Genomic DNA, 144179 nt, shown 5'->3' with positions numbered 1-144179 from the left:
AGAGAGGTGGTGGCAGCCTCCCTTGGGCTGCCATGGGAGCTCTGGTCGTGCAAGGTGAGTGGGGAAGATGAAATATTTCACCCCCCTTTTAAAGAAATCTCAAAAAGTGCCCCGAACGGGCCCCGCCGGGTCCGGAAAAGTGAAATTTGAGCAAACGCGCTCAAATGGCAAAACTCCATGAATGAAAAAGATTTAAAATAAGAAAATATGAACAATGGAAGAAACGGGGCCAAAAAATGAGTTTCGAACAGAGAGATATGTCCCGAACAAGTTCGGCGGCAACTGGGGTCATAAAACCTAAAATTGAAAAAAAACGACCAGAAGGAAATTCCAAGAATTTACGAGTTGACGAAAAGTGAAAATGAATCCCGTACGAGGATCCAGGCTCCAGACGAAGTATTTTACAATAATTACAAAATGGCCCCTCCAAAAAGGGTTAATTGCACTAATGCCCCAGAATGAAAATATCTTCCAAAAATATTTTCTTAAAAACTCTTGAAATAAAATATCTTCAAAAGATATTTACGAAAAACACCCTAAGAAAAGAAAATAATTCCAAAGAACTTTGCATCCATGCCCTTATGGACACCGGGAGCAACCAGAGTACTTTATTGGAAAAGTAAAGATACGTATTTCGTGGAAACTACTTAGAATGAAGACACGTGAAGTCAAAAACCAACTCCGAACACAAGGAGTAAGGTTACGCCAACAAAGTGACAAACGGGGAAAAGACAGAATAGAGAAAATGACAAAATAGGGAAAAGGATGAAAAGTGCATAGTGTCGAAAAACAAAAAATATGGAGATGACTCGGTCCTCAAAAGAAGTTGTCAATCCAAAGAAAAGAGTCTCAAAAACCATTTCCGAGCACTCGAGACGACTCCAAGTGACGAGAAACTGAACTCAGACAAGAAATTTCAACGAAAAAAATTCATCCGTGAAATTCTGAGGAAAAAGAAAAGGAAGGAAATAACCGGGTCATTACAACCTACCCTCCTTAAAGAGATTTCGTCCCCGAAATCAGGAACATTCCCAGAAGAACCGAAGAAGGACCGTACACAAGGTCACACGAAAGAACAGATCATAAAGTACATAAGGACAACTCCAAAGGTCTCAAAATCAACGAAGAGACACGAAACTGCGAATAGTGAGACACCTCTCCAACGAATTGACATACTAACCCAATGTCAACCACCCAAAAGAGATCAAGGCAACTACATAACTAATCAAGGAACACAACCAGAAGCAACATGGCAGCACCAATACTGACTAGAACCCACCCACAACGTACCCAAGGTGTGGTAGCATCCACAGTGTCAAGTGCCCGCCCACACTCACATTATTAGCTAGGTAATGCAAGGTAGCATCGACGGCAACTAGCACTCGCCCACACACAACCTGTACGGTAGCATGACAGTATAAAACCCTAATTCATCACCTGCCCCTTACAAGCTCACCCGTGAAACCTATTGATACAAATGACATCAATGTCAAACAATCATTACCAAAAGCACCACGGAAACCAGGCATTCTGTGAGAGTTGCGATATGGTCCAAAATGTCCGGCCGGACCATTCTGGCCAATCCAAAACTCTGACAACAATGTCATAGGCACCGCTACGCTTAAGGCCTTAAATCCACAATACTGAAAAAAACTGACAACCCCAAGTCTCAAACACTGTTGTCAACCACACCAGTCACGAATCCAAAGCATGAAAAGTCTATGCCTTCAAGTCAATGGATCGGACTTTACAAATCAAATAACATCATCATCGCCTTAGTCACAATGACTCCCAACAAGACAATGCATCGAAAATCCTCCATGTCATGCTAAAGTTGACCTACTACAAGGCTATGCCTAAGAATCAAGACATCGGATCAAGTTCACACACACAATCCCGACAAACAAGGTTATACAACCCCGAGTACAGTACAGGAATAATAAAAGAAATGAACTAATTAGGCAATTAGTCATGAAACATATATATATCTATACAAATATACATTCACAAGTATACTAAGAAATATCAAAATGGAAATACAATATATGTATATGCACAAGTATACACTCTACAAGTATACTAAGCAGTACTAAATCCATGGTAGACACGTATACGGCTCAAGTATACTAAACCAAAGGAAATGAAATAAGCAACGTACAAGCATACTAGGTATAAGTATATTAAACGTAATGAAAATCCATACACCAAACAACTAAACACATAGTGTACAAGAGCAATTAATTATGCTACCTATCACATAGGGGTCAAGCATCAGAGACATATTACACATCACCTATGACGCTAGCATGACAAACAGATATAGTAAATAGAAAACACACCATCTATACCAGCACATAGCCATCAAATAGTCACATCCCCAAACATGTTTCTAAGGCATGCTCAAAACGACAAGGCATATAAACATGTAAGAATGACTATGCAAGTAACAATCCCACAAAATCAAAAGCAAGAAAGGATGAAATGCCTCTCAGAAGAACAAACTTGCTAAAGTGAATCCCAAAACCCGGATGAGTCCAATCCCTCACAGCAAGGAAGTCAATCATCTCCTAGAATGAACACAAAGGTTCCCGAAACAAAGTGTTTACAAGTCTTTCCCAAGATTGGCTCAAACACAAGGTGGGATCCTAAAGCCACACAAGATATAACCACCACTCTAAGAACAAAGGGCACGGGAACCTCGCCGTTAAGGCTTACGAAGACAAAACTTCCAATCCCCAAGAAAGAACTCGAGTCAATCCGACTTATCGTCCCATGACGTTAGAAACAAGACCCCATTGACGTCACCACATCAAGGTTACCACGAAACCCCAAGAGATGATGTCCTAGCATCAATCTCAACCAACCAAGCTGGAACAACCCACAATGCCTAAACAAGACATAAAAGTAAGCAGTGGACACGTAGCATAGCAATAGACTACATACTCACACAAGTAGTAAGGTCATATAAGGCATGTCAATGTATGCATCGTACTATCATACTAAGAATAACAAGTATATGCAATACGCTAAAGTAGAAAAGCATAACCAACATGCTAAGCAGACAAGCGTAAGTCAATATGTTAAAACAAACAAGCATATACAATGTACTGAAGCCGACAAACATATACCGTATGCTAAGGCAGACAAGCATATATAACATGCTGAGATCTACAAGTATATACAATGTACTAAGGTAAACAAGCATATGTATCATGCTGTGACAGTTAAGGTAAACTTCTAAACATACGTCCACATAAGCACGTAAACAAGTTATCAAGAAGCAACTAAACACATAGAGCATGGCAATGTAAGTATGATATGCACCCAAGACCCGTCGTCCTAAGGTTTTTGAACCTAGGAGCTCTGATACCACCTGTGACAACCCTGGTTTTTAGGCCAGCGTGTCCTATGATGAACCAAAGATTGACCCGATAACGGATCCGATATGCGGAAGCGAAAACAGAAAATAAGACTCTAAGAAGTCAAAATGACCTTTCATGAGGTCGTGGAACTCAATGAGAACTGACGCGGAAGCAAAAGACCAAAAATATGACAAATAAGCCCCTAGGGGCAAAATAGTCATTTCTAAAAACTATGGACTCCGGTGCCACCGAGCACACCGCTGGAAGGACAATGAAAAACTAATCAAGATGAACTCAAGAATCACTTGATTCGGAGTCTGGATGAAGAAAATATGAAACTCCAAAGTTTCATAAAATCAAATTTTTGGGTTTGAAATCAATGCGGCAAGGGTACTTTACATGGGTTGAAATGGTCCTTTCAAACCAAACTAGATGCAACTGAGCATACCGTTAGATAGACCAGGAAAAATTAATGAATCTAGACTCAAGAATCACTTGATTCGGAGTCCGGACGAAGAAGATATGAAACGTCAAAGTTTCATAAAAACCAACTTTTGGGTTTAAAATCAGTGCGGCAAGGGTACTTTACAAGGGGTAAAATGGTCTTTTCAGATATAATTTGATGCAACCGTGCATACCGTTATATAGACCAGTAAAAATTAATAAACTTAGACTCAAAAATCACTTGATTTGGAGTCCGGATGATGAAGATATGAAGCCTCAAAGTTTTAAAAAATTAGACTTTCTGGGTTTCAAGTATGAGGGCCTGCACACATTTTTCGAATTCAAATGGGATTTTGAGGGCTTAAATGACATTTTTTGGCAAAAAGTTGTGAAGAAACCCCCCCCCCCCCCCAAAAATCATGTTTTCTACATGACCATGTCAAGAGAAGTTTTAATTTTTTAAGTGAAATACCTGAAATGCCCCTTAATCAGCCCTTTTTCCTGAAAAACCTGGAACGACAAGATTTTCCATATCTGCGAGTTGTTTTCAACATCAAGATGATTTTTTTTTGTAAAAACACGAAGAAGAAACCCCCCCTAAAATCACGTTTTCTACCTAGCTCGTGAACGAAAACGAAAAAGAAATACTATGAAGTACCCAAAATGCCCCTAGATCAGGAAAGAGCAAGAAGTTGAAAAAAAGCTACTATAGCATAGCAGAAAAACCGAACTTTGCACGGGATTTCCGGTACCAAGATGACATTTTCTAGAAAAACACAAAGAAGAAACCCCCCCTCAAATCACGTTTTCTAAGTGACCATGTCAAGAACGGAATTTATTTCCTGAAGGAAAACCCCAAATTGCCCTAAAATAAGATTATGCAACAAAACTTCAAAATGAGTCCATAGGAAGCTCAAAACACAAACGATAAGGTTTTGCCTGGAAACGACCATGCACGCAAACGTAACTTACCTATTTGGATGTGCTACAATGGTCCACGACTTAAAAATACCACTGATACAAAATCCGACCCCCCAACGGGCAAAAAGGCAAAAATGGAACTTGGAATGAAAACTCGGAACCAAAAATACAAAACGGGGTCAAATGACCGTTTGGCCCTTGGCCACACTTCAAACATGATTTATAAGACCCTATGAAAGAATGAAAACAGAATTCCCACACCCGATACAACCATGGTGAGACAATGACTTGGCGTTTTTCAATATTTTCCTAATATTTCAAGTTAAAAGTTACAAAAAATTCAATATACATGTCAATGGCCTACGGCCTCATCTCATATATGTTGAATACATTGAAAGGAGTGCACTTAAGTACACATTACATACATGGAATCAAATTTACACATTTTGACATATAAAGCTATAAATGGCATTTCAAGCCAACATTTACATGAAATGAGAACTTCAAGTCTACAAATCATCCAAGCATGATGTGAATCCCAAATCTTGATCCCGGTACCTGAAAAATGTCCCCACTATGTGGGTGAGTAACATAAAGCTACTCGTAGTAGATGAGCATGCATCGACCTAGCATTTTACAATTCTATCACCTTAAGGTGAAACATGTTAAAAGGGCTTATGCCACTTACCGTCTATGTCAAAATGAGACTCAGGGAGCATCCTAAGCTACTCATGCAATTTAAAGTGAACAACGACATACAAGTATACATGCTCAAGTATACTAAACAATGTTAAACACGTTATACAACATACAAGCATACATTTCCAAGTATACTAAACCACATTAAGACAAGACATGCAATGTCTAAGCATATTTACATAAGTATGCATTTTATATGAAAATATCGTAAATCAAGTATACGAACACAAGTATACTAAGCTAAAAGAGATACGCCTAAAACAAGTATACACGGCACAAGCATACTAAATGAAATCTAAACTAACATAGCAAGCATACAAGTTCAGGTACACTATATGAGATCTAAATGCACAAAATAAGTATACAGTTTCAAGTATACTAAGTAAGATTCAAATATCTAAAGCAAGCATTAATTCTCAAGCTACAAGTAATCCATGATTAACAACTTGAAATTGAATGCGAAATCAAAGTAGAAAGACTAGGACATGTGGTCACTAGACCAAGCAAGTGTTTTCGGGTATTTATGACCCACAAGGCACTACCTAGTGCGCACATGCATAAGTTATTCCAGGTAATTACAACCCACAAGGTACTACCTAGTGTGCACTTATGACTTAGAAGACTCTTGTCTCCGTACTAGAGCCAAACCCTAACCATTAAGTGAAATATGTCCTTACAAGCTTTCCAAAATCAATAAGTCCAAAACTTATACAAAAATCAATAAATTAGACCAAACTTATACCTAATCCACTAATGCATAAAGTCATATTCCATGCACGAATAAGGTTGAATCCACACAAACCATGTCCTAGAATTCAAGTCTAGATAGCATATGACATGTCAAGCCTCCGATATGCAATTTATACACCAAAACAAGAATATTTTACAACAATTGAACCACATTACCACACTAAGCCACAAGTACTAAATAAGTCCCAATTTAGTAACTAGCTTCCAAGGTAAACTATTGTAATATTCTAACAAGCTATACACCCACACAAGATATATCTAAACAAGCTATGCAAGTCAATGATATTCTATATCATGCTAAATCCAATTACCATTTCAAGATGCCTCAAGTACTAATTCTACATCAAATTTGTAATATGCTCACAAGGTGATTAAACGGACTACGTTGCAAGGGATTAATAACCTATTACCCCCGATATCAATTTAAGTGACCAACACACTTAAAATAAAATTAATTAAGCTCTTTAATTAATTTTTCTTTAGATTTTCAAACATATCCAAATGTCCTCAATTTAATATATATTAAAGAACTCACAAAGGCCTACTTTAATATCACATTACAAGTTGGTTCCATGCTTGATACAACTAGGTGAATTAAATTTTCACAAAAGATAAATATTAAATAAAATTTTTAATTCTTATTCAAATAACCCTAATTTAATATATATAAACCACCATACCAAGGCCTAAATTTCTAGCATGCCACAATTTAATTCTAAGTTGCCTAGCATCATGAGAATTAAATCTTAAACAAAGAAAATAATTAAATTAAATTCTATAACTTGAACAAGGCATGCTCACAAGTTGTATATGCTCATATAACAATCAATACAACATTAATATAACCCTAAAACATCTCTTACCTTAATTTGAGATGAAAATCCCAAATCCCCACCGAATTGAAACGGCTCCGAATTCGACGAAACTCCTAGGTTTTGTCGGGGACAACACGATCTATATGAATCCCGAAGAAGCCCCATGAAAATCCAAACTTGACCTCAATCCTGAACTTGAAATTTGGTCAGAAATGGTTTTTAATAAGGGGTAATGGTGCGCGTAGTCAACACGAACACAAAACGTAAATGCATTTCAACTTTTTAACAAAAGAATGAAGTTCAAAAGAGGAGAGGGGTGGTGGCAGCCTCCCTTGGGCTGCCATGGGAGCTCTGGTCGTGTTAGGTGAGTGGGGAAGATGAAAAATGAAATATTTCACCCCCCTTTTAAAGAAATCTCAAAAAGTGCTCCGAACGGGCCCCGCCAGGTCCAGAAAAGTGGAATTTGAGCAAACGCGCTCAAATAGAAAAACTCCGTGAACAAAAAACATTAAAAATGAGAAAATATAAACAACGGAAGAAGCGGCGTCAAAAACCGAGTTTCGAACAGAGAGATATGTCCCGAACAAGTTCGGTGGCAACTGGGGCCAGAAACCCTCAAACTGAAGAAAAACGACCAGAAGGAAATTCCAAGAATTTACGAGTCAACGAAAAATGAAAATGAATTCCGTACGAGGATCCAGGCTCCAGACGAAGTATTTTACAATAACTTTCATGAATTGCAAAATGGCCCCTCCAAAAAGGGTTAATTGCACTAAGCCCCATAATGAAAATATCTTCTAAAAATATTTTCTTAAAAACCCCTGAAATAAAATATCTTCAAAAGATATTTACGAAAAATATCCCAAGAAAAGAAAATAATTCCAAAGAACTTTGCATCCATGCTCCTATGGACACCGAGAGCAACCAGAGTACTTTATTGGAAAAGTAAAGATACGTATTTCGTGGAAACCACTTAGAATGAAGACACGTGAAGTCAAAAACCAACTCCGAATACAAGGAGTGAGGTTACGCTAACAAAGTGACAAATGGGGAAAAGACATAATATGGAAAATGACAAAATAGGGAAAAGGACGAAAAGTGAATAGTATCGAAAAATAAAAAATATGGAAATAACTCGGTCTTCAAAGGAAGTTGTCAATCCAAAGGAAAGAGTCTCAAAAACCATTTCCGAGTACTCGAGACAATACTAAGGGAGAAAAACTGGACTCAGATAAGAAATTTCAATGAAAATAATTAATTCGTGAAATTCTGAGGAAAAAGAAAAGGAAAGAAATGACCGGGTCATTACAGTCAGGCCCACATGCAAATTCTATCCTACTACAATTCATACAGAAACCCGATACGCAGATACATCCTAGATAGCTCGATAATAACTAAAATAGTCCATATAAATATAAATACACACTATAGAACGCTCACTAGCCTATAGTGTAGTTCAGCCTGAATGGAAGGTAACATGTAAATCACACATTATGGTGTGCATGTGCACCTAGACCTACCAGGGAGCATCAGCTATATCTAGTTACTCATCCTTGGTAATATACGCACCCTAACCATGATCCTGAGACTCAAGCTCATATCACGGTACCATAAGTATATATAAATCCTTCCTAATACAGAAAAATAAAACAATCATCCGATATATCGTTCAACTGTTTTAGTTAACAAGACATGCATCCATGTAGGATTTAACTATTTTAGTTAATCCATTCCGTATGTATGAATAGGTAGGACTTACATTTTAATCTAATCCATCCCTAATATGCCACCGTCCCATACCGGTGCATATAATGCATATGATCCATAAATGATGCACACTCATCTAAACATCAAATACATCCAGAGTCAAACATAATAGAAATCAAATATAGACAAGATCCTATTATGCATCCAGTATATGCTTATGATCATATAACCTCCATTTAAATTGCTAGAGTAATGATAAACAATTTAAACTATCCATATCCATATAATTGACCGAACATAAAATATAACAGTTCATCAATTAACATCCATAGTACGACATAATGATAACCAGAAGTATACACTGAGCACATTATATGAAATTCCAAAAGTATTCACATACTAGTCCAGTTCGTTTGCTAAAATAAAACTAGCAATTAAAACCTGCACAATCCTTGATGGCATGCCAATTAATATTTAAATTTCATAACGTCCCTTTAATCCTTAACTATCAATCATGTGCCTGATATAATGACACTCAGAAGTCTAAACAGAGTACATTATATTAAACCCCAAAAATATACTCATACTAGTCCATTTAGTTTGCTAAAACAAAACTAGCAACTAAAACTTCTACAACTCCTGACAGCATGCAATTTAGTATCTAAAGTTCATAATGTCTATAACATAACTTAACCCAACATTTCTGGCCTTCATTAAATTATATATATCATTTATATAACATCCCAAAGGTAACTTTCATACCAGTCCGTTTAATTTGCTAAAACAGACTAGCAATTAAATCTTCCTCCTTCCTTGACAGCATGCATATTATTTTTCTATATTACATGATGTCCCTTAATATTAGCATACTAGCATATACTAATTGTTTTAAGGTTTTAATAGGTTAATTTTAAATATTTAAAACCTCTCATCACTTTTTAGAAATTACCTTTAAGCCCCTGGAACCAAAAACCCTCAGAAAAACACCCCATAGGAGTGCACCAATAAGGGAGCTGGCTCCCCCTTCATGGGGAGCCGGCTCTCACCCTCTTAGAGCCGGCTCTCCCTTATGGAGAGCCGGCTCTCTCACCTAAGGAGCCGGCTCTCTCCCTGAGAGCCGTGATCTGCCTCCTCTATTCTTCGTCTTCGCTTCCAGCGAAGTGCATGTCCTCTGTCCCAATTTTTTAAAAGTTTGTAGGATCCAATTTAAGTCCTAAAAGTCCTAGAGACTCCTCAAATTCCAATACGAATCACTTGACAAAAATTTAAACCATAATTGAAACAGTTTATGTAAGAAAACCGATCTTAGTTAATTTAAATATACAACAGTTACAGTCTGATATAACATGCATCAAATATCCATTTTAACGTTTGAATTAATTCCTATAGACTATATAGCATGCACAAAACACAGGTTTAAGGAAATGAGTTAGAATAAAACTTGCCTTCAGTTTCAGTTTTGAAACCTTAAACCACCGTGTCTGAATTCCGGCGAATCCCAAGACTAATCTCCACCTTTATTCACTGTTCTCCTCCTCTGTTGCCTCTTGGTTCCACCCACGAGCAACTCCCTTTCCTTATTCCTTGAGCCTCTTTTCTTCCTCTCAAGTTTCTCTCTCTTTTCCTCCCAAATCCTTCTCTGTTTCTCTCTGCCTCACAGTACGTGAATAGGGTTCTCCAATCCTAACAGACATAACCAAGAATATATATATACGGCTCAACCTTAAGTCGGATTATACGGTATATATATAAGCTTCCACTAAACCCTAATTCTAAACCCCAACTGAATTACAAGTCGGCGACCATAATATAAAAAAAATAAAACCCTTTTACATACGACACATATAACTTACCAACTAATTTAGTCCACCTAAGCATACACAGAATTAAACAAATAAAATATATAAGCTACTAAATATTACACGTCAATTAAATCACCACTAATCAAATAATTACATTAAATAACAAATAATTTAAAATAAATAAACAATTACAATTAAACAATTAATTTAAAACAAATACACAATTAAATAATTAAGCAAATAAGCACATAATTCAATAAAATGCAATAACATCATTAATTAAAATACCGAGACTATCCTTTTTAAAATTAGGGGTATTACACCTAGCGGTACCAAGCCCTTAATTCTCAAAGAGAGGTTAGGTATTCGAACCTCCGTGGAGGCATGTGTGTGTGAGTACCTAACTAGGAAATATATATATATATATATATATATATATATATATATATATATATATATCAAAAAAATGTTTTCCTGAATTATCTTTTCAAATTGATTTCATGTATATTTTTACTGAGACCAAATTTACAAGATTATAGAATAAAATAAAATAACAAAATAAAATAAAGTACCGATAAAAAACCTATATTATTTTGCTAAGAACATAACGGGTATCACATGATTCCAACAAAATAATGTAACAAGTATTAATATTTCATTCTCAAAACAATGGTCATCTTTATTATAAAGTCAAGGAAAGAACTGAATACACATATATTTCAGTTATTCTGGTATGGTCCGAGGAAGCGTGTTGGTTACGGCTATTAAGGGGACTTGTTGGACTTTGTAGGTCTAAAGTGACGTAGGCATTGACTCGAGTCATGCTAGTGCCGGATTACCGATTGCAGGATGTGGATCATTTCGTGGTCTTGTAAGAGTTATTATAAAGACTGGTTTGTCGAGGAATGATTCCCATTTCGGATAGCTACAAGAACGTGTTGTGGTTAATCGACTCTCGGAGAATTGATTGCATGGCTCGGTTGGTGAGTAGGGTTAGGTTGGCCCGGTTGTCGAGAGAGCCTCAAGCTGGTATAAGTGGTCAGTAAAGCAGGTAGTGTGGGGTCATTGAAGTGCTTGGTTGTTTGCGGATGAAGTGATAGATGACAGGTACTGTTTTTCCAAGTGAATTGTGTTTTATAAATTGAAAGATGTGGACTGGAGTTGTATTTCAAGTTGTGTCTGGATTATCAGGAGGTGGTACTTGTTGTTTGAGGATCCGAAGGGATAGACGGTTGATTAAAATGTTTGGGATGAGGCTTACCTCGTTGGTTTAGCTGGTAGGCCCATTTAAATTTTGTCAGGGCTAAGGGTGTTCTGAGGAACGGTGAAGAGGAAAGGTAATGATGTTGAACCTAGAGTGCAAAGTTATTTTGACTAGGTAAGTCGATTGTCTTGGGAAGAGTGGTCTGAGTAACCGGTTAAGTGTTGGTGACTGATTATGTTGTAGATGGTTTTAAGGAGACGGTTGAGTGTTGAATATTCTGGTCTTGTACCCATTTTTCCTTTTGGGATTTGTCGGCAAGGTATTGTCGTATAGAGATTATTCTCTAGTGGCAAGTAGTGGTTGTTGTGGGAAGTATCAAGAGTGAGGCATACTCTCTTATTATGATGGTATCATCTTAAGGATGCTTGAGGGGAGATCGTTTAGCGGTAGGTTGTTGAGTTGGTAGGACGAGAGTCCAAGTTATCATTCGAAGATGATGGTAGTGGAGGCATTGTGATGTGATGTTTTAGTATTGATGAGCAGAATAGTTTAAGGTATGATTTAAAGGTGGATTAGAGAGTATAGGTTGTTTGTCGCGTGTTATCAGGTAGATGATGGGGTTGCTCGTCAGTTGAGATAATTGTGGATGGTTTAGTCTATAGAGCCAGTGAGGGCGGTGTTGCCATATAGGCACCTTTCTCTTTTGACGAGTCAGTGGGTTGCTGTGAGTGAGGTCACGGGTCTTGTGTGCACATTGTTTGAGGCAGTGTCGCCTGGAAAGGTTGAGATGGAATTGGTGATTGTGATACCCCTCGGATCCGAGACACGGGTTGATCAGGCCCAGGCCCAAACCCGAGGGAATATCAAACAATTAAAGTATGTTAAAGCAAACACAGATGACAAAATGAAACAAAAGTGATGGAATAAAACCGAAAGTAACATTAATTATAAAATCCTCCATGTATAACTGAAAATTGAAAATCCAATCCTCCAAAACTTCAAGGTTACAACTTGGGAATCCACTGATGGACCCCTAACCAAAAGTTCAACTGAAACTGTAAACTGAAAATAGATAATGCTAGAAATATCGAGAGAAGTCTTACGCAATCAGATGAAGGTGAGACTGTCCTCGACAAGCACGATCAAGCTCTAAGGCTGGAACCGTCCTGTACCTGAAAAAGATAATGAAGGAGTGGGTCAGACCCACGAGCAAGTTCTAATCTAACTGCAATCCATACAGTGACCCAATACGCAGATACACCGTAGACACCTCACAATATCTATCTAGTCCATACATATAAATATATCCACACTAAGGGACATTCACCAGTCTATAATAGGGGTCTCAACCTGAATAGAAGGCAACATGCGAATACGCACCCAAAGGTGGGCATGAGTACCTAGACCTAACAGGGTACACCTCAACCTATTATAACCAGCTACGCATCCACCGCATATACGCACCAAACCAACGAGTCTGAGACTCAAGCTCAACTCGTGGTACCATAAACATATATATAAAGTCCGTCCAAATCCAGGGTAAGCAGTTCAATAAACTATTTATTAAACTGACATACAATAAACTAACTAGTTAGTCATTCAACTTATTCAGTTGATATGACTTAACTACCATCCGTTAATCCAATAAGTCATCCAACTTGGTTACAGCTGATCTGACTTAGTCACAATTAGGATTCGATATCTTTCAATCCATTCCATTAATCCATTAGGTTAGGTTTATGCGTTTTGAGCTAAACCGTCCCTAGTATGTCACCGTCCCATACCGGTACATACCATCCTCCATATCCATGTAAATTACAACATATATAACAGTTCAATAATTTACAGACCAAAAACTACCATCCAAACAATTGCAGAAAAATATTTAAAGCTTCAGCAATTTAAATCCAAGCATTTAACCATATAGTTGCAGGAGACGATTTAACAAATCAACAACTAACATCCAGAGCATGCATAGGCCAAATTTAATATGTCAGGGACTCCATCATGCATGTGAATAGATTAAATAATCCTATTATTAACCAATAAATTGCTAAAACAATTCAGAAGATTGTTTAAATATTTCAGCAGTTTAAATCCAAGCATTAACCATATAGTTGCAGTAAACAATTTAATAATTCAGCAACTAGCCTCCTAAGCACGCATAGATCAAAATTAATAATTAAATGACCTTATCATGTACTTGAATGCATTCTAAAACAAGTTTTATAAACACATTATGTTCCATCAAATTGCTGAATTTTAATTCAACAATTAATTCAACTTCCATTTGTTAAGTGCCTTAATTTTTACACTGTTTGTCCCGACAACTTAGAATTAAACTTTACTCAATTTAGGATCTTAATAACACTCAAAATTCATTCCTTGATCCCTCTGTAAAGTTTCAAATTCATTCAAACAGTCTTCATGCTCCAACAGTGAACATAGTATGTAGAAAATAAATAAAAAATCGTAAAATAAATCAAAAATAACAAGGGAGCCTGCTCCAGAATTTGGAGCAGGCTCTTTTCCAGCCTAGAGCCGGCTCTAGGACTCCCTAGAGCCGGCTCTACTTTGTTGTGGGAGCCGGCTCCCACTTCTATGGAGCCGGCTCTCACCTCCTTTGAGAGCTTTCGTCCCCGGTGCGTCGTTTCAGCTCTTGTGCTCCTCCTCCGGCTTATTCCTAACCCTCTGTTAGTTTTTAAAACCAAACTTAGGTGTCATATTAATACCTAGTAGCATCCCAATGGCTTGATAACAACAATTAAAAACAATTACAGAGACTAAATTTGCTACCGAACTAACCTGCGTTAGGAACAAAACTGAAATCATAATTCTATTCCAACCTCTCTTTTTCTCTTCACAAACTGATCCTAGGAGTCTTATAACATCCCATTAACATCCCTAGGGTTTTTTTACAGAAGATAGAGGCAAGAATCATAACCAAAACTCAACAGATTTTTAATATGCTTTAATGAACAGAACAGGAAGCAACAATACACGAACTATAAACAGATTTGGATTCAATGTAAACAAATCATCAACAAGCATACATTGAACACATAAGTTTCATTTACTAATTAGTTAATCCCTAGAGACTATCTAGGTGCACAGAACACGAGCCAAAGGGAAGGAGAAAGAAAAGAACTTGCCTGTACAGTTTTATAAACAGAACCTTGTCGCCGTTGTTCTAAGCTTTCCGACAACCACTGATTACCTTCTAGCCTCCTCTGGTTCTGATCTAATCCACCAAACACCTCCCTTGGTCCTCTCTGTTATTCTCCTTGACAGACCGTTACGATGCTCTGTTCTCTCAACTTCTCTCTTTACTGTATACGGGAATATGGTGAATAGGGTTTTAGAAACCCTCGGCAGACGTATACCCATATATTTATAGAGTTATACCAAAACCCTAAATTAATTAGAGCCCTAACTAAATCCTAACCGGCCCATAGAACTTAATTAAATCCTGTGTCGGCTAAAGAAACTAAACCCTCAATTATGAAAAAAAATAGTTAATTAAAATACTTCCTAAATTACTTCCTAAATTAAAACCTTTAATAATCAATAAAATAAAATAAAATGCAATTTAAACAAATAAATAGATACCAATTAAATACACGTCACACAGGTAAACAATTAAATAGATAAAATGCAATTTAAACAAATAAATAGATACCAATTAAATACACGACACACAGGTAAACAATTAAATAAAATAATGAAACCAAATAATCATGCAAAAATACAACAAAAATAATAAATAAATGCCGAGACTATCCTTTTAAATTAGGGGTATTACATTCTTCCCCCCTAACAAAAGGAATTCCGTCCTCAGAATTCGCCCTTACCTTCTTCCAATATTTCAGGAAACTGTGAGCGAATGACATCCTCCCGTTCCCAAGTGGACTCGGCCTCATTGTGATGGCTCCACTGCACACGAACCAAAGGGATAACCTTATTGCGAAGGATTTGATCCCGACGGTCAACAATACGACATGGTGGCTCCAAATAAGTTGCATCCGGCTGCAACTCAATCTCCCCAACATCGATATGTTGATACCGATCCTCATCACGCAGAAATTTCCGCAACATGGAAACATGGAACACATTATGGACGCGATCCAAATTATCCGGAAGTGCCAACCGATAAGCGACAGCTCCAACTCAATCCGTAATCATGAATGGACCGACACACCGCGGTGACAACTTCCCTTTCTTCCCAAAGCGCATAACACCCTTCATAGGAGATACTTTGAGAAGAACCTGATCCCCAACCCAAAACTCCAAAGCACGAGTGCGACGATCAGCATAGCTCTTCTGCCTACTTTGGGCAGTACGCATGCGATCTCGAATAAGAGCAATCTTTTCAGAGGTATCCTTGATGAACTCAGGACCTAAAAATCGATTCTCTCCAACCTCTATCCAACAAACAGGTGATCGACACGGTCGACTGTATAACGCCTCAAAAGGTGCCATCCCAATAGTCTTCTGGAAACTATTGTTATAAGCAAACTCCACAAGTGGCAAATATTCCTCCCAGTGGCCCTTGAAATCCAGGACACACGACCGAAGCATATCTTCCATAATTAGATTCACCCTCTCAGTCTGTCCGTCAGTCTAAGGATGATAAGCAGTACTAAGGTGTAACTCCGTACCTCAAGCCTGCTGAAAACTCTTCCAAAATCCAGATACAAAGCTCGAATCCCTGTCCGATATAATAGACAATGGAATGCCATGTAGCTTCACAATCTCTGAAATGTAAAGCCTCGCCAACTGCTACGAAGTGTAGTCAGTGCAAATAGGCAAGAAATGAGCTGACTTGGTCAACCTATCCACAATGACCCATATGGAATTATGCCCTTTGAAAGAATTTGGCAACCCTTCCACAAAATCCATAGATAAGCTCTCCCATTTCCACTCCAAAATTGGTAGTGACTGTAGAGCTCCTGGCGGCCTCTGTTGATCAATCTTAACCATCTGACAAGTACTGCACTGAGAAACAAAAAGAGCAATGTCCCTCTTCATACCTGCCCACCAAAACTGCCGTTTCATATCCTGATACATCTTATCGCCTCCTGGATGAACAGAGAACTCAGAGTGGTGAGTCTCAGTCATCACATCCTTCCTCAAATTATCAGCAGAAGGTACCACTAACCGTCCCTTGTACCTCAAACCTCCATTAGCCCCAACATAGTAGAATGGAACCTCTCCGGAAGCTATCTCTGCGACCTTGTCGACACACTGCTGATCGGTGAGTTGTGCTTGTAAAACATTGCGAATGATGGAAGGTGTAACCACCATGCAAGCCATAAAAACGTCTGACAACTCATCTACATTCTTCAAAGCATTCCACTCAATAGCGAATAGAGCAGAAAGACTACCAACAGGTCGGCGACTGAGTGCATCCGCCACCACATTCGCTTTCCCTGGATGGTACTGTATAGAAAAATGATAGTCTTTTACAAACTCCAACTATCTGCGCTGTCTCATATTCAGCTCCCGCTGAGTGAACAAGTACTGCAGACTCTTGTGATCACTGAATAATCTGAAGGACTCACCCAACAGATAATGCCTCCAAATACGAAAGGCAAAAACCACTGCTGCCAACTCCAAATCATGTGTTGGATAATTAAGCTCATGAGGCTTAAGTTTCCGAGATCCATAAGAAATCGGTCGCTCCTCCTGCATCAATACACATCCAAGACCCTGTAATGAAGCATCCGTATAAACAAGATACTCTATCCCGCTCTGCGGAGTAGCCAGAACCGGTGCAGAAGTCAGCTTCCTTTTCAGCTCATCAAAAGCTCACTGACAATGTTCATCCCACACGAACTGTACACCCTTCTTGGTCAGATGAGTGAGTGGTCCTGCTATCTTGGAGAACCCCTGGATGAATCTCCTGTAATATCCTGCCAGACTGAGAAAACTCCGAATCTCTGTAGGTGATGTAGGCTGTCCCCACTCAACCACCGCCGAAACCTTGGCCGGATCCATTGCTATCCCCTTTTCTGACACCATGTGACCCAGAAATTTCACCTCCCGCTGCCAAAATTCACACTTCTCGAACTTGGCATATAACTGGTGTTCACGAAGCGTCTGCAAGACTATGCGAAGATGTCTAGCATGATCGTCCTCCGACCGAGAATAGATCAAGATGTCATCAATAAAGACAATAACAAACTGATCCAAATAAGCCCGGAAGACTCTATTCATTAAGTCCATGAACACTGCAGGTGCATTAGTCGTCCCAAACGGCATAACACGAAACTCATAAGAACCATATCTCGTGAGAAACGCTGTCTTAGGAACATCCTGCTCCCTAACCCTCAGCTAATGATACCCAGAACGCAGATCAATCTTGGAGAAGTATGTGGCTCCCCTTAACTGATTAAACAAGTCATCAATCCTGGGCAAAGGATATTTGTTACGAATCGTAACCTTGTTCAACTCTCTGTAATCTATACACAGACGAAGCGAACTATCCTTCTTCTTCACAAACAGAACCGGTGCTCCCCAAGGTGATATACTCCTACGAATAAAACCCTGGCTGAGTAACTGCTGAATCTGATCCCTCAGCTCTCTCATCTCTACCGGAGCCATCCTATAGGGTGCCCTGGCAATAGGTGTAGTGCCTGGAGCTAAGTCTATCACAAAATCAATCTCGCGACTAGGTGGCAACCCTGGAATCTCCTGAAATACATCCGGGAAATCCTGTACAATTGGTATGTTATCCAATGACACAGTAATCCCCTCATCCTTTTCCTCCTCCACATGGAACAAATAGGTGCTACCGCCTCCTTTAGAACATGGCATAGCTACTACATACATATCCTGACTAGGTATGGTAAAAATAATAGATCTATCAAAACAATCAACTTGGGCATGGTAGTGAGACAACTAATCCATCCCAAGTATCACATCATAAGTATGCATGTCCAGGACCAGTAGATTGGCTAGAAATCTGAGTCTGCCAATATCTAGTGTCACAGGCCCATCACTCTCATGTATAATAGCTGTATCACCCAATGGTGTAGAAATACCCTGAGGTCTAGTGCATACCCTCGTCCTCATCCCAGAATAAGCAACAAAAGTCCTAGCTACAAATGAGTGTGTAGCACCCGTATCAAATAAAACACGTCCTTGTAAACCATGAATAGGAAACTTACCCTCAATAGTCTGAGGTGCCTGAACATCCTGTGGCTTGGGGTTATACACCCTGCCATAATGCAACTGCTGTGGTGCTTGTCCCTGAGTTTGCGGCGGTGCCGGTAAAGCCAGATGTGTCTGTCCCTGAATCCGTGGAACCTGTGAAGCTGGTAGAGGCACTGGTGCCCTCTGTCCCTGCTGTACATACTGTCTCTGTCCCTGTCCTGCTTTAGGACACTGCCTAGTGGTATGACCATAGTCTCCACAAGTGTAGCAACTACCCTGGAAAGTACCAAATGGCCTTCTCTGTCGGTTAGCCTGTGGCTGACCCTGTCCTGCCTGTGGTCCTCCATTCTGTTGCCTCTGAATAGGTGCCCCATTCCGGTGAGCATCTGAACCACCCTTGTGCTTCTTCCAAGGCTATTGCCCTTGGAACTTGCCTTTGTCATTCTGCCGGTGACCATTGCCATTCCCCTTTTCAGTTGACTGGTTAGTAGAGTCTTTATCACCCCGCTTCTCACCACGAGCCTGTCTGATGTCCACAGTCAACTGATACTGTTATAGCACGGCGTCTACCACCTGAGCATAGGTAGTATAGGCTGGACTACCTGTAATAGCTCTCTGGATAGACCACATCAGTCCCTTGACGAAACTGTTACGTTTCTTCTCTTCTGTATCCACCTCCTCCGGTGCAAAGAGAGACAAGCGTGTGAACTGCTGCTCATACTCTGCCACTGTCATGTTTCCCTGCTGCAGACCTAGAAACTCGGTCTTCATAGCTGCCCTGACTGCATAGGGAAAATATTTCTCGTCAAAGCGAACACTGAACTCATCATAAGACAATGTCATCCTCTCCTCTGGGGTGGTAACTGGCTCCCACCACTGTAGTGCATCCCCAACTAGCTTGAAAGTAGCAAGCATCTGCTTTTGAACCTCCGTGCACTGAACCAAACGAAGATGACGCTCAATGTCTTGTTTCCACTGGTGAGCTGCTCTCGCATCGGTGGAGCCTGAGAACATAGGTGGACTCCCCTTTGTGAAAGAACTCCTTGCCTTTCCCCAAGAATCCGTCTGAACCACTGGTGCTGGTACAAGTGCTTGCTGAACCTGTGGCTGGTTCCGGAGTGCAGCTGTTACCCCAGCCTCTATAGCCCGAGCAACAAAGTCATTGAGGTGTGGAGGAATCTCTGAATCTCTGTCCCGACCCTGAGTCTGTTGAACTTCCTCCTGCTCCTCCTGAAACCCTGGCATTTGTTGCTCTTCTTCCATTTGTCGACGTTGTAGACGTTCCTGCTGTCTACGTGCCGCTCTCCTCTGTCGACTGTTCATGTTCTGTCCTCTTCCAGTGTTAACCATGCTGTTAACATAGAAAGACATACATCAGTACGAGTTTAAACGAACCGTAAAAGAATTCAACGAACCCTAAACATAAGCTCTATATAAAAAAAATGCTACGCGGAAGTCTTAATACGAAACGTCCTAGAGACACTTGAACCTGGAGTGCTCTGATACCAACTGTGATACCCCTCGGATCCGAGACACGGGTTGATCAGGCCCAGGCCCAAACCCGAGGGAATATCAAACAATTAAAGTATTTTAAAGCGAACACAGATGACAAAATGAAACAAAAGTGATGGAATAAAACTGAAAGTAACATTAATTATAAAATCCTCCATGTATAACTGAAAATTGAAAATCCAATCCTCCAAAACTTCAAGGTTACAACTTGGGAATCCACTGATGGACCCCTAACCAAAAGTTCAACTGAAACTGAAAACTGAAAATAGATAATGCTAGAAATATTGAGAGAAGTCCTACATAATCAGATGAAGGTGAGACTGTCCTCGACAAGCACGATCAAGCTCTATGGCTGGAACCGTCTTGTACCTGAAAAGAATAATAAAGGAGTGGGTCAAACCCACAAGTAAGTTCTAATCTAACTGCAATCCATACAGTGACCCGATACGCAGATACACCGTAGACACCTCACAATATCTATCTAGTCCATACGTATAAATATATCCACACTAAGGGACATTCACCAGTCTATAATAGGGGTCTCAACCTGAATAGAAGGCAACATGCGAATACGCACCCAAAGGTGGGCATGAGTACCTAGACCTAACAGGGTACACCTCAACCTATTATAACCAGCTACGCATCCACTGCATATACGCACCCTAACCAACGAGTCTGAGACTCAAGCTCAACTCGTGGTACCATAACCATATATATAAAGTCCGTCCAAATCCAGGGTATGCAGTTCAACTATTTATTAAACTGTCATACAATAAACCAACTATTTAGTCATTCAACTTATTCAGTTGATATGACTTAACTACCATCCGTTAATCCAATAAGTCATCCAACTTGTTGACAGCTGATCTGACTTAGTCACAATTAGGATTCGATATCTTTCAATCCATTCCATTAATCCATTAGGTTAGGTTTATGCGTTTTGAGCTAAACCGTCCCTAGTATGTCACCGTCCCATACCGGTACATACAATCCTCCATATTCATGTAAATTACAACATATATAACAGTTCAATAATTTACAGACCAAAAACTACCATCCAAACAATTACAGAAAAATATTTAAAGCTTCAGCAATTTAAATCCAAGCATTTAACCATATAGTTGCAGGAGACGATTTAACAAATCAACAACTAACATCCAGAGCATGCATAGACCAAATTTAATATGTCAGGGACTCCATCATGCATGTGAATAGATTAAATAATCCTATTATTAACCAATAAATTGCTAAAACAATTCAGAAGATTGTTTAAATATTTCAGCAGTTTAAATCCAAGCATTAACCATATAGTTGCAGTAAACAATTTAATAATTCAGCAACTAGCCTCCTAAGCACGCATAGATCAAAATTAATAATTAAATGACCTTATCATGCACTTGAATGCATTCTAAAATAAGTTTTATAAACACCTTATGTTCCATCAAATTGCTGAATTTTAATTCAACAATTAATTCAACTTCCATTTGTTAAGTGCCTTAATTTTTACACTGTTTGTCCCGACAACTTAGAATTAAACTTTACTCAATTTAGGATCTTAATAACACTCAAAATTCATTCCTTGGTCCCTCTGTAAAGTTTCAAATTCATTCAAACAGTCTCCATGCTCCAACAGTGAACATAGTATGTAAAAAATAAATAAAAAATCGTAAAATAAATCAAAAATAACAAGGGAGCCTGCTCCAGAATTTGGAGCAGGCTCTTTTCCAGCCTAGAGCCGGCTCTAGGACTCCCTAGAGCCGGCTCTACTTTGTTGTGGGAGCCGGCTCCCACTTCTATGGAGCCGGCTCTCACCTTCTTTGAGAGCCTTTGTCCCCGGTGCGTCGTTTCAGCTCTTGTGCTCCTTCTCCGGCTTATTCCTAACCCTCTGTTAGTTTTTAAAACCAAACTTAGGTGTCATATTAATACCTAGTAGCATCCCAATGGCTTGATAACAACAATTAAAAACAATTACAGAGACTAAATTTGCTACCGAACTAACCTGCGTTAGGAACAAAACTGAAATCATAATTCTATTCCAACCTCTCTGTTTCTCTTCACAAACTGATCCTAGGAGTCTTATAACATCCCATTAACATCCCTAGGGTTTGTTTACAGAAGATAGAGGCAAGAATCATAACCAAAACTCAACAGATTTTTAATATGCTTTAATGAACAGAACAGGAAGCAACAACACACGAACTATAAACAGATTTGGATTCAATGCAAACAAATCATCAACAAGCATACATTGAACACATAAGTTTCATTTACTAATTAGTTAATCCCTAAAGACTATCTAGGTGCACAGAACACGAGCCAAAGGGAAGGAGAAAGAGAAGAACTTGCCTGTACAGTTTTATAAACAAAACCTTGTCGCCGTTGTTCTAAGCTTTCCGGCAACCACTGACTACCTTCTAGCCTCCTCTGGTTCTGATCTAATCCACCAAACACCTCCCTTGGTCCTCTCTGTTATTCTCCTTGACAGACCGTTACGATGCTCTGTTCTCTCAACTTCTCTCTTTATTGTATACGGGAATATGGTGAATAGGGTTTTAGAAACCCTCGGCAGACGTATACCCATATATTTATAGAGTTATACCAAAACCCTAAATTAATTAGAGCCCTAACTAAATCCTAACCGGCCCATAGAACTTAATTAAATCCTGTGTCGGCTAAAGAAACTAAACCCTCAGTTATGAAAAAAAAATAGTTAATTAAAATACTTCCTAAATTACTTCCTAAATTAAAACCTTTAATAATCAATTTAAATAAAATAAAAATGCAATTTAAACAAATAAATAGGTACCAATTAAATACACGTCACACAGGTAAACAATTAAATAAAATAATTAAACCAAATAATCATGCAAAAATACAACAAAAATAATAAATAAGTGCCGAGACTATCCTTTTAAATTAGGGGTATTACATTGATCAAATGTCGTTATATAACATTGAGGTTGTCATTTGGGAGTGAATTGGTTCCAAATAGAACGAGACGCGGTGTCCAACGGGTTGTGATATTTTCTTGTGATGGTATGCTGTAAGCATTGATGCTCTTATCTAATGTTCATGTTGTGAGCTGTACCCTAGTTCTCGATAAATGGGTGGTATGGATTTGATTGGTTTTGGCTAGTATGGGTATTGCATTGTAGCGTATGCGAGGTTCCAGCGTTGATAAGTGTATGGCGGTCTGTTAGTGGTAAGGTCGCCAAATTTGAGTTTGTAGTTCCATACGGATATTTAGTTGGTTCTTCTCTTTGTGTGTAAGGAGTTCAGTTCACCTCAAGTAAGATTTGGTGTGACGGCCCAAGGTTTTTCAACCCGGTGCGTCAGTGATGAATAGAAAGATGACCCGATAACGGATCCGAATTGCGGAAGCAAAAGATGAAATGACATCCCTAGGGACACAACATGTTTCTAGGACACCAAAGAGACCCTCAATGAAATCATGGAACCCAAAGAAAACAAATGCGGAAACAAGATCTCAAAAATGGACAAAAGGAACCCAAGGGTAAAATGGTCATTTCCATCCTAAAAGTGAGTACTACGAAGCACACCGTTGGAAAGACAACGAAAAATAAATGAATTTAGACTCAAGAATCACTTGATTCGGAGTCCGAACGGCAATAGATTCTTGGATGGGCATTAACTGATGAACATTCAATTAATCACATGAAGCCAGCAATTATAGATTTTTTTTTTTATTTTTTTTTTATTTTATTATTTTTTTTTATGGACAAGAACTGATGCATACATAATTAATAATATAAAGTCAGCAATTATAGATTTTTGGAAAATCAACTCAAAGCACTAGATGTTAATGACACCCTACCTTATATAAGATGAGCATGGATAAGCATGGTTGATGATGATGATGAGGTGAAGGTGAGGAACCCTAATTTCTTCTTTTCTCCCCTTTGTCTGGCCTTCTTTTTCTTCCTCTTCTTCTTTTCCATGGCCAGTCCTCTCTTGCTCCTCTTCTCTGTTTTGTTCAGCCAACAACACTTTTCTTTTTTACTTTTTTTCCTTATAAACTAAAGCTAGACATTTATGTGGTTGTCCCTTGAATCGTAAAGGTAAGATACATGTAGAAGTGGGGCATGTGTCTTCATTAGGTTTTGCCACCTATCATCAAATATATAAATTACTTTGGCCTCCACAACTTTAACCAAGCTTCACAAAAGTCCTTCCATAAATCACAATCACCACTACTCACTAAAAGGTTACACCGAGACCTCAATTCTACAAAGAAATAACTTATTACTCCCAAATAAAATCACACGGTCTCCAGTAATTTAAAATCAAATCGTTAATTAAGCTTAAAAGCCTAAATAGAAATTCGGGGTATTACACATCAGCGGAATGTATGGACATATACCCAACGTCCTCAACACTTATGCGACAATTATCGGTCTCATAATTCTTTACTAAATACTTGCATAAGTCACGAGACAAATATGCATATTTCAGCTTCAACAAATTTCCAAAATCAATCTCCTCAACAGGTTTTCTCTTTTCTTCGCTTCAAGAAACTTCGATACCGAGCATTTGTGCCACGCACCTTTGTGAGCAATTTTTTTTTTTCTTTTTTCTGTTGTTTCAAAGCCATACCATTACAAAACATCATGCATAGCTTATGTTATGGGTTAGATCATAAAAATAAATAATTACAACTAAATATAATTACCTTTTTTTTTTTTTTTTTTTTTTTTTTTTTTGAGGAAGGTTGTCCATACTCTTCCTTTAATATTTTCCTTTCCCTTAGCTATGGTTCTTTGTTAGTAACAAACATTGCATTCCATGTAATTCTGGCACGATTGTGCATTGAATTCAATAAAGGCTTAGCTAACCTTCGGGGTTTTTGGTTTGATTTCCGGAACTTCGCTATAAAGTCAAACCTTTTTATCATAATAAATAAATTATTATCAAATTTTAAAGGATTTAATAGTTATTAAATGTTTATTGCATCAACAAACTTTCCTACCATGTAACAATTATATAGTTGGACAGTTTAATTTTTCATTTCATAGTTCTATAAATAAGAATCACAAATTCTTTCAACATGCATATAGTATGAATTGTATATTGCATCAACAAAGCTTCCTAACATGTGTATGTGTATTATAATTCTTATTTCAATAAATAAGATACACAACTTGTTTCAATATGTATCTACGAAGAATTGCATTTTGCGTCATAAAATATCCCTAACACAATTTGAATTTTACACTTGTACAACTAAAATTAAAACACTTATTTAATAAATCAATTTTTATAAAATCAATCAATTTTTATAAAACCTAAATCCTAAAATAAGTGCAATTGTGGATATAAATTAATTTGAAAAGCATAATGAATATTTATGTGACGACCTTGGTTTTTCAAGCTAGTGCGTCCTGTGATGAACCGAAGATTCACCCGACAGCGGATCCATATGCGGAAGAAAGAAATAAGACAACGGTCTTCCAAGGCACAGTACACCTCTAAGACACTTTGATGACTTTCCATGAGGTCATGAAATTCAATGAAAACTGACGTAGAAGCAAATGATCGAAAAAATAACAATTAAGCCCCTAGGGGCAAAATAGTCATTTTACTTGAAAATGACGTCCCTAGAATGTATATCATTCCTGAAACACATTCGTGACTTCATGGGGAGTCATGAAACTCAAAAGAAAGTAGCGGAAACGGAAAGCAAGAAAAATAGGACAAAAATAGCCCCAAGGGCAAAATAGTCATTTCAAAAAATATGGATTCGGGTGCCACCGAACACACCACTGGAAAGATAATGAAAAACAATCAAGATAGACTCAAGAATCACATAATTTGGAGTTCGAATGAAGGATAAATGGCAAGACGAAGAAAAAAGAGCACTTAAGGCTAAAAGGGTAAACTAATAATTATCCAGGAAGATCTGAGTGCAACCGAGCACACCGTTGGAAAAACAGCGATTTAGAGTCCAGACGAAGGAGAACGAGCGAAAACAAAAATTGACGTTACGACGTCTAGACGAGACACCCCGAGCACCCCACGAGCTTCCTGACATGCACTATGACATGTTAGGGGAAAAAAAGATTCAGCCAGAACTGAGAGCCGAAATGAGGTCCGAAATGAATTTTTTTGAAAAAAAGTAAAGAAAAAACTCCCCCTAAAATCGAGTCTCCCACCCGACCACAGGAAAGGAAACGAAAAAAACACACTGCGAAATACCTAAGATGCCCCTAGATCAGAAGAGGTCAAGAGGGCCAAAAGCTGTTACAGTTATTCTATCAAACAAATTTTTCTGGAAAAACACGAAAAAGAAAACCCCTAAAATCGAGTTTTTTACCCGGCTGCGAGGAAGAAAACGAAAAAAACACATTATAAAATACCTAGAATGCCCCTCGATCAGAAAAGGCAAAAAAAAAAAAAAAAAAAAAAAAAAAAAACTGATGCCTAATGGAATTTCTAAATCTGTCAACAACTAAGAGCAAAAATGAACTAGCAGATGAATTTTTCTGGAAAAATACAAAAAAAGAAACCCCCCCCCCCCCCCCCCCCCCCCCCGGAAATCAAATTTTCTATATGGCCGTGCGAAAGAAAATGAAAAAAAAAAAAAAAAAAAAAAAAAAAAAACCCACTGTGAAATGGCCAAAATGCCCCTAGATCAGAAAAGAGTTAAAAACTTAAAAAATGCAACTTTGCACCAAGTATGCATTTGACCCTAAATGCATTTCTAGGTTGAAACGAATGTGCATGCAAGTGTAATAAATGTTTCTAAAAGCGCGGGAATGGTTCGCGGCTCCCGAGAAGGCCCGACTCAAAATTTAACCCCCCAACGGCAAAAAATGAAAAAATGAACTTGGAATCGGAATTTTGAAAACCAAAAATGTGAAATGGTATCAAATTACCATTTGACCCTTGGCTACATTTCATGCATGATTAATGAGACCCTATGAAAGAATAAAAATGGAATTCCCACACCCGATGCAAAAGTAATGAAGCAATGACTCATGGATTTTCAAGGTTTTTATAACATTTCATGAAATTAAGAATTACAAAAGATGCAATATAAATGTCATTATCCTCCGGCCTCATCTCATACAAGTCAAATACATAGTAAAAGGTGTACTTATGTACACATTACATATATGAAATCAAGGATACAAGCTTTAACATATAAGGTTACAAAATGACATTTACATGCTGACATTTGCATGAAATGTAAACTGAAAAACAAAAAGTCATCCAAGGAATGATGAGCATAACGAACCAAGTATTCGTGCCTGAAAAATGCCCTGGTAACTTTGGGGTGAGTAACATAAAGCTACTCGTAGGAGATGAGTATGCATAAACCTAACATTTTACAAAATTATCACCTTAAAGTGAAACAAGTCAAATGGGCTCATGCCACATAACGTCTATGTCAAAGTGAGACTCAAGGAGCATCCTAAGTTACCTTAAAGTATTTCTAGCATAAACCACATCATTTATGCAATTTAAACGACATAGGAGCACTTTGTGTAACACAACAAGATACAGGTATCTAAAGTTATTAACTATTAACCTAGAATGCGATAACTACTGAAACGGTTCATGCCACCTAGAATCTAAATCAAGATGCTTATATAGGATCATTCCCAAGTCATATAAACATGAAGCAACATGAATCACGATGTCTATGAAATTGAACAAGGTTGGGATAATCCAAAGAACACGACAAATTTATAATTTAGCATGAATCGTATTATCAATTAAATTGAACAAGGTTTGGAATAATCCATACAACACGATAAGAAGGGTACTTGAATACAAGGTTCACATTATCAATGCAATTAACATGATTGGAATATTCTAATTAACACGACAAGAATAATACATGAAATCAAGCATATGGCATAATATCTATGCAATTAACAAGATTGGTGTATTTCACATAACACGATAAGTTTTAAATCTTCAAGAAATAACAACTTGAAATTTAAAGAGTGAAATCAACCAATGTGGATACTCGGATATCGCCCGGATTAAAACCGTACTCTTGGGCTCACTTTAGGGCTACTAACCCATGGGTACTTTCCCCTAATGCGCACTATAGTATAGAGAGCTCTTTATCTCCCGTACTAGAACCAAGTCCTAGCCATGTCAATTCTTGATTGATATCCCAAGTTCTAAAATTAACAAGTTGTGCAAATCAAGATACAAGTAATGCATTAACCACATTTCATGCACAATCAAGATTTTGGAAACACACAAGTCATACCCTAAATTCTCAACTATGATGGCATGTGAAATGTCGAGAAATTATGGTATGCATCTACATAGACTACAAACTAGGATTTAAAACACAAGGAATCCATTGATATAAATATACCACAAGAATAAGATTAATGATTTAATTATTTACTAAGCAATACATAGATAATTAAATCATTGCAAGACAATTGTGCTAGTTCATTAAATACATTAATGGAGTAAAGTTATAAGAAGTCTAGATACATGATAAAAAGCTAAAAGCCCCATGAAATACAAGTTACAACCATGTGAATTAAGTTCCATACAAAGAAAATAATTAAATATAAGTTTCATAACTTATCCGATTATTCTCAATTTGATACACGTGAAGGAACTTGTCAAGGAAATCATGACTATCAAGTTAGAAACTTAATTAAATCATGAATAGGTTTTAATTAATTATTTTAATTAAAATCTCTAGATCTCAAAACTCATCCAAATGCTCTCAAATTAAAGTATGTTATAAAAAATGCCAAGACTTGATTTAATAGCCTAATGCAAGTGATTTCCATGCAAGCTACAACCATGATAATTAAACTTTCATACAAGAAAAATAATAAATAAAATATTTCAAAACCTAATCAAATATTCCCGATTTAATATATGTGAAAGTATATGAAATTGAAACGACCAGGTCATTTTCTTTCCTTTCCTTTTTTTCTGAAATTTTACGGATAAATTTTTTCTGTTTAATTTTCCTTTCTGAGTTCGGTTTCTCGTCGCTTAGTGTCATCTCGAGTGCTTGGAATTAGTTTCCGAGACTCTTTTGTATGGATTGAAAAATTCCTTTGAGGACCGAGTCATTTCCACATTTTCACTTTTCGGACACTATTCACTTTTTGTCATTTTCCCTATTTCGTTCTTTTCCCTATTCTGTCTTATCTCCATTTGTTAGTTTTTGGCACAACCTCACTTTTTGTGCTCGGAGTTAGTTTTTGACTTCACGTACCTTCATCTTGAGTGGTTTACTTGAAAGACGTATCTTTACTTTTGCAAGAAAGTACTCTGGTTGTTCCCGGTGTCCATAGGGGTATGGATGCACAATTCTTCAGAATCTTTTTCTTTTCTTGTGGTGTTTTACGTAAATATCTTTTGAACATATTTTATTTCAGGGGCATCTAAGAAAATATCTTTTGGAAGATATTTTCATTCTGGGGCAGTTTTGCAGTTAACCCTTTTTGGAGGGGCCATTGTACAATTAACAAAAGTTATTGCAAAATACCTTATCTGGAGCTTGAATCCTCGTATGGGATTCATTTTCATATTTCGTCGAGACGTGTACTCTTAGAATGCTGTTCTGGTCGTTTTCTCCAGTTTCAGAGTTTCTGGACTCGGTTGCCGCCGAACTTGTTCGGGGCATATCTCTTTGCTCGGGATTCAGTTTTCGACGTCGTTTCTTCCGTTATTCATATTTTCTCATTTTGAATCTTTTTTGTTCACAGAGTTTTGTCGTTTAAGTGCGTTTACTCAAATTTCACTTTTCTAGACCCGGTAGGGCCCTTTTGGGGCACTTTTTGAGATTTCTATAAATAGGTTACCCTAATTTTTAAAATAGATTTTTAGACCTTCTTCCTCTTCTTGGCCGGAAGCCATAAGAGCCCAAGGGGCTGCCTTCACTCTTTCTTCTCCTCCATTTGATTTCCTTAGTGAAAACCCTTCGACCTTAACGTTTATTATTCGCCTTGACACCGCGCACCTTTCCCCCTTATTAGAACCCGTTTTTGGCCAAATTTTGAGTTCGGATTTGAAGTCAAGTTATGATTTTCATGGGGCTTCTTGAATATTCTTGTTCATCGTGTTGTCCCCGACAAAACCCTTCGGTATCGTCGGATTAGGAGTACTTTTCTTTCGGTGGGGATTTGAGATTTCCATATCAAATTGAGGTAGGGGGTGTTATAGGTTATTATTCTTGTTATATTGCATGCTAGTGATGTTTATGCAACTTATTTACATGCTTTGGTAACAAATCTAGAGATTTTATTATTTATTTTTCTTGTGAAGGATTTGATTTTTCCGGTTGATTATAACTTTGTTTAAACATATGGTATGAAATTATATTACTCCTTGATATGGTCATTGACATATATTAAATTGAGAATTTTTGGACAAATAATGAAGATTTTATTTAATATTTTTCTTGAGTAAATATTTAATTCATGTGGCCTTATCTAGCTTGAAATCAATATGTGTTAGCATATTATATTAGACTTTAATACACTCTTCAACATATGTGAAATTGAAAGTAATCGGAGATGTTTTGAAATCTAGTAATTATTAATTAATTTGATTAATTAATTTGCTCCAAGTGCACTATTCATTTGTTTGAAATTCCGACTTGATATTCTTGATGTGCATGTCATATACTTTCACATATATTAAATCTAGAATATTTGATTAGGTTTTGAAACCTTTCATTTAATTAATTTCTTTTTTTGAAATTTAATCCTCATGATGATATACAACTTGGAATTAAAGTGTGGTATGCTAGTAATTTAGGCCTTGGTATACTTGTTAACATATATTAAATTGAAATCATTTGAATGAGAATTGCAACTTTTATTTAATATTTATCTTTGGTGAAAGTTAAATTTACATAGATGTAACTTGCATGAAATAAGCTTGTAATGTGATATTACAATAGGCCTTGGCATGTTCCCCAACATATGTTAATTTGAGAACATTTAGATGAGTTTGAAAATCTAGAGATTTTAATTAAAAGGATTAATTAAAATCTATTTAATGGTTCCCTTGGCTTAATTAAGTTTTTAACTTGATATTTGTAATGACCATGACTTATTTACTAGCATATAGTAATTTGGGACCATTTGAAGTTGCTTTAAAACCTTGGGATTTAAATTAGCATGATTTAATTAAAATTTCACTTTATTGCTCCAACAACCTAATTGAGTTTCAGAATGGATATAGGTGATGACCATGCTATGTCCTTTAATATGTATTAATTTGAGGTTATTTGGAATTGAATTGGAACCTAGAGAATTTAATTGTGTTTATTTAATTAAATTCTATCTAATTGCTCTATGGATTTAATTGCGTCTTGGAAGTTGTTTCTATGTTTGGACTTGGACTTGTTGTGTATTCACTTGGTAACATTTGAGCATTTGATAACATTGTTGTTATATTTAAATTCATGAGCTTATGTTTTCAATGTTGAAAGATATTGTTATAGCGTGTAACGAATCGCACACTGAAGATTCGACATTTGTTATGCCATAGTAGTTATGGACTTAGTACATGTATTGTATGTGTTTCCAAATTTGGTTGTGCTTGGTAGATAGTTGATATCTTGTATATACATGTTGATATATACGTTGTTGCACAACTTGTTGATTTTGAAAACTTGGGGATGTCGTTGTTTGGCTACGGCTAGGACTTGGTTCTAGTATGGGGAATTGTCCCTCTATATAGTCTAGTGCGCACATAAGGAGGTTACCCGTGGGCTAGTAACCCTAAAGTAAATATGGTGTCGGTTTGATCCGGCGTGACTTCCAAGTATCCACTTTGGTTGATTTTGCATTTCTTTTGAAGTTGATAACTAGATGATATCGTAACTTGTTGTTCTTTGTTTGATTTACCATTTTAAGTTGCAAGATGTTAACTTTGAGAAATCATGTTTTATGCGTTGTATTGGAAGTTCCAATGTTGGTTAAATTGTATCGATATCATGATTTGTGTTTTGATGTTCAAATGTGTTGTTTTCGTATTTTAGGTTTCAAGTTGATGACTTTGAGAATCTATATCTTGTTGCTTTGTATAACATGTTTCTATGTTGTTGAAATGTATGAAAGATGTGATTTATGCTAGAAACACTCTAAGGTAGCTTAAGATGCTTCCTGAGTCTCATTTTGATATAGACGGTAGGTGGCATGAATCCCTTTAACATGTTTCACCATAAGGTGATAAAATTGTAAAATGCTAGGTCAATGCATGCTCATCTCCTACGAGTAGCTTTATGTTACTTACCTACGTAGTGGGGACATTTTTCAGGTACATGAATCAATGTTGAGATTCTCATTATGCTTGGATGATTTGTGGACTTGAAGATTTCCATTCTTGTGAAGGTTGGCTTGAAATGCCATTTGTAGCCATTTTGTCAAATGTGTATATTTGATTACAAACTTGTATTATGTGCTTAAGCACACTTTTTGATATTCATTCTATGTATATGATATGTGGCCAAGGACCAATCTTCATTTGTAATCCATGTATATTGAAAAATGTAGAATTTTGCCTTTAATGGGAAAAAATGAAAACTTGAGTTTCAATATGTCATTTTCGCACCGGTGTGTGCATCGTGTATGTAATTCATCCTTTAACATTCATTTGTCATATGTGAGGTGTTGCCAAGGGCCAGACACCATTTAGTGTTCATTTTTGCATTTTAGTTCACATATTGCATTTTTGGGCTAAATAGTAGAAACCGAGCCTTTAAGGGTTCATTTTCAAATCGGGTGGTGTAAAGTGTGTTCCGGTACCTCCACTAGGTCTCATTTATCTTGTATGAAATGTGGCCAAGGGCCAAATGGTCATTTGAAACCATTTCCTAATTTTGGTTTCCATATTTTTCATTTCAAGTCCATTTTTGCCTTTTTGGCCATTGGGGGGTCGAATTTTACATCGGTGGTATTTTAAGCCATGGGCCATTGTAGCGCATCCGTTTGCGTGCATGATCGTTTTCCAGAAAAACCCTTTCCTTTGTGATTTGAGCCTCCTATGGAATCATTTTTCAATTTTCTTGCATAATATGATTTTAGGGCATTATGGGGTTTGCCTTCGGGAAATAATTTCCGGTCTTCATATGGTCACTTAGAAAACGTGATTTTAGGGGGGGTTTATTCTTTGTGTTTTTCCAGAAAATATCGTCTTGGTACCGGAAATCCCTCGTGAAGTTTCAGCTTCTAGTTTTCATTTTAGTAGCTTTTTAGCTCTCTTGACCAGATTTCTTGGGAGGGCATTTTGGTCATTTTGTAGCAAGTTTTTTTCATTTTCTCTCGCGCAGCTGGGTAGAAAATTTGATTTCGGGAGGGGTTTTTTCTTTATATTTTTCCAGAAAAATTCGTTTGGTAGCCCGTTTTCACTCAGAACCTGTAGTAACTTTTTGCCCTCATGTTTTTCTGATCTAGGGTCATTTTGGGGATTTTACAGTGAGTTTTTTTCATTTCCTTTCATATGGTCGGATAGAAAACTTGATTTTAATGAGAGTTTCTTCTTTGTGTTTTTCCAGAAAAATCCCTTTCGGACCTCGTTTCGGCTCTCAGTTCTGGCTGAATTTTTCTCTTTCCTAACATGTCATGGTGCATGCCATTGGAAGCCGAATGGGGCGCCGGCGCACATGGGGCATGCCATGGCCTTCGTCAGGCCTCCGTGACGTCACAACTTCAAACATTCGTTTCTCCCTCGTCCGGACTCGAAATCGAGTGAACTTGTTTTTGTTCTTGACTAATTTTTCGCTGTCTTTCCAACGGTGTGCTCGGTTGCACCCGGTTCTTCCTGGATAATTACCAGTTTACCCTTTTTGCCTTAAGTGCTCATTTTTCTTCGTCATGCCGTTTCTCCTTCGTCCGGACTCCGAATCATGCGATTCTTGAGTCCATCTTGATTAGTTTTTCTTTATCCTTCCAGCAGTGTGCTCGGTGGCACCCGAATTTACAATTTTCATAAATGACTATTTTGCCCCTGAGGGCTTATTTGTCATAATTTCAATCTTTTGCTTCCGCATCAGTTCTTGTTGAGTTCCACGACCTCATGGAAGGTCACTTTGACTTCTTAGAGTCTTATTTTCTGTTTTCGCTTCTGCATTTCGGATCCGTTATCGGGTCATTCTTTCGGTTCATCACAGAAAACACTGGGTTAAAAAAATCCAGGGTCGTTACAGGCATGCACATCAATAATATCAAGTCGGAAATCCAATGGAGTGAATAGTACACTTGGAATAAATTAATTAATCTAATTAATTAATTGTCTCTAGATTTTAAAACACCTCCAATTACTCTCAAATTCACATATGTTGAAGAGTATGCTAGGGCTTAATATAATATGATAACACACATTGATTTCAAGCTAGATAAGGCCACATGAATTAAATTTTCATTCAAGAAAAATATTAAATAAAAGCTTTAATACTTGTCCAAATGCTCTCAATTTAATATATGTCAATGATCATATCAAGGTGTAATATAACATCATGCCACATGTTTAAACCAAGCTATAACCAACTGAGAAAATCAAATCTCACACAAGAAAAATAAATAATAAAATCTCTAGATTTAATACAAAGACATGTAAATGAGTTGTATAAGCATCAATAACATGCAATACATCAAGAATATAAACTATAACATCCCCTACCTCAATTTGAGATTAAAATCTCAATTTCCCACTGAAAGAAAAGTGTTCTGAATCCGACGATACTGCGGGGTTATGTCGGGGACAACGAGAGGAACAACTTTAACCTTTGAGGTACCATGAAAATCTAAACCTGAACTTAAAAGTGATCGGAAATGGATTCTAATAAGGGGGAAAGGTAGAGCACGACGAGGCCTACGATAAACGTTAAGGCGGAAGACTTTTTACAAAGGAAATCAAGTGGAGGAGAAGAAGAAAGGGTGGCAGCCCCTTGGGCAGCCATGGCTGCCGGCTATGAAGTGGAGGAGAAGGTTGAAAAATCTGATTTTAAAAATTAGGGCAACTTATTTATAGAAATCTCAAAAACTGCCCCAAATGGGCCCCGACGGGTCCGAAAAATTTGAATTTGAGCATACGCGCTCAAACGGCAAAACTCCGTGAACGAAAAAGAACCGAAATGAAAAAAAATGAACAACGGAAGAAATAGTATCGAAAATCGAGTTCCGAGTAGAGAGATATGTCCCAAACAAGTTCGGCAGCAACTAGGGTCAGAAATCCCTAAAATTGGGAAAAACGTTAGGAATGAAATTCTAAGAGTACACGACTTGACGACATGTGAAAATGAATCTTGTACGAGGATCCAGACTCAAAACGAGGTATTTTGTACTAACTTTCATTAATTGCACAATGGCCCCTTCAAAAAGGGCTAACTACAAAACTGGCACAGAAAGAAAATATCTTCTAAAAATATTTTCTTAAAAACCCCCAAAATAAAATATCTTCAAAAGATATTTATGAAAAATACCCTAAGAAAAGAAAAAGATTTTGAAAAACTGTGCATCCATGCCCCTATGGACACCGGGAGTAACCAGGGTATTTTTTTACAAAAGTAAAGATACGTATTTCGTGGAAACCACTTAGAATGAAGATACGTGAAGTCAAAAACCAACTCTAAGCACAAAAAGTGAGGTTGTACCAAAAAGTGACAAACGGGGAAAAGACAAAATAGGGAAAATGACGAAAAATGAATAGTGTCCAAAAAGTGAAAATGTGAAAATGACTCGATTCTTAAAGGAAGTTGTCAATCCAAACGAAAGAGTCTCGGAAACCATTTCCAAGCACTCAAGACGACACCTAGTGATGAGAAATAGAGCTCAGAAAAGAAAGTTAAACGAAAAAAATTTATCCGTAAAATTTGAGAAAAAAAAAAAAAAAAGAGAGAGGGAAAATGACTGGATCATTACAATTTACCTATACATAACGAACACTGTGGGAGGTGGTTTAACCAATTCTTGCTCACTACTTGAAAAATCTGTTTTCTTCATTGTTTTAGGTACCTAATTCCTTCCCAATTTCTTCTTTCTTGTACTTTTTTCCTTAATCATTCTATTTTCCCAAATGTATAAAACCATCGTAAAATCAGAGGAATAATATAACACTTTTGACGGAATAAGATGCAACAACAACAAGAGTTGCTATTTAACAAACCAAGGGTAGATGCCGAAAGGATAATACGATACTGATTCAGAGGGGAAACCAGAGGAATAAGAGGAGTGAGGATGAAGGGAGAAGAAGAGAATAGAAGTTGAAGGAAGATGAAGGCTCAGTTTGGTAGAGTGGGTTTGAAGGGAAAGGGAAGGGAAGGTGATGGAGGGTTATAAAAAAATTGTGTTTGGGTAAAGTGAGTGGAGGGAAAGGGAAGGAGATGGAAGGGTTTGGAGGGTTATTTATAACAATGTACAGTAATTTGTTTAACCTTCCAAAAATGGGAGGATAAGGAAGTAAAGGGAAGGCAATGGTATGCAATGGCTCATATAATATTTATCATGCCAATTTTACCCTCAAAATTGCACTTAATATTAGGGCATGTATTCAGCGCGGGAACAAAGGAAGGCATGTATTCAGCGCGGGAACAAAGGCGCCAAAATTCACTGTTATAAGAAGAAATATGAGAGAGAAAAGGGGGAAGTAGGTTCACGTATGGGAGAGAGAAAAGGGGAAGTGGGTTCACATTGTGGTTTCGGTGCCGGAGGAGGAAGTATATAGGAGAGAGAGAAGGGAAAGGTTTGTAACGGTTAAATTCATTAAAAAATCTAGGGTTTACAAACAGCGCCTTTGGAGCTACACAAGCCTTTCAAAAATTCATCTGATTTCATCATCTTCTTGGAGTATTCGATCTTCAGGTGTGTTTCTTCAATCGATCTAAGTTTTCCTCTTTTATTATTTTTTTTTTTTCCTTAAGATTTGTCAGTATACAGTTGGAGATTTAATGTTATGTTCTACGGAAAAAATTCATGCGATTATCTTAAATTATGTCAATGGTTTTCTTGTGAACTCTGTAATTTTGTGGGTTTCTCTCTTTTATCTTTTTGTTATAGTTAATGTGAATTTAGAAAGGAAAAAAAAAAAAACACACACTTGATAATCCACTGCTGTAGGGGGGGAGAATTCACATGGCAAACTGTAATAACCTCACTAATATGCAGTCCCAGCACCTTTTGAATATATTTTACTTATTAAAAAAAAACCCACTAATTTAATTTTAAAAAATAACACTCCTGCCCAATTTTATAGCCAATGAGGTATCATCTAGATATTAAGGGTTGCTTTCTTTGCAGCAAAACTCTAATTCTTTTGCTTATTAAGAAAAAAAGGAAAAAAGAAAAAAAAAAAAAAAGAAAAAAAAAAAAAGGGAAATTTAGTCCTTGTAAAGTTTTGTTCATATTTCATGAGGGATTTAAGACAAAAAAAGGTTTAAAAGCAACTAGGAAACTTGAGAAGAAAAAAAATGCATATTCTGTTTTCTCTATGTCACCGATTTGAGCACTCCTCTTGTATCTTGTTTTCCACAAAATTTTCCATGTTCATGCATAGACTTTTTTGTTTCTCTTCTGCTGATGCACTGTGTCCAACCTTTTTTTGTTTTTTCGGTACGTTATATGCGACCCTTGTCTCTTTTTCTTGTGTTCCACAGATACCGAGAAGGTCAAAAGAATACACCATCTTAATTGAAAATGGAGTTTTATATTGTTCAAAGTCTTGGAGTTTTATTTTAATTTTTTTTAATGTTAATTTTATGTATTTTTAATTGAAAATGGAGGTGCATATCTTAAATTTTTTAAGCTCTAGATTTGATATAAATTTGTATCAGAATATCCATTTTATCTGTTAGGCCAGAAAATAGAAAAGGAAAAAATATTAAGTTTTTATTTCACGCCCTGGTGAGGCTGTTATCAAGTTGTAATGGGTTATTATGGACATGAAATATTATGAATCCTGCATACCACAATGAGAATGTCGTTGATACAGTCCCAATTATGTCTTATTATGGTCATTATTTGAAATATTGCAACTAGATTTTTGTTGCAATACCAACATAATCAATTGGTTTATGTCTGATCATAAGTGTCACATAATTATCATAGGTTATGTTTGGGTGGGCATTCTTATATATATATATATATTATCAGAACATCATATAGTTGTTGAGTGTGTCTTATACTCTTATTTTATTAATCTACACTTATTGAATTTTGAGGGTGACAATAAGTTTTGAAATGGTAGATGGAGAGGCGAAATAATATGGCAACAAATGAATGGTTTTTGTGGGAACAAAGAAGGCGTTTGGCTGCAACTCAAGTTATTTGTTTGGTTGTGTATTGGCTTTTACGAAAAAAGTTTCAAAGGAGAAACTATGTTAATCGACTCACTGGACAATCAAGTTTTAAAAGAGAAATGGTACGAAATGAACTTATGAACCAACTTAGGACAAATCAAAGATGTCTTGATATAACTCGAATGGGATCGGAGGCTTTCCAAAATTTATGTGAGATTCTTAAAAGGGATGCTAGTCTTAAGGCAACCAAAACTGCATCAGTTGAAGAACAAGTTGCAAAATTTCTTCACATATTATCACACAATGTGAGGAATCGCACGATTCAATTTTTTTTTCGTCGCTCCGGTAAGACTACAAGTCGCCATTTCCATAGTGTGTTAAGGTCAATAATCTCGTTAGAAGAAAAATTTCTCCGACAGCCTGATGATTTAGAAGTCCCTCCGGAGATACTTAGCAATAGTGGGTTCTATCCATACTTCAAGGTAAATAGATCATTTTATTTTAAAACTTTTATACATATGTTGATATAAAAAATTTATAAAATAAATTTATATCAGAATTGTGTGGGTACGATTGATGGAACACATGTTCGTGTGAGAGTACCTACTGAAGACGCTCCAAGATATCGTGGTCGAACGAATTTTCCAACCACAAATGTGTTGGCTGCTTGTTCATTTGACTTGAGATTCACATATGTCTTGCCTGGATGGGAAGGGACTGTATCAGACTCGAGAGTAATTAAGAGTGCATTTGAAAGAAAGGATAAGTTGAGAATCTCTAAAGGTAATTTCCATATAAAATTTATAAAATATTATTTTCTGATTTATAGTTATTCAATGATAACAACTTTTATTCTTAATAGGTAAATATTATCTTGTTGATGGTGGATATATGCTACGAGGTGTACTTATCACGCCTTATAGAGGTGTTCGATATCACTTAAAAGAATTTGCTTCACGTCGACCTGAAAATCCTCGGGAATTGTTTAACTTACGACATGCGTCGTTACGTAATGCGATCGAGAGAGCATTTGGTGTATTAAAGAAACGATTTCCAATTATAGGAAGCACAATTGAGCCCACTTACTCGATCGAAACACAAACAGAGATTATCCTTGCATGTTGCATTCTGCATAATTATTTAATGGGCGTTGATCTTGATGAAAGACATATTGATGAAGTAGATCGGGAGCTCTTAAACCAAGTTGAAGTTCAAGTTGAAAATGAAGATGAAGATACAGATGATGATCGAACTCCAAGGGATATTGCTGAAGGAGAACATATAAGGGACACCATTGCAATGAACATGTGGAATTACTATGTAGCAAATCAAATGTGACTAATGTTATGTGTGTTATAAGTCTAAATCTTTTGCTTGTTTGATCAATGCTTAAAACCTTAGTTTTATTTATTTTCTTTTATGACAAGTACTTAGTCTTTACTACTTTATTGGTAGCTCAAGTTTTATTTGATGATATATTGTTAAAGAAGAAAAAGCATTGTCGATATCTTATATTACTCATGTTAATTTGTTTGTCATGATGTTATTAAATTTTTTTTTTTTTGTTGGTCACACTCTATTTTGAAATTTTACATTGGATTCTACTCATTTGCTAATTTGTTATGTAGATAAGAAAATGAGTAACACAACAAACAAAAATGAAGGGAGCAAGAAAGATAGATTTGTTTGGACGCAACAAATGGAAGATGCATTCATTGATGTGCTGTATTACCAATATATTAAAGGGAATAGGGTTGATGGAACTTTTACTAGTAAAGCATATGATGAAATGGTTAAAAAATTGTGTGCAAAACTTGAAATGGATTTTATCAAAGATAGGATTAAGAATCGATTAAAGACTATAAAGACTCATTTCAATGAGTGGTATGACCTGTTTAAGAATGGATTGAGCGGATTTGCTTGGAGTCGCGAGACAAAGATGTGGAGTGCGGAGCCAGAGGTTTGGAATTCATTGATTGAGGTATTATTATTTTTTTTTTTTAATTTGGAGTTATTTTTATTATTAAAGTATGTTTAAGGCCTAATTCATATGGGTACTCTTGAAATGTTTTTTCTATGTTGTTCTAGTGTCATTGTTTTACTCAAAGTATGTTTAATCTATGATAATTTTAATTTCTTCTTTCATGTACCTTCAATTTTGGAGTTATTTCTACTTCAAACACTATGAAATGTTTAACATATATATATATTTTTATATGCTTGTAATAGGCAAAACCGCAAGCGAAGAAATGAAGAACTACATCTATTAACAACTATGATAAGTTGCTAGAGTTGTTTGCGAAAGATAGAGCGACTGGTGATGAGGCTGCAACTGCTAAGGAGAAACGTTTTCAATGGGCTAGCTCAACCAATGACGAGTTACTGGGAAGTATTGATGGTATTGATCAGCTAGTAGCAAAAAATGAGATGACTTTGGAAAATGCTGAGCGTGTGGCTGATGAGATTGAAAGGACAATGTCCTCTAAGGCAACTTCTATTGCATCTTCAAGTGCAAAAGGAAAGAGGAAACGGTCTTCACGTGGTGTCTCTAATGATACCCAAGACATAGCAAATGCAATTTCGTCTATTGCAGAATCTATTAAAGAGGGAAATGTTCTTTATGGAAAATATAATCGTAAAGTGCATTCGGAGGAGGAAATCTATAATGAGTTGGAATCAATTGGACTTGAGCCATTTTTAATTAATGATGCTTACTTTTATCTCGCTAACCATCCTGATCAAACGAGGATATTCCTTGGTGTTCTAGTTGCAAAGCGTAAGAATATTTTGGAGAAAATGATGTATGGTTCAACATGATGCTGATTGATGATGGGTAGTCTTTCTTTTTGTTGGGTATGGGTTCCTTTTTTGAGAAACACTTCTGGGAATGCTATGAATTCCTTTTTTTTTGGTGAAACTTTGTGATGCTATATTATGGAAGAAGTATGTATTGGAACCTTTTACAATGATGTAAATCTAGGAACTTGATTATGATGTAATTATTATTATCTACTCTTTTGGTTATGGAATTTTATAATGATTATACTTTTGGTCTCTTGGTTCTATTTAGCAGGTGATGTTTGTGTTTATTGAGGTTCCTTTTGTTAGTTCCGTAGCACTCATTTTTCATTGAAATTGGAGTTGTGTTAGTGGATTATCAAAGCAGAGCGAAATAGGAAACTATGCTTCGAATTACAGCATATACTACTGATTTCTCTACTTCTTATTGATGTGGTGTATATAGTTATGGGAAGTCTTTGGTGCTGGAGAGCATTGTTGGGCATGATTTTCAACCCAGTGTTGTTGATGGAACAGGTACGTGAAAGGTCTTTCACTCTACTACTCTCTCCCTGATTTTTTATTTCGTTAAGTATTGACCATTGGGTTTTTCCCTTTTCAAACCAGGTCTCAAATATGAGTACAAACCAGTTATAAAAGTGTCCAACATCCAGAGATCCAGTAAAACATCCATTGTTGCTAGTATGGGCATACAGAATATCTACTGTAAGTATGCTGCAATATCAGAACCTGCTCGATTTGTAACTTCGTACATTCATTTTGGGCTTTCTTGTATGAATGCAGTTCAGTCCTACCATGATTATTTAATCAGGTGATAGCAAAGATTTCATTGAATGATCGTATTTCTTTATATGTGTGCCTTGAGTCTAAAACAGGCTTTTTAGGCTTACTGTCATATTTTTAGAGGTTCATAAAAATTTTGCTCAATAATGTGACGGCTTCTTTTTCTTCAGCATTAAAGATATTGAAGGTTGGCTCTGGAATGGTATGTGTTAATGGGTTGTAGCTTTTTTGTCGTAAAACCATTTGAATAATTCTAGAAGAAATGAAGTTCTTCTTTCAAATTTTAGGTGAATTCCATGCCAGTTTCAAGGTTTCCAGGATCGGAGAAAACTAAGGAGGCTTCTGTTGGTCGACGAATTGTCAAGGTATGTGTCAATTGAGTAGAGTATGATGTTTGCCTCTTTTATACTGTATTTGTATTTTGTACCACAAAATGCTTTATAGATGACAAGTTTGGCATTGCTAAAATGGAAACAAAACTCCAAATTACGAATTAACTCACTTGAATTCATCGTTGATCATGAAGCAGACAGCTAGAAGTGGAGAATCCAGTATGAACTCCCCCTCAACACGACGAACCAAAAGTGTTACGTTGGATCCATACAAAGCCAAAATGGAAAACAGAACTGCAAAGTTTGGATCTGGTAAGAAAATTTTCTATCAATGGAGATTGGTTTTTTCACAAAAACTGAAGATTCTTTTTTCTGTTTCCAAATAGAATTTTGCATTAAATGGATGCGAATGTTACAGGTCAAAGCTCGATGGTGTTCAAGAAATTTGGTTTTGAGGACTCTTGTACTCATGCCATTAGCTCTACACCATCCCCTAAATCTTCTTCGGTTTCTTTCACTGGCACCAACAATTTAACAATTTCTTGTTCTTCACCTGGAACGCCTGGTGGTGGTTCATCTTCTAAATCTTCCTCGAACTCTTTGAGAAGAAAAACATATTCCAGAAAAACTAAAATGGATGTATCTGTTTTAACCTCCAATACTCCTTCAAGATACTCAGCAAGAAGCAAAATCAGGTCGGAAAATCCTAGTTCTCTCTCAACGCATTATAAATCCATTTCCTCTTGCACATCTCTTGCTAGCTCTATGGATGGTTGCTCCTCAGAATCATCATCATCGGCTTCCACTACCAATCAAAGATCTAGCAATTCAAAGTCTATTCTTAATACTACTAGTAGAGGGCCACTACAATTGTAGAATCACACTCGTGATCAATCCTCTCTTCATGAAGGAAGTCAATCCATTGTTTGTGTTCAAAACGCTTCAAGGGGAACTAATATTGTTGCTGCAACATCAACAAGGGATTTCAAACCTTTAAGGCTTCGATTGCCATCACCGAAGATTGGGTTGCTCTTACTCCCATTGTTATGACAATTCCCTTGAAAGTAGAAGCCCGCTCTCTCTTCCCACAACTCTTGCGTTTTTACCTAGCACAAGGACTCCATTGGTAGAGAAGAATTCTGTTTGCAATGGAGGTGGGGTGTTTGGTGGTTTAACAGAATCAATGACAGAAAAGGCGGTGGAGAAGGCGTCAACTTTCCCCTCTTTAAATAGCACTCAGAAGGAGAATAGCTGAGCCTTCTGAGCTCAATACAGGACTTTAGAGATTGGACTAATGAATATGGACACGCATTGGAGATTGGATATGGGAAAACTTTGAGATTGCATGTACTCTAATCGATTGGAGTGGAATATTAAACAAAATAGGTCATTTCTTGAAATAAAAATCTGTACTTTCATGATTTATTTGGAAATGCAATGAAAATGGCATAAACATCAGAAGGATTTTAAACTTTTATAGTCCAAATTGATGACTTTTCTATGTGTTTTGAGTTGTAATTGTTCTATATTTCACATATTTTCATTTTGATTGTGAATTTGTGAGATTGGGTATGTGCATTAGCTGTGCAAAAGTCCACTCATATGGTGGATTTGTAGTTTGATTAAAGCTCAAGTAAACTCTATTTTTATTATTATTATTTTTGTACAAAATTCAAAATGAAAAAGGTAGTCAACCCCAATTATGAAAAATCAATTCAATATATTGATGCTATACTTAAATTTCAGATTGACCAACTCCATTATGTTATTGTTAGCAAATACCACTATTTTTTGTTTTGTAACTTCCTAATCAAATTCGGACCCAAACCTCGTATGAAATTCAGCTCTTTCTTTTCAATTTAAACCCTATAAAATTTCATAAATCTTTTATACCCCGGTTAAACTCTCAACCTCCACTTTTTTTTTTTAAAGGTCTCTCAACCTCTTGAGCAGTAGGGATCTTACCAACCAAAAACCCTATAAAATTTAATAAATCTTCTACTGCTCTTAAATAGGATATTATCATTATTTTGATTGGCATACAAATGAGGTTCAAATCCAACGGTTTTGTTAAGGTTCACTTCATTAAAGACAACAAAACCCAAAAATAAATTTAAAAAATGAAGACCTCTCCTTGAATCCTTTTTGTAGTCTAAATATGCCATTGAATGAAGTATATCACTTTTCCATTAAAACGTGAAGTTTTTGCCTCCATGACCAAGAGTTGTGAGCGACTTTACTTTGGACATGATATAACCTTTACTTCAATGAGACCCGGTAGCTTATAAGTAACAAAACCATCCATAACAACATAATAAATCAAATATGATGATCGTGGATTTGAAAGCAAAAGAAAAGAAATGATAATTGTTTGCCAAAATCACTCTTTGTAATTGTCTACCAAAATCACTATCTAGAAGTGCAACATCTCCATCAAGATGACATAATTGTCAAGGAAAAAGAAATCAATATGGCATAGCAAATCAAGAGGTAAAGATAAGTTTTCCCAACAAAACCTAAGACCTGGGCTTCTTCTTTTTCTCTTTGAAGAGAGTAAGAAGGGACACTCCGGATACCTTCACAACCTTGAATCTGACCCCAGGAATATCTCTGACGGCATGCCCTTTCCGTCCAAACCCTGTAATCAGCACTTCATCCTGCAAACATCAAATGCTCAAATAAAGTTATGCAAAGAGAGAAAATAATACGTGATTTTAGAAACATAAAGCCTCAAACAAACTTCACTTGAATCAACCCTGAAATTCAATTTTCAAATAAAGTTATCCTTTGTTTAAAGATAAAACTGCATGCAGCATGCCACAAGGGAATAATAAATTTGTCAAGGTTTATAAAGCAATCCTGGTAGACACGATATGGACAAATGGAAAGGGAATTCATTCAATTTCAAGGACTCACCTATATGGAAAAGTACTTTATTAAGCAATTAAAGAAGATCTACACTAGTTTTCTCGAAGATTTACATTCTCCTCAATATAGTTTAAGCAACCATCATTGGGTACAAATGTAGCGATCTTCTTCCCATTCTTAATCAGCTGCACACGAGCACATTTTCTGATGGCAGAGTTCGGCTGCTTAGCCTCAATACCACTGCATAAATTAGTTAAGTGTTGTTGAGTTTTCCAATATTGATTTGAAAAGAGAGATGAATGTGGCATTTGCTACCAAACTGAGCCTTAGAACCGAATCTTGGGACAAAAATGTTGTTGTATATTTAAATCTCAAAATTTATCTTTTAAAATATAAAAAGGGCATAATAATAAATTTATTATTATCTTTTATTTTTCCAAACATGATTATTATCCTTCCCTTTTTTTTTCTTCGTTAATCAACCAAAACACGATTGTGAATAAAATAATATTATATATCATTTATATATATTATATTTGTACATGGTAAAACAAAATTGAATTCAGGAACTTGTTTACTTCAGTTGGCGCTTAGCGGGCAATGACAAGGCGAGTCTGGGTGAGATGGCTTCACCACAGTTCCATGGACGGCCATGGAGAGGATTTTTGCCCCTATAATAAAGCTTTGATTACCTTTTTTTGAATAACCAGAGAAGAAAGAAAAGTGTCCCAACTACGCCATAATTAGTGTTCGTTCGGTTGCTTCTTTTGATTCAAAATCATATTTTTTCTTTGTTTATGCAAGGGATTTCATTACCGAACAAGAAGAAATAGCAGTTGATGATGAGGAGGAAGCAGACGACGACGACGATGAGATGATGACAATGACGACGAGGGGTCCTCTTTTCCAACCTCGGTGAGTCATACCTCTCTCTTCTGTTTATTATAATTTTATTCTTCGTCTGCTCACCGAAATCTGAGAATCAATTTCCTTTTCTTTGATGAAATGGAAAGAAAGAAAGAAAGAAAAAGATCGAACCCAAGTTTTCGTCCAAGTCGAAACCCTATATTTTCGAATTCTCATTTAGGGTATTCAATTGTTTCGGTGGTTTCGAATGAATGCAAATCGAAACTGGGCCTCAGATAAAACCTGCAAGTAGAAAATTTAAAAATTATTTAATGTGAAAACTCTCTTATTTATTTATTTATTGATCGATTGGAATTGAAATCCTTGTAGAGAGACCTTTCCTGTTTCGTACTGTAGAAGGAAAACCCTCGAAGTTCATTGCGATAATAGCCAGATTAATCGACACTTAGCTGTTCCTAAGAGCGATAGCTCAAAGTCGCCTGAACTCTGTTTCAATCGGCTACAGCTCACTGACCAGGAATGTTACGGATTGCTGAGGAGAAATTTTGGCCGATTTGCTGCCCGTGAAGCTGTACTGGATGAAGAATATTGGGTTGGTTTTTGCTCTTTATTTCCTATGATATGAATGATGTAATTTAATTCTTCACTTCTTTTCTGAAAGTACTTTAGTGTTGTATTTCTTGTTTCTGTGTCTCAATAATTCACATGGCAGACAGCAGCGTGGCTGCGAGCTGAAGCTCATTGGGAATCTTTATTGTATATGCGGTTAGTTCTGTTTAAATTATGAATACTTTCATTGTTTCTTCAAAGGCTTCCTTTAAGTGCATGAATTTGGAATCTCTTAGTCCAATCTTTTGATCATTACAATTTTATCATCTTCAGGCACATTGATAGTTATAAAAGGAAGTATGCTGAACAGGTGAGTTGTGGTACAGTGCATTCCTAACAATCTATAATTGGTGATGATCTCATAACAATTTAACTCATGAGTATGAAGATGCTTAACTGTTTGGGGGTTAATAATATAAGAGTGTCTCTTTGGAAAACAATGTTATATGAGTGTCTCTTTGTTGCCTTCATAAGTTGTTGATCTCTGGAAACCATTGTTATTCCATTAAACTCATTTACATTTCTATTTCGAGCTGCTTGAGCAGTGTCTTGTGGAAAACTGCCATTTATTTATCCTTGTGCACCATCGAGGCCTAACTTGCCTCCAGAGATGTTGCATTTGTTGCGTAATTATTCCTCTTAGCTTAAGTCGAGGCCTAACTTGCCTCTAGAGATTTTGCATTTGTGGCGTAATTATTCCTCGTAGCTTAAGTTTAATCCTTTGGCTCGTATGCTTAAATTTACAATGGAACTACCAATTTTCCATTTCTTAACAAAAAAGAAAAAAAAAAAAATTCCAATCTAAAGGACATTCTGTCTACTTGTAGCAGACTGTGATTAAGCATCCATGATAACATTTTGGACATAATCAACACACTGTGTAACAATTCATTTTGTCAAATTTCTTTTTGCAACATACTGCAAGGAACTTTAAGTTAACTACAAAAGATGTCATCCTTTTTATTTTTTTCTAATATACTTATTACTTACTACTGCTTTCAAAATTTGACATGAGCCACCAACCAGCCTGAAACAATTGGGCTTTGGGTTGGGCAAATAATCAATAATACGAGGTCTCAAGGACCTTAAATATGTAATTTTTGTTGATGGTCCACAAGTCAATCATTTGAGTATTAGTCAAATTTGTGATGATACTTTCCGGATAATACCCAAAAGAATTGTTGTAATACTGTAGTCAAACATGAACAAATTTATTTATTTTAGGATTTAATTGGAACACATTATTTATACCTTTCTATGTCTTTTAAGCGTACGATAATTGGGGCAAGAAGGGAGGGAAGAGAAAAAAAGAGAGGATTTTCATGGTTTAATCATATTAAGCTTTTTCTTATGTTTTGGATGATCATAAAGAGAGGAACTTAAAACCCATTATTTTTCTACTGTGCGATCTTGACTAAAGTGTGAAACTTCAATGTCTGCATCAATTTGAGTTTTCTGCTTGTCATGCCTACTTTGTTTTGAAAGAAAGAAAAATCAACTTTTCTGAATCAAGAGGGGTCTGGATAGACTTCTAAACTCAGTAAGTTGGACCAAAATTAATAACTGGCAATCTTAGGGTTAGAATCTGGAGTTGAGCTAAATATTATCTTGTAATTTTTCTTTTCCATGTAAAAAATTGTTGCTGTCTTGTGTGGTTTAATTTGTACTTTACTTTTATTAATCTGGCAAAATTTAATCAAAGGGTGAAGTGAAATTGAAGAATTTAAATCAGAGAGACTCAGTGCTCCTGTAGGTCAAGTTAACAAGTTACTTGTCAAACTAAAAATCTTCCATAGCCAAACTCTCAGTCTGCAGATTCAACTGGGTTGGGCTTAGGGTTTGCTGAGTCAAAGCTAACCAGAATTTAGTCTGACAGGGACCCACCTAAATCTATCCCATTATCTCTGCTCAACAACTATTTAAGTTGATTAAGTTGACTTTTGTGTACTTCGATGCACTTGGACAAGCATCATAAACATATTTTAGGTTCCCTGGCCCTTGTCGGGGAAGGCTTTCCATTTGTAGGGAGATGTTTTGTCAGTTTTAGTGTTCTCTCTCACTCCCTGTGTGGGTGAAGGTTTCCTGCAAGTGGGTCCGGTCCAATCTCCATTCCCTGTAACAAAAGATAAAAAAGGAGCTCGTGAAGTTCACTTTCACATAATAAGATCTTATCAGGAATAAGTTTTCTGGTGATCTTGATTGGAATTCGCACCAAAAAAGCAATTCCTCTTGGTCTTGATGTTTGTGTCTGTGGTGCATATGGCAGGAGTTTTATGCTTTGAAGCGACGATGTAGCGGGCAGGATGGAAATTCATTGAAGTGCTTCTGTTTTGTTGCAGTACGTCTAAAACTCCTAAATGAGCCTTTTCTTTCTTTCCCTCTTTTTATCCAACCCATGCTTTGAAATTACTATTACTTGCAAAAGTTTATTGGTTCTTTTGTTGTGAATATAATGCCTTACGGACTTCTTGTCATTCATCCAATAAATTACTGTTCATCTTATGAAGATATGCTTTCTTTCAAACTACCACAATACCTATTTTGTTTTTGTTGCCAAATTTGTAATTAATGGAAAGTAGAAGCTATTATTATGTTTAATGTTTAAACTCGGGCAGCTCTTTTTGCAATGCATCTAATCAGTGGTGGAGCCAGAAATTGAGTTCAGTGGGGGCAACCCCCGTTAACTATAATACGATTAGAAATTTTGAACCAAAATAATAATGCAGGGCAGCCTATTTTGCAAGTTCTAGGATTGGACTGTAAGCGAAAGGTGGTCTCTAAGCTGTTGAAGTAGGGAACGAGGGGCTAGGACTTCTTAAACAATGATTTAGAAGCATTTCGTTCAGATTTTGATGATTAGAAGTTCCTGCGGAAAGTTTCTGCAGATTAAGAAAGTACAGAGAAACAAAAAGTACCTACTGCATGAGTGCTTGACAGAGATCTACAGTCACGTCAATTGAAGAATTCCACACTTGTTGCATTACCAAGACAGACCATTCATTAAACTATAATATTGTTGTACATTAAGGGGTCATATGTAGATGCTAGAAGACCTAAAGACACAAACCAACCTTCTAAAACTTTCCCTCCTCAATTCTATTAATGATGTGTTCGATTGCAATCCCAACTTGAATTAAAGCTTATCAATAGTATCCAATACCTTTGAAGGTTCACGATTATAGCCCATGGAACTAATAGAAATTGTCTCCAGTTTCATTCATTTTACCATGGTTATCATAGGCTCAATGTGTATTAAGGCATCAAAGGTCTTTTGAGTCTAAGCACAAGTTAAACCATGGGAAGCAAGCCCGCTCGAAGTAATGAGAAAGCAATATAATTGTTTTAATTATCCTTTAAATAAGAAATATGCAACGCAAGCTCGTTAAGATCATCAATTTGATAGATTAGCTAAACCAAAGTACATTTATCCTTTCCATTTGCATAAGAATTTAGTTAAGTCAATGTAGAATGAAATAATTCAAAATATGCAACACAAAACAGGTCAAAATTTTATTATAAGTTGATCTTTTGGCATATCAACTAAGTGAGTTAGGTGAATCAACATGTATATGCATTTTCAATATTCATCACCACCATCACCATCATCATCATCATCATCATCGTCACCATCACCATCCTTGCCTTAATCCCATATGAAATGGGGTCACATGAGTTATCTTTTTCCATTCTTTTCTATTACAAGCAATCTCCTGTCTAATATATAAGGGCTTGCTTGGTTAAGTTTTATGAGAACAATTTTCTATTTCCTAAGAAGTGAAAATCAGAAAAATTGAAAAAAAATCTAATTGGTTAACAATTTTTGAAAATTATTTTCTAGATAGCTCATTTAAAAAAAATGATTGTTTTTAAAGAACTGTCTTTTATAGTTGATGTGAACTCGGAGGTGCAACAAAATAGATGTATAAAATGTGGCAATTGAGAACACGAACTTTTAAATTTATAAAAGCCACTACACAACTATATGTGAGTATAGCGAGTAGGGATCGTCCACTGGGATTATAGGCTTGGAATGAATTTAGTATCAATAAGCGTGAGATTGAAAAGATGTTGATTGGTTGATTAAACTAATGATGAAATTCAATTAAATGTAAATTGTACTTATCCAAAAAAAAAAAAAAAATTAAATGTAAATTGCAAATGAGATTATATGGAAAGAGATTAGAGTAATGTGATGGTGTGAGGGACTTAGGGCATGGATTTCACTACTAAACTCATGGAATTGCATCAAATGCCTTCAACCAATGGGGAAAAACAAGTTGGAATGCAAATGTGGCTATAAGCACACATCAATGATCAATTAGATAATACAATTACAATTAATAAGCATGAACTATCAAATTCAAGTATGAATTGTCTACCTAACTACCATTAATCTAAGATGTAGAACAAACCATCAAGACTAAGCATAATTCATCAAACTAAGAGCAATTGTATCCAGCAAGAACAATGCATGGCCATCATTAAGCACAATTTTAAAAAGTACTCAATGTAGAGATCAATCCTCAATCAACTACACATAAGACATCATATAACCAATTAGAGGATTAATAGGAAGAATTATCAATATAAACCTTGGTACAACCAAGTTAGAATTCACAAGACCAAGTAAACACTTATACAACTTATAATTCCCCAAATTAGAAGACAAAAGATACAATTGCACAAGCTTATGGCTCATCCAAGCCCTAAGTGATGATTTAGCCAGACATAGAGGTGATGGATGTGATCTTCATGGCCTCAATTCCCATCTCCATGCTTGGCTTCATCTTCTTCTTCAGGGAGAAACCCCAATTGTAGATCTAGAATTCCCCCCAATTCAATCCTCACTCCCCTCCTCAAGTTGTAGATCTTAATCCTCACTCCCTTCCTCAAGTTGTAGATCTTAAACTCCTTTTATAGTGGACTCTTCAAAGCCAAAAATGAGTCAAATCCTGTACATTCAAGTCAGGAAATCTCGCGCACCATGGCTCCTTCCAATTGAAGCTCGAAAAACGAACTTTAAAATGAATCTGCCCGATGCACGATCTATCCTATTTTTCCCACGATCGATCGTACACTCTGCTTTGACTTTTGATGCTTTCCTTCTTCGCTGCAGTTTGGTTGACTTAAAAAAGACTTTAATGTATTAGAATGGATCCTTTTTCGATATAACAACCTGAAAACGACAATAAAGCAAATAAGTACTAATCAATGAATAAAGATAGGACTAAAGTGCTAACAATTGTAAGAATAAAGGCCGAAATGTGCATATTTCGGCACTCATCAATAGTTCTCTAAAAACATTTGTTTAGTACTCTCTTGTAGCCCAGTATATAACGGCACTTAGGGTTTGTAGTGGGATTGAGAGACACTGAAAATCGCAAAAAAGTGAATGAGAGCTAGGGTTTGCAGGTAGAAACTTTTAATCTCCCGTTTTCGTATACCGGATCTTCACCGCGGACGTAGAAACAACTTGTGTCGAACCATGCTAAACTTTTGTGTTCTTTGTGTGGAGTGTTTATTGTGTTATTGGTTCGTTGCGTTTGTCGTAACAAACTATTATCAGAGCTTTCGGTTTGAATCAAGGATGGCAACCAAGTTTCTGGAAATCGGGACCTTTATCGGAAGAAACGATTTCAACTTGTGGCAGGTTACGATGCAGGCTCTGTTGGTTCAACATGGGTTATCCAAGGAGCTGAAGGGGAAGGATGCACTACCAGAAAATATTAAGGACAAATATGAGGTTATGGAGAAAGCACACAGTGCAATTTTTTTGTGCTTGAGTAACGAGGTTTTGTGAGAAGTTTCTGGAGAGACTACGCCGGATGGGCTATGGAACAAGTTGGAGGCTTGGTATATGATGAAATCTCTTGCGAACTGCTTGTATATAAAGAAGCGGTTCTTCACTTTTTAGATGCACAAAGGTTTGTCTCTGGAAGACCATCTTGACGAGGTAAACGACATCATCATGGACTTGAATAATATTGATGTCAAGATAGAGCACGAGGATCAAGCTATTATTTTGTTGTGTTCTTTACCACCCTCGTATGAAAACTTTGTCGATATGACGATGGCAGAACAGGTTTGTCCATGAAAGATGTGAAAACAGCTTTGAATTCTAAGGAGTTGCAAAGAAGAGCATTGGAGGGCAATACAGAAAGTTCGGTAGAGGGGTTGGTTGTTAGAGGGAGAACAAATCAAAATGGAGGGTTTGGTAGCAAAGGTCATTCTAAGTTTATGAACAAAATGAATGTGTTGAGATGCTACACCTGTCAGAAAAGACTGTTGAAAGCCTAAGAAGGGAAAGGGAAAATCCTTTAAAGCTGATAGTGTGGCTATTGTAGAGGGTAACAATTCAGATGGTGGTAACGTTCTTACGATTTTTGTCGGTGGCTCTAGCGATGTGTGGATTCTTGATTTGGTTGCTCATATCACGTTTGTCCAAACAGGGACTGGTTTATCTCATCATTCCATTGATGGGGAATGATGTGCCGTGCAAGGTTGTAAGAATTGGTATAATTCGACTCAAGATGGATGACGGTATAGTGAGGACAGGACTTGTGTCAGGCATATAGAACTGAAGAAGAATTTAATTTCCCTGGGTACGCCAAATTCTTTTGGGTGCACTTATAAGGTTGGAGGTGGAGTTATCAACAGGCTAGTGGCCTAGCGGTATCAGTTTCTTACTTCCCAAAGGGAGATCATGGGTTCAAGTCTCAGAAGAGGCATGTGTGTGTGAGTACCAATTATGAAAAGAAAAAAAATATCTATTATCCATTTTTACTAATAAAAAAGAAAAAGAAAAAGAAAAAGGTTGGAGGAGGAGTCATTTAGGTTCAAGGGGTGCTCTTGTGGTGATAAAGGGACTGACTGAAGAAGCATGGTTTATATGCTCTGCAGGCTAACACAGTCACGGGTTTAGTTGTTGTTCGTCCTCGGATCCGGATTTAGATACTACTAGATTGTGACATATGTGGCTTGGGCATATGAGTGAGAGGGGGATGGATGTTCTGAGTAAGCAGGGTTTGCTTGATAGTCTAAAAATCGAGAAGCTAAATTTTTGTGAGCATTGTGTCTTCAGGAAGCAGTGTAGAATGAAGTTTAGTACGGGAGTTCACAGGACCAATTATAGCCATTGTGATCTTTGGGGTCCCTCTTAGATTGCTTCACATTGTGGTGGTAGATATATGATTATGACATTGATTGATGACTTTTCTCGAAAAATTTGGGGTTATATTCGTAAGCACCAGAATGAGGCTCTTGTCGCATTCAAGCCATGCAAGATCTTGATTGAGAAGTAGATTGAAAACAGGTCAACTGCTTGAGTACAAACAACGGCTTGGAATTTTGTGATGGAGAATTTAATGAGTTATGCAGACTCATGGGATTGTGAGACCCTGCACAATGAGGAAGACTTTGCAGCATAATGGAGTTGAAGAACAGATGAATGTAACAATGTTGGAGAGGGCACAATGTATGTTGTCCAATGTTGGGTTAGACGAAGTGTTCTGGGTTGAAGCTGTTTTTACGGCTAGTTTCTTAGTGAACCGGTGTCCATCGATAGCTATAGACTATAAGACTTCTAAGGAGGTATAGTATGGTTCTCCTGCTAGTTAAGCAATATGAGAATATTTGGGTGTCCTGCGTATACTCATGTTAATGAGGGGAAGCTTGAACCGAGGGCTAAGAAATGCATATTTCTTGGTTATTAGCCTGGGGTCGAGTAGTGTTATTAAAGGCGCTAGGCGCACTGAGGTGCTAGAGGTCCTTTGGAGCCTGGGTGCGAGGTGCACGGCGAGGTACGCGCCTAAGTGAAGTGAGGCGCACAAGTAAAAATTTAAAACAATAAATATCAGAAAACCGAATTTAGGTCAAAGACTCTAACACGTTGTGCAAAATTTTAGCATTAGGATGGTGCAAACAACTTGTTTGAACATTCGAACATACAGTGACCGGTGACTAGAAAGATCTCAACAAGGAATACCAGAAGCTGTCATTTTAGTCACCAAAATTATCTAAGTGGACAAGTAATTGTACTTAATGAATCAACTCAAAATGCAACAGAGCACAGAAACAAACAGCAGTAGGAATGTTTATCTAAAATGCAGGAAATTAATTAGTCAAAAAAGAAAAATCAAGAAGAGTGAGATAGAGAAGAAGAAGACGGAGAAATGGGCAGCAAAAGAGAAAAAAAAAAAAGAAAAAAAAGAAAAGAAAAAAAAGAAAAGAAAAGGAAATCATCAACAAGAGGGAGGAAAAAAAAATAGAGAAAACAATTTAAAACCCCACAGAACAAGTACTTAAGACGGGAAAAAAAAACCCACACTGTTGACGAGAGAAGGGAAAAAACACAAATAGAGAGAAGTAGATGAAGAGAGAGGGAGAGAAGAAGAAGTAGATGGAGAGAGAGGGAGAGAAGAAGAAGAAGAAGTAGATGAAGAAAAGAAAGAAATAAAAAGCACTGCCCCCAAAACAGAGATTGACAAAAAAAAAAAAAAAAACACGGTTCACGAGAAAGGGAAAAAACAGAAAAAAATTAGTGATTGAAGTAGAGAGAGAGAGTAGATGAAGAAAAGAAAGGAAAAAAAAAACAGAGCCCCATGAAAAAAAAAAAAAAAAAAAAAAAAAAAAAAAAAAAAAGGAAAAAGAAGAGAGAAGAAGTAAACGAAGAAATAGAGAGAAGAGGTGAAGAAGTAAAAAAAAAAAAAAAAAAAAAAACCTGAACTAACCTGGTCACCAAACAGGGATTGACGTCGGCTAGGGCTTCATCTTCGTCGGATTGTCGCTATAATTGCTGACCTGCTTTCTTTCTCTTTCTTTTCTTTCCCACTCCTTCACGTCTCTTTCTTTTATTTGACTATTGACTTACTTGATATATTTTATTCTTTTTTGTTTCATACGATGACAAAACTTCCTTTTGGGTTTGGAAACTAAAAACTTTTAGCATATAGAAAGAATACAAAGCAGTTAAACACATAAAGGGAAAACTGTAGAAACAAATAGATGAGGTGTGACTAGGTGCGCCTAATAAAAACCCTAAGGTGCAGCCTAGGTGTGCCCGGGCACACTTTTAATAACACTGGGGTCGAGGGATATAGATTATGGTGCCTAGAGGCTTCTGCTAAAAGGATACTTGTTAATTCAACGAGAGCTCAGAGCAGGTGGAACATATAGAGTTTCAGTTAGAGGATAATCTTGATCAGTCAATTGATGAGAAGCTGCAATTTCAGACTAAGGGAGATAAACAATTGTAGCAGTACAGTGTGGCTAGAGACAGGATTGGGATGGAGACTAGGCCACCTCAGAATTATGGATTTTCACATGTTGGTTCAGTTGCTTAGGCACTTAATGTGGCAAAGGGTATTGATGAGCAGGTACCGCGCACTTATCATGAGGCCATCATAGGTGGAGAGAGTCAGCGCAGTGGTCTATTGCCATAAGTGAGGAAATTGAGTCTCTTCATAGGAACCAGACTTGGGAGTTAATTGAGAAGCCTAAGGGCTAAAAGATTGTGGGTTGTAAATGGGACTTCAATAAGAAGGAAGGAACGCCATAATTGGAATAAGCGAGGTTCAAGGCATGCTTGGTGGCGAAGGGCGATACACAAAAGGAACGGCGGACTTTAATGAAGTTTTTTCTCTTGTGGTGAAACATATCTCAATCAAGGCGCTACTTGCTATGGTTGCTCTATATGACTTAAAGCTTGAACAACTTGATGTAAAGACTGCATTCTTGCATGGTGAGTGTTGGAAGAGCAGATTTATATGCATCAAAGGAAGAACATGTTTGCCTACTAAAGAAGTCCTTGTATGGGCTGAAGCAATCTCATAGACAGTGGTGCAAGCAATTTGATACCTTTATGGCGCGGAATGGCTACTGTAAGAGTGAGTTTGACAGCTGTGTGTATTACATGAAGCTCTTAGATGGTTCGTATTTGTGCTTGTTGCCATATGCTTATGATATGCTGATAGCTTGCATAAACATGTCTGAAATCAACATGTTGAAGGCTCAGCTTAGTAGTGAATATGAGATGAAGGATATTGGGGCTGCGAAGAGGATTTTGGGTATGGAAATTCACAGGGATGGTAGAGAGGGCATGTTGTATTTGTCATAGAGGAAATACTTAAGAAGGTGTTGGAACGATTTGGTATGCAAACATCAAGTACTCCATTGGCAGCCCACTTTAGTCTTTTGGCAGGATTATCACCTTAGATCGAGGTGGAGGTGCAGTTGGTAGCATCATGTATGCTACGGTGTGCACTAGGCTAGACATTTCACATGCAGTTAGTGTAGTTAGCATATACATGGATAGACTTGGGAAGGTCCATTGGCAAGCTGTGAAATGGATATTGCAGTACTTGCGAGGCAACGCAGATGTTGGCTTAGTCTATGGCACAGGCAACAACACGCTAGAGAGTGTTGTTGGGTATGGTGATTCGAATTATTCTGGAGATCTTGATAGGAGGAGGTCCTGACAGGGTATGCATTCACTCTTTGTGGGAGTGTGATCAATTGGAAGGTGACTTTGCAGTTCACAGTTGCATTGTTTACTACTGAGGCTGAGTACATGGAAACTACTGTGGCAGTGAAGGAAGTTGTATGGTTGAGAGGTTTGGTTGGTGATTTGGGCTTGTAACAATGTGATTTGTCTGTGTTTTGTGACAACTTGAGTGCCATACATATGACTAAAAATCAGATGTTCCATGAGAGGACCAAGCACATTGATGTTAGGTTGTCAGAGATATGATTGCACAGTGAACTTGATTGATGTTTGCAGTTGCTGAGGCCCTTAAGAGCATGTGAAGGAGGCAAGAGGAGTAGCTGGGATTGCGGAGTTTGACAGATCTCAAGCCAAGGTTGAGATTTGTGATGTTGTAGCCCGAATTTGGCCCGGGGTGCGTTGTGACCCGGTTTCGACCTGACGACCCGATATTTTTGACCCCCCTATTTTTTTGCTTGCGGGTCGTGGACCCGGTTTAGTATTCTCTTGTAGCCAGGTATATCAGGGTCGGAGTGGGATGATTGAGAGATTGAAAATCACAAAAAAGAGAGTGAAAGCGAGACCTAGGGCTTTGGAGATGAAACTTGTAATCTCATGTTTTTTGCATATTGAAACCTTTCACCGGATCTTCACTGTGGATGTAGACACAACTTGTCATGCTAAATCTTTGTGTTTTTGGTGTGGCATGTTTAATTTTCTGTTGTGATTCATGATTTGTTCTTGGTTCGTTGCGTTTGTCGTAACATGGCTCACCCTAAGTCTAGGAAGCAGGGATACGGATATATGGGTATGACAAGATACGGACACGACGATACGACAAATCTCAAAAAACTAGGACACGGATGCGGTATGGATATGTCAAAAAATAATAATATAATATTTTATTATATATAGAAAAACACTGATTTTTATTAATTTTAGCCACATAAGCATGAATGAAAGCACTAATTTGGAGTTTAAAATTAAATGTTTGTTAATTTTGTTATTTTAAATTTAATATTATTTTTTGCACTAGAGCATAATATATTTTTAATTGCATTGAATTTCATTCTTCCAAAAAAAAAAAATACAAAATCACCCCGCCGTATCCTGGAAGTGTCCAAAACTTGTCCTTGTTGTGTCCATGCCGTGTCCAAACAAAAAATAAAATATTCAAATTTCAGGACACTTCTAGCTGTGTCCGAGTTGTGTCTGCATGTCCGGGCCGTGTCCAAGTTTTCGACACAGCGGCACCCCTGGAGTGTCCGTGCTTCCTAGCCCTAAGTGCAACCCTATGTTTATAGAAAAATCTCTAGTCTCATTTCAGGTAGTTCGAACTCTTGTTTTGGTATTTAGATACATATCTGGAATCATCTTTATCATAACTAGAGGGAATTGTTTTCTTTCTAGAGCTCGCTAAATTATCTCTCTCAACACCTTATTGTAAGCCTTTTCTAGGTCTATAAAGACAATATGTAGATCCTTTTTCTTACTACTACCAGTGTTATTAAAAGCGCGCCTAGGCGCGAGGCGCACACAAGTGCAAGGTTAGCGACTCTTGTTCCCACAGGCGCAGCGACCTTCATTAGGCGCGCTCCTGGGCTGCGCCTTGGGCTTTTTATTAGGCACGCCTAGTCGAGCCTCATCTATATGTTTCTTCAGTTTTCCTTTTATGTGCTTTAATGCTTTGTATTCTTTCTATTTACTAGAAGCTTTTAGTTTCCAAACCCAAAAGGAAGTTTTGTCATCTTATGAAACAAAAAAGAATAAAATATATAAAGCAAGTCAATAGTCAAATAAAAGAAAGAGACGTGAGGGAGTGGGAAAGAAAAGAGAAAGAAAGAAAGCAGGTCAGCCATTGCAGCAACAATCCGACGAAGATGAAAGCCCTAGTCAACATCAATCCCTGTTTGGTGACCAGGTTAGTTCAGTTGTTATTATTTTTTTTCCTTCTCCTTCTCTCTCTCTCTCTCTCTCTCTCTCTCTCTCTCTCCCCGTTTAAATCTTCTTTCTCTGTTTTTTTTTTTTTCGGGGCTCTGTTTTTTTTTTTTTTCCTTTGTTTTCTTCATCTACTTCTTCTTCTTCTCTCCCCCTTCATCTACTTCTCTCTATTTTTTTTTTTCTGTTTTTCCCCTTTCTTGTGAACAGTGTTTTTTTGTTTTTGTGTCAGTCTCTGTTTGGGGGCTCTGTTTTTTATTTTTTATTTTTTCTTTCTTTTCTTCATCTACTTCTTCTTCTCTCCCTCTTCTCTCTGTATTTTTTCCCTTCTCTCGTGAACAGTGTGGTTTTTTTTTTTTTTCTCTGTCTTAAGTACTTGTTCTGTGGGGTTTTTAATTTTTTCTCTGTTTTTTTTCCTCCATCTTGTTGATGATTTCCTTTTCTTTCTTTTTTGCTGTCCTTTTCTGTCTTCTTTTTCTCTCTCTCTCACCCTTCTTGATTTTCCTTTTTTGACTAATTTATTTCCTGCATTTTGGGTTTAACATTCCTGCTGCATTTTGTTTTTGTGCTCTGCTGCATTTTGAGTTGATTCATCAACCAATTCTACCGTTCATTTAGATAATTTTGGTGACTAAAATGACAGCTTCTGGTATTCCTTGTTTGAGACCTTTGTAGTCACTGGTCACTGTATGTTCGAACAAGTTATTTGCACTTTGCATCATCCCAATGCTAAAATTTTGTACAACATGTTAGAGTCTTTGACCTGAATTCGGTTTGCTGAGATTTATTGTTTTAAATTTTTGCTTGTGCGCCTCACTTCACTCAGGCACGTGCCTCGCGCCTAGGCTCCAAGGGACCTCTAGCGCCTCAGTGCGCCTAGCGCCTTTAATAACACCGACTCCTACATTGTTCGACTAATTGTATTAAAGTAAATAGCTTTCATTGTGGATCTCCGTGGCATAAATCCAAATTGGTTATCGGACCTGAAATGACATTCTTCCTTCTTGTTGAATAAGTTTGTTAGCAATTCAATTCCTATGTTTCCTAGTGCTTTCCATGCTTTGATAGGAATGCAATCCAACCCAACCGCTTTACTTTTCCCCTCTTTTTTAGTGTCCTTTACTTCCTTATTGTTGATTTTATTTATAACTCCTACATTAAATTTATTACTTTCCACTTCTTTAGCATATTCCTCATTAAGAAGGTGTTGAAAGTAATTTTTTTCATCCATCTGATGTGTCACCATCCTTCGCTAAACTTTTATTGTCTACATCTTTAATGCATCTAATTTGATTAATGTAGGTAATTTGATTTATCTCTACACTTTGCAAATTTATAAATAACTTTTTCTCCGTCCATTGTGCCTAGTATGCATATAAATCATTTGGTGCGTTTTCTTTATCTTTACTTTCATTTTTTAATCTCTTATAATTCTCTAGATCCTCGTCACTTACTTTTTTTGCTAATCTTTGAAACTCTCTTTTGTTCAGTATGCATATTCATAAATTTAATTGGCTAACGTGCAACATTTAATTATTTAGATTTTTAACATGTATGATATTTTCATTAAAAATTTAGAATTAAGCATTAAACACATTTTGATGCAGGCAGTCAATTGTAAGCCCATAAATTCTGCCATTAATATGAAAAGAGTAAACAATATGATCAATCGAATATACTCGTTATATGATATAATGACAAATAATGGCCATCAAGAAATGTAAACACTATGATTGAATGATTAAAATACTGGGGATGGGCTTGTGTGTTGAGTTTTTTTTTTTTTTTTTTTTAATTTTTGTTTATTGTTTTTTTTTTTTTTTTTTTTGAGTTTGAGCTTACTAAAAGCGCAAGCTTGAGAGTTTTATGTCCGCTGCTGGTCTATGGTAGGTTGAGGCGATCCAAAGTTTTGTGGTCTAGCAAAACTGATGTTGTAACTGGGGTATGACCTTATATGTTCTAGTGTAGTAACTTAGTTGTCAGTCCTTTACTGTCTTGTAGATATGATGCCAACTTTGCTCTGATACCAAACTGATGTGAGACTTTAAGGGAATCCTCATGCAGTTGAAAGTTAATGGATTTATTTTATGAAATTTAAGATAGTACAGCGTAAGAGTTTGGAGGCATATTGTGGGAATGTATGGTTTAAAACTAGGGACGAAGGATAAGGAAGAAGAGAAACCTATTGGAGTCTTACCAGTGGGGTATAGGCATCACAGTTTGACAAGGTTTCGTCCCCTCAAATGTTTGTGAATCACTCACAAGAAAATTCTGTAAGGCTTACTCACCCTTTCAATTGTTGATAAAAACAAATATTACACCCCTTTTATTAGATTACCTACTTCTACCCATATGGCTCTTGGAGTTAATACCATTATGGAGGTAACCTGTATGACTTGAAACTCTTAAACTTCTTACATGACTTAAATGCTTGACTTTTACACATTTAACCATGACTAGTAAACTTATAATCTTTTGATCCTTATAATAAATTGAACAAGAGCTTATAAAAGACTCTATGGCTGTTTAAGTGCCCAGATAACAAAACCCGTAAATGACTTAGCTTGATGAATCCCAATTATGTAAGGTTCCAATTGGGCCCCACATCAGGCTTAAATCCTCCTTTCCATGCCTCTTATACATCTTTAAAGGATGCGCTACTGATCTCCATCATCATTAGTGAGAAAAAAGTTGTAACCTACTAGAAGAGAATTAGCTGACAGCTAGGAACCTATTTTTGTTTCCTCTTAAAAAACACTTTTTATCCTACTTATTTCCCTAACAATCCTTCCTAGAATCCTAATTTCAATAATTTTTTCTGGGACCACTTAGAAGACATGGCTCCAAAAGTTTTAGTTGTTACAATATGGAGGGAGGGCAATTCTTATGGCAATGCTTGTTGAAGTGTTTGGATTTGGTGTGGTAAAAATGATATACAACTAAGAAACTAATATCGGTAAAAAAAAAATGGTAGACAACTGAGTAACCAAGTGAATTTATGAAAGTACACACAATTAATAGCATCTTTCCCTATTCTAAAGCATACATTCATTTGCAAAGGTTCTCAAGGGAGCTTGAGTTTGTTGACACATTGAAGAGTTGAAGATCAGTTGAACTCATTAGCTCATAAAAGCGTGATGCGGCGTTAGTTTGTTGACTCGTCTCACCCAATCTATCTGGAAGATGGTGAGCATTTGTGTGATATCCTTTATTTTTTAATTTTTGTGTTTCCAACTATATGAGCAGAAGTAAAATGGATGTTGTGGGGTCACATAAAATAACTTATTCAGATATTATTATTATTATGATCTTTTTTCAAACTAAGGGTTTTAGCCATATGTGTGTGAATCAAAGATGTTACTGAGATTTTTGATACTTTGATTTACTTGTTGCATGATTTAAACTAAAGACATTTACAACATAATGCATGCTTTCATCTTCTGATGCAAATTTTCCTGTAAAATAACTGTTGGAATATTTCCTACGTGCCATTATATGCTCTTGCTGAATATATGATTTATCAGTGGCTTATCTCCCCCATTTTAAATTTCAGGTTAAGAAGGAAGAGAAAAATATAAGGAGAACTGTCCTAAACAGTGTAGTGGGAACTCTAGATCTAAGCATCCGGCAATTTTTGCACGGAGAAACATACCCAGGGGTACACACACTATCTTATCATGAATCATGCCTGCAACCTTTAGAATGTCATGAATTATTAGTTGAGAAATCAATACCGTGCTGTGATTTACTTCCCTCTATGAGGCCTATATGCTATATATCAAAAGTGAGCTTTGATGCTGTTAGAATGTTATATATATATAAGTGTTCGGTCATTATGTAATTACAGAAAGTTGATAGGGCCCTTGTGTTATTAAGTAAGACTTGTAATCATTATATAAGCCTGTATAGGCTTATTAGGTCTGTAATGTGTTATATACAAGATATAATCTCTCTCTCTCTCTCTTTCATATGATTTTGAACATGGTATCAGAGCGCTGCGATCATGGGTGTGAGTCTGTAATTGGGTGGTTATTGTATTAGATCGGCATCGCGATTGTGGTGTTGGTGGTCTTGGAAGTTCCTTGTTCGTCGTTAGATCTGAAGATTGTTCACCGTCGTCGTCAGATCTACAGCCTCGGTCGTCGTCTTCAGCTTGTTCACCGTCGTCGTCAGCTTGGTCGTCGTCGTATTTGCCTTGTTCTTTGTCACCAACAGCTCCTTTTTGTTCTTCAACGATCTCGCCGACATCGATAGTCTCGATTTGCAGAGGTGAGGTTCATCCTTTTGATTCGCCGACATCTACAGTCTCGGTTTGCGATCGTTGCTTATTGATTCAGCCGTTGATTGTGATTGGGTTGCCGTCGTCTCCGCTGCGTTGTTCACCGGCGTTTGTGAAGGTGTGAAGAAGAAGACCCATGTTTGGCTACACGGATATAGCTATTCCAACCCTGGTTTACTAAACCTGGGATAGCTCAGATCCGGCCCGTTGACCAGATCTGGCCCGTTTGACCAGATCCGGCCCGTTTTCCAGGTTCGGCCAGAATACAGATTCTGCTTTTTTTTTTTTTTTTCTTCCTTCTCTATTTTGCTGGATTCACCATGGCATCTAGTTCAAATTTGCTTTCTCCCACGAATAGTCTTCATTCTCGCATGACTTCAGTTAAACTCAATGGGAAGAATTACATACTGTGGGCTAAATCTGTTGCCATTTTTCTCAAAGGCAAAGGTCTTGGTACTCATCTGACTAAAGAGAAACTCAAGGCAATTGATGTTTCTTTTGATGCATGGGAAAAGGAAGATGCGCAGATCTTCTCTATGATGATAAACAACATTGAACCCCAAATCAGTTCCACGTTACTTTATTTGGATACTGCTAAGGAAATATGGGACAGATTGCAACAATTGTATTCTGGGACAGGTAATATCACTCGTGTCTATGAACTCTGTAAGCAGTACTTTAATCTTGAACAAGGTACTCAAAGTATAGAAGAGTATTATTCCAAAATTATGGGAGTCTATGAAGAGCTGAATATGTATCAGCCCATTACTGTTGATGTTCGTAGTATGCAACAGCAGCGTGCGGACTTTAATGTTGTCCGTTTTCTTACTGGTTTATCATCAGCATATGAGCCTTTTCGTGCACAGATTATGGGCAGTCCAACACTTCCCTCTCTTGCTGAGGTGTTTTCTCACCTTCAACGTGCTACACTAGCAAGTGATACATCAAATTTGAATGCTGGACAGAGTAGTGAGCGTTCAGCATTGGTAGTTTCCAAGGGTGAACATAATGCTTACCGTGGAGACGTGGCCGTGGCAGGGAATTAAGAAAATGTACTGATTTTGGTCTTTCTAATCATGCTGTGAACTTTTGTTGGGACCTTCATGGGAAACCATCTAGTTATGCAAATCAAGTTTCCTCTTCTCCGAATGATGTTGCTTCTGGATCTCACAACGTGGCTGAATCAGATACGGTCCCTGTTCCACGGGATGAGTATACTCAGTTTTTGTCTTATAAGCAAGCATCTAATTCATCTTCCACAGCTAACTTTGCCCAGTCAGGTACTGCACACACATGTCTATTGTCTTCCACTCGCAGTCCTTGGATCATAGACACTGGAGCATCTGATCATATGACCGGATGTTCTTTTCTTCTATCTGATTTTCATTCTGTACCTCCTTCTCAAGGAGTTACTCTTGCTAATGGTTCCTCCACTCAGGTTTCAGGTTTGGGGACAACTCAACTTGGTGATTCATTGTCTCTCTTGTCCGTTTTACATGTTCCGCATTTTCCCTTTAATTTAATGTCTATCAGTAAGCTTACTAAATCTCTCCAGTGCTCTATTACATTTGATCCTACTTCTTGTGTGTTTCAAGATCTCAAGACGAAGAAGACGATTGGTACGGGACATGAAGCTGGTGGCTTATATTATTTTGATTTCGAACCTTATCCTATGGCTCTTCAGTCTTCTCTGTCTCCATTCTAGTGGCACTGTCGACTTGGTCACCCGTCACTTCAAGTTTTGAAGTGTCAAGTTCCTAGTTTTAGTCATTTGAAATTCTTGTCATGTGAAGTTTGTCAACTTAGTAAGCACCATCGCGTGTCTTTCAAGTCTAGGGTTAATAATCGTGTCTCTAGTCCTTTTCATTTGGTTCATTCAGATGTATGGGTCCCAATAAAACATTCTTCGATCAATAAATTTCATTATTTCGTGACATTTGTGGATGATTATTCTCGCCTGACTTGGTTGTTTCTAATGAAAGATCGTTCTGAGTTGTTTTTAATTTTTCAAAAATTTCGCAAAGAAATCAAAACTCAGTTTGGATGTCCAATTCGTATCCTACGTTCTGATAATGCTAAGGGATATTCTTCAACTCCATTTGATACATATCTTAGTGATAAAGGAATTATTCATCAAAATTCATGTGTTTATACTCCTCAACAAAATGGAGTTGCAGAACGTAAGAATCGACATCTCTTAGAAGTAACTCGTGCTCTCTTGTTTCATATGCGTATGCCTAAACGGTTTTGGGGTGATGCTGTTCTTACTGCCTGTCATCTTATTAACCATATGCCGTCATCTGTATTAGATGGCAAATCTCCACATTCTATTTTATTTTCTGATTCTCCCTTGTTTTCTCTTCCTCCTAGGGTTTTTGGATGTGTATGTTATGTCCACAATCTTGGTCCTAGTTTTGACAAACTAGACCCACGTGCCACAAAGTGTGTATTTCTTGGCTACTCTCGTTCTCATAAAGGTTATCGCTGCTATAGTCCTGTTTCTCAACGGTACTTTATTAGCGCGGATGTCACATTTTGTGAATCCGTCCCATATTTTTCAGATACTGATTCACTTCTTGATATCACTCTTGAGTCATCTCTTTCTGTAGTTCCTCTTCCCTCACTTTCTCTTCAACCTCGATCTCTGGTTCCTTCGCCTACCCCGTTACAGGTGTACACTTGAAGACCAAAGCCATCTGCAGTTGTGCCTCCTCCATCGTCTTCAGAATCTTTGGATCCTGCACCTTCCACTGTGTTTGATTCCTTACCTATTGCACTTCGTAAAGCTCCTCGCTCGTGTGTTACTAAACATCCCATTGCTCAGTATGTCTCTTATAATTCCTTATCGCCATCTTTCTCATGTTTTTCCTCTAAGTTGTCTACTACATTTGTTCCTAAGACTGTGTAGGATGCTTTGTCTGATTCGGGCTGGAGGAAAGCAATGCAAGATGAAATGGATGCTTTGCATAAGAATGGCACGTGGAATCTTGTTCCATTACCTCCGGGTGCTAAGCCTGTTGGTTGTCGCTGGGTATATACTGTGAAGTATCTTCCAGATGGGTCTGTTAAGCGTCTTAAAGCACGTCTTGTTGCCAAAGGTTATACCCAGACTTATGGTATTGACTATGATGAGACATTTGCCCCCGTTGCTAAGATTTCTTCTATTCGTGTTTTGATTTCTCTTGCTGCTAATCGACATTGGCCTCTGTTTCAGTTAGATGTTAAAAATGCTTTTTTGCATGGTGACTTAGCAGAAGAGGTTTATATGGAGCAACCACTTGGGTTTGTTGCTCAGGGGGAGTATCTTCACACTGTTTGTCGCCTTAAAAAGGCCCTGTATGGATTGAAACAGTCTCTACGGGCTTGGTTTGGAAAATTCTCTGAGGCGGCGTTACAATTTGGTCTTAACAGATGTCAGACCGACCATTCGGTGTTTCACCAGCGCACTAAAGCTGGCTTCATATTTCTTGTGGTGTATGTAGATGATATTGTGATCACAGGTGATGATTCTGAAAGCATTGCTAAGTTGAAGTTGTTTCTGCAATATCGATTCCACACTAAAGACTTGGGTAAACTTAGGTATTTCTTGGGTATTGCAGTTGCTAGATCCAAGAAGGGTATAAGTTTATCCCAACGGAAATATGTGTTGGACTTATTAGAAGAAACAGGTATGTTGGGTGGTCGTCCGGTTGATGCTCCTATGGATTCTAATACAAAACTTGTGTCTGATGAGGGTGATCTATTTAATGACTCAGGCAGATTTCGTCGCCTTGTTGGGAAATTAATTTATCTCACTATCACTCGACCTGACATTTCATATGCAGTTAGTGTTGTAAGTCAGTTCATGGGAGTTCCTAGAATGCCACATTGGATTGCTGTTCTTCGGATTATCCGATATCTCAAGCAAGCTCCAGGTTTAGGGTTACTATATAAATTAAATGGTCATCTCAGGGTGGAAGGTTTTACAAATGCTGACTGGGCTGGTTCTCCTTCAGATAGGAGATCTACTACAGGATACTGCACATTTGTAGGAGGAAATCTAGTTACATGGCGAAGTAAAAAGCAAACGGTGGTAGCTCGATCTAGTGCTGAAGCTGAGTATAGGGCAATGGCTCATACCACTAGTGAGTTGACATGGATACAACATTTTCTAAAAGAACTTGGGTTGACAGTTGAAGCTCCTACTCCATTGTTCTGTGATAATCAAGCAGCAGTTCACATTGCATCAAATCCTGTGTTTCATGAGAGGACCAAACATATTGAAGTTGATTGTCACTTCATTCGAGAAAAACTATTAAGTGGGAGCATCTCTACTCCATTTGTGAAGTCTGAAGATCAATTAGCTGATATGTTTACCAAGCATTGGGTTATAACCGGTTAAGAACTATCTGTTCCAAGCTGGGATTATTTGATATATATTCTCCAGCTTGAGGGGGAGTGTTAGAATGTTATATATATATAAGTGTTGGGTCATTATGTAATTACAGAAAGTTGATAGGGCCCTTGTGTTAGTAAGTAAGACTTGTAATCATTATATAAGCCTGTATAGGCTTATTAGGTCTGTAATGTGTTATATACAAGATACAATCTCTCTCTCTTTCATATGATTTTGAACAGATGCACTGTAGAAGCTGCATGTTCCAGCTACTTCTCACACTTTTTCCTTTATTTATATTATTTGAGTTGGAACATTTTTAACGATCTTTTTCTTTAAAAATATTTCTCTTTATTTTCTTCTGGTTTTGTTTTAGCAAGGGTACTTAGTGGAAGCCTCACATGCTTACACTAGACTTTCCTCTAAATTAATTGATCTATTGCTCATCTCTTTCACTACAGGGGGGGTGGGGGAATAGGTGGGTGGGTCATGGTATGCTATGAGTTGTGCTCGTCACATGGGTTTGCTGTTTGTTAAACCTTGCTTATGAATTAGCCATTATATTCAGGAAGTGAAAAGACCAACTACTGTCTTGGCAAGTCAAGAGCCCTTTGATGCACATAAGTATGCTTATATTGCAAATGTCTGTGTTTCAAAGTTTGCTCGGCGTCAAGGAATTGCGTCAAATATGCTGTATTTGGCCACTGATGTTGCCACCTTAGCAGGTAAGATGTTTCAGCTTTGAACACCTTAACATAAATTCTGTGCTGGTGCTTTTGTATTGCCTATTTATCTAGTTAACAGTCATTTCTCTCTCTCTCTCTCTCTCTTTCTCTCTCTCTCTCTCTCTCTCTCTCTCTCTCTCTCTCTCTCTCTGTGGATATGCTGTCAGGCACGAAAGAACTATTTGTTCATGTAAATGCAGAAAACAACCCTGCACAAGAACTTTACAAGAAAACGGGCTTTAAGGTTTGGCACCAGAATCATTACTAGATATTTTAATCTTTTCATTTTAATTTCATTTGGCATAGCTTGCATCAGTACATGCCTTTTATGTTTTTGGAGCATTTGAGATACAATTCGTAGACTTTAGCATTAGTATCTGTCTGGTCGTCCTGGAGTGGTGGCAAAGGAGACATCTTTGTGATGTTTTTCTTCTCTGTTTGGTTGGTCCTTTGATGGTGTTTCTGTTGGTCTCTCCAGCTTTTGGCATTCTCACATTTAATTTCTATAGTTCCATTATCGTTTTGTTTTTTACCCCGTAGGGACAGCTACAATTGTTGGAATTCATCAGTGGTACTGCTGAGGATATATATATATATATATATATATATAATGTTTTGTTGCATTCATCTGTCATGAGTCTTTTTGCACTGATTCCATGGACATGTTGTCATTGCTGCAAAACCTGCTTCGGCATTGTGATCTTTTTTCTGTTTATGGTTGGGTTGTATGTGCATGTTTTTCAGTGTAAAATTTGCTTTAGCTTTGTGATATTTTCCAGCTCATGGTTGGGTTGTATGCTCGGGTTTTAGTGTCTCAATTAGGACTTAACCCTGCACCTTACTGTTATGAGGTGGCAAGAGATACCACTCAAGTTAAAGAGCTGGCAGCTGGGCCAAAGTGTTTTTTTTTATAAAAATGATGGACTATATTCCTCTTTTGTCGTTACATCCTCGAAATCCCTTGTCTACCCCAGCATCCTGGCATTGGCACCTGTTGTGATAGTTCATAGCTAGACCATCCTTGTCAAATCTCTTGTATTGTCTCTTTTTTTGTGATTCTTCCTTTAGCTTTTACAGTGACTTATCTGGGGTTTAATATTGTAATGATTGTCCTTCAGCAACCACTTATCATACTGTTCATTTTAAATATAGAGCTTATAAACTACCTACCCTCGTGTATTTTAATGTGTAGATGGTATTGTGGTTTGTCTTTTGAAATTTTCCTTTAATTGGTAGGTACAAGTCAGACACATGGCACTATAGAAGAATTCTCATCTTTATTAAATGTACTGCATTTGTTAATCACATAACATTCGAGAAGTGATTCTCATCTGCATTGTGTTCTATTACTGTCAAATCTTAAATTTCTCTGCCATTAAAGATAGATAGCAAAGAAAACAATAATCGTTGCTCTTCTTGGTAGTTAGTCATCAATTTTAGATCATTCTCTCTTCCCTACTCCTATTATGCTAAACTTAGGTTCTCTCTTCCCTACTCCTATACTAAACTTGGGTTGTGCATAAAGTATATGGCATCTGTACGTGTATGATGATACAATATGTTTCGTGAAATGATATTGATTCTGGAGAACAATTCCAAATCTGATTTATGTGTGCTACTATTAACTTTTCCATCGAAACTAATTTTAGTAATGCATTTTCTGGGTTCTCTTGCATTTTTACAATGCAAGGACCAGAAGTTTGGCATCTCTTGGCTGTTCTATGTTGAAATTTCTCAACTTCCGTTCACAACACAAATTAGTATGCGATATACAATTGACTGTTGCAATCTCAAAACTCCTGTTTGGTGTTTCTGGTCAGACTGTATTCACATAGTTTATCGTTTGACCTTTTTAGGTTGTTGAAGCTGTGTCGTCTCCTCTATCAAAAGATCAGAGGTTGCTGATGTCCGTGGAACTATAAGTTGTGATATGGTGCCAAATCACTTTTAATAGCAAGATTATATATTAGGTTGCACTGTAAATTATTATTATTGTTGTTGTTGTTGTTGAAGTCAATATCTCATCGGCTAATTAAGATGCAAGGACACAAAAAAAAGGTTGTAAATTTAATATTATCAATTGTATAATTTTCTTCTATAAATTTGAAAGAGCAGATCGTGAATCAAAATTTGAATTTCTTTTGGGATGTTGTAAATAAAAAGAGGGCTTTTGAATGTAGTTGAGGTGGTTTCAAACAATCTCTTTCTTAATACTATTGTTTATTATTGTTGTTTGGTATCTGGTGGTGGTGGTGGTGGTGGCAGCCTGTTGAGACATTTTGCTGGGTTAGTAACAACTCATGTTTGAATTGAAATTGAGACAGTTTTACTCATTCTTAGGGCCTTAATTCTAATGTATTTCTTTCGTATTTTAAATTTTGTTGCTAAAGCTTCCTTAGAAGTATCCATTAAAATTATGTCATCTGCAATTAACATACACCATAATATTTTCTAGAATATCTTTCGTTCGTTTGGTATTTATAGCAATTGGGTTTGGAGTGTGGACTCAACACTAATCATTGGTGTGATCCCACATTTATAAGAAAGTCACTAGTTTTCCGGATGTCTCAGTATACATGTCCTATATAAGATCTATAAGTTTGGTGGGTAATTTTTTATTTATTTTTATTTTTATTTATTTATTTATTTTTAAAGAGTTTGGGCCGCTGAAAGTCCTATTGACAGAAGGAAAAAAAAGAAAAAATGATCTGATCCACAGAAGAAAATTACGCTAAAAAGAGGAAAAAGGACGTTGAAATTGTAAGAAAAGAGATTATAACATGTAATTTGATTGAGATTATAATCCTTGGACAGAATGGAATATAAACCCGTATGATTAATAAAAGCTTCATTGGGTTTCCAGCCAAAGCCTAACTTTGATGATAAAACTAGTTCATGAATTTCTATTATGATACAAGTTAATGAATTCAGATCCCATTTGAAAATGGGCCATTTTATTCCATAATAACCAAAAGTTACAAGTCAGATTGTGAATTGCACATTTGCCATCTTATTTTATTGAAGCAAATATAAGTATTGCAATAACAACATTCTTCGGCTGCTGCTTGTTCTTCATCTTCCTCTTCTTCAGTAAGAATTGACAAAATTGCAAGTTTGCACTCCGCATTGAGCTTCATAATACCAACGATGATCACGATCATGATCCTGAGAATTTTTGTTTAGTCGACTGATGATGGGGACACGTTAGTGGCACCGACCCAACGGCGTCCAAGAATATATAAGCATGCCCAAAACAAGAATGACGGCACCTGCCGCAAAACCTGGTGGTAGGGGCGATGCAATGCCAATATACGGTAGCGGCAGTGTAAACAAAAACACTGCTACCGGCACTGCCATGCAAAAATCACAAGTCAATTTAAATCCATCATACAATAGAATAATGCTAGGCACAGATTCAGTGAGATTCAAAATATGAGTGTCGTGATTTGTGTTGCATCATCAGTTAAAATGCTTGTTTGTGCTAAATCTGTACTCATTGCTAATGGTTTCTCATATTTCTCATTATATGTATTACGTCTGCTGTTGAATTTACTTCCTAGTAACTTACGAAGGAAGAATGTAGGTTGAGTTAAAATAATTCTCCTTGCCAAAAGAAGGAAGAATGTAAGTTAAGAGGTCCATCGGTGACTTTCATAGATAAGCGTTTTCTTAGTTGAGGGATTGTTGGTCGTTGTGTATGACAGGTTCTGATTGGCGTTGAGTGTTAGACTTGGCCATAGTGGTGGACAATTTTAGTTTATGTCTTGAACTTACACTAGTGCATCCTGCTAGTAGCTAGTTAAAGTATTGATGGTCGATTGAGGAAAAATAAAGAATTAGCTGAATTAGTTGCAAAATAAAGAATTAGCTATTTCTTTTTCTCGGGAAAATAGAATTAGCTGATTTTCTTCTAACTCTATTATCAACAGACATTTTCTAGGACCCACCACACAGTAAAAGTGTCTTGTACTCTGTTTAAACCATTTAAAAGAATGAATAAGATTAGCTATCCTAATTGGCCCAATAATTGAGCAAGTCAGCCTTAGAGATGATGACACCAGGCTCAATCAACCCAGCCAAACTTACCACCCTTGTTATAGCCCAGTGGTATTCCTCTGCCTCCTAAAGTAAAAAGTTTACGATTCAAGCCCCCATAAGGTGAAGTGGGTATGTAAGTTATTTACCGTTAAACCCGGCTGGCATAGAAGTACCTCAGTTGGCAAAGAAGATGCATTTCTTGTACTGATTGTGTTAGACAAACTCTCATGGGATGAACGTTAACCAACTTGACATTGGGTTAGCTTGATATATATAAATATTTTACTAGGATTTTTACTAGCTTAGCTTGTGACACAGATATCACATTTGATAGGGTCCAGGGTCAGCATATGCAGAAAATGCAATGCCAATTCTCTAGAGCCCTGACCCCGGCTAATTGGCACCATTACAAGTAACATCATTGTTGAACACCTAACTGTTTGACAAGAGTACTATATGGGTTTTGGAACGCTCTCCAAAGTCACCAAGCAACAATCTTGGTTCGCCTTTGTTCATCTTTTTTGTTAACAAACATCTACTCTAAAAGTTTAAGCAATTAGAGAGGGCTAATTAAATATTTATATCCTCAACACGCCCCCTCATGTGTGGCCTTCTTTTGATCCACAACATGTTTCAATTTTAATTGTCAGGGTAATGGTGATGCTTGATCTCAAAACCTCTTGGCCTAATGCCATGTTCAATACCATGTTCACCACCATCTACTCTAAAAGCTTAACCTATTAGAGAGAATGTAACATAGATATTTATATCCTCAGCAGGGCAGTAAGAGGTAAAGTCAACGACCATCGTATTATTGTTACTTCAGTAGCATGAATGACATACCTGAAACTGTGGATGCAAGACAAGAGACCACCGCAGAAGAGATCTTGATCAGATGTAGCAACGATATGTTGAAACCCATGTTGACAATAACGAACAACAATGGTAGTAGTGGCGCTCCATCACATCCTGTGCAGAACCAACACTAAAGAAATTATATGATAAACTTATTGTGCAATGCTGCAATGGCAGAAAAGTCAAGAGAGTACAACAGAAGGGTAAACTCTGGATATTCGAATGAGATATGAGACTTTGGAACAATAACTTGAAGAACGGGCTTCTTTCTTATCATAGAGTAGTTTTGAATCAATATCATTAGTGATATTCCTACACAGGAAATTCTTAAAAAAATTCACAATTCTTCATATTGGGTAAGATCTTTAACATTTTGTAATTCAAAGTAATAACAAAGTTGCTTGGCTGAAAGAGTACCCTTTTCATTTCCATGTCCAAGAAAGACTCATCTGAGACAGTGGCTTGGCTGAAAGAGTACCCTTTTAAATTTTTCGTGAATTAAAAATATGGACTATAAAATAAATTAAAAAATCTAATTTAGAACTTTTTAATCTCAACACTTTTATTGATGAAGCTGCATGTTCTATGTCTGACACTCTGACTCATACTTCTCCCTATTAGTTTTGGCAATAGTCTTTTAGTTCATGTGAGGTACAATCTCAATGAAAACCTCCCCCCACAGCCTCCTCCCAAACCACCTCAAACCACCATTCCTACCAAATCATCCTCCATATCAATTCTCAAGAGATCCACAACACTTGACCAGAACCATGCAAACAAAACCCAGAACAAAACCATCAGAGTTCATCCATCCAAGCCTCCACTCCCACCAAAACCACCTCTACCACCTCCAAAACCAGTTACACCAAGGAAAAACACCTCAGCCATCAATCCATCTCATTCACCAACTAAACCACTGCCCCGTTTCAAATCAAGGCAGCTATATGATCCAAAAAATGTTCTTGAGGGCATTGACATCAGCAATACTCAATAGTCTGTTAGTTCAAAATTTAGTAAATTCTTAACTATTAATTGTAGATGTAACAGTGATTCAGAATTTAATAATAGTGAGATACAAAACTTATTTTTTGATTTGCATAAGGATAAAAAGAAAAATTTTTAAAATTAAAAAATCGAATGCAAAATTCAAAATTGTTGAAAAAGGGCAAGATGAACTTAAATTTAGAGTTGAAGAACTTAGAAGCATAGAGCATGAACGTGATATTTTCAAGTTAGAAATTGAAGAACATAAAGATATTGAACTAGAACAAAATGAATTCGAACTTGAATTAGAAAAAGCTCTATCTCTTGAACAATTAAATATTTTTTTTTAAAAAAACCCTCTTTTAGACGAAGTGAAGCTTTTAGATACTGAACTTGATGACATTGTAGTTTTTAAAAAGTTTCTAAAATTTAAAATTGAAAAACTTGTACTTGATTTAGAACAATCAAAAGAGACTATTCAAAAGTTCACTAGTGTAATAGAAAAATTAGATAAACTATTAGGGACGAATAAACTTGTAGTAGATAAGAGTGGTTTAAGTTTTGTTGATAAATTTGATACACCCTCTACCTCTAATACTAGGATTGAAAACGTAAAAGGAGTCCCTAGTATTTCTGATTCTCCCAAGTATCCTAAAACTTATCATTGCTCATATTGTAAAAAGGGTCACAATAATTTTTTCTGTTTTCAACAAAGAAGTGAAATTTGACATAAAACTGAAAACTTGATAAATATAAAAGATGAGAAAAACAAGTTTAAGAATACTAACGTTTATCATAAGGTGAATTCTTTGTCTCAAAAAACGTTAGCTTTAAGAAACAATTAGTTTATACATATTACTGAGAGATTGATTGAGAGAAAATATATTTAGCCTATTTTTGTTTTCATCATTAGCACGTTGCATTAGATGGTGAATTATTATTCATAATTTTGATCATCATCTTGCAGAGCTTACATTATCATCAACACCAAAGTGTTCCTACACAACAAATACCCAACTTGGATGACTAGTGGTCGAGACAGAATCACTGGTGGAGAAACAGATTCTTGAGGAGCAAAGTCTGCTGATGAGTGGGTCATGCGCCTGGAGGCTTGAGAAGATTTTGGTGGATCGATCTGAGTCAAGGAGGTAACTACAGGTTCTTGGGTTTGGGGAACTATAACCTAGTTGTAATCTTCTTTCTCATACTAGATTGAGTTTTCCTGGACTAGGTCCCGTGGAATTTCACCATTGGGGTTTTTCACATAAAAATCTTGTGTTCTTATATGATTGCATTATTTTATTTATTTCCACGCTATATACTAGACCGATTCGCATTGCTATGATTAAATATGATATGATATATAAATCAGTTAGTGTTAGTTAAAATTGGACAAATCTATTCACCCCCTCTAGATCTATTTTGGGCCCCACAGTATCTTTTCAGTCTACAGTTGGAATGGCCAAAGGTGGTATGGTCGATTTGGATGGGTGCAAGGTATTATTAAAATCTGATCCACTAAAGAAGATAATATCCAACAAAATTTAGCAAGTTGGACTAGGGCTAAATGAATCCTTACCTGCCATTTTGTCACATCTTACTCGCATAAGATTATTTTATGGATTTAAGGTCATCACTCAAAGCATTTTATGTTATTGTCATGCAACACAACTTCATGCATTTTTCCCCATTTGTCCAGAATACACCTCAATTTTGTAAGCAATATAAGGATATTGGAATTAACAGTTGAAATGTGTGACGGGGAACAAATTATCCCCAAAAGTTTACAAAATAAAATTTTGTCCCAACTTGCAAGATGTAATATAGTCATTGCTAGTTTTGCAATTTCAATAAATTCAGAGTTACATAATTTCCTTGCAAGAGTACAATACAAACTAAATCTATGTTCTCGTGACCTTAAAATGCACAGTAAGCAAAGAACAAAACGATCATAATCTGACATAAATAGCATTTTATAACATCAATTTGAAGAAAGCTATTTCTATTATTTCTAGAGATATAGGGCCATTACCTCGTGTTGGCCACATTAATGCAGATCCTAAAAGAGGTAAAACAGATACATACCTAACATTTGACATTATTTTCATAAAGAGACTAGTCTCAAACTCTAACCCGCTTTCTCATGCTTGGAATTTCGAAATATATTACTGGAAGATTCTCTTAGGTGAAATGTTACCTTAAAAATGGTGTATATATTAACTATAAAACAAAGGTAGGTAAATAGATTTAAAGAACTCACTACTACTATCATTTTTGCATTACAAGAGGATGTATGCCTTGTCGAGAGGAAAAATGCCTTTTATTTTTATGTGATGTTGATTGCCAACAAGGAAGTTCTACATACAACCTCTACATTTGTGTTATTATTTCCATAGGATAACATAATAATATTATCATTATAAGGCATACACCATCCAACAGCACGAAGCACTCCTTTCCTTGATTTTATTCGAGGCTCAATTTGTTTCATTGAAACAATGAGCAGGAAAAGAGTACAACAATAACACTATGTGAGATGTGATAAATCAGGGTGCTATGCTATAGTTATTAAAGTAACAAACAATATGGGCTATATGAGGTATTTATAGACAATTTAAAAAGACAGGTATTTATAGACAATTTAAAAAGACATCAGTGTCGACGAAAAAATGAAGAAAAAAAAAAGGCAACCTTCACGTTGTGTGTAATGCAATATGTTCACAACAAAATACCAAATTTTATGTGTTTTAGAGCATCAGTTCTGAAATTTTTTGAAACTATTTCCTGAAGTAATTTCCTTCAGTACTGAAAGTAGGTTAAATACCAAATTTTGAAGATTCTAACGTACTTCAAATGGTAGCACTTATATTTGATCTTCTGCATATTCAAAGCTTTCAAAACAATTCTTTCATCAAAGTGTTTCTAGAAGACTAGTGAATAAGAAAAGAAATAAGTACAGATGCTCAACAAGATCTGTTTTGTGCTAGTCATACCATAATTTTTCAGTAGTTCTTGATAGGTTGTTAAGTATAGATAAAATAATTTAATTCCTAAACAAAAGAAGATGAATAATGAACAAATTATTAATTACCAGTTATAGTGCCATTGTTGAGAAAGCAGGCTGCACCATCTTTAAGATAGTTTGGAAGTTGACTAAATGGTATACCCCATAGCTTTGACAAGAATGGTAGGAGGAGGCATATAAAAAGTGCCTGAAAAAAAATAACATCTTCAGGCTTCCTTTGCAATTTACAACAGAAAAGACAATACAAATAAATGAGCTATTATTTTACATGACACTAAGAATTAAAACTGTTAATATACTGAAGGCTGAAGGAACTTACTTGGAAAGCAGATCCATAAGAATTCACAACAAAGAGATCCACTGAACCTCCCTGTAATTGAATGCAATCAAATTATCATAATCTTTATCATCAGATCTTAAATTGAGGAAAAGAAATTAACTTTTATATAGTCCAATCAGATCTGTGATTGTGCTTTTAAATGGAATAAAATTTTAATATTTTAATTCACTTGCAGCATCCTATCATCGATAGTGTGCCCTTCGGAAGTCAGCACATTACTTGGAGTCTAGAAGCATTAGAATCAGTCCACCAGTAGACATACCTTCAATCGCTTGGCAGCATTCAAGAAAATTATTTCCTACAGAAAACAATGCAGTCTGTAAGAGAAAAAGAAATACAAAACTGAAACATGGAGAAAGTTTAATATGCATTAAGAAGCTACAACCTTTAATACTGTGTCAGCGGCTTGAAACAAAAAAGAAACTAACATCAAGAGACTCCAAAATATACCAGTTTCCATCAATGAACCAGCACTAGATCCACTGCAGAGCAAACATAAATAAGTATTCCACTTAATTATTTCATATTATCAAATGATCATAGAATTGTAATTCCCAGAGACTTATTGAATCTGATATAAGGATTACTTTACAAGGATTTTAATAAAAATATAGGAGAAACAACTTGTTCTTACAAAGACTGATTGCAGTATGTAATTTGCATAGTTGAAAAAGGTTAAAGTATTTCATTTACAACAACAACAATCAAGCCTTTCCCAACTACTTGGGGTCGGTTACATGAATCCTGTGTTTCCATTCCACTCTATTTAAGGCCATAGCCAGAGTCAAAAAGTATTTCATTTACAAGATAAATCAAATAAACACATGAAAATTCTCAACTAAAGTAAAAGTTTGTTTAAGAATTTGAATATTCACAACTACATAACTTTCTATAAAAATCTCACTATTCCTCTTTTTTTGTCCTCAACTAAAAAATTATGGGCAATTATCCAACTAGATGGAGAGTAGTCATTACCTATGGTGGTTGGCCTACCGCCAGAGGGCCAGAACAAAGAGTGTTGACTTAAAGGTTTCATACCCAAGGGTAATTGAAACATTATGATAATAACAAATCATTAAAGGCGTTAGAATTTAATATGTACTTGAGTTTGTGCTACGTAGGCCATAGGTAAAAGAAAACTCAAGATGAGCTCATGGATCAATGGCAAAGGCCAAGAAGGATCGGATCCAACACTTAAAGAAGACATGCTAAAGCTCAAAGATATTAAAGTCAAGAGGAGAAAGAACTCCAAAGCGAATGACATGAGGTCAAACATAAAGACTTCTATAAGAACAAGAGGCATTAAGTCAAGATAAGCACATCAACCCACGGACTTCATTGAAAATTTTTGAAGAGAACCTGTGGGAAGAAAAAAAAAAAAAACCAATATTGCTTCATATTTTACTGGACTAAGATCAACCTCTCCTGGGCAAACAGCACATGGGAGTGAAGCAAACAAGCTTTTCAGCTTTCAAGCTTAAAATGAACTGCCTTAAAGGCTTTAGTTCTCTTTTAGGTCCTATACGTATTTAAGCTACATGATCTTTGGAGGAAAAGATTGTTTCAGTTGAATTAATATGATCTACAAGTAAAACTTAGATTTAGATCTATATTTAAGGATCCACATTACTTACCTTGCTACAGTTATTATTACACCAATGGCCACAAGAAAGCACCCAACTAACTGATTGAATCTATATCTCCTCCCAAGGAAAATAAATGATAGGACAAGTTGCCACACAAGAAAGCTCTGCAAAAGAAAATCAGATAAAAAATCAAGTCTTCGATTTTATAGCAGCTATTTAGAAGAAAAATGTTGTCAGATGGCCCAAGTCCATAATGTATGAGAGGATACATCAATAATAGACGTGGTCTGATATGTATAGAGGATCAAACTAGTGATTAGTATTCCCTCCGTCCCAAAATTCTTGTCCTTCTTTCTATTTTGGGATTTACCAAAATACATGTTTCATCTAAAAATGGATGTACTATTTTTTATAACATTCCCCAAACTAACCTTTTGATATTGACTTGATTAAACAAATGTACTAATTACAGAGTACTCCTTTGTCTTTTAACAAGGATAAATTTGGATTTTCACTCTTATCAATACAATAAAAAAATATTAAAACCCACTACCATAAATAGTTGGATTCCCTAAACACCCCAAGAATTTTGGGATAGAGGGAGTAATGATTCACTAGTTTTTGGATAAACCATATTGAAAGGTCTTTCAATCAGACTAGACTTCAGCCTGCCAGGTTATCACTCTACTCCTGTGGTATAATAAAACCAGCCAGGCCAGATGACACTGAAGCGATAGTCACCCAATCAGAAATGCCAATATATAATACTTTCAGTGGAGTTTATCCTTTTTGCGCTTAAAATACTTATTTTACAAAAGGATCTACTTATAATTCAAAACATATATATTTAAAGATATAATTTGTTGGATGCATTTACTCGATTATATTAAGAGAGATTATACTTTTATGTCAACTATATTGGCTGGTAGTCTAATTCGATAATTGATTAATCAACTAGAAATTACTTGGCAGTTCGACAAATGGTCTGAATTTTGGGACACCGTTCTCAGGCACAATACAATGACTACACTAATAAAACAAGGGGTTTTTCGGACGAAAGATGAGAGGTGCATAATAAAAGAGAGAAAATAATAAAAATAACTCAATGAAAGCTGTTACCTGTGACAAAATGGGAATTGCTGCCCCGGAAAGCATTGCTGTCATGAAGAGAATAACAAAATTTATGTATTAGGTTATGGTTGAACTCCTATAGACAAAATTGAAATTGAAAAAGAAGAAAGAAAAAGATGTGTAACATAAAAACCAATTGTTGTTGAAGCTTTCACACAAAAAATCTCAGTTAAAATGCAGTTTTTAAAATCGTTATAGCGCTAAATCCTAAATACATGGTGCTGACAAAAAAAGTAAATGTTAATTTTTTTTCTGAAAAAAAAAAAAAAAAAAACACACACATTAATGAATATGGTGGTCTTCAAATATAGAGCTACATAATTTTGCAGGATGGACTCAATAATGAAGAGCCAGGAATTAGATTTTCAGATAGGCAGATTGATAAAGCGGAATTAGTAGAAAATAACTTTTCACATTTGAAGAATAAGGCCTACAAAGCAAAAAACTTCAAAAAATTATTTAAACGTAACACCTAACAATTCCTTAATCCCAAGTTCTCAACTACTTGGGGCACTCAACCCTATGTAAAGCCATATCCACTGTAAAATCTATTTATGATCATTACCTCAATGACAATTAATTAACAGCCGCCCACAATTCTTAACAAACCCATAATACCAACCATATATTTGGGGCCGGCACATTAGCGTCGACTACTCAACTCAATGTAGAGCCTATCTCTGCTAAATCTACGATAATAACAATCTCACTTGCAACATCTTCCTCTTGTCCTTTTTGCAACTTGACCTTGGATCAACTTACCATGTTGTTACGGAGCTTTAACTAGTTATTCACATTTTCCATCTTATCTTCAACCAGTTCCACTTCAAAATTTCTCACAGATTTATTCCTTTATTATCATTATTCAATTACTTCTTAAGTTGCAACTGATCCATCATAAGATTTCGATTTTTGCTACACTTTTGCTTTGAGTATTTTGTTTGTTAATTCCCAACATTCGATGCCACAAAGCATGTTTGACCACAAAGCACGTTTTACCTCAATGACAATTAATTAACAGCCGCCCACAATTCTTAACAAACCCATAATACCAACTATATATTTGGGGCCGGCACATTAGCGTCTACTAATCAACTCAATGTAGAGCCTATATCTGCTAAATCTACGATAATAACAATCTCACTTACAACATCTTCCTCTTGTCCATTTTGCATCTTGACCTTGGATCAACTTACCATGTTGTTACGGTGCTTTAACTAGTTATTCACATTTTCCATCTTATCTTCAACCAGTTCCACTTCAAAATTTATCACAGATTTATTCCTTTATTAACATTATTCAATTACTTCTTAAGTTGCAACTGACCCATCATAAGATTTCGAATTTTGCTACACTTTTGCTTTAAGCATTTTGTTTGTTAATTCCCAACATTCGATGCCACTAAGCACGTTTGACCACATGTTCATCTTCTAATAAATTCCATTTAACTTTGGCAAGTATCCAGTGATAAACTTGTCCACGTCATCCATCATGCTACTATTTTGTGGGCAACATTATCTCCCCTTCTTTATGGCTTTTAGGTACCGATTGACCATCAATAAGTATTTAGTGGTATATGGAACTTTTCTCTCCAATTAAAACTGGTTATCAATAAAAATAAATAAATTATTTTCACATGGTTGCTAAAATCATGATCTGAAATTGCTAAATCGATCCAGATCGCATGAAGAATCGCTTGGAAGCAGGATCACAGTAGGATTGGAATGAGGATCGTAGAATCTTGTACGATTATACGATACGATCCTACTAAATCATGTTGTTTTGTTCTTATTCTGGATTTATTTGGGCTTATAACTCTTTCTTGGCAAAGAAATAAGGTTTTTAAGTATAAAGTCCAACACCTAAGCCTAATTACATTAAAAAAATAAAAAAAAATAAAAAAAAGCTAGACACCCAACTTCAAAGGTAGACAAGATCCAACTCTAAACTTAAAAGGTATAACTTCCATTTTGCTCTATTCTTCTTGATTTTTCTTTTTTCCTTTCTTTTTCAAAGCGAAAAACAAAGAGAGCTCAGGTTCCCCACCTATTATTTACCCATTTGGACAAAGAAGAGAGCCTTTGTGTTTCCCCCTGTTCTTTCTCTCTCTGTGTTGTTCTTCTTCTTAACCAAAAAATAGTCTTTCCAACAAAATTGCTCAGATAATTAGACAACTAAAATGTTCTTTTTTCTCTTAATTTCTCTCCCCCTTTTTTTCTCTTTGTTTAGGTTTTGTCTTAATTGCTTCCATGAAATTCTGCTTGACTGTTATGTTGACGTTATTGCATAGAGGAAATCAAAAAATTGACTTCATGTGTTTGTCATGTGTCTTACTCTCTCTAAGCGCGTTAAAACCCCCCATCAACCATGACCAAATTGCACAAAATCCCCTGAACTAAAAAATACCCCTAAACTATAAGAGTGTTGCAATTTACCCCACACCGTTAAACAACCGTTAAGTAAGAAATGAAATTACCATTTTGTCCATTAATTAAACTACTCCTTTCATTACTTTGAGTGTTGATGTGGCACTTGTAATCCCTGTATCAAATCAAAATTTGACAAGTCATCCTATCTAAATCAATAATTTGGCTGACCGGACAAAAAATAATTCCCTCCAATTAAAGGATGACAACTCAATTACTAATTTAAATGTATTAAAAATACTTGTTTATATATATATATATATATATATATATATATATATATATATATATATATATTTTTTGATAAGTAAAATACTTGTTTATATATATATATATAACAAATTTTCTTCTTGCTTCTTCCCCATCCATGGACGCCATCACCGCCATCTCCCATGGCACCACTTAAAATGAAAATTAAACACATTTATCAACAGATCCAACCCAATTGAAGAACACCCATATCATTAACAACTTCAATCAACTCAAAAATTCAAGCTTTGTACTATTATAACATGATTGGAAAAGCAATTAAGGTAAGGGCATATTGAATACCAACCAAGATCAACCAAAATAGAGAGAGATCCCAGAAAGAGAGAGAGTAGAGAGAGAAAGTGATTCAAATAAGCAATGACGAGGAACAAAGAAGAGGAACAAAGAACGGAGATATACAAGAAGAGTGGAGGTTTAAGAGAGGACTATATATGTATATTGTAGTAGCTCTCTCTGTGTACAATCATTCAAATTCAAATCAGAGACGATATTGCAAATTCACTTACGCCTCTGCCTTCATTGACACCGTTGACGAATTGGTCGCCGTCATTTGTGACAGGACTCCCGTGGCCGCTGAAAAAGCCCGTCGCCTGCTGCCTCGGCCGCGTCAATGATCTGCTCCAACTAGCGATGTTTCGGCTTGAAGACGACTTTCAGATAATTGACTGATTTTTCACCTCTTCATCGTTCTTGTCATCGTCGGAGTTGGAGGTCAAAAACTGAAATAAAAAAAAGGAGATAGATTGGAGAGAGAGGGAGTGGCGGCAGCCATATATGGTGGAGCTGGAGGTGGTTCTGAGGGAAGAAGCATCTTTGTGGGGAAGGGAGAGAGGTGGTGGCGGCGCCATGGACGGTCAGTGGTGGTGTTGGCCATGGACAAATGGTAAAGGTAGTTGGAGAGAGAAAGGACGGCAGATGCAAGCGTTATATATATATATATATATAAATAAATGGAAATGGAAGAGAGTAATGTATATATACATTATTTCTATATAATATTTATTTAATAGTTATAAGGTTATTTTTGCCATTCTAAAATTTTGCTTAATCACGTCTATGTCACGTGCTTCCTGGGCGTTAAATTTTGGACGGTAACTAACAGTTTGCAATTAATAGAATAGTTTGGGGGGTTAAATGTCTTTTTGATAGTTCAGGGGGGTTTTCTGAGAGAGGGAAGAAAGTCTAGGGGGTTTAATGCACTAAACCCTATTTAATATGCAACCTCATTATTGAAAATAACATTTCAACTACTTGAAATAAACACTGAGGTCTCCGTTCTCCTTTGGCTTGTTGAAAAAAAAAAGAAAATGAAAAAAGGAAAAAAATTAAGGTCTCTGTTCTCCTTTGGCTTGTTGAAAAAATAAAGAAAAAGAAACAAGAAAAAAAAGAAGAAAAAATGTCTCTGTTCTCATGAATATAAATGGACAAATATTAGCTAACACATAGGCTCTTATTTATTGTCTTTATATAAACAGCATTATCATGTCATTTTGCCCTTTCTTTTAGTAAAATAAATATGCAAATTCTAAAATATGATTTTATATTCTGGTAAAAGTGGTGACGGACCACCGGCTCAAATAGCTCAAGTGGTATGAGCTCTCCTCCCCAAAGGAGAGATGAGCAGTTGGAGCCCTACATGAGACACTGCGCGTGCCTCATTTGTTGCTTGCCTATACAAAAAAGAAAAAAAATTGGAAAAAAAGAAAAGAAAAAGAGTGGTGTTGTTTAAACTTTAACTTCTTTGCAAATGTTTATAAATATATAAAAATTCTTCTGCACCTGCTCGAATGGCAACTATACAATTTATACCTTTGAGGGTTTCTAGTTGGAACTATAATTGCTAGTCTCATTGAATGGATCGTTTATTCATTCCATTCCCTCCCTCCCCACTCAAATAATGTTGGGAGTGTTCTCTTGCTGTGCTTTATTTTACTTATTATTCCTGTGCGCGAGTGTTTACTTAAAATCGACTTAAAATCAACAGAAGTTTTGAAAGAGTGAACAAGATCTTTACATACCCTTCTAGCTCTTTTTACACTATCTAATTAAGAATCCAACTGGTTTATCCGTCTGTGCCGCTCTCAAGTGTAAAAGAAAAAAAATATAAAATAGGACAAGGATTCAGAAACTTTGTATTCTTTTATTTTCCTTAGTTCATCAGCAAACAGTAGGAGAACTAAGGCATTTCTGTACTGTAAGGGAAAATATGTTTCCTCCAAAATCACGGATCAAACTAACTTTAGTATTTCTGTTTTTCCTTCTTTTACTCTGAAAATTGCTTTTTTAGAAAGTTAGTTCAAGTCATTTTTGTATTTAGTTTTATAGAATATTATGATCTTTGATCTGATCCTACGATCCTATCCTATGGACCCTCCTTCGATCTAACGTAGAATCCTCGACCTGACAACCTTGATTTTAACTATTTAAATCAAAAAAGATATATGTACTTTCACAACTATGTTGGTTATCTCATATTAAGATGCCAAATTCCCTGATTGGGGGAAGAAAATTTGACAAGATCATTAATACTACACTAAACAAGCTGAGATTTCCTACAAAACAAAGGTTTTCTTAAACCAGGAAAGTATAGAATACTAAAATAGTACAAAAAGATACATAAACAAACATTTGAAAGTGAAAATATATATATACTAACATTTTTTTTTTGATAAGTGAAAAATATATATAGTAACATACACATGCATATGCCTATATTTGTTTATTAAAAAGTACGTATAGACCAGTGGAGCAAATGGAAAGAAAGAGATATGGTTACCCCCAGCTGCCATTCCGGAAGCAGCACCAAGAGCCTCCAAGAGACCAACAGCAAGATATGGAGCTTTTGGCAAGGAAAGCATTTCATCAGTAACAATGCCAGCATGATAGCGGAGATACAAGATTGAGAAGTATACAAGTACATATCTGTAAAAGAAGGAAAAACAGAAATACTAAAGTTAGTTTGATCCGTGATTTTGGAGGAAACATATTTTCCCTTACAGTACAGAAATGCCTTAGTTCTCCTACTGTTTGCTGATGAACTAAGGAAAATAAAAGAATACAAAGTTTCTGAATCCTTGTCCTATTTTATATTTTTTTTCTTTTACACTTGAGAGCGGCACAGACGGATAAACCAGTTGGATTCTTAATTAGATAGTGTAAAAAGAGCTAGAAGGGTATGTAAAGATCTTGTTCACTCTTTCAAAACTTCTGTTGATTTTAAGTCGATTTTAAGTAAACACTAGCGCACAGGAATAATAAGTAAAATAAAGCACAGCAAGAGAACACTCCCAACATTATTTGAGTGGGGAGGGAGGGAATGGAATGAATAAACGATCCATTCAATGAGACTAGCAATTATAGTTCCAACTAGAAACCCTCAAAGGTATAAATTGTATAGTTGCCATTCGAGCAGGTGCAGAAGAATTTTTATATATTTATAAACATTTGCAAAGAAGTTAAAGTTTAAACAACACCACTCTTTTTCTTTTCTTTTTTTCCAATTTTTTTTCTTTTTTGTATAGGCAAGCAACAAATGAGGCACGCGCAGTGTCTCATGTAGGGCTCCAACTGCTCATCTCTCCTTTGGGGAGGAGAGCTCATACCACTTGAGCTATTTGAGCCGGTGGTCCGTCACCACTTTTACCAGAATATAAAATCATATTTTAGAATTTGCATATTTATTTTACTAAAAGAAAGGGCAAAATGACATGATAATGCTGTTTATATAAAGACAATAAATAAGAGCCTATGTGTTAGCTAATATTTGTCCATTTATATTCATGAGAACAGAGACATTTCTTCTTTTTTTTTTTTCTTGTTTCTTTTTCTTTATTTTTTCAACAAGCCAAAGGAGAACAGAGACCTTAATTTTTTTCCTTTTTTCATTTTCTTTTTTTTTTCAACAAGCCAAAGGAGAACGGAGACCTCAGTGTTTATTTCAAGTAGTTGAAATGTTATTTTCAATAATGAGGTTGCATATTAAATAGGGTTAAGTGCATTAAACCCCCTAGACTTTCTTCCCCCTCTCAGAAAACCCCCCTGAACTATCAAAAAGACATTTAACCCCCCAAACTATTCTATTAGTTGCAAACTGTTAGTTACCGTCCAAAATTTAACGCCCAGGAAGCACGTGACATAGACGTGATTAAGCAAAATTTTAGAATGGCAAAAATAACCTTATAACTATTAAATAAATATTATATAGAAATAATGTATATATACATTACTCTCTTCCATTTCCATTTATTTATATATATATATATATATAACGCTTGCATCTGCCGTCCTTTCTCTCTCCAACTACCTTTACCATTTGTCCATGGCCAACACCACCACTGACCGTCCATGGCGCCGCCACCACCTCTCTCCCTTCCCCACAAAGATGCTTCTTCCCTCAGAACCACCTCCAGCTCCACCATATATGGCTGCCGCCACTCCCTCTCTCTCCAATCTATCTCCTTTTTTTTATTTCAGTTTTTGACCTCCAACTCCGACGATGACAAGAACGATGAAGAGGTGAAAAATCAGTCAATTATCTGAAAGTCGTCTTCAAGCCGAAACATCGCTAGTTGGAGCAGATCATTGACGCGGCCGAGGCAGCAGGCGACGGGCTTTTTCAGCGGCCACGGGAGTCCTGTCACAAATGACGGCGACCAATTCGTCAACGGTGTCAATGAAGGCAGAGGCGTAAGTGAATTTGCAATATCGTCTCTGATTTGAATTTGAATGATTGTACACAGAGAGAGCTACTACAATATACATATATAGTCCTCTCTTAAACCTCCACTCTTCTTGTATATCTCCGTTCTTTGCTCCTCTTCTTTGTTCCTCGTCATTGCTTATTTGAATCACTTTCTCTCTCTACTCTCTCTCTTTCTGGGATCTCTCTCTATTTTGGTTGATCTTGGTTGGTATTCAATATGCCCTTACCTTAATTGCTTTTCCAATCATGTTATAATAGTACAAAGCTTGAATTTTTGAGTTGATTGAAGTTGTTAATGATATGGGTGTTCTTCAATTGGGTTGGATCTGTTGATAAATGTGTTTAATTTTCATTTTAAGTGGTGCCATGGGAGATGGCGGTGATGGCGTCCATGGATGGGGAAGAAGCAAGAAGAAAATTTGTTATATATATATATATAAACAAGTATTTTTAATACATTTAAATTAGTAATTGAGTTGTCATCCTTTAATTGGAGGGAATTATTTTTTGTCCGGTCAGCCAAATTATTGATTTAGATAGGATGACTTGTCAAATTTTCATTTGATACAGGGATTACAAGTGCCACATCAACACTCAAAGTAATGAAAGGAGTAGTTTAATTAATGGACAAAATGGTAATTTCATTTCTTACTTAACGGTTGTTTAACGGTGTGGGGTAAATTGCAACACTCTTATAGTTTAGGGGTATTTTTTAGTTCAGGGGATTTTGTGCAATTTGGTCATGGTTGATGGGGGGTTTTAACGCGCTTAACCCTATTAAATATGTGCGTGGTGGGACATGGAAAGCAGTATGGAGAGGACCAGGACCACACATCGGTATCAGGAAAAAGGAAAAAGAAGAGGAAAACTGACACAACTCTTGGATGGGGTGGCCCACAGCAATCACAGTTGATATAACTTTAGCATCCACAAGTGGCGGAATCGAAGATATACACTAAATCTACCCCACCCACACCATATTACTCGTAAAAAAGGGATCAATAAAAAGTAACGGTTTGGATTAAAACCAGACCCACCAAGGACCATTCACATTCCTAGCATACTTGACCCACCTACTTCTTTATCTCTCCTCCTCTCCTTTCTTTTCTCTTTCTATATTTTTATTTTTTCTATATATATATATATATATATATATATATATTCATAGTCGGTACTTACACACACATGTCTCTAGAACTTGAATTCCTAACCTCCAAGTAAGACACACACTTTGAAAAGTAAGAGACTGATACCACTAGACCAACAACCCATTAGTATAATAATAACAATGTTGATAACAACAATAAGGATAACAATAATAATCCATAATATTATTACATGTTCATGAATATGTTGTAAAAAAATATTATGTTGTAAAATTATCAATTTAAGGCTAATTATTATGGACTATTAATTGAATGAATATAATACTATACTTTCAGTATCCATATGTATGTATTAAAAGTAAGAAAATGATATCCAAACTTTAGTTTTGTACATTAACTTGTTTTTTAAATTAAATAACAAAATTGTTTTTCAATTGAAATTACTATTACTGTTGAAATCACAAAACCACAAAATTGTGCATAAAATCTCTAGTAGAATTAAAAAATTGCCTAAATTAAAAAAAAAAAAAGTTATCAAGTTGCCCACATGCCCCATATCCGTGACCAACCCGTTAATTTCATTGTGAAATGACAAAATTATTCTTATTATATAATGTTATATTAAAATGCTGAAAATTATTATTTTAAAATTACAAAAATAATAAAAGACCATGAAATAATGTTAGATTACAAAATTGTTTAAAATTACAAAATTATTATTTAACTTAAATTACAAACTTGACATTGCTATTTTAAAATTACAAAAATAATTTTCAAAATTTATTGTCAGCATTTTAATTTAACATTAAATAGCAAGGTCAATTTTATTATTTCACAATCAAGTTAATGGGTCAGTCACCAATATGGGGACAACTTTTTAACTTTTTTTAGTTTAGGGATTTTTTAATTCTACTGGGGTTTATGCATAATTTTGAAAGTACAGGGGAGTTTTGTGATTTTAATCCTTACTTTTATTCCTTTTGGGTGCAAACAATTCGTTGAGAGGGGATGTGTCAGCATTTCAATTTTTTTTATTGGCAAGAAATTCACATCACCTATTTATCCCTTTGGGGACTTGTACCTTCATCATCCATTTTGGAAAGCAATGAATATACCATTAGAGCCATTGGTCAACACTCCAATTAATTGTATTTGGTTATATATATTTGAATATCACTTAAAAATGTAAAAGTAGAAGGTTGAGTGTTCAAGTCAGCAAGTAGGTGTGTGAGTGTATTTTAAAATTTAAAATACACCTTATTGTTACTAGGCCTTAAAATTATTGATACTAAATTTCCAGTTATATTAAACATCTTACTTAGTAACCTAGTCTCTTCAAACGGGTGTGCCTGTATTGGGTTCCCCAATTTCATATTACTCTATCCAAGTTGAAAGTGGGTAAAAGTGTAATAAAACCTTTTTCATACTACTCTATCCAAGAGCAAAATTAAAATAAAAGGACCAAATTAAACATGTCATACCATACAACTCTATCAAAGTTGAAAGTGGGTACAACTGTAATAAAACCTTTTATTTATTTTTGAACAAAAAGAGGCGAATGAAAATATTAAAATAAATTTAAAAAAAGAAAAGAAAAAGTAAAGAAATTACCCGAAAGTAGCGAACTGAGCTAGGAAGAAAGGATAGTGCTTGAGAGGAACTAAAGCCAGTTTGTAGAGAACCCGATTCCCTACTCCCAGAACCACCGTAACCGCCGCTGCAACCATCACCTCCGCCGTCCGATCGCGGCCTCCCTTCACACTGACACTCTCCGCCAATTCTCCCACACTCTGATCCCCAACCGCACACCACCGCCGCTTGATCTTCGCCTCATGTCCGCCATTCCACATCCTCCTGGTCGGACCAATCGATTCCGTCACCCAAGGTCCCGGTTGCACCTGACATCGCAGGACGATCCCTGGCCGTCGATTCTTGCCAAGGCGAGGAATTAGAGGCAGTTGATCTACGGTGCGCGTAGCTGACCGGAGCTGAATCTGACCGTTCGCCGGCATCAACGAGGAAGCGCCGGCGGTTATCCGGCGGCAACATGCCGACATAGTGTGTGTGTATATATAATATTTTATATATATAGGAATCTTGATCGAATGATGATCGAAAGGGAAGAGAAATTATGAAATGAAAGAGAGGAATAGGGGGAAGCAAATTTTAATTTTATAGAAGTGAGATTGCTGAGAGAGAGATATAGAGAGAGAGTGTGTGTGTCTAGAGAGAGAAACAGAAGAGGGGATGTTTCCGAGTAGTGTCTCTGTGTCTCGGCGGCTTTTCTCCTCCACGGCGGCTTTTCTCCTTTTAACATTTTCCCATGTCCACGTTTAAATTTGCAATTAAAAATTGAGTTGAGTTGGTCAAGTATTTAATCTAAAATTATAGCATTGTAGTATCTAAGTTTGTAATAATAAGGGTACTTTAAATATTGTATTAATTCAAAAATAAAATAAAATAAAATAAAAATGTATTAACTCAAAAATAAATTTTTTTTTTTAAAAAAACCTGGACATATTGCTGATATATATATATATATATATGGTAATAAACACATTATTTTTATTACATTGCTGTAATAACGCTTCTTCCTTGCACATGACATATAAGAAACAAGATATGACAAATTTGCCCTTAAATTCCTTGATCAACTTTAACAATCTGGTGACATTTTTACCAACTACTTAATTAAACTAACCTAATTTTCTCCATAGTAAATATATATAGTTTTTTCTAGGGTGCACACGGTCCGATCTGAATCGGATTGATAGTTTTTTTGAGACCAAACCATTTGTAACAATTCCACTATTTTTGAAATCATACCGAACCATAATACCCATGGAACCAAACCGAACCAAACCACGAAAAATCGGTTTGGTTCGATTCGGTTTGTCGGTTTCAGTTGATTTCCTTTTTATTTTATTTTTTGATAACAGAATTTTTTATTTTTCCCTGTATATAATACATCAACAACCGACAACATAGACTTAACTTGTGAAACAACAAACAGGTTCAATATACATATTTATTATATATATTTTTTCTGATACAATTTGACAAACACTACTCTTCCACTTTAGTGTTTAAAAAACCAATAATTTCCTCTGGTTCTTAATAGTTATGTTTTATTTTTGCACCATTTGGTCTCTGATTGTGTAGTTTTTTATTATTTGGTAATTTTCATATGATGTTTTTCTTATTATGGCCCATCATTTCGTTTTCTTTCTCTCTCTCTTTGCTAGCTTTCCTCCTGACCAAAGAAAAGTTCGAATAATATGAGAATTGGGTAAATTGGGAGTAGCTTTATTGAGAAAGGTGGGAAGTGGGAGTAGCTTGTGTCCAGCCAAAACTATAAGCTATATATATATATATATAGATCATAGGTGTGGTTGTGTAAAAGTGAGCACAAAAACTGAAGAAAAAAATTTTCAGAGAGCTTGAAGATGAAGACACATTGTGAGCTCCAGAGAAAAATCAGAGTGACATAGCGGTGCGCAAGGAAGAATCAAGAAAGATTGAGTGGGTCTGTGCTTCATTGACAATCTGAGATAACCTGTGATGTTCATCTATTGAAGACCAAAGAGTGAGCTTGATTGCAGACTAATTTAGAGCAACCATGAAGACCCATTTTGGCCGAAGTCCTGTTGAAGATAAATAGGTGACACTCCATTGAAGAACCCGTCACCGGAGAGCTACAGCGACCACACCTGCGTGAAGACTTCATTACAGGGAGCCGAAATCTCTATCGGCAAGAAGACCTCATGCCGGTGATATTCATTCTCAGTCCAGCGAGCCCAAACAGCAGCATACCAGTCCGGCAAAAATCTCTAAGCTTGTATCCAAGCTCCGCTGTAGTTTCATCCTACAGAAATATTTCAAGCGAGCTTTAGTCCAGTTCCGTTCAAACAAACACCATCTCCGGTTGAAGCTTTGAAGTTGATAAGATCAAATTCAGAAGCGGTGTGCAATGCTTATCATGTAAGGGCTGTGAAATTTATATTTCAAGTTTTATGCTTACTTAACTCTTATCTTCTAAAACTTGGGAGAACACCATCATTTTATTATATTTTCTTGCTGAGTGATTTGGTGAGCACTTGGTTCAAGCATTGGGATGCTGTGAAGAGGGGGAGTGCTTGAGTGATTGTTGTGATATTGGTGAGTGGTCCTAGCACCAGGGCGTTCACCCCCCCCCCCCCCCCCCCCCCCCCCCCCCCCCCCCAACACCCCCCCGCGGCGGGGTTTTACCTCGTATATGTCATGTGTGGCAATCTTTAGCATTTCATTTGAGGTTCTATCACCATGGATTAAGATAAAAAGTTGTAGAAATCTCATAAGATACCAATTCACGATACCAATTCACCCCCCGATGATGTCCAATTTCAAATGAACAAATATTTGCGGTTACAAATCAAAAAAGTGATAAATAAGGATAATATTTTTTTTTTTTTTTTTTTTTTTTTTTTTTTTTTTTTTTTAAATTCAGTTACTCTCCCTTAGTTTTTATTTATCATATTTCTGATTTTGTAATTATAGTCTATTTGTACAATTATTATTGTAGTTGTACCACATTAACCCATACTCACTGGTGAGTACGCAAGTCTTGTACAAAATAAAATCATACTAAAAAATTCCATTCCATAACATATACAAAAAATAGTTCATTGCAAAGGCTTATTTTAAAGAATTTTATTATAACCTTATGTTAAAATTAATAAAGTGAAATAAATATCATGACAGAATATATAGTAAATATAAAATATAGATTAGGTCTTACACATATAATTGGATGAATAAAGTGAAATAATTAAGGAAGATGATCGTTTATATATATAAATAGATATATATTCACAAACACCCACTTGTGTCTGTGGGGAATTGAACTCGTTTCTATGAACTTTCGAAAATAGGGACAACCTAATCACTCAAACAATACCACATTGGCTCTCAACCTCTCTTATTATTATTTTTGTAAATAAATTATTATCATTATTACTATAGAAGTTCGAAACAAACACATTCATTTGTTCAAACATGATTATTCAAAACATGTTTATAGTGATATCGGGACTCAATCTCTTGTTTTTTTAGAGGTGTAAAAATAATGTCATTTGAGACAGTGACTAAGTAGTTATATGAGAATATTCATTAATTCAAATCAATAATAAGTGTTAAATTCTCTAATTGATGATATTATATTTTAAAAATAAAAATATTGCATGAGCATAACAAAATACACAAATTTATTTTCAACAGGATCCCACCCCAACAATAAAACACCAAAGGTGGACACAAGCTTAGCTTATTGTCACGAAGTGATTCCCAAGACGCTTGGAGGATGGAAGACACGCATGCTGGTTGGCAAAGAGCAGAGTTTGACTGGGAATGATTCCAGGGAAGGGGCGTGCAGGAGCACAGGATGGTACCTCTTTAGAGTTCAGGCAGGTCGACTCGGTTCAGTTCGAGGTGCTTGTCGCTAGTCTTGGACTTGACTATGAAGAAGGGAGTTGGCCATCCCTGCACAAACTGGTCGGGAGCTGGAGCCGTTCCCCTGACGAGGCCATGGCAGGCCGAAACCAGTCAGCATGTATCCTTGGGAGGGCAGGTCGTGGTGGCTGACCAGGGCGCTTGCGCGAGCTGAAGCAACGCCTTGGTGCCGCACGGGCCGTGCCGCTGCGCCAAATCTCTAGGCCCGTGACAAATGGTATCAGAGCAGGACTTGGGGTAAAGCACGGTGGGGTGCCCCCTTGTCGGTCCGGAGGGGTCAGAGAATGAAGACGGTGCATTGAAGTTGCGTCGATGTGGAGGAATCAATGCAGTTGGGGGGGAGAGCCTCCATCTCTCCAGGAAGAGGCGTCCGTTGAAGTTGCGCATTGAAGGGCCGGAGGGCCGCGCGCACCAAAGTTCGTGCTTAGTCCTTGGGTGATGCAAACCATGGTGAAGGGCGAGCATCAAGTCGGCAGAAGGCCATTGCTTGCTCGGGATGTCGCGGAGGCGGCATGACGGAGAAGAGTCACGTCCTTGAGGAGTGGACGTCCCCTTGGTCCGAGGCCTATCATTGGGCGAGTGCAGTGCAGGGAGCTGCACAAGGAAGCGATGGTGGGAAGGCGAGCATACCGTATGGAGGCAGACTTTGGAAGGGAGTGGACGTAGTAGTGAAGCGCCGCACTGCGACGAGGACGTCGCAGGATTTGGGTGGGGGAGAATGTCACGAAGTGATTCCTAAGACGCTTGGAGGATGGAAGACACGCATGCTGGTTGGCAAAGAGCAGAGTTTGACTGGGAATGGTTCCAGGGAAGGGGCGTGCAGGAACACAGGATGGTACCTCTTCAGAGTTCAGGCAGGTCGACTCGGTTCAGTTCGAGGTGCTTGTCGCTAGTCTTGGACTTGACTATGAAGAAGGGAGTTGGCCATCCCTGCACAAACTGGTCGGGAGCTGGAGCCGTTCCCCTGACGAGGCCATGGCAGGCCGAAACCAGTTAACATGTATCCTTGGAAGGGCAGGTCGTGGTGGCTGACCAGGGCGCTTGCACGAGCTGAAACAACGCCTTGGTGCCGCACGGGCCGTGCCGCTGCGCCAAATCTCTAGGCCCGTGACATTATGCTACTGAAAGTGGATTAACCAGAAACTATAAAGTGCATATCTGAAACTAAAAGAGTGAGGCCCCAAAAAAATCAAGAATAGTTTAGTTATTCAGGCACTCCAATTCTTTCCAGAAGGGCCGCCCAGGAGAAACCAGGGTGTAGAATTTTGTAAATTAAAATGGTGTAGTTATAGTTGGGCACACACGAATAGGTACTTATTTGGGCACACACCTGTTTTGATGGTTGGGACGCCAATAATTGCAAAAGGATAACTTTTTTTTCGGAAGTTTACAAAAGGACAACTTGGTCCACATTTGGTCCAGCGCGATGATGTCCAATTTCAAATGAACAAATATTTGTGGTTACAAATAAAAAAAGTGATAAATAAGGATAATAATAATTTTTTTTATTTTTTTTTTAATTCAGTTACTCTCCCTTAGTTTTTATTTATCATTTTTCTGATTTTGTAATTATAGTCTATTTGTACAATTGTTATTATAGTTGTACCACATTAACCCATACTCACTGGTGAGTAAGCAAGTCTTGTACAAAATAAAATCATACTAAAAAATTCCATTCCATAACATATACAAAAAATAGTTCATTGCAAAGGCTTATTTTAAAGAATTTTATTATAACCTTATGTTAAAATTAATAAAGTGAAATAAATATCATGACAGAATATATAGTAAATATAAAATATAGATTAGGTCTTACACATATAATTGGATGAATAAAGTGAAATAATTAAGGAAGATGATCGTTTATATATATAAATAGATATATATTCACAAACACCCACTTGTGTCTGTGGGGAATTGAACTCGTCTCTATGAACTTTCGAAAATAGGGACAACCTAATCACTCAAACAATACCACATTGGCTCTCAACCTCTCTTATTATTATTTTTGTAAATAAATTATTATCATTATTACTATAGAAGTTCGAAACAAACACATTCATTTGTTCAAACATGATTATTCAAAACATGTTTATAGTGATATCGGGACTCAATCTCTTGTTTTTTTAGAGGGTAAAAATAATGTCATTTGAGACAGTGACTAAGTAGTTATATGAGAATATTCATTAATTCAAATCAATAATAAGTGTTAAATTCTCTAATTGATGATATTATATTTTAAAAATAAAAATATTGCGTGAGCATAACAAAATACACAAATTTATTTTCAACAGGATCCCACCCCAACAATAAAACACCAAAGGTGGACACAAGCTTAGCTTATGCTACTGAAAGTGGATTAACCATAAACTATAAAGTGCATATCTGAAACTAAAAGAGTGAGGCCCCAAAAAAATCAAGAATAGTTTAGTTATTCAGGCACTCCAATTCTTTCCAGAAGGGCCGCCCAGGAGAAACCAGGGTGTAGAATTTTGTAAATTAAAATGGTGTAGTTATAGTTGGGCACACACGAATAGGTACTTATTTGGGCACACACGTGTTTTGATAGTTGGGACGCCAATAATTGCAAAAGGATAACTTTTTTTTCGGAAGTTTACAAAAGGACAACTTGGTCCACATTTGTTTCAATTTTGGCAACTCCGATGGGGTTTTCAATCACGTGATGTAAAATTCCTCCACACTTCGGAAATTTTTGTTAGTAAGTATTCATCCTAATGAGTGCAGTACGAACATGGACAGTAATATCTTAATGTCCACATTGAATATAAAAAAAAAACAACAACATTGTTGAATTTGGTTAATCAATTTGTTGACTTTCAAATAAATATTTACACTACCAAAAAAATCATCCTTCTAAATATCATACCAAGTGTTAACTACCACAACTCTTTTTCCACTCAATCTTAAGAACTCTCCAATTTTTCTTCAATCTCATCTTGGAGGACTCGTAAGTTCTCTTTTAAGTTCATAAGAAATGAATTATGTTTGATTTGATTTTCATCATGCACATTTACGAGAAGAATATTGCTCTTAAATTCTTTAACGTTCGAAAAATTTCAAATATTTAAAACGAGCACTTTTAGTGCGTTCAACTTGAAAAGAAAAAAAAAATCAAAAATATTCATTCGAAACAAACACTACTAGTGTGATATTCCACATTTGCCCCTAATGTGTACTAGGAGTATTAAAGACTAATTTTGTGTCATTTAAGTCGCATAATGGGTTCCTTCTACTTTTTTTTTTTTTTTATCTTTTTTTCTTAATTGGTGTTGTATTATAAGATATGGAAATAAGTACAATATCAAGAGGGCATACCCTCAAATCTGGAAATTGACAAATAATAAATAATAAATAAAAAGACCCATTTCCAGTACAAAACAATAATAAAGCAACACAAACTAAAAAGGAATGTCATGAATAGATGCTTGATGTACATCCAGTGTTTCCAACAAAACTGATCTAGCCACTGTATCCGGGTCTCTTTGACAGTTGTCATGCAATCTTGAGGTCCTTTCTTGCCAAATACCCCACAAGCAAGCTTCCAACTAGGTGACAATTCATCGTAGATTGTGTTTATGTTATGTCATGTTGTGTCGATGTAAAGATATTATATTAAATAAGTAAATCCAAACTGAACTCATTTAATAATCGTGTCAAGAATCTTCAACACTAATCCAATCCGTTTATTAAACAGTTAAACGTGTTAACCTGTTTAATGATCCGTTTATCAAAATGAGATATTTAATATTTAATCAAATACTAAATAATTGAAAAAAATTGTCAAAATTAACTCAAATATTTAAAAGAAAAAGAAAAATTATAAGACATAGACAAGGTTTATGTTGAAATGACTTAACTATTTATAGTAATTAGATTTAAATAGGTAACATATTACACAGGTCATATCTACGATTATAACATATTGAGTTAAATGGATCATAAACGGGTTGAACCCCTCAACCCTAATCCGACGCGGTTAAGTAAACGGGTTAATCGTGTCGATCCTTTTATTATCCAAACTTGTTTATGCCAAATCCAAACTTTTTTAACTCATGTCGTGTCATAATTTGCCACCCCTACTACAAACAGACTTTTTATGTGCTTGAAATGAACCTGTTTGAACCAAGAGACCAAATCCCGGAATCCATTCACCACGGCAAACTGAGCAGTGTTCCATTGTTGTGTCTCACCAATCCAGAACCACAAAGCTTGAGCAAATGGGCAGAAAACAAACAAATGATCTCTGCTATCAACTTCCTTAAGACAGTTTGAACATCTTGCTGCCAAATTAACTTTCCTCATCTGCAAATTAATCATAGTAGGTAATCCATCCAACATAACAAAGATTGCAGTAACATACCATCTTGGTCTAACTTTGCCCCAACACAAACTATCCCAATCCACCTCATCATAGACATGTCTACAACCATGCCATACTCTTTTAAAAGAGAAATTTAACGCCCCAAATCCCGTGATCCGGTGCATTAATCTAGAAGACTAAAAACCCATCAAGTCCGAAATGCGGAAGTGAAAACAAGAGAAGAGGTATGTTACAGGGTATTACAGGAGATGTAAAATACCTCCTAAGTGGGTTTTGAGATGAAAATGACCATTTACATAGATGGATTTTAGAGAGGTAAATGAGAGTATGAAAATGAAAAGTGCTAGGGAAATAACCATTTGAGAATGAAAATGACCATTCGATGTAAAACGGTTACATAAAATGAGGGTTTTTTAAATGCAAAATGAAGGGTTTAAAGGGGAATGTCTGTAAAATGACCATTTTCTTTAAAATGATGTCTTGAGGTTGAAAATGACCTTTTACATAGAATGGGGTTTTGGAATGCACTATGAGAGGTTAAAAAGACGAGTGTGAAGGAAATGATAAAAATAACCAATCTGTGTAAAATGGGGTTTTGAGGTTCAAAAAGGTTGAAAATGTGGGACTTTAAGTGCTAAGAAGAGGATGATTTGTCTAAAAATCAAGAGAAGAGAGTGAGGGGAGGAATATCTAGGAATCTTATGAGAGTTGGGCATTATAATGGAATGAAAAATGGATCAAGTAGTTTGATATGTGTGTGTGTAAAACGTAGTCTTGAAAAGGGTGATGATTTTGAAAAAGAGCAAGTTACTTGCGCATTTTCTAATGAGAACATCGGTGTAAGCAACTCAAAGGATTGTAAAATTCTATAAAAAAGCAATCTTTATAGCATGAGAGAAATTTCATCATTATAACTGCATGCCAAGAGTGTCATTCCATTATAACAAGCATGTTTTTCAATGTGTTGCGGGATACAGAATTTTGAATAACATTGGTGACCCAAACTGCGGCTTGAGAAAGAAGGCTGCTCAAGGTATTATAGACGGAGGCCGAAAAAATTATATTCTTAAATGGCTAAAACAACCTCAAATCAAAATGTTTGACAGTTAGAGCAACTCCAATGCTGTGCTAAATGGGCTGCCAATTTCAAAATATAATAATGGGCTCTCCAATGGACTGCTATTTCTTTAGGGCGACAGAAAGAGAAGAGAACGGCTAGCTACTATTTCTCTAGTGCGACAGAAAGAAAAGAGAACGGCGACAGAAAAAGAAGAAAAGCGGCAACAAAAAGAGAACGATGTTTCCTGTGTTTTCTCTTCTCATATCTGTAATTTCTCTTTCCCTCTCATCCAAATTATAATGCCAAATGAAGAATACTCTCAAATCATTTTTTTTCCTTTTTTTATTAGGCTACAATCCTTGATGGTTCAAATTAAAATATTAAATCATAACGAAAAGCTTTTCCTTTTTTACTTTTATTTTTGCTACTATGATTGAGTACTACACTCCCTCAGCCTTCCTTTCCTGCATCTGCACTCCTGATTTCACATATAGTCATTCTTAAAAAGAGAGAAGGGGAAAAAAATGAAGTAGAAGGTTAAAAGGTGGTCTGCTTGGTTCAGTTTTTTTTAGAGCAGTTTTCTTTTTTCAAACAACTGAAAATTAAAAAATTGTACAAAAATCGGTTTGTTTAACTCTGCCCCAAAAACAACACAGGTAATAGTTACATGGAGCATGCTCTTTCTATGATTCTAAGAGCAAAAAAACCCAAAGGTGGATCCTTGAAAGCTTCCAGCATATGCATCCGAATGAGTTACGACAAATGCAGATAAAAATTGATCCATGTTACCATACATCTTTGAAAAATCAAGTGACGAAAGGTTAAATCATTCCTTTAGATTCCTTCAACTGTTCGAATGCATTTCTGTTGGTACATGTACTATCCTAGTTTACACAGAAATGGCCAAAAAAAAAAAAAAAAACCAACCTAAAATTCCACCTCATAATTTCTGTTTCCAAACAGGATACAGCTACTGCCTATCAGACAACTCAGGCCAAATTTGGTTTGGGAGCAGGAGGAGCAGGTATTATCCCCCATCTCTTCCGAACAACATCCAGATCATCATGAAAGTGCCTCTCGTAATATACACACATAAGGTCTGTGCATCGCACACCAGCCTGGAGGGCCCAGGGGAAGTAGTGCTGGTAGAACATTGATCTTTGCTTCTCACTGAATCTCGCAGTGCCCCCTACAACGGACATAAGGCACATAGGAAGCAGCATTTGCTCAAACTCTATCACCTTTAGTGCTGACTCGCCAATCAAGTTGGTCGGAAGGCCAAACAGGGTGTGCCAGAAGTCATGAACCTCACGGGCACGCATTGCCACATATGCCAGTTCTTCTGTGTCCATGAATCGCACCGGTGGGCGATCATCTGGAGAGAAGTTCCTGGATCCCATAAACCTAGCGTAAGCAGCACCAAATGTGTTTTCTGGTAGGTCCCACGCATGCCCCACTTTTGTAGAGATGATACGAGGCCTCTCTAGTAGTATTGCCTGAGAAAGATGCAAGTTTTCTTCTAAATAGTTAAAAAAATGTCATCAATTAGGCAGATAACAGAGATTTCAAAACAGTAACTGCCAAAGTAGGTTGAAAGAACTAAAGCGGAAACTAACAGTTAACATAAAAAAGATTCTCATAAGCTACTCAAGTCTTCCATGTCTCTCTATACCTGAATTATCCAATGGTTCTGGATCAAGGGTCTATTGTGAACAAATGGCAATAACACATAAATGGCCAGTTTAAAACTGCGTTCCAAGGTATTACCGCAGTCCTCCAAAGAAAAAAGATATTATCTAGCTATTCAATTACTCCCTTTTTTTCTACTATTAATTTTAGTAAAATAAATTTTTAATACCTTGAATTTATCAGAAAAATATACCATCCAAGTAAAATGAATCCAAAACCTTGGCATAATATGTCCCTAGAGTCTGATATGAATATCCCAGTCGTCAAGAAGTTGGACTTTAAGATACCTCCATGATTCGATTCAAATTTTGCAATAAATGTTACTAAAATATCTTTCTAAATATTTAATAAGAAGAAGATTCACTGAGCAGTTAAGTTTATTTGTGAGGAAAGAGCTACTATGGAGAAACAGGAGTGCATGGAAGTATCTGTTTCCTAGTTTTCTTATGCTTCAGGCACAGTATATTATCCAAAGTTTCCATATCTAATCCAAATTTCTATCCTGAGATATAATACTAAGCTCTTGCTAAATATCTAATTACAAGGAAAATTCACTGAGCAGTTTAGTTTAATTGTGAGGACAGAGTTTACTATGGAGAAAGAGGAGCCATTCTTAAAATTAATTATTAATAGAATATAACCATAGGTGAGGCTCGAGCACTTGATGTGAGAGGATAATAAAGCACAATTACACCAACAGGCCTCACGATGCTATGTATTGCAAAGTTGTAATGATCATCTGATATTAGTTGAATTTAATTTTTTCTTAGTTGGTACTTACACACTCATACCTGCACTGAGGTTTGAACCCCTGACCTTCCTTTGAGAAGTTGGGGTTTGGTACCGCTTTGCCACTGGCCTGTTGGTGATATTAGTTAAATTTAAAACATAATATATCATATAACACTGTAATAATTAGTACAATATAGTTATTTACCTAAAAGATATAGAAAATATAGTGCAAAAAATATATTAAATATAGTTATTTACCTAAAAGATATGAAAAATACAGTGCAAAAAATATATTAGATACATTGATTCTGAAAAAATAAATATATTTACATAATGGTGATCCAGAGAGATGCTTTATACTGCCAATTTATTAGAAGAGAAGAAGAAGATTAATCTTTTATGGGTAAAGTGCATTTAACCCCCCTTGACTTTCACCGTTTTGCAGTAAACCCCTTAACTAATTTTTTGCCAAACCAACTAACGGAGGGGGTTTGCTATTTAAACTTTTGCCAAAAATACCCCTTCTAACCAAGTCAAAGGGGGGTTTTATGCAATTTCCCAATTGGGTGAATTTAGCGAAAAGTTTTTTTTTTTCCTTCCTCGAATAATAATATTTCAACGTATGTTTTTTCTTACATGCATCACCATACTTTTAATTAAAGAAAAGCATAAAAAAAAAATTTAAAAGTAAAATTTATAGTTATGAGCGCAACTACAAATAAGTTCAAATCTTATATGTTTACTCATAATATATATTACTATACCATTATTATGTTATTTATATTATATTTTTTATTTTATATAATGTGTACATATATATAAGTGTATGAGATGGACATTTGAAATTAGATCGACAAAACTGAATTTTAATTACATAAAGTAATTGAATGGCATAAAATAGTAGACTTTTCTCTAATTCTTTTATTTTTTTTATGAATAGAAAAAAAAAGGAAAAAAGAATATTACAGGATTTAACTATGCTAGACATATGCTAAAGAAATAGCATGTAGTTGCACTCATAATTATGAATTTTACATTTTATTTTATTTTTTAAATATTGTTTTTTAATTAAATGTATGGTGATGTGTAACGGAAAATATAAGTTCAAATATTATTAATCAAGAAAGAAAAAAAGAGTACAATCTTTAACAAACAAGACATTTAAAACTTACTAGAATGAATGAGTAATTGGTATGGATAATTGACAAAGTATTATTGGTATTTAAAATATATATATATGCGTGTGTGTATATTGGATAAGGTAGTATTGTTTGTGTTACAATAATTGATGATCAATGTATATACTACTATACTTCACATGTTTACTTTTCGCATCTTCGACATTGCATACCTGGGTATCTATGCATCTTTATACAATATTGTGACGAACTTTTTCATTGAAGTTCAACGTTTTCCAAGGTTCCATTTTCCAAGTTTTGCTGCTAATTTTTCAACTTTTTCACAATGATTTCAATATCCAATATCTCAATATTTTGAAACCTCAATATGACGTTTGATATGGACATTCTATTCATTATTCTTAATGCATGTAGCAATTACAACTAGGTCATCTGACTAAAATGACCACTGTAACAGCTAGGATCTGTATGCATAATTAAGAAAATACTTACTCTGCCTTCAGGACTATTCTTCATCCTTTGAAGAACCCTTTCAAAAGCAGGCTTTCCAGTTGTCTCCCCCAGAGCTGCTATCAGATCTGCTCTTCTCGGGTCCAGTAAAGCACCAACTGCCGAACCCAGCGCAACTGCAGCACGTTGCCACCCATTAAGATGGATGCGGGCACCTTCTATCATTGCAATTGTCCGACGATTTCAGAATCTAATCAAACCAAAACCACAATAAAAATATCATCAAACCCTAAAACATGGCAATAGAATTGTTAGGAGAAATTTAGAGCACCAAGTGTTTAATATTTTTTAACAACCATCTACTCCAAAAGTTTAAGCTGTTAGAGAGTGTGTAACTTTATTATTTAAATCCTTCAACATGCCCCCTCACTTCTGGCCTTCTTTTGGTCCAATGTGTTTCAATTTTAAATATCAGGGAGACGGTGAGGTTTGAACACAATACCTCGCTTGCTCTGATACCGTGTGAACAACCATCTACTTCAAAAGCTTAAGCTATTAGAGAGGGTGTAACTTTATTATTTAGATCATTCAACAAATATCAAGTGAAGAGAATTTTACAAGCTTGTAAAACATTGTTAACTTCCACAATATATTTATGTAGAGAATTTCTTAGTTGATGGACATGTCAAATTCAGACCAACACATTAACTAAAAAATAAAAATAAATGGTATAGATACAACTGATTGCCAAAACATGCCATTTAGGTGCAAAATGTTCACCAAACTACAACCAAAAACACAAACAGAGAGAGTTGCAAGTCTATACCAGCAAATCTAGCTTTTTCTTGTGCTTTCAGTCAAAATTTTCGCTCTTGGTTAGAGAGAGGATGGGGAGCAGGTGGGGCTAAACCCTATTTACTTTTGCCTTTCGACATAGGGACAAAATCAAGTCTTTGGGTCTGTTTGGTACCCCTATTAGAAAGGTGGAGAAACGCGTAGAATCAAAAGAGTTAGTAGAACTAAAACTGAACTTATGGAATGTAAATTTAGCGAAGAGTCCGATATTAATGAGGTTATGATTACACTTCAAAATCAAAGAATTATACAAAGTGCACACTTTTGGTATTTAGGGTCATTAATACAAAAGGACGATGAGATAGATGCAGATATAATAAGTAGAATTATCACAAATTGGACAAAATGGAGACCAACTAGTGTCGTTTTTCGTGATAAACAACTAAAAGGAAAATTTTATAAAATAGTTATTAGGCCAACTATCTTATATGGCGCAAAGTGTTGGGCTTTAAATAAAAAAAACAAGAATAACGAATTTATGTAGCAGAAATGAGGATGTTAAGATGAATGATAGGAGATACTACAAGAGATAGGGTTAAAAACCAAAATGTGAGGGACAAATTAGGTGTGGCACCTATAAGTGATAAGATTAGAGAGAGTGGACTTAGGTGGTATGGACACATATATAGAAGACCAATAAATGCACCAATGAAAAGAGGAAGGTTAATTTGCCTAGAGGATAGGAAGCAGAGAGGGCTCCCGAAATTAACATGAGATGAAATCATTGAAAACGATTTTAAAAAGTTTAATATTAAAGGAGAGATGACTTATAATAGAACAAAATGGAAAAAGAGAATTCATGTGACCAACCCATTCATATGGGATCAAGGCAAGGATGATGATGATTTATTGGATAACAGTTTTCTGCACCAAGGTTTACTCCTCTGCCCCAAGAGAGAGGCGTTTGAGATTGAACATTTTGCATGCTAGTGTAAAAGAAATAAGACCGACTATTTGATGCTTACAATTAGTAATCAGTTGATGAAAAGACCCATTGAGAAGATGTGTGACAGAATAAAATATGATACTTATAAAAGTATGATAGGGTACAGTACAAATTTATCCCAGACTGTGGCTAATTGTGAAGTACATGAAGGGTTTTCATAAAGAGCAATATTCAAAACAATTTTTCTGTTGGGAGTAGAACTCAAAATGTTATAGTTATGGTATGAAATGTGCCAGGATTCCAAATGAAAACAGAATGGAAAAGTAAAATTAGAATTAGAACATGATTTAAAGAGGCAAAATCCTGAGCACTACATTTTTTGCCTTAAAAGAAGATTTTTCATATTGGATGGTAAAAAATCATTGGAATCAATGTGCATTCCTTGGTAAAGGAATAATCTCTAAGTTAATATAGAGCCTCTAACAGATCTTAAACCAATATATATATGTGTGGAAGTATATAACAAAGACATGGAGCAGTATGTGTTATGAAAGGAAAAACTGATTATTATGTTTAACTATGTGTACTTGAAAGGTTCAGTAACTGTGTGAGTGGTTAACCTCAAATATGTAACTAGAAAAAAGTTGTGAACGCTGCACCTTGGGGTATAAATCACCAGAGTTCAAAAATGAAGTGTATTTCAAGTGTCTTGCCATCTCAAGATACATATCTCTTATGCCCTTAAGAAAATTTGTATTTACAAAGTGAAGATATTCTATAATAGTATTGCAAGAGGACAACAAAACTACAAGACTTTTCAATAGCAAAAATACAGTGTCAAGAAAACTACTTTGTATGCACCCCCAAGAAAAGAAAAAAAAAAAAAAAAAAAAAAAAAACATTATTAAATGGTTACAGTGATACTATTCTTGAGAGAGCAAGGATCATTATTTTTTTCCAAAGCAATTATTCTATTAACAAACCAAACAAAAAAGGACAGGACAGGCAGAGGCAAGGATCTCATTAGCAAAAGGAAACAGTAAACAGGTTAAAAGTCATGTCATTTCTTTTATCTTCTAGGTTGGAAACAATAATCTAGTTTTACTAGATCACTGGCAGATGATCATTATGGACCAAAGAGAAGGCCATTGCCGACCCTATCACCCCATCTAAGTAACATCTCCAGTCCTTCAACAAGTCCCTTATCTTTGATCAGTACCGAAGTTCCTATATATTGCTTCAGCTTCATTTCATTAGCAGCGCCCGGGCAGTCATCTGCCTAATAAATGCTTATCGAATTATCTGATTTCCTAATGATTTTGATTACTCCGTCAGGGCAAGGTCATGTAACCATTCCCACAAATCACATGTCTTTCCAAGTTCTTTCGTGATTGGTCACAGGTTAGAGCCTGAGTTATTTTCTGCTCTGGAAACACTATTATTTGTTTTTCTGCTTCTTCAGTGTCATTCCCTTCTCCCATAAAATAAAAAAATAAAAAATAAAATATATAAAAATAAAATTGGTGCTTTTTCACTGAATTGTGAAAACATTCTTCAAGGTGATACGTAAAATGATACAATAATAAACATTGTAAATATGATTTTCAGAAAACTATTAGCACAATATCCTTAATTTCGAAGAACATATATTTACTAGTCTTATAGACATTTTCCATCATATATACACTCTGCAACGAATAGATGCGCATGAAAATAAATCAATGCAACAACATTAACATGAGAGTGTCACAATCATCGAAGCTGCACAAATCCAGTATTATTGTTTGATAAAACCGCATAATTGCATCTAAACGTGCTTCAGTCAATCAAGTCGGTGAAAGCATATAAGTCATGCAGAAAATGTCAAAACTAATCAGCCATGAAAATCCATCTCAAAACAAGAAAAAGAACAAATACTACACTAGAATCCCATTACTTTAGCATATTCAGAAAAGTGTTGTGTATAAAATTACTGGGTAAATGAAACCATCATATTCCAAACTTGAGAGAGTTTATGGCAAATAGGGCATAAATTAACAAATACCCAATTGATAGAAATCAGAATCTAAAAGCTGTTGTAAGATCATACCGATTAGGGTACGTCCACTACTTTTCCTATGCTTTCGTGAGGTTTTGAGGAGGCGGCTGGTCCGAACAGATGGAGAGACGATTAACACCCAAGCAGGGACGGAGGTCCCCGGGGTCAACGTGGCTCCTCAATATAATAATATACACACAGTATATGTAATTTTTAAAAATTTAATAATGGCCCCCCTAAAAACTTTCATTTCGAAAGCTGCCCCTAGGCACAATATTTTTGAATTCTTATTTTGATACTATGCAAAATGATGATTTTGATAAATATTATATATATATATATATGATACTATTTTTTTTTTTTTTTTCATAATTGGTGTTGAATTATATAAATGAAGAATTAATTACAGATGCACATAGGGCATACCCTCAGAAAATACTCGAAATTGAAAGAGGGCCCTAAGAATAAGCCTATTTCCAGTACATGAGAACAAAAAACAACAACCTAATGTAAAAGATCTTGGATGCTAACATCAAGTACTTCAAAAAGAGTCTGTCTAGCCACCTCCTGAGAAGATTTACCAACCGAACCATGAAATCTACCATTCTTCTCTTGCCAAATACTCCACAAAAAAGCCACAAACAAGCTATTAAGTAGTTTATTAGATTTCTGCTCAAACCACAAAAACAGCTCCCAAAAACTTGTGATACCATAAATTTGTGTCATATCCTAGCACAAAAAAATCCCTCAGCTAACACTACATATCCTTAGCAAGTTGACACTTAACAAACAAATGGTTTCTAGTATCATTATCTTGTTGACAAATGGAGCATCTAGGAGCCAATTGGATTTTCCTTTTCTGCAAATTTGTTAAAGAGGGTAGCTTATCGTGAAATAGAAAAACCCCATGGACAGACCACCTAGGCCGACCCTTTCCCCAACACAACTTATACCATTCAACTTCTGGATAATGCACTTTACATCTATGCCATACTTTCTTGAAGGAGAAGACCCCACCATCCCAAAGAAATTTTTCTTCCCTAGCATGGATTGGAACTAAATCCACATAATATTTTAGAGGAATAAAAATATCATATTGGAGCAGCTCTAAATTCCAGTTCCTATTAGCCATAAGTCTATTAAGAGATGAATCCCATGGGAGAGCTAACCTTCTAATCATTCTATGCCCAAATTTTTGCAACAAAGTTTGACCATCACACCATGGATCAACAAGAACTCGAATACTCTGGCCTGTTCCAATAGAAAAACTAAGATTTTGCTGCATTATTTCCCTGATGTTGATCATATTCTTCCAAATAATTGAGTGAGCAGCCGTAGGGACAACATTCCAGTATGATGAGTTTCTCCCATATATAGCTTTGAACCAAGAAACCTATAACCTATCTTTACTGAACAAGTAATCCCAAACCAAAACACATTCAGAGGCAGTCTGCAGATCCTTCAATTTCCTGATACCAACCCACCTTCAATCTTTGGTTTAGTGATCAAACCCCAACTCAGGAGATGTAAATTTTTCCCATTATCTCTACTACCTCATATGAAATCTCTACATTCCTTATGAATTTGATTTATCACTGAGGTAGGAAACTGAAACATATTACTCCAGTATAAACAAACTGGTGTAATTACAATTCTAACCAATTCAACTTTCCCTGCAATTGAGAATAACTTAGTACTCCAAGCATTGAGTTTCTGGCTGACCTTATCAAGGAGAGCAAAACAGTGAGACTTCTTCAAACCAGAAGAACACAAAGGAATCCCCAAATATTTTAATGGAAGAACCTCTTCCTTACACTGAAGTAACTCAAGAATTGCCCTTCTTCTCCTCAAGGCTTTAGAAAAGATGATACCATTTTTCTGTAGACTAATTTTCAAACCAGAAGCATCACCAAAATTTGTAAAAACAGAATATAAGGCCCTGGCACTAGAGATTGAAGCCTTACATGTGATCAACAAATCATCTGCAAAAAAAAGTGTGACATATAGCAGAGTTTGCCTTTACAACAGTATGGTACAAAACAATGCTACAATTAAGGACTACACCATCCAATCTTTGAGTTAATTGCTCAATAACTAAGGTAAATAATATAGGTGACAGAGGGCACCCTTGCTTTAAACCCTGCTAAGCTAAATAAATCCAGGTAGAGGACCATTAACCAAGATAGAAAATATAGTTGAAGACAGAATAAATGAAATTCATGTCACCCATGTACTACTAAAGCCATAGGCATTCAAAATTTTGAGTAGAAAACCCCAAGACATAAAGTCATAGGCCTTCATTATATCTACCTTTACTGCCATCATAGGGTGTTTAAAAGAAAAATCGCTGATCATTTCATGGGTCATAATAATGGCATCTTGAATCTTCCTCCCCTGAATGAAAGGACTTTGTTCCAATCCCACTAACTTAGGTAAGACCAAAGAAAACCTAGTAGCCAATATTTTAGTAATAATTTTGTAAACAAGGTTACACAATGCAATAGGCCTACAATCCCCCACCTTCATAGCACTACCAAATTTTGGGATCAATGTAAAAAATGAACTACCTACCCCTACTGGATAAGAGCTTGATGTAAAGAAGTACTTACTTGCATCACAAACCTCCTGATGAATAATGGACCAAAAGGTTTGAAAGAACCTAGCTGGAAATCCATCTGGTCCTGGGCCTTATTAGGTTTAAAATTAAACACAACTGTCTTGATTACAGAAGCATCCAAGATCAAATTATCTTTAGGAGAAATCTGGTACCTGGGATACACATCCGTTTAACTCTCGACATTACTCTGATAGAAGTCCATAAAGGTTTGCTTAACAACATTGGGATCTGTTGAAACCTTCCCAGCCTTATTTACAATAAAGGTAATAGTATTACATTGTCTGTGATGTTTCATTTTGTGGTTGAAATAAGCCGACCACTTATCATTCTTTTTCAACAAGAGAATTCAGGATTTTTGGGCATACAAAATTTCCTGATATGAGAAAAAGCATGTGATGTGTGTTTTTATTTATCAATAATAAAATACTACTCGCAATAGAACGAATCCTTGTAGGATAAGGTGTCGAACCTCAAGGACTGTGGTGGTTTATCAAGTTTTCAATTAATATTATTTTAATTTAGAAAGAGGATTTGATTTTGTTTGTTGTGATGCAATTCAATAACATAAAAGAAAATAAATAGAATAAAAAGATTGAGATCATGAGAAGAAATACTTAGGGATTGACTTCACCACGAACCTCATACTATGGTCAACTGTTCAACCTTGGGATTTCAATAATTATGTATCATATGGAATTAAATTCAATAACATTCATTTAATTCAGATTTAAAAAAAGTTGTTCCGTGAATTTCAATTAACTATAACCTATCTTCGGTTGGCATGAATTATCTACCTACCTACTTCTAATTAATTTTGCAGTATAACTCGTCTTCCCTAGGCATAGACTATGAAAACATTCATTCATGAAAAACGTTTGAACACCATTACATGATCTCCATTCTTATGTCCGATAGGCCTCCACCAAATACCGTCTAATAAGAATGGGTTGAATATAATTTAAGAACAATTAAATCTAAGACAAGGTATTAATCATTCAAAAACTATGTAATCATTAAAAATCAATTGAATTAAATCAATTGCCCAAAATCATGCAATCAAAATTCATAATATATTAAATTCCCAAAGTACAGAACAATCAAACCATAGTATTCGGATTCGGGATACATCAATGTCCTAAGAGAGGAATTAGCTACTCATGACAACGCAAGATATCATCTGTGTTATTGTGGTCTTCATCGCCATAGACCGCCAAAACTTCTTTTGGATCTTCTTCTTCAAAACCCTAAAAGCCGCCGTGAGAGAGAGATATGAGAGCGAGATTTTCTATGGCCTTCTCCTCTTCTTTTATAGTGGAGAACAAGTCCCAGTGGAAGCAAAGTATGGAAAAACAGCAAGTTCGATCGATCTCAACATTCCTTCAATTGATCAAAGCAACATCGATTTAGACATATCAAAATGGATCTAAGCAATTGTCCTTATCTAAAAGATCTCACCATCTTCGATCGATCCAACCTTTCTCAGATCGATCGAAATTATTTGATCTTATCCACACCTACCACCCCACCTAGCACTCTTGCCTCTTTCCCAAAATATCCCAAAATATCTCAGAGATTTGTCTTTATTCAAAAATGCGCCGCCAAGGATGATCAATCTCTACAGCATTCAATGGATCTCACCTCAGTTCGATTGATCTCAACACAGTTCGATCGATCGAACCTCCTTAAGTCCGAAATAAAACAAATTCCAACTCATTAAAAGTTGGCTCATGGTGCAATCATTGCAAGGACTCTAGTGCATGAATCCAGACCATTGGATGTGATACTTGAGCCTCCTATATAAGGATTTGGAGCCATTTTAAGAGCAAGATTGAACATATCTTCATTACACATATCATATCTCATATCTTGGAGAGGAGGCTAGAGACTATAGAGTTTTTACACATCTTTGGGAGTTCTTCCATTCTTCTAGTGTTTCCATCAAGAAGGAGGTCATTCCTACCATGGAGATAGCCCTTAAGGGTTGGATGACTACTTCAATGAGTGGCTAGACATCTACTTGGGGCTAGAGTAGCCCCTAAGTTTGCTTCCTAGACTTAGTGCTTTGTATATTTTTTGGGATTTGTTTGTAATAAATGTTTTGATCTTGGATTTATATATATATATCTTGTAGTTTTTACTTGATGTGTATGGATTAATGCTTTTAATTGATTATCTATTTCTAACCATATGTCTATGGATGCTAGAATGGATGATTTATATGTTTTTCTCTAGATTTAGTGGAGTTTATGCATATTTATGTGTATGGATAAAGTTAATCTAGAGATGGTCAAAACATAGTGCTTAATTGAACATTCTTGTAATTTATTTGATGGTTCACACTTGTTTCTTGATGGATTGTGCTACACCTTTAGCTCACTTAGTTTAATTTCCATGTCTTCAGTGTAGATGTAGTGTAGTTGCCTTAGATTCATAGATAGGTGGATAATCTATTCTTGTTCTTTGGTGTTCCATACTTATGAATGCAAATGGTGTATGCTTCTAGATAGTTGTGTGTGCATAAATTGTGGTTTCATTGAATGGATTTTGGTCTCATTTGATAGGTTGTGCTTTCCATTTGAATTGGCTAGATAATCTATACTTATTTGCCATCCATGGCTAGTTTCTAATAATGTCACACACACACACACAAGTTACAATTCAATTTCCCCCATTGATATACAATTGCTAGTGTCTAGTGAAGTCAAGCTTAGTGGTGAGCTCTAGTACCCCAAGTCCTCTCCTCTATATCTTTTTCCTTACATTCTAAATTGTTACCTTTTACTTACTTTAATTTCAATTGCTTTGTAGTTTAATCAACCAAAAAAACCATATTTTGATCATTTGACCTACTAACCCTATACATTGTTTCCATTTCAAACACGTCCACAATCCCTTGGGACGATCCCTACTCACCCTAGCTATAGTTTTAGTTAGAGGTAGTAGTGACTTTTATAAATTTAAAACTTGGCCACATTGCACACTCACATTCTTAGTGCACTTTTAAACGTTGGTGCCGCGCGACACACTATGATGCCCTGGGAACCAAAATTTCCGACATGGTTGGCGATCAATCGAAATGAATTTCGATCAATCAAGAACATGTTCGATCGATCGAAAGAAGTTTCGATCGATCGAAAAGTCCTGGATAGAAAAATGTTTCTTTGAAGTTTGACATCTTTGTGGAAATTCTTCCAAGTCAGAATTTTTCAAAGGCACAAAATGCCTGGAATTTTTCAATGATTCACCACGAACCCAATCTAGATGACACAAAAAAAAAAAAACAAAAAAAAAAAAAATAAGGGAGGGATAGGGTTTAAAAACCCTACGAATGACTAGTGTTTAACGTCTCTAGTAAGACGTTGGGCTCTTTAGCCCAGATCAAAGATTTTGTTGGACATCCCCTTCACAATGGGGTGAAATGAACTTTGAACCCCATCCAATAAATCATTCCCTAAGGAAATTGTTAAATTTGATCCAAGTATGCTTGACGGTCTTTGGTCAAAGTTCCCAAATGGACTCTTGGGCTAACATGCCCTTTCATCATTAGATTTAAAAACAACACTTTGGGAAGACAATTCATTAGAAGGCAATACATTTGATTTTTCAACAAGAGAAGGCAACTCAATTTTTTCAACACTTTTCTCCACAACAAGAATCTCTTCATGCTTGTCAATTGAATTAGGGGTTGGATTGAATATATTCAACTTCACCTTCATGTGGCCAAAGGAAATCTTCATTGCCCCCGTTCTACAATTTATGTTGGCATTAGCGGTAGCCAAGAAAGGACGGCTAAGGATAACGGGGATTTGGCTTTTCAAATTGGCAACTGACTCCGTGTCAACTGCCACGAAATCAACCGGGAAGAAGAATTTATCAATTTTTATCAAGACATCTTCAATTATACCCTTAGGCTTTTTGATAGATTGGTCGGTTAGTTATAAAACTATTGACGTTGGCTTCAAATCACTTAGACCGAATTGGACATACACCGAGTATGGAAGAAGATTTACGCTCGCCCCTAAGTCCAAAAGAGCCTGATTAATGACATGGTCACCTATAGTGTAAGATGTAGTAGGTGAACTGAGATCTTTGAACTTAAGTAGAGTGTTGTGTTGCAAAATTGAGCTAACTTGCTCGGTGAGAACAACTTTATTTGGTTCTTGGATTTTGTTTTTCCGCTTAAGAGTGCATAAGTCTTTTAAAAACTTTGCATAAGCCAGAATTTTTTAATGGCATTTAAGAGAGGAAGATTTATTTTGACTTGCCGAAACACTTCAATTATTTTATTCACCTTACTTTATTATTTTTCAGAAGATGTGGAAGCTTTCAAAGCATCCGAAAATGGAACCTTAGGCTTAAAAGATTTTTCAAAAACATTTGATGATGGCTTCTCTACAATGGGATCCTCTTGCCTAGGTGAAGGAGGAGCAAAATTAGAAATGGGACGGGTGTCAATGCTAGGTTGCACCGGTTCACTCTTTTCACTTGGAACATTCACTTGATTATCAATCACCCTTCCACTTCTCAAAGTGGTCACCGCATTAACTTGTTCATGTTAGGGAGGATATCCCGATGAGGGAGTTATCTCCACCACAAATTGTTGCTTAGGTGCGGAATTAAGAGGCATTTTCCCTTTCTCTCTTGCATTCAATGTGCTAGCTATTTACCAAACTTGGGTTCCTAGCTTGACAATTGATTAGGAATGAGAATGAAACAATTGAGTATTGGGCTCCAAACTTCCTAAAGCCGATAAAACTTTTTCCTCAAAAGCGGGACTTCTAGGAGGACCTTGAGAATAGGATGGTTCATTGGAATCTTGAGAATTTGAATATTTATTCACATTTGAAGAGTAGGATAGATGAAAGCCTTGAACATTTTGATTTTGCATGTGGAGAGGAGCATATGTAGCTTGGAAACCACCTTAGGGAGGGTTTGCACTTTCTCCTTAGCTTTTCCAAGAAAAGTTGGGGTGATTTCTCCACCTAGGATTATAATGATTACCACATGGATTGTTTCCTTGATTCATAAAAGCGGTATTGACTTGTTCATGTTGCTCATTTTGCACATGTCCATGGGGACAATTGGAAGTAGTATGAAGCACACTTGAACATGTCATGCAAGACTCACTAGAATGATGATGATGAGGAGAGGAAGATGTTTGATAAGCTGAATTTTGATTGGCCAAGAATTCGTCAAATATTTAAGTTAAAGTCTTTACCTCGGCAACTATGTCATTAGAACTCTCCACTTGACATAAATGAGAGTTTTTCTTCCCTCCTATGGAATTTCTACCATTACGAGAGGATAATGATCAATGCATAGAGTTTTCACTCATGCTTTCAAATAATCGCCAAACATCATCCTCATGCTTATCCAAGTAAGACCCTCTTATTGAAGCATCTACCATGCCTTTGTGGGTCTCCGATAAACTTTCATAAAAATGTTGAACAATTTGCCATTTAGGAATGTCGTGATGAGGACACTTCATAAGCAAGTCATTTAATCTTTTCCAAGCCTCATGAAGAAGCTCCCCATCCTCATATGCAAATTCATAAATTAGAGCGTGCATGGAGTTGGTTTTAGAAGCGGGATAATACTTTTTCAAAAACTCTTTGTGACGTTTCTGATTTTTTCAGCATTTTCATTTTTCCAATAATTCGTGGAGACAAGTGTATATCTCTACTTTTCGCATGTTGTGTTCGGGATTGTGGTTGGGTCCATTTGCATTGTGCATTTTAATTTATGTGGGTTGAGTAGTATTTTTATGTAGTGGTGCACTATATGAGTTTTGTGGTGTAGAAAATGGAAGATTAAAGAAAAAGGGTAAATAAAAAGAAATTTCGGGGCCCACCACTATTTCAAAAGTGGTCTAGAGACCACTATTTTGCTTCACACTTTCTCTCTCCCCGTAAATCCCTATTCTCTCTCAATTTCTCTTCTATTTTTCTTTTCTTTTTGAGACAAACTTTGATCCTTGATTTCATCTTCATTACTTGTCGGAATTGGGTGCCGTTTGAGGCAAAACGACGAGCACGATGAGTTTTACGCATCCATACAAGCAATTTCAGTTTTAGTGCCCTCCTTGGAGTTCGAATCTAGGGACCCATTGTTAGGGTTTTGATGCAAACTTGAGGTAGGGGCATCTTAATTCATGTTTTCTTGCTCTTTTGTGAATTATACCTTCCCTGTGTGATAATGTGTTTAATTTAGGAGTTAATTGTATCAATGATTATATTAGTGATGTCTAGAGAATTTCATGATATTGAATGTGACTTGTATTATGTGAAAAGCATGTCTAGATGCCACTTTGTTGTGTTTAATTTGATGATAATCCATTTTGAAATGTTGAACATGATATATGCTTGAGTGGTTGTTGTTATTCTTTAAATGTCTTAATCTAGGAACCATGGAGCATATATATACAAATGCATCATTGGGTTGCATGAAATGGGAGGAATTGGTTTTGAAATGAAAAAGGGGATTTTTGGGATATGAATGTTTTGGAAATAGTTTTATGCAAACCCGGTGGCTGCGGGGTTACCAACGGGCCGGAGGTTAATATAGCCTAGGGGGGATTAGGGAGTTGCCCTAGCGTGGTTGAGCTAGTTGGGCCCCATAATGACGCCGCGGGGTTACCAAGGGTCAGGGACACTAGCCAATCCTCCTCTCGTGTCGCGGCATAATGACGCCGCGGGGTTACCAAGGGTCAGGGACACTAGCCAATCCTCCTCTCGTGTCGCGGCATAATGACGCCGCGGGGTTACCAAGGGTCAGGGACACTAGTTAATCCTCCTTTCGTGTCGCGGCGGGGTTACCAAAGGGTGGGTTGTAATAACATTTGGAAAGTGATGGTTTTGAGAATGAAAATGGGGAGTGGCATTAGCATGCATTCCACGGCATAACGTTCTTTGTATTCTAATTTGGTTGGAATGATGTATTAATTCCCTATGTTACATGCTCCCTATTTCCCATTGGCCTTTACTTTGATTGGATTCACGGGGACACAAGACGCAAGTCTTAAGTGTCACCTACTGAGCATATAGTTCACCATACTATATATTATTTTTTTTCAGGTCTTGGAAAAGAACCGGCGGATGCCAATCCACCTCAAAATTGAAAGATGTTTGAAGATGATTTTTTTTTTTTTTTTTTTTTTTTTTTTTTTTTTTTTTTTTTGCTATTTTGTATTTGGCTATTTCACGTATAATCATAATTTTTGGGGAATGTAAATAAGTTTGCAATTATAGCCATTGGATAATGTAATTAAGTTTTATCCAATCATAATCCTTTAGTGTATTTTAGTGACGTGTGGCAAATTATGATAGCAACGTGGTTATTGTTGAAGTTGGAATACATTAATTTTGTACGCAAGTGTAGTGACGTGGGTGGTTGAACGACCAAAAGTTGGAGTACAGGTCACACAGGATAGTGGAAAGTGGGAGTGAAGATTTTCTAGAACCGGTCGACGTATAACCCAAATCGGTCGACCGGTATCTTCACAGTATGTTCGAGCAATTCACGTCCCAAACTAGTCGACCGGTATCCCAAACCAGTCGACCGGTATCCATTGTAACTTATGTTCAGAACCAGTCGACTGTTATCCCAAACAAGTCGAGTGGTATCCATTATAACTTATGTTCAGAACCAGTCGACTGGTATCCCAAACCAGTCGACCGGTACCATGGCAGTGGGTTTTCCCACTATTCATATCCCAAACCAGTGGACGTATAAGGAGCATACGTCGACCGGTTCTGCCTTTTCATGTAATTACCAATTTAAGTTCTTAAAAGTACACTTTGGCATCATTTGAAGTTGAAATTAATTATTTTTATGACCCAATTAAATGCCATAATTATATTTTTGCCCCAAAAGGACTATTTTACCCCGGACCTCATTTTAATTATTGTGTGATGCACGTAAATGACTATGACGTCCTTTGGGTCTTAATTTATTGAAATATGGAAAATTACCATCTTGCCCTTTTTGGAACTCAACATTTTAATTTAACCTGAATTTACCGTTTCACCCTTGGATGTTTTTAGGTCGAGTTAGGACCCGTTTAATGATCCGGATCCATGAGGAGCTGGGTCGTTACACTTTTGTTTCATTTCCATCCAAGAAGTTATAGAAAAAGGCCTCAAGTTAGCAAACGAATACTTAGCCTTATCCTTGAGAGTAAATGGGAAGCGTTTCAACCTTAGAACCTCTTCTGACATGTCCGTGTATTTCACGGTTGAATACACCTCAAGAAACTCATCTAAATGCTTGTATGGTTCCTCATTGCTTAAGCCATAAAAGTTCTTAAGCATTTATATGGTTTGTGGCTTAATTTCATAATGTCATGCTCTAAATGGAGGAAGACGAATACATGTGGGTGCATTGTATTCATTGGGCACATAGTGATTTTTTAAAACCATGAGAGGGTTATTTAGAATTGGTTACTGTACATGAGCTCCATGATTAACTTGAATGATGGGAGGTGGTGTAAAAAGTGGCCTTGGCATTCCAAGTGGAACTTGGCCAATTGGTGGTTGTGGAACAAGAGGTGGTTGTGGATCGTGCACATTGGGATAGAACATTCCTTGTTGGTCTACATAACCAAGGTCTTCAATATGATTGTCCATTGATGAAATAGATGCACTAGAATTACCCCTACCCCTTGGATTACGCACAATTGACTCGAGATTAAGATTCAAAGGAACAAGTGGAGGATTTAAAGACCTACGACCGTGCATACACAAAACAAGTATTCAACAAATCAATCAACAATAAGCAAATACTTCTTCTTCACCACAACAAATCTATCAACAACAAGCCTCCACATATATTGTTCCCATTCTCCCATGCTCAAATAATGTAAGAAATAAATTGGCATCCACACGCGCCAATGATTTAACACTAATAACAAGGCCTCCACACGGAACGATGATAAATTAAGCAAGAGGAGTTTAGGATATGCTCACAATGGTCCTTAAGCAACTTCAAGAAATTTTTTATGCTTTTTGTTTTGCTTTGTTTTTGTTTGTTTGTTTGTTTTTTTTTTTTTTTTTTTTTTTTTGTACTTTGCTTGCTTGCTTTTTATGCTTACTTTAAGGCTCCTTTGCTTGCTTTCCTTTAGCTCCATGTACCTAATCAGAAAGTAACAAAGTGAGAAACAAAACAAAATAAAATAAAAACAAGGATCAAAAGAGTACTAATTCCTATTAAATTCCAACTATGATATTGCTAATCCTCAGAAACGACGCTAAAAACGTGGTGTGAACGGGACCGATACCTCAAAATAGTGTAAAAAGTGTGAGTGTGTGAAGTGGTCACCATATTTAAAAATTTATAAAAACCACTAAACACTATACTATGTAGTATGAGTGAATAGGGATCGTCCCAAGAGATTTGCAAGGTAATTGGAATCAAAGTCGGATTAGTATGTCAAATGATCAAAGAAAGGTTTGGTTGGTTGAATTAAGCTACAATTCAATTAAAAACATGCAAAGTGAACAAGCTAAAAGTATTAGGGAGAAGAGAATGAGAGAGAGGTCTTAGGGTATAGAGTTCACCACTAAGTTTCACCTTTCTAAACATCTAGCATTTGTCAATTTAGGGGGATTCAATGATGTAAAATAAGTGTGTGTGTGTGCGCGCGCGCACGCGCGCGCCAACACTTGAAACAATAAGCATGAATGACAAAACAAACATAATTTGTCTACCTAAGCTAGTGTGCAGCATAGCTCATCAAGCTAAGCCATTAACCATTCAATAAACCCAAAATTGATACCCACGAAAATCTAGAGAATGTATTACTTGCAATCATAAGAATGGATCACCAAACATAAGTATGGATTGTCTACTTATCTAGGAATTTAAAGACAACTACACTACAATTATACTAATGACAAGAAAATTAAACTAATTAAGCTAATGAAGTAGAACAACCCATCAAGCATAAGTATAGTCCATCAAACAAATCACAAGAGTAACCAATAAGCCCCATGCCTTGACCATCATTAAATTCACAATTCCAACACACATAGACATACATCAAAGTTATAGAATCTAATGTAAAGACATAATCATCCATCCCATCATACATAGACATATGAATTAAATGAAAGATTAATTGGAAGAATTGATCCATACAAATCATGTAAAAACTCAAGATCTATATATAATCATAGGTCAAAACATCATTTACAACAAGAATCCCCTAAAAATAAGAAAATACTAAAGTATGGAAGGCAAGCCTAGGGCTATCTCTAGCCCTAATAGGATGATCTAGCCACTCATGGTTGTTGTTGTCCAACTCTCAAGGGCTTTCTTTAATGTTAGCACCATCTTCTTCCTCTTGCTTTGCTCTCTAAAAACCCTAATCTAGAGAGAGAAAATTATGTCTAAGCTATGAACTATTTTTAGCTAAAAAATTGGGAACAAAAGTTGGAACCCTAACAAAATGGTCCAATTGGATTTAAATATAAGCCTCTTTGAGTAGGCAACAGGTCAGAAAATAGGCCTTTGATTGGTCTAACCTTGCAACTACAAAATTTGGTGGAGTTCGTGCACGCTCGGGAATAAAACAGATCACTGCCAGCAGGATCTTCAATCGATCAAAGAAAACTTCGATGGATCGAAGATTACGTGGCAAGAAAATATCTTTTGTTGGCCTTATCCTTTGCTGAGCTATCCAACTGACGTGGCTTCGATGGATCGAGAACCTTCGATCGATTGTGGCTGAATCTTCGATCGATTGAGATTACTCCAATCGACTTTTTCTGACTTTTTTCGGATTTTCTTCTTGACTCCAAAAAAGAGCTAATAGGCTTTTTTTAGCCTGTTTGAACCTTATTGATCTGAAATAGACAAAAACATGAATTAGAACTAAAACGAGAGAGTAAAATAGATGAATGGACTAAAATACCCTAACTTATGTGCTAAAATGTGCAACATTTGAGCACTTATCATACCCCCAAACTCAGATATTGCTAGTCCCTAGCAATGAACCACAAAGGAGAGAAAGAAATAAACAACTGCACAACTATGAACTAGAATGCAATAAAAATATAGATGATGCGATCCGAGCGTGTGCACAAAATAATACACAACACTTTAAGTTTAGAAATAGTGTCAAGTGGTCATCATACTTTATAATTTATAAAACCGCTTAACACCTATACTATGTAGTATGAGCGAGAAGGGATCGTCCCAAGAGATTATACATGTTGGAATTTAACTTCTGTTGGAAACGGGGTATACAAAATAAAAACTTTGGATGAAATTTGGAATAGATTCCGCTAAGAATTTTTTGCGAATCTATAGACCAGCGCGTTCCTTTCCGCAAGGAGATGAACGTGATATATTTACTTTCTCAAATCTGTTTCCGGGTGAATGAGAAATTAGATCCAAAGTGAGGTGTTTGAAAAGCCTAAATGGAAAAAATGTTAAAACCAATTGAAGTTTAAATAAGTCAAGCTTGGGCTTGGATTTGGGCTTAGGCTTGGGCCTAATTGTAAAGTCCAGATTATTCCTTTTATTAAATGGAATTTTGGATTGGGCCTAATTTTGAGCTGGGCTTATTTAAATGGGTTTCACAAATAGGTGGGTTTTTTGGGTGGTTGGTTTTTTGAATTAAAAAAACTACTTTTTAGTTTTTCTAAAGGGTTACACCTTTTAAATTAAAAAACCATTTTTTAGTTTTTCTAAAGGGTTACACCTTTTAAATTAAAAAAAACCACTTTTTAGTTTTTTCAAAGGGTTACACCTTTTTCCGAACCATCATAACCCATGGTTGCACCCACCCGAAGAGGCAGCTTACTATTTATAAATACCCCCCTTTGGATCATTTGCAAATCACACCAAATTCAGAGAATTCTTCTCTTCTTCTGAATTTTCTTCTTCCTCCTTCTCTTTTAGTCTGTGGGTTCGAGCCTTAGTATTTGGGTTTGAGTTGTTGTCAGTCACTCCGAATCCGAGTTCGAGTCAGAGAGTACTACACCGAGCCGGTTCGCCTATTCCTTTGGTTTGCAGTGCTACTACCGAACGAAGACAAGTCGTTGTATCCTGAGAGATAGACGCCACTGAGTCCGTAAGCACCATAGCGGGGCGAATCTGTCTTAAGGACATAGAATCAAATTCTAGCCTCGACTTTTAATCAAGTTCCTTTATTTATAGTTTTTATTTTATTTTATTAAACTATACATTATAAGTAATTATATATATAGATTATTATTTTATAATATTTATATCTATAAGCATTATATTATTTTATATTTACAGATAATATTTAAATAAATAATACTATAGTATATGGTATACTTAGACCATATTTTGGACTACAATTTTAAGACAGAATCCGCTTATACTATTGTTTAATTATTTAAATATTGTTGTTATTTTATTTCTGTAAATTTGACTGTGGTCTGTATATTTAATATATATCAGACAAATGGCAAGTACGAGTACTACTGTGCCTAATGTTCCCGTCAGTCATGGGGAGGAGCCCGAAAAATTCAATGGGGCGGAGTTTAAAAGGTGGCAACAGAAAATGATGTTCTACTTTACAACTCTGAATCTAAGCAAGTATCTAACTGAAACTGCCCCAGTGCTAGATGACTATGAGACTGACATTACCAAGCTAGGAACTATTGATACATGGAAACATGGAGACTTCCTATGCAAGAACTACATCCTCAATGGATTGGACAATACTTTATATAATGTGTACAGTCTAATAAATACTGCTAAAGAGCTCTGGGAGTCACTAGACAAAAAGTATAAAACAGAGGATGTTGGCTTAAAGAAGTTCGTGGTCGGACGATTTCTGGACTTCAAAATGATAGACTTTAAGACAGTCATGAGCCAAGTGCAGGAGCTCCAGCTGATCTTACATTAGATACATGCTGAGAAGATGACATTGAGAGAATCCTTTCAAGTAGCTTTAATCATTGAAAAGCTGCCACCTACTTGGAAAGATTTCAAAAATTACTTGAAGCATAAGCGCAAGGAAATGGGGCTTGAAGACCTGATTGTCAGGCTAAGAATTGAAGAAGATAACCGCTCATCTGAAAAGAAAGCCGAGAATTCTTCAATGGTGTCAAAGGCAAATGTAGTGGAAGCTGGACAAAAGAATAAGAAGAGGAAGTACTCTGGCGAAGGTCCCAGCCAAGGAAACTACAAGAGGTTCACTGGGAAGTGCCTCATATGTGGCAAGCTAGGACACCGAGCTAAAGACTGTCGTAGCCACAAAGCACAACACAACCCCAAGAAAAAGACCACTGAGGTGCATATTGCTGAGGAAGATAAGTTGACAGTTGATGTGTCAGAGCTAAATCTTTCAGCTGTGATTTTTGAAATCAACTTGGTAAGCAAAAATAGAGAATGGTGGGTGGACACAGGAGTTACTCGTCATGTTTGCTCTGAAAAAAAGATGTTCACTACCTATGAAGCTATAGATAATGAAGAACAACTCTACATGAGGAACTCTTCTACTGCAAAGGTTGAAGGACAAGGAAAGATCAAGCTACTAATGACCTCAGGGAAAGAACTCACTCTTAATAATGTGTTGCATGTACCAGACATCAGGAAGAACTTGGTCTCTAGGTCACTTCTAAGCAATAATGGGTTCAAGATGGTCTTTGTATCTGACAAGTTTGTGCTGAATAAGAATGTGGTGTATGTGGGCAAAGGGTATCTAAGTAATGGACTATTTAAGTTAAATGTAATGACTGTTATACCCAAAGCTATTAATAATAATAATAAAGCTAATGCTTCTTCTGCTTATATGATTGAATCATCTGATGTGTGGCATGGTAGGTTAGGACATGTTAATTATGATACGATTCGTAGATTAATTAACACAGAGTCTATACCTAAATTTAGTATTGATTTAAATAAAAAATGTCAAACATGTGTAGAAGCAAAATTGACTAGAACCTCATTTCACTCTATAGAGCGGAGTACTGAACCTCTAGCATTAATTCACGGTGATATCTGTGACTTTAAATCTGTGCCAACTAGAGGTGGGAAAAAGTATTTCATTACTTTTATTGATGATTGCACAAGATAGTGCTATGTATACTTGTTAAGAAGTAAAGATGAAGCCTTGGAAATGTTTAAACAATACAAGAATGAGGTTGAGAATCAACTTGGCAAAAAGATAAAGGTGTTTAGAAGTGATAGAGGTGGTGAATACGAAGTACCATTCGCTGACATTTGCTCAGAACATGGTTTTATTCACCAAACTACCGCTCCTTATTCACTGCAACAGAACAGTGTTGCTGAATGCAAAAACCGTACCTTCAAAGAAATGATGAATGCTATGTTGATAAGTTCTGGTTTAACCCAGAATTTGTGGGGGGAAGCTTTGCTCTCTGCTAATTATGTTCTTAACAAAATACCTCAAAAGAAAACAAATGTGACACCTTATGAATTATGGAAAGGTCAAAAACCTTCCTATAAATTCTTAAAAGTGTGGGAGTGTTTAGCTAAGGTTGCGGTTCCTACTCCTAAGAAAGTTAAGATAGGACCAAAAAACTTTGATGGTATTTTCATAGGCTATGCACAGAATAGTAGTGCATATCGTTTCCTTGTGCATAAATCAGACATTCCTGACATCCATGTCAATACAATTATTGAGTCAAGGAATGTTTATTTCTTTGAGGATATATGTCCTTGTAAAAATCCTCTTAAAAGAAATCATGATATTGCTAATAGCAATATACAAGAGAATATAGACCAAGAGTCTATAGATGATGAAAATAAGGAAGAACCTAGACGTATTAAAAGAGCTAGAACGTCTAAGTCATTTGGTCCTGATTTTCTGACATATATATTGGAGAATGAGCCACAAAGCTATAAGGAAGCTATGTCTTCTCCTGAAGCTCCTTTATGGAAGAAAGCCATAAATAGTGAAATTGAATCCATCATGCAAAATCATACTTGGGAGCTGGTGGATTCTCCTCCTGGTACTAAACCTTTAGGGTATAAGTGGATTTTCAAAAGGAAGATGAAGCCTGATGGTTCAATTGATAAATATAAAGCCCGACTTGTTGCTAAGGGAAACAAGCAAAAGGAATGCTTGGATTATTTTGATACATATTCACCAGTCACAAGAATAACATCCATTAGATTGTTACTAGCTATTGCAGCATTGCAAAATTTAGAAATACATCAAATGGATGTTAAGACAGCCTTCTTGAATGGTGAATTAAAGGAGGAAATCTATATGGAACAACCTGAAGGTTTTATAGTTTTAGGAAAAGAAAAGAAGGTATGCAAGCTTGTAAAATCCTTATATGGATTGAAACAAGCACCTAAACAATGGCATGAAAAATTTGACAAAGTGATGTTGTCAAATGGTTTTAAAATTAATGAGTGTGATAAATATGTTTATGTGAAAAACACTCAAAATGGATATGTAATTGTGTGCCTATATGTGGATGATATGCTAATAATGGGTAGTAATGATGTTATAATCAAAACTACTAAAAAGATGTTGACCAAAAATTTTGATATGAAAGATTTAGGCATAGCTGATGTCATACTAGGAATCAAAATTTCTAGAACATCAGATGGTCTAGTATTATCTCAATCTCACTATATTGAGAAAATATTAGAAAAGTTTAATAAGGAAAATAGTAGTCTTATAATGACTCCTGTTGATGTAAATCTTCATTTATCGAAAAATACGAGTTCTAGCATATCACAACTTAAGTATTCTCGCATTATAGGAAGCTTAATGTATTTGATGAATTGCACACGACCAAACATAACATACTCAGTTAATAAATTTAGTAGATATACAAGTAATCCAGGAAAGAACCATTGGATTGCAATAATCAGGGTTCTACGGTATTTAAGATATACCATAAGTTATGGATTACATTATTCTAGATATCCAGCAGTACTTGAAAGATACAATGATGCTAATTGGATATCAGATACAAAGGATTCTAAATCCACAAGTGGCTATGTCTTTACTATTAGAGGAGGTGCTATATCTTGGAAATCTTCAAAACAAACTTGTATTGCTAGATCCACTATGGAATCTAAATTTATTGCTTTGGATAAAGCTGGTAAAGAAGCTGAGTGGTTTCGTAATTTCTTAGAAGATATTCCAAATTGGCCTAAACCTGTGCCCGCTATATGTATACATTGCAATAGTCAATCAGCAATTAGAAGTGCACAAAGTAATATGTATAACGGTAAGTCTTGACATATACGTCGACGACATAATACTGTTAGACAATTACTCTCAAGTGGGATAATCTCAGTAGATTATATCAGGTCAAAAGATAATTTAGCGGATCCGTTTACAAAAGGTTTGACAAGAGAGAAAATGTATAGTTCATCGAGTGGAATGGGATTAAAGCCGAAAGCTAACGAGTCATCTTAATGGAAACCCAACCTAGTTGACTGGATATCCCAAGATCTAGGTTCAAAGGGACAACATAAATTCTAAATGGTTCACCAGAAGCAATGGGAAGAATTAATCTTCTACCCATTTCTATGATGAGATAGTGCTACCTACAGCGATGAGTAGGATAAGATATGCTTTTAATGACTCTTGTATCTTAAAAATTCAAGTGGGGTATAATAGGATACTCTTAATAAGAAGTCACCTATATGAGTGTGAAGTGGGGCCGCTTCCATGAGAACTTCTAAGGCTAAGTTTTCTAGAGCGCTCATGAAATACCAAGAGTTGTTTAGGGCCATATGAATACAATCACGAGAACCGACTTTGTGCGGGAAGGAATTGTGTGTTTGCTATTGTCTAGGTTTACATCAACGGCTGAACAGTTCAAGACATCATGTTCACTGGTTAGCCAGTAAATCCTATAGTAATACACTAGGGAAGGTTTAAGGCCAAAAGCTACCTATCCCGATGCAGTAATTTTCCAATAGTACTCTTTCTAGTGTCTATATCTTCTTCATTTGCAATTGACACTAATTTCCATTCATGTGGGGGATTGTTGGAAATGGGGTATACAAAACAAAAACTTTGGATGAAATTTGGAATAGATTCCGCTAAGAATTTTTTGCGAATCTATAGACCAGCGCGTTCCTCTCCGCAAGGAGATGAACGCGGTATATTTACTTTCTCAAATTCGTTTCCGGGTGAATGAGAAATTAGATCCAAAGTGAGGTGTTTGAAAAGGCTAAATGGAAAAAATGTTAAAACCAATTGAAGTTTAAATAAGTCAAGCTTGGGCTTGGATTTGGGCTTGGGCCTGGGCCTAATTGTAAAGTCCGGATTATTCCTTTTTATTAAATGGAATTTTGGATTGGGCCTATTTTTGGGCTGGGCTTATTTAAATGGGTTTCACAAATGGGTGGGTTTTTTGGGTGGTTGGTTTTTTGAATTAAAAAAACTACTTTTTAGTTTTTCTAAAGGGTTACACCTTTTAAATTAAAAAAATCATTTTTTAGTTTTTCTAAAGGGTTACACCTTTTAAATTAAAAAAAAAAAACCACTTTTTAGTTTTTTCAAATGGTTACATCTTTTTCCGAACCATCATAACCCATGGTTGCACCCACCCGAAAAGGCAGCTTACTATCTATAAATAGCCCCCTTTAGATCATTTGCAAATCACACCAAATTTAGAGAATTCTTCCCTTCTTCTGAATTTTCTTCTTCCTCCTTTTCTCTTTAGTCTGTGGGTTCGAGCCTTAGTATTTGGGTTCGAGCCATAGTCAGTCACTCCGAATCCGAGTTTGAGTCAGAGAGTACTACACCGAGCCGGTTCGCCTATTCCTTTGGTTTACAGTGCTACTACCGAAGGAAGACAAGTCGTTGTATCATAGGAGATAGACGCCACTGAGTCCGTAAGCACCATAGCGGGGCGAATATGTCTTAAGGACATAGAATCAAATTCTAGCCTCGACTTTTAATCAGGTTCCTTTATTTATAGTTTTTATTTTATTTTATTAAACTATACGTTATAAGTAATTATATATATAGATTATTATTTTATAATATTTGGTCGTCGTCCTACCATAAGCTTAAGAGTGTGCATTAAGGCGAGGGCCAAGAGTTTTACATTTATAGAAACCACTACTACCTTTCACTATAAATATAGCTAAGGCGAGTAGGGATCGTCCCAAGGGATTATACGTGTTGGAATTTAACTTCAATTCTAATGTACCAAACGATTGCAAAGAGAGATTGATTGTTTGATTACACTAAAATTTAATTAATTAAAATGCAATTAAAATAAACTAATGAGAGATAGGGATTTAAGAGATGAGAAAAGAGGACTTAGGGTGTTGGAATCACCACTAAGATCAGGTAATTAACCACTTGCTTTCTATAAATGGGGAATACATTGTTGTGAACAAAACACAGTTACCAATTGCAATATTAAGCATGGACCATCTAATTTAAGCATGAATTGTCTTACCTAAACTAATTGTAGCACAACCCATCTAATTTAAGCATGACCCATCTAAGTAGCAATAATTGTAGCACACATCAATATAGAGAATCATAGAATTTGCAATAATAAGCCATGGAATATCTAAGAAATCATAGATTGTCTACCTACCTACAAGCATGAATTAAATTGTAGAACAACCCATCAAGTATAAGTATAAACCATCTAATTAATTGACAAACCCATTCAATGAAAACCCATGCTTAGCCATCACTAAATCCTTAATTAATCACACATAGACATGTAACCAACATAGAGAATCTAGTGTAGAGATCAATTTCCCAAATAATCACACATAAGACAACATGTAATTGAAATAGAGAATCAATAGAAAGAATTAATCCATATGAATCATGTAAGAAATAATTCCTAATTTAATCACACATAGACATGTAAATAAACTAGAGAATTAATAGGAAGAATTGAACCATAAAAATCATAGAAATATACCAAGATTCATGAAATTCACAAGGCTGGAGCACTAATCATAGCAATATATATAAATCCCCAAAAATAGAAATACAAGGGTTTAGATTACACAAGACTTAGGGCTCATCCAAACCCTAAGTGTAAATCTAGCCAATCATGGAGGAGGTGGATGTGGTCATGGAATCAAGCTCCAAATATGGCTCCATCTTCTTCTTCTTCTTCTTCTTTGAGGCTCTAGAGATGGAGAGAGATAGTGGTCTAGAGATAGATCTTGAGATGTGCCTCCACTTCCCCCTTTTTCTTCTAACCCTAATCTCTAACTTTGGTAGAGAGAGAAATAAAAAATACAATGTATAAATAAAAAGATAAAAAGCTTATTTACAAATGGGTCTCTTCCCTTTATATAGAAGGTTCTTTTCTTAGTCACTAAGTCAGGAATATAGCCCCAAAAATATCTAATCCCGTACTATGTGATAGGTGAACTTTTGGACGCGCATGGGAATAAGACAGCTCGCTGCAAGCAAAAGTTCGATCGATCAGAGAAAAAGTTCGATCGATCAGAGAAAGGTTCGATCGATCAGAGAAAAGTTCGATCGATCAGACTTTGATCGATCTCACTTTTCTGATCGATCTCACTTGGCAGCTTTTCAGGATCAGCCTCTTTTTGCTCCAAATCAGCCTCCTTTTGCTCCGAATCCTCTCCAAGACTTAGTTTGACTCCAAAAAGGCCTTAAGAAACCATTTTTAGCCCATTTTAACATTATTAACCTGAAATAGACAAAAACAAAAATAAGTACTAAAACGGATAAATAAGATAGATAAAGGTTCTAGAATACTCAAGTTTAAGGGGTTTAAAAGTGTATTTTTCAGCGCTCATCACACCCCCAAACTTAAATATTGCTAGTCCCTAGTAATGAACTACAAAGTAACGAAATGAAATGAACAACTAAACAATTATAACTAGAAAGCAATGAAATGATAGCGCCACTTTCGTAGGGAACACGATTGCACTTAGCACATGCAACAAGCCTTTTAAACCCCTAAGTTACCCCTAGTGGACGAGTGAAGTCTCGTGAGGGTTTCCAGAAATGATACCCACAAACATTAAACTCATTCTTTCAAAAGAGGTACCAATATTGCAAACAAGCATTGGGAGAAAACTACCTCAAGTATGCAATTTTTCAACCCTTTCTAAGCAATCTCCCAAAATCTCAACATCAAGCAAGCAAATATGGTCCTCCACACATCAAGAAAATGATCATGTAAATCAAAACAACTCTAGAATCCTTTTTGAGTGGACCGGCATCAAAAATGTTGCTATCTTAGCCAATTAAAGAATTAATCATATCCCTACCCTCAAACTAGTACAAAAATCTAGTACCGATCATCAAGACAAAAAGTGGACCTTTTATTAAAGCTTCAATGTTCTAGGTGCGCTTATTCTTTTCACTTAATTTTTTTTTTTTTTTTTTTTTTGTAAGCAAGTTCAATTATTAACCTAGAGTTTGGGCCTTCCACCTTTCGGCGCGAGAAGTTCAGCGCTTGATGAGGCTAGAATCCCGGCTACTTAGTGAAAAGGGGTTGTTATCTACCTTTATCAAGAATGAAAACTTTCAATGCACTACTAGCTCAATTGGGATATTACCAATTCAATAATCAACAAAGCATGTATCCCACAAATAAATGCTAGTGTGCGCCTGTGCTAATGTAGAAGACTAGAGTGAATCTCAAAACAATCACAAAATCAAGATGATGTGGACTACAAGTGCAAGCAAGATATCAATCTTTCAAAAAATTTACCCCTAAATGGCATCCACAAGACATACAAGGAGTATTGGATTCTCAAATCAAGCAATTTTTAAATTTTAAGCAATATAGTCCTCAAAAGATCAAAATCATCGCTAACATGGATCTCCAATCTCAATCATGCATTTAAAGTTCAACTTTAAGTAGAATGCAACAAAGACACCTTACCCCTAAACTTAAACTGCACATTGTCCTCAATGTGTAATGAGAACAATGAAAAAGATGGAAAGAGTATACCGTGGTGGCAAAGATATGAAGCCTGGTAGTGATCCAATTCGAAATGCGTCTCCCTCAAACTTGGAATTAACAACCTACTTGAGTAACCACACTTGCAAACTCACATCAAATATCAAATGGGATAAGAATAATCAAATCATACAATCTAAAGCAATATAGCACAAGATGAAAGAGAGGTATGAGATCTAGCCCTAATTAAAGCATGGAAGCATGAATACACACAAGGGCACAATGGTGAATTTTTTTTTTTTATTTATTTAATATTTTCATTTAGTGAAAACAAGTATATACAAAATGCAAGAAAAACAAAAAATAAAATGCATGAACAAAATATAAAAAGAAAAATAAAGAAGGTAAAATGCAATAAAAGAATATATATAATGCAAAAAATGAAAAACAATATGTACAATGCAAGTATATACAAAATTTTCTTAATTTTTGTTTTTCATTTTTTTTTTATGACATAACAAGTATGTATACACACACAATAAAATGCAAAGAAATAAAAATGCAATAAATGAAAATTCAATGAAAATAAAGAATGCAACAATTTTTACTTTTATATATTTATATATATATATATATATATATATATATATATATATTTTATATTTTATAAAGGTATGTATAATGAAACATGCAAGAAAAATAAAAATAAAATAAAATAAAAATGCAAATGAACATGAACTAGACAAGAGATAAAAGACACAATGTGTCATGTGGGTGCTAAGTTTAACGTCTCTAACAAGACGGAATGCTACATTGAAAAACCGTTTTTTTTTTTTTTTAGACAAAACAAATATGTACACAAACAAAAATAAAAAGGCAAATAAATAACAATGCAAGAAGAAAAGAAAAAAAATGCAAAGAAATTTTTTTTTTTTTTAAATTAAAAATTAAAAATTAAGAAAAATTAAAAATTAAAGTTAAACAAAATATTTTTGGATTTTTGGAAATAAGATAAAATGAAGCAAAATAAAATAGAATAAAAGAATTTTTTTTTTGAAAAATAAAATAAAATAACTAGAATAAACTAAATAAAATAAAAGAAATATTTTTGGGATTTTTGAAATATAAACAAAAATAAAAATAAAAGTAAAAGTAAAAATAAATTTTCAAAACCTGCAGACATGTTCGATCGATCTCACAAGATGCTCGATCGATCTGACAGAGAGGTAAAATATGCAGGTTTTTGGTTTCAAAAATTTTCTAAGTGTTGGAACTTGAGATCGATCTAATGATGAAGTTGGATCGATCAAAGAACTTTTAGATCAATCTTGGAATGTTTTCGATCGATCGAATAGAGAGCTAAAATATGCAGGTTGATGCAGGCTCAAAATTTTTCTAAGTATGGGAACGCAAGATCGATCGAACTTGGAGTTTGGATCGATCGAAGACTTTGGATCGATCTAGGAATGAATTTCGATCGATTGGACAAAGAGGTAATTTGGATGCAGGTGGATGCAGGTCGAAAATTTTTCTAAGTGTTGAGTGCAATCCACAGTTTGATCGATCGAACTCCAATTTGAGATCGATCGAACTTGTGCCAAATGCTCAGTTATGACATGAAAGTGCATGCAATCCTTATCACAGTTCCTAGTAATGTATATGAATCCAAAACAAATATCTAGGCTTCGCAAGAAATGAAAAACAAAAAGAAATGAGGGAGGAATAGAGTTGTGAAACTCTATGAATACTAGTGTTTAACGTCTCTAGCAAGACGTTGGGCCAACTTACTAATCAAAAGAATCAAAAACTGAATATGAAACATCCTTATTGATCATCTTTTCACTTTTCTCATTTAATGTCCCACTTACAATAATGAAATCATCCTCCAAAAGAATGACTTGAAAAGAAATGAAAGAGATGATATTGTTCCTTTCATCCACGGTCTTAAAAACAAAATCAATCATGGTTAGCCTTGCCTCATTTTTGTGCTCTTGAAACACATTCAAATGATCATTCACTTTGATAATTGGTGAAGCATTGTCTTTCAAAGACTCATTTGGAATATCAAGAAACACCTTCTCTTCATCCCTCTTCTCTTCCTCAAAAATCACCATCTCCTCACCTTCCAAGTTAGCTAAGGAGTCCATTAGAGAGTTCACTTCATTTTTGGAGCATTCAAAGTCAAAACCACAATTTTTATATATTTCAAAAAGGCATTCCTCAAGAGGGTCATTAGAGATAATAGAATGAAGGCCCTTTTCAACAAGTTCCTCCTCCTTCTCTCTTACCTCAAGTGTGATCAACATATCCTCACTCTCTATAGTAGTAAGGTCATAGATAAAATCATAATCAAAATAAGGAAAGTCCTCATTAATCATGTTATGCTCTATTGGATTAGCCACTAACTCACTTGCCATTTCCTCCTCTATACAAGATAGAATGCTAGGCATTAGCTCACTTGTTTCATCCTCTTCACTCTCATCATCCTCATCCATATACATTGGAGTTCTTGCCATTTTTTCATTTGCCTCTTCCTCCTCCTCTTGACGAGAAAGAGTACTTGCAATTTGCTCAACTTGAGCTTCAAGCTTGGCTAAAGTTTGAGAATGAGAATTAATAAGTGGAGTTTGTGAAATATGCACATCAAGTAAAGCTAACAATTTTTCTTCAAATCCGGGTGAGTACCTAGAAGGTGGTGGAATTGGTTCTTCATAAAATTGTGGTGGAGGGCAATAGTCATAAGAAGGATTAAATGAGTGATCAAGTTCATAATAAGATGATGCGTGAAATGAATTGGACTCAATTTCATAAGAATTAAAATATGATGGAGGAGCATAAAGTAAAGGGATATAATTTCCCCCCAAACTTGGATCAAACAATTCCTCCATTCACAATTAAAATCCAAATGTAAGAAAATATTGGCCTCAACAAGGGCCTATGCTTGGACAAAGATTTAAGCAATAAAATGAGCCTCAACAAGGGCTATCACAAGCATGCAAAGAAGTGAAATAATTAAAATACAAGAGTTCCATGAATTGCTTACAACGGTCCTTTAGCACTTCAAGTCCAAATTTTAATATTAGCTTTAACCTCCAATTAGTGCTTCAAGTTCCAAAGTTTGCCTTCCTTGTAGTCAAGTACCTAATTGAACAAATAATAATGAGAACAAGAGAAAAGAATATACAATGAAAAATAAAATAAAAATAGAAGCAATCAAATGAACACTATTGTCTAGTTTAATTCCAACAAAACCATCAATCCCCGGCAACGGCGCCAAAAACTATGGTCGTCGTCCTACCATAAGCTTAAGAGTGTGCATTGAGGCGATGGCCAAGAGTTTTACATTTATAGAAGCCACTACTACCTTTCACTATAAATATAGCTAAGGCGAGTAGGGATCGTCCCAAGGGATTATACGTGTTGGAATTTAACTTCAACTCTAATGTACCAAATGATTGCAAAGAGAGATTGATTGTTTGATTACACTAAAATTCAATTAATTAAAATGCAATTAAAATAAACTAATGATAGATAGGGATTTAAGAGATGAGAAGAGAGGACTTAGGGTGTTGGAATCACCACTAAGCTCAGGTAATTAACCACTTGCTTTCCATAAATGGGGAATACATTGTTGTGAACAAAACACGACTACCAATTGCAATATTAAGCATGGACCATCTAATTTAAGCATGAATTGTCTTACCTAAACTAATTGCAGCACAACCCATCTAGTTTAAGCATGACACATCTAAGTAGCAATAATTGTAGCACACATCACTATAGAGAATCATGGAATTTGCAATAATAAGCCATGGAATATCTAAGCAATCATAGATTATCTACCTACCTACAAGCATGAATTAAATTGTAGAACAACCCATCAAGCATAAGTATAAACCATCTAATTAATTGACAAACCCATTCAATGAAAACCCATGCTTAACCATCACTAAATCCTTAATTAATCACACATAGACATGTAACCAACATAGAGAATCTAGTGTAGAGATCAATTTCCCAAATAATCACATATAAGACAACATATAATTAAAATAGAGAAACAATAGAAAGAATTAATCCATATGAATCATGTAAGAAATAATTCCTAATTTAATCACACATAGACATGTAAATAAACTAGAGAATTAATAGGAAGAATTAAACCATAGAAATCATAGAAATATACCAAGATTCATGAAATTCACAAGGCTAGAACACTAATCACAGCAATATATATAAATCCCCAAAAATAGAAAATACAAGGGTTTAGATTATACAAGACTTAGGGCTCATCCAAGCCCTAAGTGTAGATCTAGCCAATCATGGAGGAGGTGGATGTGGTCATGGAATCAAGCTCCAAATATGGCTCCATCTTCTTCTTCTTCTTCTTCTTTGAGGCTCTAGAGATGGAGAGAGAGAATGGTCTAGAGATAGATCTTAAGATGTGCCTCCACTTCTCCTTTTTTCTTCTAACCCTAATCTCTAACTTTGCTAGAGAGAGAAATAAAAAATACAATATAAAAATAAAAAGATAAAAAGCTTCTTTACAAATGGGTCTTTTCCCTTTATATAGAAGGTCCTTTTCTTAGTCACTAAGTCAGGAATATAGCTCCAAAAATATCTAATCCCGTACAATGTGATAGGTGGACTTTTGGGCGCGCATGGGAATAAGACATCTCGCTGCCAGCAAAAGTTCGATCGATCAAAGAAAAAGTTCGATCGATCAGAGAAAGGTTCAATTGATCAGACTTTGATCGATCTCACTTTTCTGATCAATCTCACTTGGCAGCTTTTCAGGATCAGCCTCTTTTTGCTCCAAATCAGCCTCCTTTTGCTCCGAATTCTCTCCAAGACTTAGTTCGACTCCAAAAAGGCCTTAAGAAACCATTTTTAGCCCATTTTAACATTATTGACCTGAAATAGACAAAAACACAAATAAGTACTAAAACGGGTAAATAAGATAGATAAAGGTCCTAGAATACTCAAGTTTAAGGGGTTTAAAAGTGTACTTTTCAACGCTCATCAATATTTATATATATAAACATTATATTATTTTATATTTACAGATAATATTTAAATGAATAATACTATAGTATATGGTATACTTAGACTATATTTTAGACTACAACTTCGACTCTGATGTATCAAAAAGATTGCAAAGAAAGATTGGATTGTTAATTAAACTAAGATTCAATTAATTAAAATGCAAGTAAAATAAAACTAAGTTGAGATAGGGATTTAAGAGATGAGAAGAGAGGCTTAGAGCATTGGAATCGCTACCAAACTCGTTCACCAAACTACACACTTTCAACTAATTGGGGAAAACCTTTTTGTGAACAAAATGCGACTACCAATTGTGATATTAAGCATGGATCATCAAATTCAACAATGAATTGTCTACCTAATTACAAGCATGAATAAAAGTGTAGAACAACCCATCAATTCTAAGCATGACCCATCAAAGTAATAACAATTCTTGTACACATCAATCTAGAGAATCATGAAATTTGCAATAATAAGCCATTGAGTATCAAATTCAAGCATAGATTGTCTATCCAACAACTAAACTAAGTGTAACACAACCCATCAAGCCTAAGTGTAATCCATCAAATTAATTAACAAATCCATTCAATGAAAACCATGCATAGCCATCACTAGATTCTCAATCAACCACACATAGACATGCAATTAACATAGAAAAACTAGTGTAGAGATCAATTCCCAAATAATCACACATAAGACAACATGTAATCACATAAATAATCAATAGAAAGAATTAATCTATAGAAATCAAAGGAGAACCCAAGATTTATTTTATACACAAGGCTAAAACATTAATCACAAGATAAATTCCCCAAAAAGTTAAAAAGAATGGTTTAGATTTACAAACTTAGGGCTCATCCAAGCCCCAAGGAAAAGTCTAGCCAATCATGGAGGAGGTTGGTGTGATCTTGGAACCCTTAAGGGCAATCCCCAACATAGTTCTATCTTCTTCCTCTTCTTCTTTGTTGAATTCTAGAGAGTGTGTGTGTGTAGATCTTGAGATGTGTTTTTGGTGACTCCACTCTTCTCTTTTCTTCTAACCCTAATCTCTAACTTTTCTAGAGAGATAAACGAATGAAAATATATAAGTTACAATGTAAAATAAAAATATTAAAGCTAAGAAGTGAACCCCTGACAAATGGTTCAATTTCATTTAAATACAAGCCTCTTTGAGTATGCAACAAGTCAAAAAATAGGCATTTCATTGGTCTAATCCCGCAACCACAAAAGTTGGTGGAGTTTGGGCGCGCTCGAGAATAAAATAGCTCACTGCCAGCAGTAACTTTGACTTCGATCGATCGAAGATGGCTTCGATCGATTGAAGTTGACGTGGCATGAAAAAAATCTTCTTGGCCTTGTCTGGATTGCTGAGCTGGCACCGCCTTCATTTCGATTGATCGAAGATTTTGTCATTCGATTGGGAACTCCTTCGATCGATCCAAGACTGTCCAGAGCAGTTTTTCTGACTTTTTCCGTATTTTCTTCTTGACTCCATAAAGGAGTTAATAGGCTCTTTTTAGCCTATTTGAACCTTATTGACCTGAAATAGATAAAAATATAAAATAGAACTAAAACGGGAAAGTAAGTTAGATGAATGGACTAAAATACCCTAACTTAGGGCTAAAATGTGCAACATTTGAGCACTTATCACACTTTCAAACTTAGATATTGCTAGTCCCTAGCAATGAACTACTAAGTAACGAAAAAATGAACAACTAAACAACTACTAACTAGAAAGCAATAAAAGGATAATGCCATATTTGTAGGGAATACGGTTGCATTTAGCATATACAACAAGCCTTTTAAACCCCTAGGTTACTCCTAGTGGATGAGTGAAGTCTCGTGAGGGTTTCAAAAAATGATACCCACAAACATCAAGCTCTTTTTCACTAAAGAGGCACCAACATTCCAAACAAGCATTGGGAGAAAACTACCTCAAGTATGCAATTTTTCAACCATCTCTAAATAACTCTCCAAAATTTCAACAACATGCAAGCAAATATGGTCCTCCACACATCAAGCAAGATGATCATGCAAATCAAAACAACTTTAGAATCTTTTTTAAGTGTACCGGCATCAAATATGTTGCTATTTTAGCCAACTAATGAAATAGTTACAACCAGCCTCAAGCTAGTACACAAATCTAGTACCGATCATCAAGACAAAGAATGGACCTTTTATTAAGATTTATTTGATGATGTGCACTTATTCTTTTCACTTGATTTTTTTTTTTCAATAGGATCAAATATGGAAGCATGGTGCAATGTAGTAATCTCTTAAGCTTTCTCATGAAGCGAGCGCTAGGTCAATGACTCCCAAACCGGACGGCTTTATGGCATTAGGTGTAGAGACACCCCTAAGGACTTACAAGCTTAAATCAACTAGGTTACAAATCAAAACAACCTCCATCTAATCATTTTTCACTCCTCACCTTTGGTAAAAAGTCCTCACTTTTTTTTTTTAGAAACCTAGAGTATGCGCCCTCCACCTTTCGGCACGAGAAATTCAATGTTTGATAAGGCTAGAATCCCGGCTGCTTAGTGAAAAGGGTTCGTTATCCACCTTTGTCAAAAATGAAAGCTTTCAAAACACTACTAACTCAATTGGGATATAACCAAATTAATAATCAACAAAGCATGTACCCACAAATAAGTGTTAGTGTGCGCATGTGCTAGTGTAGAACTCTAAAGTAAATCTCAAAATAATCCCAAGATCAAGATGATGTGGACCACCAAAGTAAGCATTAAATCAAACTTTCAAAAAATTTGCTCCAAAATAACATTCAAAAGGCATACAAGGAGTATTGAACTCTCACTTGATAAGGGACTTAATGAGGCATAAAGATATATAGTGGATGCATCGTGTGGTGGAAATTTTATGTTAAAGAGTGCAGAGGAGGCATGGCAGCTTTTTAAAAATATATATGATAACTCTACACAACATATCTTACCTCCAACAGTAAGACCTCCTACCATATTGAGGAGAGCAGAAAGTGTGAATGAAGCAGGAGTAAATCAAGGGTTAGTGAGCCAGATGGAGGCAATAACCAAGAAAGTTAAACAATTGATGACTTCACAATCAAATTCTACTCCTCCTACAACTAATGCTCAAGGCTTTGAGGTGTGCTCTTTCTGTTCTAGTCCGACTCACCATGTGTCTATTTGTCCAAATGCAGCTCAATTTATAGAAGGCAATATGTTTCAAACACTTACAATCTGGCTTGGAGTAACCATCCTAACTTCTTATGGAGAAGTTCAGCCATAGGAACATCAGCTCCTCAACCTCAAGTACCTCAGATGCAAGGCAATTATCAATCTCAAGTTCAGACTTCAAATACTCTAGGGTTCATTCCTATGAATGCCTTCAGTCAACCTCAACAATTCTTATTAATGCTAAAGGTAATGATGGAAAAGTAGTTAGAGCTAACTAATCAACCTATGCAGTCTCATTCTCAATCCCTTGCCAAGTTAGAGATTCAAGTTGGCCAACTAGCTCAAGCCTTGAATAGAAAAAAGGATGACAAACTTCCTAGTCAACTAGTAGCTAACCCAAGAGGAGTAAGGGTAATTAATGACATTACTGGCCAAGAGGTTTACCATGAATAAGTGCAATTACTACTCTAAGAAGTGGTAAGAGAGATGAAAACAAGGTGAAAGAAGAGGAAGCAAGGAATGATGAAAATTGGAAGAAAAGAAGGAGCGAAATGAAGAAGCACAAGAAGCACCTCTAACTGCTGAGCCATCTCCTGAGCAAAGGCATGCAGTTGTGCCATTCCCTTAGAGACTACAAAAAATATTAAAGATGGGGGAGTGATAAGCACTGAAAAGTGCACATTTAAACCCCTAATCTGGAGTATAATAGGACCTTATTCTATCTTATTTCCCCGCTTTAGTCTAATTTTATGTTTTTCTCTTTTTCAGGTCCTTATCCCCAAAATAAGTCAAATCAGCTGAATTAGAGCATTGGAGAAAGTAATCCAAGGTTTAGTGGAAAGAAGGAGCAAAGTGGAAGTAAGATGGTGAAAAATTCCCTCTTCGATCGATCGAACCATGCTATGATCGATCACACTTTAATCGTTTCAACCCTGCCTTAATGGATCGAACCTTTTGTCCTTATTCTCAGGAAAATTTCCTATACGATCGATCCAACCTTTTCTTCGATCGATTGAACCTTTTGATCTTATCCTCATAACCACTTTTGTCCTTTTTCTCATAAATATCTTAGCCTTTGTCCTTATCCAAATAAGTGCGTCACCATGCTTCGATCAATCAAAGCAACAGTGTGATCGATCGAACTGCCTCAAAATTCATGCAAAGTAGATTTTAAGCCTAATTAAAGGGTGCTCGTGGTGCAATCATTTTGGAGGTCCTAGTGCACGAGGTTTGACCATTTGGGGTGTCATTTGAGCTACCTATATAAGGAATTTGGCTATTTTAAGTAAAGAGATTGGTTAGTTAGATATTCTTGGCTAGAGATTAGAGAGAGAACACATACATTTTGGGGAGGATTCTTCCAATTACTATGGTTTCTACCAAGAACACCAAGAGGAGGAAGATGAATCCAACCATGAAAAGAACCCTTGAGGGTTGGATGACAACAACCATGAGTGGCTAGATCATTCTCTTGGGGATAAAGATGGCCCTAGGCTTGCTTTCTAAACTCTAATATTTTGTAATTAATGGGGATTTGTGTTGTAAATGTTGTATTGACCTCATATTTATATAAATCTTGTTTCTACATGATTTGTATGGTTCAATGCTTCCAATTAATCTTTCAAATTTATTCATATGTCTATGTGTGATGTAATGGATGGTTATATGCTTACACTTGATTCTTTATATTTGATGCATGTCTATGTGTATTAAAATAATGAATCTAGTTTTGGTCAATGCATAGTGCTTAATTGAATACTCTTGTATTTTATTTAATGGATTATGCTTATTTTTTGATGGATTGTGCTATCTCATTAGTTTAATTAATTTAAATTCCTTGTCATTAGTTTAATGGTAGTGTAGTTGCTTTAAATTCCTAGATAGGTAAACAATCCATTCTTATTATTTGATGATCCATACTTATGAGTGCAAGTGGTATATTTCTCTAAAGTTTGATGTGTACATTAATCATGGGTTTATTGAATGGTTAATGGCTTAATTTGTTAGGTTGTACTACTCACTGATTGATTAGACAATGTACGCTTACTTTGTCATCCATGCTTAACATTACAATTAATGGTACACACACTTGATTTACAACATGAAATCCCTCTAACTTGACAAGTATTAGATGTTTAGTGAAACAAAGCCTAATGGTACACTCAATGTCCCAAGATCCCTCTCTCATTCTCTACATCTCATTTAATTTAGTTTATTTTACATTGCATTGTATTTAATTAATCTTAGTATAATTCAACCAACTCTCTTTGATCATTCGACCTACAAATCCAATTTTAATTCCGTAGTACCTTGCAAATCCCTTAGGACGATCCCTTCTCACTCATACTACATAGTATAGGTGTTAAGTGGTTTATAAATTTAAAGTATGATGCCCATTTGACACTCATTTCCAAACTCAAAGTGTTGTGCATTATTTTATGCACATGCTCGGGGTCGTATTAGGGAGCAAGCAAGCAAACTTCAGGACATAATGGAGATTTTCAAGCAGGTGAAGATTAATCTTCCATTACTTGATGCAATTCACCAAATTACAGCATACACCAATTTTTTGAAAGATCTATGTACTCAGAAGAGTGATAAGCGCCGAATATTGCCTATTTAATCGCCCTTATTTGCATTAGTTAAGTCCATTATTTGATTATTTTATATAGATTATCTTCATTCACATGTTTATATGTATTTTCAGGTTTATTTCCCAAAAAGGAACAAGAATGGCTTCTTGGTGTGCAATGCTGAAATTTACAGCCTGGCAGCAGTGAAGTTCGACTTTGCTATTCATTTTTGACCTAACAAACTTGAGAACTGGACTTCCATTAAAACATGATGCACTTAGATCTTTGAGTTATCTTTCTAAATCATCAAATGGTTCATCATTTGGAGTTTGGAGCAGAGAGTTATGGCCTTTTTACCAAAGGTGTGCAGAGCAGCTTGGCAGCAGTGAAGTTTGACCTTGTTCTTCATTTTCGGCTCACCAAACTTACGAATTGGACTTCCATTAAAACATAGTGTACTTATAGCTTTGAGTTAGCTTTCCAAATCATTAAACGGTTCATTATTTGGAGTTTGGAGCAGGGAGTTATGGCCTTTTTACTAAAGGTGCGTAGAGCTGAGGAACAACCGCGGGCGCCCGCCAAAATGGGGAGAATGCTTGTGAACCCGCGGGCGCCCGCTAATTTGCAGAGATCTGCTCACCCACTCCATGATTTTGCTCAAAGTTGTCCCCTTTGACTAAATGAATGGCTAGGCTTCCTTCTAGGGATTTTTAAGTCACAAAATTGGGGGTAGATGGAAGGATAAGGTGGATATAATAAGGCATGTATGGGTAAAAAATCTCATATCTCAAATTTTAGCTAAGTTTTAGAGAGAGAAAGTAGTATTTTGGAGGGTTTGGAGTGCTAGCTTGCTTGAGCACGAAAATGGAGGTTGGATTTGCTTCTTCTCCTTCATTCCTTGTTCCAATGGGTAACTAAACATTCATTTAGGGAGGTGATGAAGCCCTCCCTTGTAAGCATGTTCTAGATTAATTTATATTTTGGGGATAATGATGTATAGTTTTGGTCTTTCCATAATCTAGAGCATATTACTTATTGTAATGGATTCTTATGTATATTAATGATTGTTTTAAGTTAATTATCTTATCTTAGATGATTTCTTATCTTAATCATAATGCTTGCATTTTCATGGTGACAATGGAAATAAGGTTGTGGAATGGTATTAATGGCATGTTGATAGAGAACCTTGATAGTCCATTGCTTAGGTAATCCCTTTGATGGTTTATGCTTGATTCCTAACTTCATGTGCTTTTCCATTTGATTAAGGGCTTGATGATCTTTTGCTTAAGAGAGTATGCTTGATATTACACCCTAGTTTAGGTAGTTCAATTTTATAAACTTTTGATGGATCATTCTTGTTTTTGATTTAATGAACTTCTTGACGATTATATGGTAACCATAGGTTGCTATATAATTCTTGACCATTATATATATTGTTTATCCTCAATTTAGTCTTTTTTTAGCATGTGTAAAGGGTTGAAGTGGATTCATTTCCTTAGTCGTCTATTTCTGAATTTCTTTTCTTTAAAGTTCTTGCAAGTCATTGTTTTATGCATTTTAAATTCCTAAGTTTAGTGACAAACCAACAAACCTCTATTTACACCCTTCATCAAATTAAAAGGAATTTAAAGACCTTAGTTGCCATAAACTGGCAGTCCCAGTGGTTCGACTTACCCGACTAATAGCTCTATTTTATAATGATTTGTGCTATTGCAAAGGTTGATGTATAATTGTCATACCGATCAAAAAGGCATTTAAAAAGTTATGTTCCTAAAAAGGTGCAACTGACCGAACAAATGAGTTCTATAATCCAGCATTGCACTGCTCCAAAGTTCAAAAATTCAGGCGCTCCAACAATTTCATGCACAATAGGGAACCATCAAGTGGAGCGAGCCTTTCTAGATTTGGGTGCAAGTGTAAACCTTCTTTTATTCAGTTTACTTGCAACTTAGATTAAGAGAATTGAAGTTTACCTCAGTTATTCTCCAATTGGCAGATAGGTCAACCAAGCAGCCTCATGGGATCATCGAAGATGTGATCATCAAAGTAGATAAATTCTACTTCCCAGTGGATTTTATTGTGCTAGATACCAAGCCAGTTCTGGAGCCAATGAGGCACATTCCAGTGATCA

The 144179-nt window shown here is 36.1% G+C and overlaps 5 protein-coding genes across 8 annotated transcripts; 2 read left to right on the top strand and 3 right to left on the bottom strand.

The window, feature by feature from the left end:
* Positions 1-38809: 38809 nt before the first annotated feature.
* LOC132270539 (uncharacterized) lies at positions 38810-39965 on the top strand. Its single transcript, XM_059771715.1, has 3 exons — positions 38810-39109; positions 39185-39410; positions 39490-39965. Exons 1-3 carry the CDS (start codon positions 38810-38812, stop codon positions 39963-39965), a joined length of 1002 nt encoding a protein of 333 aa, XP_059627698.1.
* A 4943-nt stretch (positions 39966-44908) lies between these two features.
* On the bottom strand, positions 44909-46150 carry LOC132270538 (small ribosomal subunit protein uS12y-like). The gene is made up of 3 exons (XM_059771714.1): positions 46146-46150; positions 45523-45649; positions 44909-45198 (listed from the first exon to the last, which is right to left on the bottom strand). The coding sequence occupies exons 1-3, from the start codon at positions 46148-46150 to the stop codon at positions 45058-45060; spliced, it is 273 nt and encodes a 90-aa protein (XP_059627697.1). The 3' UTR covers positions 44909-45057.
* Positions 46029-75833, top strand: LOC132268230 (GCN5-related N-acetyltransferase 6, chloroplastic-like). Of its 3 annotated transcripts, none has more exons than XM_059769042.1 (9): positions 46029-46324; positions 46646-46868; positions 46989-47041; positions 47159-47195; positions 49152-49223; positions 62857-62961; positions 68526-68682; positions 68850-68926; positions 75527-75833. In XM_059769042.1, the coding sequence occupies exons 1-9, from the start codon at positions 46284-46286 to the stop codon at positions 75587-75589; spliced, it is 828 nt and encodes a 275-aa protein (XP_059625025.1). In that variant the 5' UTR covers positions 46029-46283; the 3' UTR covers positions 75590-75833. The 3 variants fall into 3 exon arrangements, with proteins under 3 accessions (XP_059625025.1, XP_059625026.1, XP_059625024.1); XM_059769041.1 differs by lacking the exon at positions 75527-75833 and adding an exon at positions 70539-70921 and having other exon boundaries at positions 46033-46324; XM_059769043.1 differs by lacking the exons at positions 49152-49223; positions 75527-75833 and adding an exon at positions 70539-70921 and having other exon boundaries at positions 46030-46324.
* On the bottom strand, positions 71496-91501 carry LOC132268228 (protein CLT1, chloroplastic-like). The gene is made up of 10 exons (XM_059769040.1): positions 90757-91501; positions 86114-86259; positions 80630-80667; positions 79559-79674; positions 78310-78406; positions 78187-78222; positions 77904-77954; positions 77651-77771; positions 73564-73689; positions 71496-72032 (listed from the first exon to the last, which is right to left on the bottom strand). The coding sequence occupies exons 1-10, from the start codon at positions 91200-91202 to the stop codon at positions 71887-71889; spliced, it is 1323 nt and encodes a 440-aa protein (XP_059625023.1). The 5' UTR covers positions 91203-91501; the 3' UTR covers positions 71496-71886.
* A 9344-nt stretch (positions 91502-100845) lies between these two features.
* On the bottom strand, positions 100846-108015 carry LOC132268227 (ubiquinone biosynthesis protein COQ4 homolog, mitochondrial-like). Of its 2 annotated transcripts, XM_059769038.1 has the most exons (4): positions 107875-108015; positions 104087-104294; positions 102505-102582; positions 100846-101530 (listed from the first exon to the last, which is right to left on the bottom strand). In XM_059769038.1, exons 2-4 carry the CDS (start codon positions 104267-104269, stop codon positions 101024-101026), a joined length of 768 nt encoding a protein of 255 aa, XP_059625021.1. In that variant the 5' UTR covers positions 104270-104294; positions 107875-108015; the 3' UTR covers positions 100846-101023. The 2 variants fall into 2 exon arrangements, with proteins under 2 accessions (XP_059625021.1, XP_059625022.1); XM_059769039.1 differs by lacking the exon at positions 102505-102582.
* Positions 108016-144179: the final 36164 nt, after the last annotated feature.

This window comes from Cornus florida, unplaced genomic scaffold (assembly GCF_030987335.1).
Source record: "Cornus florida cultivar Cherokee Brave unplaced genomic scaffold, ASM3098733v1 CherokeeBrave_3.0.0_Hap2_Chr08, whole genome shotgun sequence".
Taxonomy (NCBI): Eukaryota; Viridiplantae; Streptophyta; class Magnoliopsida; order Cornales; family Cornaceae; genus Cornus; species Cornus florida.
This window is presented reverse-complemented; position numbering and strand designations above follow the sequence as displayed.

Bases quoted from the DNA above. Each gene is read 5' to 3' on its own strand.
- LOC132270539 (XM_059771715.1), top strand. From the start codon at position 38,810: ATGGGATCGGAGGCTTTCCAAAATTTATGTGAGATTCTTAAAAGGGAT. The intron at 39,110-39,184 runs GTAAATAGATCA...AATTTATATCAG, and splicing joins GGTTCTATCCATACTTCAAG to AATTGTGTGGGTACGATTGA. The intron at 39,411-39,489 runs GTAATTTCCATA...TATTCTTAATAG, and splicing joins TAAGTTGAGAATCTCTAAAG to GTAAATATTATCTTGTTGAT.
- LOC132270538 (XM_059771714.1), bottom strand. The intron at 45,199-45,522 runs GTAAATCTTCGA...TGATGTTTGCAG, and splicing joins TAAACTATATTGAGGAGAAT to GATGAAGTGCTGATTACAGG.
- LOC132268230 (XM_059769041.1), top strand. From the start codon at position 46,284: ATGATGACAATGACGACGAGGGGTCCTCTTTTCCAACCTCG. The intron at 46,869-46,988 runs GTTGGTTTTTGC...TTCACATGGCAG, and splicing joins TACTGGATGAAGAATATTGG to ACAGCAGCGTGGCTGCGAGC. The intron at 49,224-62,856 runs GTACGTCTAAAA...TTTAAATTTCAG, and splicing joins AGTGCTTCTGTTTTGTTGCA to GTTAAGAAGGAAGAGAAAAA.
- LOC132268228 (XM_059769040.1), bottom strand. From the start codon at position 91,202: ATGTCGGCATGTTGCCGCCGGATAACCGCCGGCGCTTCCTCGTTGATG. The intron at 80,668-86,113 runs GTAACCATATCT...TCTTCATGACAG, and splicing joins TTCCGGAATGGCAGCTGGGG to CAATGCTTTCCGGGGCAGCA. The intron at 79,675-80,629 runs GTAACAGCTTTC...TTTCTTTTGCAG, and splicing joins CAATTCCCATTTTGTCACAG to AGCTTTCTTGTGTGGCAACT.
- LOC132268227 (XM_059769038.1), bottom strand. From the start codon at position 104,269: ATGATAGAAGGTGCCCGCATCCATCTTAATGGGTGGCAACGTGCTGCA. The intron at 102,583-104,086 runs GTAAGTATTTTC...TATCACCAACAG, and splicing joins AGAATAGTCCTGAAGGCAGA to GCCAGTGGCAAAGCGGTACC. The intron at 101,531-102,504 runs GTAAGTACCAAC...CATCTTTCTCAG, and splicing joins CTCAGTGCAGGTATGAGTGT to GCAATACTACTAGAGAGGCC.